This window comes from Gopherus flavomarginatus, chromosome 2 (genome assembly GCF_025201925.1).
Source record: "Gopherus flavomarginatus isolate rGopFla2 chromosome 2, rGopFla2.mat.asm, whole genome shotgun sequence".
Lineage (NCBI taxonomy): Eukaryota > Metazoa > Chordata > Testudines > Testudinidae > Gopherus > Gopherus flavomarginatus.
In genome coordinates this window covers 70682378-70812833 of record NC_066618.1, presented here as the reverse complement: position 1 = coordinate 70812833, position 130456 = coordinate 70682378, and the positions used below count along the sequence as shown (strand labels likewise).

The window sequence follows — 130456 nt, the reverse complement described above, 5'->3', positions numbered from 1 at the left end:
ACATCTTGATCGGAGCTCAATCACAGTCAATGGCGCACAGGACCAGATATCAGATGTTGAATCTCCTCCCGGTTCAGCTTCATCATGAGTGCAAAGAAAAGTTCTCTGGTTCCATCCTGTAATTTATTTTCTTTCTCCAGAACTGTAGGAACCATACCATAGTCCTGTGTCTACAACTGCTAGGATTCCTGGTGTCATGCACTGGAATCATTCATGAGCATAATCACACATCAGAAGTCTTCAAGGCTTCACACCAAAGGTGTGGGACCACTCCCCAGAACACATGAAAGATCAAGTACGCGTTCCAACACAGATGTTCAACTCTTTACAATGGCAGTCAGCCTACGACAATGTCACAAAGACATATCCATCTGCTGTCAAGATTCTATATTCGTTTCTCACAAAGAACATCAGCCTGGAGGGCTGCACAGAACCAAACAGCCCAGGGCCTCAGGAACAAGGAAGAAAGCGTTCACAGCATAAACCTCCCAGAGCTGAGAGAGTTCAAAGTAGGCCTGCAAAGATTCCAGCCCACCTTAAGGGGGAACCACATGCTGGTTCAAGCAGACAAGATGACTGCAGTCACATTTACAGAGACAAGGGGTACAAGAAGTCCCACATCACACGCAGAAACAATGGCAATAATGAGGTGGGCAGAACAGTTCCTCTTTTCCCCACTGAGCAATCCATATTATAGCAGAACTGAATCAAAAGCAGACTGACTCAGCAGAGACAGGGTCTGCAACTCCAAGTGGTGCCTGAAGGAGGAAGATTTCAAGCTCATTGTTCAGACATTCAGTCTCCCTTCAACCGATCTAACTGGGAATCATCTGAACACTAAAAAGCCAAAATACTTCACCAGGGCAGCTGTCAAGGTTCTTTCCCCACTCTGAACTTTAGGGTACAGATGTGGGGACCTGCATGGACACTTCTAAGCTGAATTACTAGCTTAGATCTGGTATCACTGCCACCATCCAGAATTTTCAGTGTCTGGATCACTCCCTTTCCCCCTAAATCCTTCCCCTCCCTGGGTAGCCTTGAGAGACTCCTTCACCAATTCCCTAGTGAGTCCAGATCCAATCCCTTGGATCTTAAAACAAGGAGAAATTAACCATCTCCCCTCCTTTCTCCCACCAACTCCTGGTGGATCCAGATCCAACCCCCTTGGATCTAAAACCAAGAAAAAAATCAATCAGGTATTAAGAAAAAGGCTTTTAATTAAAGAAAAGAAAGGTAAAAGAAAACCCTCTGGGAGAGATTAGCATACCAGCTACTCTCACAAACAACAGATTCAAAACACAGAGGATGTTCCCCTAGGCACAAATTTAGTTACACAAAAAAAATACCCAAATACCCAATTCGATTCTACCTCTAATTGCATAAGACAGGTTACAAAGAAATAAACATAAACCTACTTATTCCTTTCTAAAACTTACTACTCTGATAAGAGGCTAGTTCCTTGATCTTTTTCACTCCGGCTGAAACTGAAACTCTCAAAGGAAAAACTTCCCTTTCTTTTGAAACATCTTGTTCCCTCATTGGTTCCTCTGGTCAGGTGTTAGCTAGGCTAGGTGAACTTTTTAACCCTTTACAGGTAAAAGAGGCATTAACCCTTAACCATCTGTTTATCACAGCAGCAGACTCCAGCTGCATGGTGACAGATGCCATATTGCACAGTTGGCTGCTGTCATAAACAGATAGCTAAGGGTTAATGTCTCTTTCACCTGGAAAGGAGTAACCTGAAACACCTGACCAGAGGACCAATCAGGAAAAAAGACATTTTCAAATCTGGGTGGAGGGAAGTTTTGGGTGTGAGTTCTTTGTCTTGTCTGGTGTCTGTCCTTCTCGGCTAAGGGAAGGGTTCTTCTGTCTCCTGCTTTCTAATCTTCTGTTTCCAAGTTGTGAGTACAAAGATCATAAAACAATAGGGGTTATTGTTTTTTTCTTTTGTATTCACATGTGTGTAGTTGCTGGAGTGTTTTGAATTGTGTTCTTTTGAATAAGGCTGTTTATTCATATTTCTTTTAAGCAATTGACCCTGTATTTGTCACCTTAATACAGAGAGACCATTTTTATGTATTTTTCTTTCTTTTTACATAAAGCTTTCTTTTTAAGACCTGTTGGAGTTTCTTCTTTAGTGGGGAACTCCAGGGAATTGAGTCTGTAGCTCACCAGGGAATTGGTGGGAGGAAGAAGTCAGGGGGAAATCTGTGTGTGTTAGATTTACTAGCCTGACTTTGCATACCCTCTGGGTGAGGGAGGAAGAGGAGAGATTAGCTCTCTCTCTGTACTTGTGTTTCCAGGACTGGAAACAGGGAGGGTGGAGTCCCTCTGTTTAGATTCACAGAGCTTGCTTCTGTGTATCTCTCCAGGAACCCAGGGAGGGAACACCTGGAAGGGAGAAGGGGGGGGAAATGGTTTATTCCCCTTTGTTGTAAGACTCAAGGAATTTGGGTCTTTGGGGTCCCTGGGGAAGGTTGTTGGGGGGACCAGAGTGCCCCAAAACACTCTAATTTTTTGGGTGGTGGCAGCTTTACCAGGTCCAAGCTGGTAACTAAGCTTGGAGGTTTTCATGCTAACACCCATATTTTGGACGCTAAGGTCCAAATCTGGGAAAATGTTATGACATGGTGGCAGCGTTTGTGGGAAAGATAGAATCCAGAAGCTAGTAGGAATATTATATTTTTCTTTTTCTCTGCTAGGGCTTTTAGGCAGAGAGAAACAGTTTGGTTTTAAAAGGAACCAGAGAGAATTTTTTTTTCTCTGCTCTCTCTTGCAGTTTCTGGCTTGCATATTAAGCAAGGAACCATTAAGGAACTATTACGGGTCTTTTGTCACACAATAGCACTCCCATTAGGAGTCAAATACCAGCACAATACACATGCAAATAAAGTGGTTTTTCTGGTTTACTTTACATTTAAAAAATTAGCTAGAGGAAGAAAAGGAAAAAGGCACTGTTGCTAGGCAGACCCCAGGAGGCAACAGAGAAGCTGCAGTTCAGACAACAAACACCAGAGGGCGCCTCAGCACAAGAAAGCAGAAAACATGAGTTCCAAGGAAAGCCTAAGGCAGGAGAGAGCACGGCAACAAGCCATAGACAAAGAAAATGAACATAAGAGACGGATAGAACTAATTAATGCAGAACTAGCCAAGGAAGAGGCAGCCCACAAAAGAAAACAAGAAGAAGAGGAGGCAGCCCACAGAAGACAGATAGAACTCCAGAGGGAAGCCCACCGACAGGCCCTGGAATTAGAAAAGGCTAAGCAACAAGCTCCAGCCAATCCTAACAACCCTTCACCAATTATGGTTCCACATCCCAAGAAATTTCCCACCTACAAAGCAGGTGATGACACTGAGGCCTTCTTGGAAAATTTTGAAAGAGCCTGTCTTGGGTACAGCATCCCTGAAGACCAGTACATGGCAGAATTGAGGCCACAGCTCAGTGGACCTTTAGCAGAGGTGGCAGCTGAAATGCCTAAGGAGCAAATGAACGACTATAAACTTTTTCAAACCAAGGCCAGATACAGAATGAGGATAACCCCGGATCATGCCCGTCGGTGTTTCAGAACCCAAAAGTGGAAACCAGATGTGTCATTTCCCAAACACGCCTACTACGTTGGGAAAAATTATGAGGCCTGGATATCAGGAAACAATGTTAAATCCATAGATGAACTGCACCTCCTCATACAAATGGAGCAGTTCTTGGATGGTGTTCCTGAGGACATAACACGGTACATACAAGATGGAAAACCCAAAAATCTCACCGAGGCGGGGGAGATTGGAGCCAGATGGATAGAAGTGGCAGAAAGCAAGAAAGCTACTGACAAGGGGAACGAATACCCCAGGGGGCACACCGACAATAAACCCTACAACCGAGGACAGCCAAAGACCCCACATACAACCCAAGTAAAGTCACAGACGCCCTATTCTTCCACCTCACCAGTCTCCAGTAACTCACCTCGACCCCGTGACCAGTCAGATGGAAGATGCTTTAAGTGTAATGAACTGGGACATATAAAGGCCAACTGCCCAAAGACCCTCAACCGAGTGCAGTTCATTACACCACCATCACACAAAAGATCCCCAGGCCCAGATGCCTCTCAAATACCCTCGGAGCGAAGGGAAAATTTGGGAGTGGGCGGAAAGAAGGTTACTGCGTGGAGAGACACGGGGGCACAAGTGTCAGCTATCCACCAATCCTTCGTCGACCCCAAATTCATCAACCCAAAGGCCCAAAGTGACAATTTACCCCTTCATGTCACAAGCTGTAGACTTGCCTACAGCTGAACTGCCTGTCCAGTACAAAGGCTGGTCAGGAATGTGGACTTTTGCAGTCTATGACAATTATTCCATCCTCATGCTACTGGGGGAAGACTTGGCCAACCAGGTGAAGCGGGCCAAGAGAGTGGGAATGGTTACACGTAGCCAAACCAGGCAAGCTTCCAGACCCATTCCTGTTCCTGAGCCGTCCACAGGTGCCCCGTCTGTGTTACCAGAGACCCAGACAGAGGTAGTGGACCCGGATTCCATGCCAACCACTGAAACAGCCAAAGCACCTCCATTCCCAGGCTCGGAACTGGAACTAGCAACCAGCACCACCAATTGCAACCACATCTTCAAACTCAATGCCAGAGGGCGCCAGCGAGGCAGAACTGGCAGAAGCAACAGACAGCCATACCCAAAAGGCTCAGCCAGAGCCTGAAATTCCCTCAGGTGCACCAGCGGAGAGCGGTTCACCAGCAACAGAAACAACCCCATCACCTACATCGCTTCCAGAGGGACCAAGCCCAAGTCCACAGTCTGAGGAAGAACTGGTGACCCCAGCCTCAAGGGAACAGTTCCAGACTGAGCAGGAAGCAGATGACAGCCTGCAGAAAGCTTGGGCGGCGGCACGGAGCACCCCACCGCCTCTCAGCTCTTCTAATCGATACCGGTTTGTTATAGACCAAGGACTTTTATACAAGGAGATTCTTTATGGTGGACACCGGGAAGAATGGCAGCCACAAAAACAGTTGGTGGTTCCAACTAAGTACTGGGGGAAGCTCTTAAGCTTAGTCCATGATCATCCCAGTGGCCATGCTGGGGTGAACAGAACCAAGGACCGGTTGGGGAAGACCTTCCACTGGGAGGGGATGGGCAAGGACGTTGCCAAGTATGTCCGGTCTTGTGAGGTATGCCAAAGAGTGGGAAAACCCCAAGACCAGGTCAAGGCCCCTCTCCAACCACTCCTCATAATTGAGGTCCCATTTCAGCGAGTAGCTGTGGGTATTCTGGGTCCTTTCCCAAAAAAGATGCCCAGAGGAAAGCAGTACGTACTGACTTTCGTGGACTTTGCTACCCGATGGCCGGAAGCAGCAGCTCTAGGCAACACCAGCGCTAACATGGTGTGCCTGGCCCTAACAGACATTTTTGCCAGGGTAGGTTGGCCCTCTGACATCCTTACAGATTCAGGATCTAATTTCCTGGCAGGGACCATGAAAAAACTGTGGGAAACTCATGGGGTGAACCACTTGGTTGCCACCCCGTACCACCATCAAACCAATGGCCTGGTGGAAAGGTTTAATGGAACTTTGGGGGCCATGATACGTAAATTTGTCAACGAACACTCCAATAATTGGGACCTAGTATTGCAGCAGTTGCTGTTTGCCTACAGGGCTGTACCACGTCCCAGTTTAGGATTTTCACCGTTTGAACTTGTGTATGGTCACGAGGTTAAGGGGCCATTACAGTTGGTGAAGCAGCAATGGGAGGGGTTTACACCTTCTCCAGGAACTAACATTCTGGACTTTGTAAGCAACCTACAAAACACCCTCCGACACTCTTTAGCCCTTGCTAAAGAGAATCTTAAGGATGCTCAGGAAGAGCAAAAGGCCTGGTATGACAAACATACCAGAGAACGTTCCTTCAAGGTAGGAGACCAGGTTATGGTCTTGAAGGCACAACAGGCCTATAAGATGGAAGCATCATGGGAAGGGCCATTCACAGTCCAAGAGCACCTGGGAACTGTGAACTACCTCATAGCATTTCCCAGTTCTTCACTAAAGCCCAGAGTGTACCATGTTAATTCTCTCAAGCCTTTCTATTCCAGAGACTTACAGGTTTGTCAGTTTACAGTCCAGGGAGATGATGCTGAGTGGCCTGACGGTGTCTACTATGAAGGAAAAAAAGACGGTGGCGTGGAAGAGGTGAACCTCTCAACCACCCTGGAACGTCTGCAGCGGCGACAAATCAAGGAGCTGTGCACTAGCTTCGCCCCATTGTTCTCAGCCACCCCAGGACGGACTGAATGGGCATACCACTCCATTGACACAGGTAATGCTCACCCCGTTAGAACCCCACCCTACCGGGTGTCTCCTCATGCCCAAGCTGCTATAGAACGGGAGATCCAGAACATGCTACAGATGGGTATAATCCGCTCATCTACCAGTGCATGGGCATCTCCAGTGGTTCTGGTACCTAAACCAGATGGGGAAATATGCTTTTGCGTGGACTACCGTAAGCTAAATGTGGTAACTCATCCAGACAACTATCCTATGCCACGCACCGATGAGCTATTGGAGAAGTTGGGACGTGCCCAGTTCATCTCTACAATAGACTTAACCAAGGGGTACTGGCAAGTACCGCTAGATGAACCTGCCAAGGAAAGGTCAGCATTTGTCACCCATGCGGGGGTGTATGATTTTAATGTCCTTCCTTTCGGGCTGCGAAATGCACCCGCCACCTTCCAGAGGCTGGTAGATGGTCTACTAGCAGGACTGGGAGAATATGCAGTTGCCTACCTCGATGATGTGGCCATTTTTTCAGACTCCTGGCCCGAACACCTACTACACCTGGAAAAGGTCTTTGAGCGCATCAGGCAGGCCGGACTTACTGTTAAGGCCAAAAAGTGTCAAATAAGCCAAAACAGAGTGACTTACCTGGGGCACCAGGTGGGTCGAGGAACCATAAACCCCCTACAGGCCAAGGTGGATGCTATCCAAAAGTGGCCTATCCCAAGGTCAAAGAAACAGGTCCAATCCTTCTTAGGCTTGGCCAGGTACTACAGGCGATTTGTACCACACTACAGCCAAATCGCTGCCCTACTGACCGACCTGACCAAAAAGACCCAGCCAAATGCAGTTAACTGGACTGATAAGTGTCAAAAGGCCTTTACCCAACTTAAGGCGACACTCATGTCTGACCCTGTGCTCAGGGCCCCGGACTTTGACAAGCCATTCCTAGTAACCACGAATGCATCTGAGCGTGGTATAGGAGCAGTTCCCATGCAGGAAGCAACGGATCGCAACTTCCATCCTGTCGTGTTTCTCAGCAAGAAACTGTCTGAGAGGGAAAGTCACTGGTCAGTCAGTGAAAAGGAATGCTATGCCATTGTGTACGCCCTGGAAAAGCTACACCCATATGTTTGGGGATGGCGGTTCCAGCTACAAACTGACCATGCTGCGCTAAAGTGGCTTCATACTGCCAAGGGGAACAAGAAGAAACTTCTTCGTTGGAGTTTAGCTCTCCAAGATTTTGATTTTGAAATTCAGCACATCTCAGGAGCTTCTAACAAAGTAGCTGATGCTCTCTCCTGTGAGAGTTTCCCACAATCCAGTAGTTAAAAAGTGTTCTTAAAATGTAAAAGTCTGTTAGTTATCTACTTAGTGGTATATGTAAAGGTGCATGTGTTGTATTAATCTGTTTATTTTAAAGTTCTAGGACGAAATCGCCGCCAGTGAGCTTCCCCACTGTCTGCAATTTGGGGGGCGTGTCATAAACAGATAGCTAAGGGTTAATGTCTCTTTCACCTGGAAAGGAGTAACCTGAAACACCTGACCAGAGGACCAATCAGGAAACAAGACTTTTTCAAATCTGGGTGGAGGGAAGTTTTGGGTGTGAGTTCTTTGTCTTGTCTGGTGTCTGTCCCTCTCGGCTATGGGAAGGGTTTTTCTGTCTCCTGCTTTCTAATCTTCTGTTTCCAAGTTGTGAGTACAAAGATCATAAAACAATAGGGGTTATTGTTTTTTTCTTTTGTATTCACATGTGTGTAGTTGCTGGAGTGTTTTGAATTGTGTTCTTTTGAATAAGGCTGTTTATTCATATTTCTTTTAAGCAATTGACCCTGTATTTGTCATCTTAATACAGAGAGACCATTTTTATGTATTTTTCTTTCTTTTTACATAAAGCTTTCTTTTTAAGACCTGTTGGAGTTTCTTCTTTAGTGGGGAACTCCAGGGAATTGAGTCTGTAGCTCACCAGGGAATTGGTGGGAGGAAGAAGTCAGGGGGAAATCTGTGTGTGTTAGATTTACTAGCCTGACTTTGCATACCCTCTGGGTGAGGGAGGAAGAGGAGAGATTAGCTCTCTCTCTGTACTTGTGTTTCCAGGACTGGAAACAGGGAGGGTGGAGTCCCTCTGTTTAGATTCACAGAGCTTGCTTCTGTGTATCTCTCCAGGAACCCAGGGAGGGAACACCTGGAAGGGAGAAGGGGGGGGAAATGGTTTATTCCCCTTTGTTGTAAGACTCAAGGAATTTGGGTCTTTGGGGTCCCTGGGGAAGGTTGTTGGGGGGACCAGAGTGCCCCAAAACACTCTAATTTTTTGGGTGGTGGCAGCTTTACCAGGTCCAAGCTGGTAACTAAGCTTGGAGGTTTTCATGCTAACAGCCATATTTTGGACGCTAAGGTCCAAATCTGGGAAAATGTTATGACAGCTGCAGAGCCTACTTTACAAGTTTCCACCCTTTCCCGTACTGAGGAAGGTGGTTGAGAAAACAAAATGAGGATGAGCGATAGTGATACTGACCACTCCCCATGGTCGAGGAGACTGGCTCTCAGAATGGATAGAGCTGATATTGGAGCCCCACTGGAAACAGGACATCCTCTCTCAAGGTCCTTTTCATCTGGACCCAAAGCAGCCTCAGTTAAGCCTGAATATTGAGAGGCAACCACTAGTGACTAGAAGGTCTTAGTCTGTCCTTCACAGTCATTAAGATATTGCTTTTTTCTACGAGAATATAGACACTAAAAGTGTATTCCTCTGTCTGGTCCAGATTCAACAACTGGTGCCAAGAGCACAGTGCAAATCCCAGAAATGTGTTATTTTAACCATTCTGGGTTTTCTCCAAGAAGGCTTAGACAAATGCCATCAGCCCAGTACCATTATTTGTCAGGTGTCTGTTAGTAGTGTGCAAGTACAGGATCCTCTGTCTTGCTGGCAATCCACATCTAGCCAGATTTCTTCAAGCAGTCCAACGCTAGATCATCAATCAGATCACTCTTCCCAAAATGAGACCTTCCACTAGTTTTAAAGGTTCTGAGAAGTCATCTCTTGGAGCCTCTGACTTCAGTGTTGGCCTATTTATCCATTAAGATTTGTTTCTTCATAGCTGTCATGTCCGCCAAGCAAGTGGCAGCCTTATCTAGACAGTAACCTTACTGCGTGATCCATGAGGACAAGGTGGTGCTCAGGACACCAGAATCCTTTCTTCCTAAAACATATACGTCCTTCATTCTATCCAAAACCATAACATCCACTTGAAAAGGAGTGGCATATCTTAGAGGTCAGAAGAGTGTTGAAACTCTCTCTCAGGTGTACAGAATCCACAAGATCAGGCTCCCTGGTTGTATCCTTTCACCTGAAATGCCAGGGAATCAGAACTTCCAAGTTCTCTGTTGCTAGGTGGACTATCTATTGTGAAAGCCTACAGATCATTAGAGGCTCCTGTCCCAGAAGGGATCAATCAAGGCATGCTCCAAGACATTCTGAGCAACCTCATAGTTGGAACAAGCGTGTCACCATTGGAAATTTGCAAAGTGGCCACTTGGTCTACAGCTAAAACCTTCTTTAAGCACAAGATTGATCTTCTGTCTTCAGCAGAGGACCTGCAGGAAGGTGCTGCAGTTGCTGGTCCAGAGATAAGCGAGCTCACAAAAAAAGCAGAGTGTTTCTTTTCTGACAAGCTTTTGCTTCATAACCCTCCCTACATCTGTTCAGTCACTTGTACCAGATACCCAGAATTGGGGGAGATGCTGGACTGCAGCATGGAAAATTTCTTTTCTGCTAGCAGTCTCTCCCACAATTCTATCCTCCTTGGATGGCTCACAAGTCAGGTATTAAGTGGAGTAGTTATCATGTGACTGTCTTCCTTGGTATAATGTATATAGTCATTTTGTTATCTCTGGAATATTTGCTAAGGATGTTATGCAAATTTTGCAGCTTGGTAATAACTCATGTGGCTAAAAGCAGGAGTGGGGGTGGGAGGGGTGACCAGACCATGCCATGCCAAAACACTGATTTGTCTCTGTGAGCTGCAGAGAGAGGAAAGCAACTCAGATGTCCAGAATTGAGAGAGATGCTGCTAGCAAAGAAGAAATTATGTATAAGTTTTCCATTCCTGGTAGGAGCAGGTAGGATTCACTGCAGACAAGAGTCTGAACTTGGCCCTACTCTTTGCTCTGTTGCATCACTTTCAAAATTACCCAGATGATTGGTTAGGCTAGTCCTGAAAGGCATCTGCTTGCTCACTGGCTAATCTACTAAATTAAGTGCAATGTAGATGTTTGGGTTTGGGTTGGAGCCCAAGTTCTGGGACCCAGCCTGAATGTCTACACCACCATTAAACATGCCCTTAGCCTGAGCTCCATGAGTCTGAGTCAGCTGGCACAGGCCAGCTGTGGGTTTTTAATGGCAGTATAGGCATAAACTAAAGGGCTGACAGAGCTACAACTTATGCACAGTGGCAGACAAAATGTCACATAGGGGCAAGGCTAATTAGTTCCAACTCTCAACAGTGTGATCGTTTTGCTTTCACACTCTTTTGGAAGTTATGCCTGTGTTTATCCATAATCTGCAGCTTGCACAGAGCACAGCAGAAGGATTTACCTACCACCATCTGCTGCTTCAGGTGGTGTCCAAGTGGAAGAGAATTAAAATCCAAAAACTAGGTGCTCTAGTATCTAGACAAGGGATTTAACTGGACACACATCAAAAGCCAGGAGCTAATGAAGACAGCAAATGGCTCTTGCGAGGGCAAAAAATATCATGAACCACACAAGAGCAGATATCCAAGTAAAAATAATATAGACTGTCAACTTTACTAAACAGCTAAAGCCAATAAAGATTTATTCAAACCATTACAGGCACTTGTAGCATGAATGTTTCAGCTTGAATAGTGCATATACTGTATTTGCAGACTTATTGGAATTTTCATCACTCTTCATGAAGAAGGGCCCAACTCTGCAGATTTTACACTTCAAATGAATTCATTGGCCTGCAGTGTTAACTTTAGAGCAGCTACCCACAGTGCAACTTGGTAGATAAATGAATTGCATAGCTGGGCCTTGTAAATCTCTGTTCAATACAAGAAAATATAAACCGCTTCAGTGTGGTTTTTTTAAATGTGAGAACTAATCAAATATTGACTTCAAAGCAGTCATCTATTGAAATAAGAGACCAAAATAATTAGGTTTTCTATAATGTGTGTGTGTGTGTGTCTATATATATATATATATATATATATATATATATATATAATTTAAAACTATTCTGTACCAGTACAATATATTAATTTTACAAATGTAAAATTTATCAGCTGTTAAAGCATTTGCAAACCCACACATCCTACTGTAGCTTTATTGCACAATATCTATGAAAATATTAATTTTTAAATTAGAAAACAAATGCTTTCAATATAGAAGAGACAATCTGATTTAAAGACAGTAAGAAAATCTACTCAGAAAATAAAACTTTCACAGGATACCAAGCTCAACCAGGTGCATCTGTAGGCCCAGTTTACAATATAGTTTATAGTCAGTACTGGATGCTTTAATACAATTCTAGTATTGTACCTTTATTGTTACAAATCTAAATGTAATTCAGACTGGTTTCAGATATTAAGCATTGAGGCAATTCTAATGTTAACATTTTGAATACCTTTAGTACCACAATAGCTACTTCCAACTAATTTCTGGCATCTACTTGTTGAATAGAATTGTGATTTAACACTGCACAGGTATTTTGCAAGAATATGTTTCGTCACAACTCAGTTATTTTCAACCTGATAACTACTGCACTTTACCATGTAATATCTGTACATATAAAAACACCAAGTTAAAGTTGAGGCTTCACAAAACCAGTTTATAAATTTAAATTATAAAATTAATGTCAAGTGACAATCTCTTTTTTGGCCTGTATTAATCTCTCTCTCTCTATTAGAAAGGTAAGAGTACCTCTTATATGTAGTGTAAGCAGTAATACACAGAAGTACTTGATTTGATACCTAATGATGTATTAACATGAGTTGTGTAACTTTTTAAAATATACTCCTGGGTCTAAATATTCTAAATATCATAATTAATAAAATGTTTATAGTAGAACTTGGTAGAAAATCCAGTTTACCTCATAGGCAAATACATAAACTAGAGGCTGTGATATGGTAACATTTTTGTATGTACTTAAGGAACAGTCTTCATGATCTGTGTCCAGAACTCTACAGAAGTATCAATTAAATGACCAGGAAATGGAATGGTTCACTGAAGTACATCAAAAACATCCGTACTAAAGTAGGTAACTATAGGATATGCCTACCACAATTTTTGAGTTATTTGGGGAACTTATGTCCTGCATAAGCAAAGTCAATATGATTTTTTTTAAATAGTGGTTATGAAATCACAAGTTATTTGCAGGTAGATATTTATCAAAAACAAAATCCATAGAAAAGTTTGCATCTATATAGGATTTTTTCCTAAAGATTCAAAGCACTTCCTTTCCAGAATAAGTTGCTTTTCTCTCATAGTGTCTCAACTAGCTGACTGTTTCTTTTAAAAAATAATATATATATATATATGTATAAAGGACTCTACAATGAAACGTAGAGACAAAACATATTTCAGTGCCTCTTAAATTGTAATTTTCCCTTAATGTTTTGTTTTTACTGGAAAAAAAATAAAACTTCTTCAAATATATACTGCATTAGATAAACTAAAACATTCATTGTATGGGAATTTCTGATTCCAAATCCCCAAACGTGCAAATTCCCATATGAAAGTTTTGGAGATATCCAATAAAAAGCCTATTCTTGACCATACTGCAAATATGTATGCAAAAGAAGTTTTAAAGTAATGTTAAATACATTATAAAGCTTCATTTTAATAAAATAAACATTTTCTGTAACTTCAGTATAATACATGTTTGCAAAACTGAAAGGGTTTTTAAAAGTGCTAGTTAAAATACACATAGTTTTTTTTGAACATACATGTATTAAGTCCCAAATCTACATGAAGGTGAATAGCATACTGTGCCTATAAGTTAGGCATACTGATTCGTTGAAAGAAACAACTGTCACTTGTCAATTAATCCAGCTTCTTTAATTTTTGTGTAGAAGAATTTCTCCAATATATTGGCACATTTGTAGTATTCACTCTCAGGGGGGTTGTACTCTCTGCAATTTGTAAAGACCCGCTGCAAGTCTGCCATGAACAATTTCTTAGACACGTAGTACCTATTCTTGAGTCGTTCACTCATGGTTTTCAGATCTGTACAGGAAAAAAAAGATTAGCAATCTGATTCCTATAATAGTAAAGGCACAGAGTGCTTCGGATACACAATCTTTGCCATCAACTCATTTTTTTAAATGGAAAATTACTAATTCTTAATTACTTTTATTCCTTTAGGGCCTGATCCTGCTCTCACTGAAGTCAATAGCAAAACTGAACAGTAGTGCAGGATCAAGCCCTATGTCACATAAGCATCTTTGACGCTAACAATGAATGCAATTCTGCAGCACCTACAATGTCTCAATTTAAAGGTTAAGGCATACTTGCTGTTCTCCTGATACTCGTTTGTCTCTGTAAGGCTCTGATCCTATAAGGCGTTGAGTCTCCTCAACCTCAGAAGTTGAGCTCACCACCTTGAAGGATGAGGCCCTAGGTTATGTAAATAAAAAGTTCAAACTGTCATGTAATTTCTAGCTATCTGCATTAACAAAAACAGCATCAGGTTAATCAACATATGCCATTAAGTTTGAATACAGCAAAGAATGCACATCTCTCTATTACACATGGTAAGTAAAAGTGCATGAAAGTAATATACTATGCACACAGTAAATCACTAACACTATTTTATATTTTAATTAAGAGGAAAACCAAGTAAAATATACAGGGTTTTTATGAAACAAGATTTCTGTTTTTCAGCAATCTAAGCAAGTGTATTTTACTGTCTACTGTTCAGCAGCTTTGAAACAAAGTGACGAAAGTCCTCCACTATTTTTGCTCACAAAACACATCAATGAACTCAACACACATCCAGACCTTACAATCCATAGTTCTACACCAGGTCTTGTTAAAACCTTGTTTCTATTTTGGAGGTGCTAGTATTGGATACAGGAGCGGCTCTAGACATTTCGCCGCCCCAAGCACGGCAGCATGCCGCGGGGGGCGCTCTGCCAGTCGCCGGTCCCGTGCCTTGGGTGGACCTCCCGCAGGCGTGCCTGCGGAGAGTCCGCTGGTCCCGCGCCTTGGGTGGAGCCGCCGGACCAGCAGACCCTCCGCAGGCATGCCTGCGGGAGGTCCACCGGAGCCGCCTGCCGCCCTCCCAGCGACCGGCAGAGCGCCCCTTGCGGCATGCCGCCCCAAGCACGCACTTGGCGTGCTGGGGCCTGGAGCCACCCCTGACTGGATATAAAAATTCTGAGGTAGTGACATGGTTTCTGTGTGCACTGGCATAACCAGATAGCCAGAATGCTTTTCCAGTTCAAGCTATATCATAACAGTGCTGGAGCCCAGGCTCTAGAAACTTGAAAGAAAAAAAATATTTTAATAAAATATCTAATCAGTGCACCAGAAAAATCTTACTCATTGCCAAGGACAACACATAATCCACTGCTCGCAGTGGAGATGCTGGCACATTCACTGTAAAGCCATGAGATCCCTAAAGAAGAATCCACAGCTCCAAAAATGACATTCGTGATTCCGTTACAGTGGAGTGATAGTATCTTTATTTCTGCAGAGTCTGATTCTATGAGCTTTTTTCACCCATCCTTCTGCCATTGATCTGCAAAAAAGGTGACTCCCCAAACAAGAGACAAGCCCTACATAAATTACGACTAACATGAAATTCTTCAGAAAAGAAGAACAGGTATGCTGAGTACCCACAAATAGCTGCATAATTCTGCCATTTGCTAGTCTTGTTGCACCGCATTCTACAAAAGAAACAGCTAACAGACACTCATGCTTCCACTTATGAATAGCAATGAGGCAAAACGCTCAGTAACAGCTACTATAAAGGCAAAGGCTTATCCACTTCCTGTCATTTTGTACCTCCAACAACCTGGAACACTCTGCATTTATCTAGCACCTAACTGTGGGCTTTCTGTCCTCTGTTCATTTTGGGGGCCAATTCTTGAGATCCCGACTCAGTTCTCAAACAGGCAAGCTCCTATTGACTTTAGCAGGATGTAAATCAACCATACAGGTAAGTAAACTATTTGTCTCTCTGACAGTAATCCAGCAACATTTTCATCTCCATTTTTACCATTGTTTTCTTCATTAAATGAGTAAATCTGGTCAAAAATCATTAATTAATGAACATCTTCCATATATTAAAAATAGGTAAAGTCATTAAAACTCTGGTTCTTTATCTGAGTATACAGTCAACATTTTCATCCCAATTCCTCAGAGGGTTTTTTCCTCCCAATTAGGTATAACAGCATTTGTACAGTCTGCATGTAACAAACACAAAGCAACCACTGAGCTATTTCGTATCTCTCTTTCTGGAGCAATCCACAAAGAACTAAAGCACATATCGGTTTAGGGAGAAATTTCAAAATGTTGCTAAACTTGATTTGTAAACTCCTTGTTCTGTATGTTTTATTTAGTTGAATATAATGACATATCCACGGAAATAAAACATACAAATCAAGGAGGAGAGAGAGAGAGAGGAATAAAAATTCCTGACACAGACTTCCTGGCTGCAAAAGAATCTCTGCTGAATCTCTATTTTAATTTCTACAAAATGCATTATTAAATCAAAGGCACAAACATGTATTTAGATTGTAGAAAAAATTAATGCAGACACGTGTGAACAATACACCCACACACACCCCTACACAAATTAGGTGTACCTTTCAAATTTCTGTCAAATTGCTATTTTGCCACTGTTCTGCCTATGTCAAAACAGAGCTGCATAGCATTTTAAAGTTCCAGCTAGATCCCCAAAGGCCCTTAAATCTAGTTTGTGAAGGAAGACCATGAATGTTATTGGCAGTGGGGAAAATACCAGTAGGATGATGTCAGACGTCAGCTTTCTACTACTGGAAAGAAACTCACATAAGGAAAAACCACTTTCTTAGTGGCAAATGTAGCGTAAGAAAAAAAAGAAAAACAGCCACTAGAATGTGTAAGTCATTCATTCCAGAAGCCAAAGCCACTGTCAAAAGTAATAAAACATTTTATGCAAGTCGATTCTACCAGTGACCCCAAATTTCCAAGCAGATGCTGTGCACAATAAGTAGGAATGTGCAAAAATGTAACACAAAAGTATGCCATTATGTTCGTTATACCAAACTGAGGACATTTCAGCATGTAAATGGGTAAGTGAGGGTGGGAAGGGAACTGAAGCATGAAAGCAACGTGTTACCACCACAGGAGTTTGGATCAGTGTTAGGGCTCTTTTCTGGGCCTTGAATGAGGTACATGTCTTTGGAGAAATGAAGGGAACACCATGTTTCTTACATGGAATATTGGCAGCACTGAACCTTGAGTTCACAAAAACTAGGAATCGTGTAGTATACGCCAGCTGCATACAAGTCAAGCCCTTCCCACCCTGGAGACTCAGACCTTGTCAGACAAAAGTTGAACTGATTTATCAGTAAATGTGTTTAGAAACTGATTTAGTTAGATTAATGTAATCCCCTTCTGAGGGCACTCTTAAATCAGATTAAGAGTACCCTCTATCGATTTAGCTAAAGTTGATTGCTTTGCTGACATTAGCTTAGGTATGTCTACACTTAAACCATTACAGAAGAACAGCTGCAGCAGTGCTGTGTAGCCACTCACATCAGCAAACAGTGTGGTTCTCCTGTCACTGTTGTTAATCCACCTTCCCGAGAGGTGGCAGCTGGGTGAACGAAAGAATACTTCAGTTGACCTAGCGCTGTCTACACTGAGAGTTAGGTTGGCTTAACTACATTGCTCAGGGGTGTGTATTTTTCACACCCGAGTGACGTAGTTAGGTCGACTTAACTTTTTTGTGTGGACCTGGCCTAAGACTACATATGACACTCTTAAGCCAATTTAAGAGGATCTAACACACGGCCTTGCACTGACGTAGCTAAATCTGTCTAAACTGATTTAGTTGAATCAGTGCAACCTGTGTGTGCAGGCCCGGCCATAGCACTGTGAAATGTAGGCCTCAAGCTAATTTTATGCTCAGCTCACATGGGGATGATTTGTACCTTTAGGATTCAGACTGATCTGGGGAAAAACATAAATGGTATTAATTCTACAAAGGATGCATATAGAAAAAGATTAACAGGTTGTACTCGTTTAACCATAACGTTCTTGTCTTATGGAATCAAACAGCATAATCTAGCTCCAACAGTTGTGTAGATTCTTCCCATTCATCTGACAGGGAAATTATCATCAAAGCCTAGCTATGGCCAGGAAAACTACAGGTGTCTTCCATTTAATCATGCACCCTGGACTAGGACAGGTGAACAGGAAAAAAAAAAATCACATGAACTAAGGCGGCACCATTTAGACATGATAAAGTTTAGAAAAATAAGTAGCTGCAAAAGCACTCGGAATATCAGTGGAAACCAGATAAATCTGGGCTAGTTAGCTATCTTTGGGACTACTTTCAGAGAAAATCTGCCTTTGGATGTAGTCAGAAAACCTATGGCAATACACCCATAAAATGTGTTGCAATTTAGGCTGCACAGAAACTTTTTAAAGATAAAACATTATTATGGGTGTTTTATGTTTGATAACGTAAGGATGGAGAAATCTGGCAAAACACATTCATCCCACACAAGAAAAACACAAAGCTGAGGGCTGTTTATCTTTTATCATTGTTGATATGTTCGATCACATGATTTATTTTTTAAGTGTCAGTATATTGGCAGTCAGAAGAGGACACTACAATGTGCAGGCTCACAAATCAAAAACTCTGAGCTTTCGGTTGTTTGGTGCTGGATGATCTAGTTGAGAAGATAAACTTATCTTCACCTTAAAATGAAGGCTGACAGAGATTGTTTGTTTATTTTAGCCACAGCATCGAACATTTTAAAAAAATGAAGGATAATATTTATATTTTGGGCTTGCCAATCCAGGCAGTAAGTATTCTTTATAATCATAAAACTGTTCTGAGTAAATGGTAGCCTAAACTCTGTGCACAAAGCAGGTTCTTAATATTCAGCCATATGGCAATATGGCATTCATTTTCTTCACTGGTAGAGAAGAGAAAATGAAATACCTTTGCTTTAAGAGGGTACTGGAAGGTGATTATTATTTTATTCAAACACATATACTTCCTATATGGCAAGGATTAGTTCCATACAATAATCATTAAGGCAGATTGGTAGGTATGCTCCTAGTAACTAATCAAGGACTCCACAGAAAAGCTAGGTATTGCCATCTCTACTCTTTAGAATGACCACACCACACCTTAAGCATGTGGTGGCAGGGGCATTGTTTGGCTTTCTGGGGGAAAGCACTATACCTTTTTAAGAGCAGAGGCATGGTCGCTGCTGCAGATTCAGAGCAGGTTAGCCCGGGCACGTTGACTCATCCCCCGCAGGTGACCAGAAGAGGGGGAGTACATAGATGCAAGCCAAGCAGGAAAAGATCTCTTTTATCTGGACCAGGCAGAGCAGCACCCACCCTCCCAGCCATAAAAGTGGTGAAATATCAAGTTTGGTTAGGATCTATTGTGGACGGGGTGGGGAGGGCTGGGAAAGAATTCTTCCCTCACCTCCAGATTGGCCAAGACAGAGTGGTGAGGGGGTTCACTTTCCTCACAGCACATTTTTTGGGGGAGGGGAGGCTTAGCTGAAGTGAGCATAGAACAGGAGTTAGGCTGTGATGTTGCAACTCATTCTGTAAACCTGGAGCGAATGTCCAGGGCCATACTCTGCAGGGAGGGAATCCAGTGATCAGATCTATGGTTTGCTAAAGGATTTGAAGGAGGTGTTTGTTAAAGGAGTGGAAATGGGGGTGGAGCAGAAGGGAAGGAGCCTATGATTGGCATGGCAGGGAGCCAACATCCCCACCCCTTATAGCCCACTTTAACCCTCATTCGAGGTGGGAGGATGGTAAGGACCGAGCAGTCAGTTGGCTGGGGACCAGGATGAAAGGTAGGGGGTCTGACGGAAGCCCTCCCCCCCAGCCTATGTAGATATTGAAATGGTCATAAAGTTACCTGCACTGTACACTTTTATCTGCTGGGTGCTACTAGCCACTTAATAATAAAGTTGCAGCCTAAATTAAACCACATCCAGTGTTTCCTGTCCTTTCAGTGTAGCTGAACAGAGGGCTGATTAGAGGGCTGATTCACAGAGATACCAACAGTGGTCTCAATGAAGTTGTGTTCTGTTCTCCGATCACAAGAGAAAATGCCATGACTGGAAGCAGTAAGAGGGAGGAATGATTTGTAAGGCAATGAATGCAGGGTTTGATTCAGTTTTAGTTCTGTGGTGCCACAAAGCAAATAAGCATTTGTTTAGAACAGGATGGAATCACTATGATTTACAGCATAGCAGCCAAAGGCAGAGTAAAAATTCAATTTTTTTCTCATTAACACTTGTGTTGCAATAGAAGCATGAACGATAGCTGGGCCACAACAAATGCACACACTGATTTTCAAGATCTCAAAATAAAAATGTTGTAAGACTGGTTATGATAATTAGCACGTGTGCTGAGCTTAAACTGAAACAAGCACTTGATTTAAATTACAAGTTAAATGAGTGAGGAGGAGGGGCAGACAGGAGGGCAGGACATAGTTGGGGCCAGGTCAAGAGACCATCACTGTTGCCCTTCCTGCTGACCAGAGAGTGCGGGGGGGGGATGGAGGGAGGAGAGGGATATTTATACTCAGCCAGTCGCAGAGAAACCCTCTTTTATGGTGTGTTGGGTTTTTTTGCCTTCCTCACAGCAGGTCTGGGACCCAGCAGGTCTGGGACAAAGGGGGTAGGTTATAATGTTGCAACCTGGTACATAAAACTTGCAGCAGTTGTCCAGTGCAGGTAATCAGTATGGAAGGGACACAGTTACTGGATAAAATGGACTAGAAAAGGGTTTGAAGGAAAGCATCCCTTAAGGGAGCTGAGGAAGGGGGTCTGAGGCTCCTTTGTCTTGACCTCCCTTCTCTCATAACTCCCTTTCACCTCAGGTGAGGGGAGTGTGGAGAGGTCCCGGCAGCATGATGCCTGGGACCAGACTGGGTATTATGTGGAAGCGACTAAGGAAAGAATGAGTGCACTGTACAATTTACTGCCGGGTACTCCCAAATATTTCAAAGTTTTGGCCTAATGGAACCACACCCATTGCCTCCTGTCTTTCTTCCAGCACAGCCAGACAAAAGGACCTAGCCTTCTGAGTCACTTAGGTGAGTCTGGAAATTTTGTCTCAGGGTTTTTTAACAAGTTAGATAGAAATATACAACAAAATATGCAGTGGCAAATTACCCTTCATGTGAGATCATATCTTCACAAGTTTCTTAACCTATACAGTCAGCTAAAAGGTGCTGGGATAGACCCAGTTAAGAGGTTGCTGGGATCCTCTCAGGTACTGTAATATTTTGTGTTTTCTTACAGGAGTACATAATATAGATGCTTCACTGAGGTTACAAGCTATTCATACAATTCAACTGCTAGCAATATATTTTTGCCACTGCTGAGTTGCAAGCTATCACACTGCAAGCTATACATTAGAAAATGTTTGTAACAATAAATCTTGATGATTATACTTGTCTCACGTGTCTCCAGCTAGAGAGATCTTTAAGTTTATACTTTAAAAATGTTAATGGCATTACCCATGGGAAACCTTATAACTTCATAATATCCAGGAGCTTCTGTTCTCTTCACAGGTTCCATGAAGGGCCAAGCGCTTTGATGGCTCTTTGGTAAAGAAAAAAGTAAGGTATCTAATATGGAAACTCCATATTGGAAATCATTTCAAAATCTTTAAAGTAGGTAAACTAAAACTAATACCCACCTTCACCTGCTGCAGGATGGTTTTTAATGTGCTGTAAAGCTGATCTGGATCTTTGGGTTCTTTACTTGAAAGAAAATATTAACAAAGAAGATAAGCTTTATCTCTTATGTTCATTTTCTACAATGCTACACCTTACATATTTACACAAATTTAAAACATTTTATCATTAATGGAAAAATAAGACCCAAGAGCTATTCTACAGCAGATTCCTTATCTCAGTTCTGTGATAGATGGAAAGAAATATTTCGAAGTTACTCAATTTACAGACGTTTGTTCTCAAAGGATTCCCTTTGTCCAAGCAGTACTTACCCTCTCTCTTTTCCACTTGGTTTCCAGCCTGTCTCTCCTGCACACCAACAAAAATAAACATTATATAAGAACTTCTTCAGGTTGAAAGTTAATATGAATCTAAAAAGTTAATAAAATTATAGTACTCCCTCAATAAAAAGCTTTCTAAAGACTAATCCTAATAAAACTACAACACTCTAGCTCCCACCCCATCTAATTTCCTACATACCACACTCGAGTATACTGCAACATTCTCTACAAGGAATGCACTGCCTTTTAAAAATTCTTTACCATCTTTTATCATTACATCTAGCCTCTTCGATGTAAAGAAAATAGATATAAAAATGATTCAACACAATAATTTCCTATGGACATAAAATATATTACACAGACAACTGAAAAAATAATTGGTTGTAGCTTTGTTGTGCCCTGATTCAAATCAGTATCTATTTAACACAGAACTGTACTACAGTCTAGGATTGTAGACGTAAGATGGACTCAGAGGGAAAATGCCATCTGCACTGTGAAGCAAAACAAAGGAGGCAGAATTAAATAAATGTATGTAGAGAAGCACTACACTAGAATACCTTAGGGAAGTCTCTAAGCCAGAAGTGAATAATGGTACTAGAAACAGATCCAGCCTGTTTTATATCAGATTAACAAACCTAGATAATTGAATCCTATTAAAAAGACAATACTTGGCAAATTCAAATTTCTCTAATCTTGGGCCTTGGCTGTTTTGATGCAGCTCTGCATTAATAAAGGGAGGTTGGTACATACTAATTCCAGGAATGCTTTCTATAGGAATCTGTCGTACTCCATCTTTGAAGCAGGAAAGGCCAGGATAGACTTTTCGAATCTGCGCTTGTTTCCTTTCGATCAGCTTTTTAATGATCTGTAATAATATTGCAGAGAAGGCGGGGGAGACAGTTTTAGTTTTGAAAGTCAAGGAAAGTAGTTGACTGGTTCAAAGGCAAAGTGGCAGGACATTAAAGAAAACTGTGGCATTGAGAAACATAACAGGATCCTGATCTCACAGAGTCCCACTGAAATCAGTGAGCATTTTGAGTGAATAAAGAACGCAGGATTGAACCCATCAACAAATGTTTTACTAAATAAGAATATTATTTATACTCCAGATTTTAGAAAAACCTGTTCCATTTCAAAATCTCAAACTGTGGAACGTTAATATTAATGAGAGCTGCTATTTTATTCATGTTTCCCCCTCCCCCTCAAGGAAGTCCAGATTGATTATATAGATTGAGATACAAATTCACTTCAAAATCTGAATGCATAAAAAGTCAGGTAACTGCCCCAATCGGAAGATAAATTCTATTCTATTCTATTTTTTTCCCTTTGGTTACCTCAGTTCTAAGTAATGTGGTTTTCTGCTCTTGATGTACATTAAAATGCTTAGCTACACTTTCTCTCTCAAACATGTCATTGTCAAGATGACTGCTTCCTGTTTAATTGTTCTTTTATACATTTAGGACACTTAATATTGGTTATTTACTTATCTTTTTAACTAGTTGGAAATCACAATATCTTTTGCATTACAATAGTTTTCCTTTAATAATGGGGTGAGAGAATTTTCTTCAAAAACAAAACAACCAGCACCACCCTCCCTTCCCCTGGGATTTCTGACACACCTGATAAAATGGCAAAGAACTACAGTACGGGCTACACCAGAGGCTTAGACCACCAGCATGTTGCAAAAGCCAAGTTAAGAAGGAAGTGGTGATATTCTCACACTCCACCCACAATCCCAGAATTACTGGATGTTACAGAAGAAATGAATGATGGAATAGTTAATGTTGACATTTAAGTCATGTTAATTAGACTTTAAAGACAACAAGTCATCAAAGTGATTTGGGATTTTTCATATCTCCCAGAACTATTGTTTTTCATTTATTTACAGACTACACCAGACAGCAGTGTGTTGGTTCACATTCAGAACCTTCTTCTTTGCAGCCACAGGAGTACAATCCAATTCTTTAAATGGAAGCTTAAATTCTGTACAAGCTGATAGAACTAGAAAAATCTGGATATGAAGCATTTCAAACTAAGACACTTCAACTTCCTTTGAAACACTTTAAACAAAGGTGAGTAGCAAAAAACACACAAAACAACTAAGCAATCAGACCTGGGGTAAAATTTTCAAAAGAACTTAAATGATGCAAGTGTCTAAGTCACCTTTGAAAATAAGCTTAAGGGTGATTAACGGCTTGTCTACACACAAAAGTTGTATGCTTTAACAATACTGATATAGATAAAGTAGTACAACTCCTGTAGTATGGCTACAATTATACCAGTATGAAGGTGCTTATAGCGGAATAGTTTATTCCCATGTAGGAAGGGGATTAAGCTATTCTGGCATAAGGCATCTTTATACCATTGTAACTGCACCCACACCAGAGATGTTCAAGCATAACTACTCTGGGAGGGGAAAGATCACACCTCTATCAGAAATCAGTACAAAATCTGTGTGCAGATCAGGTCACTTTTGAAAATGGTATTTAGGAGCTTTTGAAAATTTTATCCTTGGGCTCAATTTTCTGTGGGCAGAAAAAAAAGCATATAGCCTACAGACACTTAAATTGAGAAGAAATCAGAAATTTCATCCGGCTGCCTGATTAGCTCAAAAATGTGTTTTGCAAGATACAGCATATATGTCAAATTCAAGCTGCCCTGAGATTCTGAAAGTTAGCTACTGCGCAGAAGAACTTTTTGCTCAGAAGGGCAAAACATGAGAGAAATCTAAACAGATACAGGTTGTTCAATGTCACGAAATATACTACCACAATCAGAAGGGATGACTATAGTTATTCACATTATCTTTCCTTATACTTGAATACACACATAAAGGAAGAAACAACGGTAAGGAAAAAACTATGATGTTTTCATGATTTAGATCTTAAATTTCCATTCATTTTGATCTATTATAGATATATTACAAGCTTTAGTACTTGAAGAATCCCCAAATTAGCTATTAAGTACACATGCAACTTTAGTCAATTTTAGGTTCTCAGACATCTTTTAGAAACCAATGTGCTCAGAAAGACTGAATTTTTACAAAAAGTTGTTTTACTTGGCATCAACTGTAGAAAGTAAAAGGAGTGAGACAGAATGTGTGTGAGATTTAACACACACAGGCATCAAGAGAGATTTTTTAAAAATTAGGGCCAGAATCAGTTGTTTTGACTCTCTGTTCTCTAAGAACAGACTGCATCTTCCATTCCGCTTTTAAAATAAATTCTGCCTTTGAGGTAATGCAATTAATAGCAACTGGAACTTGGAAGGCTAATATGGGAAACAGCTTCTGTCAAACAGAGCAGGCTGTTGTTCAGTCAGGATGTTCTCCTGTTAAAAGGAAATGGCTACTTGACACAAAGGTTATTTTACAAAATAAAACTGAAATCACAAGATCTGACTCCATCACAGGAGGATCCAGTAGTCTTGTGCTTTTTAAATAAACATATTTGTGAACATTTCTGTTTCATTGGCTACCCAGCTGGACCACATTTCAGAAAAACATTTAAGCAAGTGCTTAACTGTCACTTTAATGCTAAAATGTTTTGCTGGACCAGGATCTTTGTGTGAAAAAATTGTGAACTAGTTAAAGGATATAAGTAAGAACTTTCCACTTAAAGTTACCATTAATGAATGCTGCAATAATGATGATGTAAAACACTTGAAAAATAATTAAAGCAACCTTACAACATTTCACACACCTGCTCATCCAGAATGAGTAATTTCATTTTGTGACATCAGTAATATATCAATAATTTTTTCAATGTTAACTGTAAGAAAGGAGAATTTATGCCTGAGAGATGGTAAATTTATGATAATTTTAAGGCCAGAATAAATATAGGTTTTAATTAATTTAAAAAATGGTTTGTGTGATATTTTGAATACCAGATATGGGCATGAAAGGGGAGAGATGTCTGAGTGCTGACTAAAGTGTTCTAGAAATATTTATATAAGCCATTTTAAATGTGTAGGGTTTTTTAAAATAATGTTTAACATTAAAGTATCAGAGGAGTAGCCATGTTAGTCGGGATGCATGCATGCATCCGACCAAGTGGGTATTGACCCACGAAAGCTCATGCTCCAATACGTCTGTTAGTTAATATTTGCTGCTGTTAATATTAAACAATATCTTATTCCATTATTTACCTCTTTTTGTTTTTTAATGATGACAGAAAATTCAGTATAGGGAATCCTTGGATTTAATTCACATCCCATTAGAGTGGCTCCTTCATAATCCTTGATATAGCCAACATATTTTGCTTTTGGTACTTTAATATCTTTGGAGAAACCCTAAGAAATGATAAACTCAAATTGGTACAATGCAATTTTCTTTTTACATTCACATTACTTGAAAAACCAATTATGAATTACAATCAGATTCATTATACTGTCGAAAATATAAAGAAAGACCTACAGACCATGGACCTAGTTAGAAGATAAGTAGCTTTATACACAAGTAGTTAGTTACTCACGTGCAGGATCATGGCCCATATCAGGAGTAGAAACTAAACTCCAAAATGTAACCAGTTATGTTGTGGGGGAGACAGGGAGACACAGTTTTTTATTCAAAGTAAGATGTTTATAGATGAGTATGAAGGCAACTTTCAGCTCTATTTCAGCATTACATTAAAGGGTCTCAATCCTGCAGTCACTAGTCAGGCAAGGCTTCTGCTGAAGTCAATGAAAGTTTTCCCTAAGTAAGGCTGCTGCATTGTGCCCCCAAAGAACAAAAACTAATCAGCTAACCCCTTCCCCTCCCTTAAAAATCAAGTGCAAAAAGATAAAAAACAAAATATAAAACCAAAGAATGTTCCAGAGATTACAGCATACAGATATCATAAAATCTGCATGTACTGAGGACAGAACACCCCACCACACCCACACATACTATAGGTGGGCAACCCCCACAATTCTCAGATGAAACAACGAGGGGGAAGTTTTCCTCCCCTTTGGCCACTTCCTTATGGATTTTCTTAGACTAGCAGAATCTGACTTATTTTGTTTTTGTTTAAATTTGCCAATATAGGGCCCCAATTCCGCATTTGAATCTGTTATCACAGATCCCCACACTCACATGGATTCACACTGAAGTTAACAGAACTGTGTATGGGTCCATGGTAGCAAATCCAAAACAGGACTGGTGCTTCAGTGCTGAACTAACTTCTTATTTAGTATCTATTTTAAAGAAGGATCAAAGTAAAATTAAAACACAAAGTCACCATACACTAGACTAAAATTTTCTGCTGGCATAACTCACTGATTTCAGTATGCTTTGTGAGCACAAAAGAGATACAAGGTAAGGCGCTAAATCTATTTCTGTTCAATGTGGTAAGAATACTGTATTCCCATACACATCTGTCCTACCTCAAACTCCTTCTAAAAATAGTGGTTTATCAAGAGCATGGAACTGGTAACAGCTTTTTAACGTACAATTAGGAAATCAGAAAGTCTGAATTTATCTTAAAAAAAAGTCACAGCTGAACTTGTTTAACACTTAATTGAGAGTATTATGTAATCTGCAAATATATTCAAATTTTTCCTTCAAAATACACTGTTCTATAAGGATAGTACCTTAACTATGGCTAACACAGAACATATTTTGTACATTAAAATAAAAAGATACTACACATTTTACACAGCTGCTAATACATTTTACTTAGGCCATACCTATACTAGCACTTATGTTGGCAAAATGTCTGTTACTCAGGGGACGCAAAAAAACCACTCTAGAGTACCACAAGTTTTGCCAGCATAAGTGCTTGTGTGCACAGGGTTATGCTGGCAGGAGAAGCTCTCCCACCAGCACAGCTGCCACCACTTGTTGAGCTGGTTTTATGATGTCAATGGGAGAGCTCTCTGCCATCAGCATAACGCAGCTACCCAAATCCTCTTACAGCTGTGCTGCTGTAAGCTTGTAACTGTAGACACGGCTGTAGTGTTTCTACATTTCACTGGCTGAAGATTTTTCTTGGGCTGACTTACTTGTTTCTTGAAGTAGCCAATTGCATATTCGTCTGCATACGTGAGGAAGTTGAGAATGTTATGTTTGATGTGATACTCTTTCAGATGATTCATTAGGTGAGTTCCATAACCCTATGTGGAAATAGTTAAGGAAATTCATCTCATGAGGAAAACCTTTTTCGTGTCACATGTACTAGAAGCTATGGAGGGAGGGCTGTTCTTTGAAGGAAGTATTTCTCCAGAGCTGTACTCAAGGTTCGTAATTTAGAGAGGATTAGCAAAGACTGAACTATTTAAAATACTTGGAAAGTCACATATGGGACCCAATGGAGGACACAGAATAGCTTCTAGTTATTGATTCACTTTTGATCTAAAAGAAACAACCTCAGCTCTCTTGGGGAGTAGAGTGTTGATCTAGAGGTAATTTTTTCAGGTAGTTGTAATTCAAGGTGAATATATCTATATATATTGTATTTAAGTTAAATATCAAGTATACAGAGTAACAACCTTGGAGACTAACAAAGCTAAAGGTGTTCGGATGCTTCAATGATGTATTTGAGAAACAGATTCTTCCTTAAGACTTACTTTGGTCATGTCACTTACAAAACACTTTGTAATGGCTAGGCAGTTGATGTACTAAGAATACTGTTTATTACGGTAATCATGATTGTTTCATTGTTACCTTGTCCTCCTACCCCTCTGCTTGTTCGTTTTACTCACCTGTTGTTTTTTATCACATGCTAAGATTGTAGGCTCTTTAGGGCAGGTGCCATCTTTTTATTATATGTGCAAAGCACCTGGCCCAGAGGAGGCCTGATCTCTGATTGGGGTCTCTAGGAACTACCACAATATAAATTAATAATTAATGAATAAAGATGTCCCCTGACTCCAAATAAAACAATTCCCAGTCTCATTCAGAAATAGAAGAGAATTATGCAATAATGTAGCTAAAAGTGAATAATCCTACAGAAAATAAATATGCTTATTTACATTTCCAAAATGTCCTATTATTTTTCTCTTGTGATGAAAAGGAACTGATACACACTAAACCCACTAATGAGACAGAGTATTTTATGGTAACTTCACACAATGTAACTGAATTAATCATTCCTGCTTATGCTGCAATTATTGAGGCAATGGATTAAAAAAATGGAGTCTCAAAATATGTCTGGGAAACATATCTGGGGTCTCGTTATTTCATTGGAAGACTGGGAGACTTCTTATGCTTTGACACAAGATAGAGCAATATATTACAAAATGGAAAGTACAACATTACTTATGATTCACTATCTTTAATAGCCTCTGGAATATGGCAACAAAATTATATCATGAATAAATAAATACTGGAAATTGAATACAGAATACTTAATAATGACACATGCTTGAAAAGCCTGTCACTGTGGAGTATAATACCTGTGCATCAACTTATTCTCAGTGGCTACCTTCTAAAAATTTGGGGCCCTTTTACAGACTTCACATTTAAAATTACAACCCCAGATTATGTCCAAAATTGCATATTTCTGAAATTTAAGTAAGCTACTAAGATACTTGTTTCACCCTTCCAAGAATACACAAGGTATCAAATACATGATTTGACAACTGACGGACTGTTGAGGGGTCCCAAAAGTTCTTTAGAATTCTCCGATGTGCTCACTATAAAGGGATTTTCAGTGTTCAAATTCTAAATTCACAAGGGTTTAATTTAAACAGGAGAAACCATGATAAAAATGTAATGAAAAATCATTGTTACCTAAAAACTAGAGATGTAAGTGCTAGTCAAGCTTATTTCTCTGTAGCAGAGCAATCCAAACAGTAAGTTAGAGACTATGGGTATGTCTACACTGAAATTAGACACCCACAGCTGGCCCATGCCAGCTGACTCCAGATTGCAAGGCTCAGGCTAAGAGGTTGTTAAACCACAGTGCAGACATTCAGACTCTGTCTGCAGCCCAAGCTCTGGGACCCTCTCACCTTGCTGATTCCTAGAGCCCAGTCTGAACCCTGAGCCCGAACATCTACACCACAATTAAACAGCCCCTTCACCCAAGCCAAGTAGCATGGGCCAGCCATGGATTTTTAAATGCGGTGTAGACATACACTATGACATTTTCAGTGCCCATGATTCTCTGGTCACAAGTTTAGTGACCCACTGCAAGAGTTCTAAATTATTTTGTCTGACAGCCAACCCAAAGTCACATCTGAGGCTTTAAGGAATTTTTTTAAAGTAATTCCGATAATGATGGTGGCAATTACATATACCTGGGACATTTTGTCCTAGAGATGATTTTTAATTTAGCTATCTTATTTTATATACATTTATTTCTTCCTTTATTCAAATTTTATTCATTCTCACAAAAACTTCTGCAGCTGAATATTGATACAGAGAAATTAAGACATGCAAACTACAATACACATTTTGTACATAGATGTCACATGCTACTTCAAAACCGTTTCAACTTTCAAAAGCTAAATTAAAAAAAAAAATGTCCTCCATTTTACTTAGTCCAGCTATCTGACAGTTCATAAAGATAGCCTCTTCCTGCTGAAAAGCACTTCCTAAGATCCATTTGTAAACATTTTCTGAGTGAGCTGCTGGCAGTGGCCACCTTCCACCGAAAGGAACATGGGAAGCCCAGTTTTCAGATGTAGTTATCTCAAATGTATATGTATGTTAACAGGCAGACAGGAGCGTAAAATTGATAATTGTGCACCAAAGTGCTCATGCATGTATTGTTTAAGCAGCTACTTTTGACAGTTGGCCTTTGTTAGTTTTATTTGGTTGGTTGTTTTTTGAAAGGATACCCCAGCAGAACTGTTACACAAAGTGTGTCAGCACAACTTTGTACTAAAACAGCAAAAGCCATTACACAATGAACACACATTTTTCTAATTATTTAGTCTTAGAAATATACATCTAGACTGTTATATTTTATTGTTAATATCTGCAGAAATGCTGGATGAATGCCCTTGTGCAGACCGCCAGCTAAGAGAGTGAGTGAATCCCTCTCTCTAAATCTGGAGTTTAGTGAATCCAAGACTGAGGGAAGATACTTAGGGCTGTAAAAGCATTCAGCTCCCACTCTGCTATTCCTCCACCCTGGCTCTTTGTTTCCAAGAGCCTGAGGTAGCCCATTACTTCTGCCAACTCTGTGATGTGAACTCCAAATTAGTTTCAGTCTCATCTATAACCACAGTTGACTGAATATACAGCTACAGAGCTATCTAAAGGCAAGAGGTTGAAATCAAACAGCCATAATTTTGATTCACCTGAAATCCTCTGTTAAAAGGAAATCTGGTCCTGTACTTTTACATTCTTCATTCTTTAAGCAGAGAGGTTCATTCTTCAGGCATTTTAGGTCAATATAACTTCGGCGCTTGGGGGCATCAAAAATCACTCCTGAGCTCCACAGCTGTGTTGACCTAAGCCCTGGTACAGACATAGCTAGGTCGATAGAAGAATGCTTCAATCAATCTAGCTACTGTCGTTTGGGGAGGTGGAGTTTCTATGGCAATGGAAACTCCCCTTCTGTCGCACTAGGAAGCATCTACACTATGGGTGCCACAGCAGCACAGTTACAGCATCCTGGCTGTGCCTCTATAATGCCCATAGTGTAGACATGGCCTAACATTTAAATACCCTTCAAGAACACACTAGTAGAGTTATATAGCCAGATGCAAGAATATGCCCGCTTTTAAAAATTGTATTGTTAATTGAAGTGATTTAAGGCTGTGGTCCATAGCATTACTGCCTCACAAGCAGAATGCCCATTTTCATTCAACTACAAATGTTAAAATAAGCTGATATAAGGCCAGTCAGTGAAGACTGCAGAGTAAAGAGCCCAATAACGGGAGCCAACAGATTAGTGTGTTGATGGAAGATGTTTTTAACTATTCTGAAGGGGGTGGCCCTCAGATATATAACATTTTTAGGCAGTTGAATTGCTTTGTGTGTTAAATATATCGCCAAGTATTCCTGAACAGGAAAGGGAAGTGAGAAGGTGGTGATTATGACTATGATCCATTAGTGAGTTCTGGCCCCGCAGAACTCAAATAGACAATCAACTGTACAATAAATTCACTTCTAACATTCTCTTTACCTTGACTTGTTCATTAGAAGTCACAGCACAGAAAACAATCTCCGTAAATCCTTGAGATGGGAACATCCGGAAACAGATACCACCAATCACACGACCATCTTTTATTAACGCAAGGGTCTTGTGTTTTCTGAATGCATAAAATAATCACAGCCTCAGTTCATGGGCACAGCACAGATGCCATCTTTCCCTCAGAAATTTATTCTTTGCTTTCCAAAAGCAATTATAAATGTCTTCGTTAAACCAATTGCTTGTATCTATAGAACAGTTGCTGATTTAACTGATATCATGTTCTGCATCTACTGTAAAAAGTCTCAAAGAGTTTTCTTGCCTTTGTCACTATAAGTTATACAGTTATGTTGCATTTCTTATCATGACTTTACCCTGGCTAAATAAGAGAGACTGAATGTCCTGAAGCTCTGTTAGCCTTTACTACCAGATGCCTGATTCCCTGTGTGCATTCTACACAGCTTAAGTGATCAACTTCCAGCATAGGTCATCAGGCAGTCAATTATTATAGGTATTTCTAAGCACCTATTCTCAAAAGCATGCAAAAACCAGAAGAAATATCCATTTCAGCAGCACTTACACCATGTGCTAGCAGTTAAAAGGACAAGACTGCCATCAGTAAACCCTTCTTAGCTGTTTATGGCAAGGTTCACGAATTTTACTGCAAGGTCTGGGAAAATTTGCACTGCATCCATTCCCTGCACTAGCCAATAACCAGTGCTATCAATCTTTAACTTCTATGACAGCAAAAATAAAGGTTATTTCCAGATTTCTCACAGCTTCTGATGATATCTATAGTCAGTAAATTTGGAAAGTAGCAACTGATATATTTGCCAGGCTCAATCTCTGTTTGAAATAATAAAGCAAGCATAGAACAGACATGCCTTCTGTCCCTTTTGTCCTGTAAATTGATCCTTTCCTGTCTATCTACCGCATATTACAGACTCTCATACATCAGAAAGAAGATACTAACGGATCAAAGACCAGGCGTGTAATGTACTCCTTTGGCATTCTGGGTAGCTGATGGGAAAACACATTCTGTAAGCCAACTAGCCACATCATAATCTTTTTGTTTGGCTTCTGGTTCAGGGAATTTCCAACTACATGAAATTCAATCACTCCCCGGCGCTCCTCTAGTCTTGCTGCTTCATCCCGGGCTGAATGTGCTGACAGAAAGTTAGTCTGTGTCATGCAAGAGGGGAACAAAAATACATTTGAGAGAGTCTAAGGAGATATTGTCTTAATTTCACATCTATCAACAGGACAATCATGAAATGTTCTAAGTCTCCCATTCATCCTTTTACAAACAGAGCTGCCTCTGTGTATTAAATAAAAAGTGACTCTGCCAAAGAAGCCTGACAGAGTTTTGATTTTATTACTTTCCATGATTACACAACTATCTTAAGAATTTGAAAACATTTCATTTCCTTCTAATTTTGCTTCTAAAATCTGGCACTTTTGTGTCTATATCTGAATAGAGTGGAAATTAATACAGCCAATTTGTTTAGCAACTTCTACTTGTATAACACCTTACCATGCCAAAATGTTTTTGCTTTTACATTGACATCTACTGTGGAAGTCTGAAAATAGTATCTGTTAATTGCTACTCTAGCAATACTGGAAAAAAATGCTTTTTGTGGGTCCCATTAAAATTGTGGCTATATTTTGCATTTAAATTTTTAGCTTTCTCATGGTGAATTAAATGAACAGGTAATGAAAGTTCACCACAGTTACTCATAGTAATCAAGCCTGAGGTACTCCCAACACCTATCCTTTAGACTGTGATAAAAAGAAAAGAAAAAAAGGTTAAAGATAGGTGTTGGGTACTAAAATATTTCTAATGCTGTCTGGAAAAAGCCACATACTTGTTTGCATAGTCAGTTGGAACAAACACACTACAGAAACAGAATTGGCACCAATTATAATGGTGCCCACAGTAACTTTTATTTTGCACTCAACCAGACTTCCATGCACTATTTGCTTTCCAGAGCAAAGTATAGCTGCTGAGCATCCAGTCACTGCCAGGCCCTGCATCCTGATTGTCCCAACATTCACAATGAACGTACCCATCAATCAGATTACAAAATTTGGGTAAGAACCTTGTAAAAGCTCCAAATCTTCTGCAGCCTCTGGCTGAAACTTGGCCAATATGAAAGACTGGCAAAACATAATCAGGAGGAGAGTGAAGAGAAGGAAGAGCTGGCAATGCAAACCAAAAATGTGTGCAATGTTGTGGTGTGTATGCTAATGTAGAAAATGGGTAGAATGCAATTCAGTCTCCTGTGTCCCCCCTCAGTTAAGGAAAAAGCTATAGGAGAAAAAGCAAAGAAGTTGTTTCATTTTTAAGCCTCAGCATATCTACATATTCACTAAAGAAAAATCGGCCCTGCTGTGATTGGCAGAAGTTTCAAATCTGAATATAATATTCTGCTACAAGATTTGTACCAATTTCACCCATGTCTTAAAGTAACAAGAGAAAATATGAAACATCTGCAATTAACAACAAAGTATTATAGAACTGCCCTGTAGTAAAGTACCTTGTAAAACAAGCTGTGAGCAATCTGAGTAGCTGAAACATTTCTTTGCTACCACTGGTATCAAAATGTCTTTGTAAGTGGTACATATTATATAACAGAAGATTTTTTTGACTATTTATTGTTCTGTCAAACAATGCCTTTCATTTGAGAAACAGATCAAATATTTTCCTTCATTTTAAGTAAAGAGAAACAAGGGATGATAATTATAATGGATCCTTAAATTCTAGTAGTTTATATTATCCTATTTGCGTTGTAATGGTTACAAAAGTGAACCATCAATATTGCCAGGTCTACATTTCTCACCTCTGGCCCCAGCATCGCAGCTGGATCGGTAATTGTTGACATCACTTCATTGATCAATTCAATAGGAATATCTCCTACAACTCTGGGCCTTTTTGAATCTTCCTGAGAATAAGGTTCAGTGTTCTTTCTCTTCTCTCCTACACAGTCAAATCAGAACAAAAAGAAAGGATAATTTAAAGGCCAAACAGGTTGCCACAGACACAGAACATATTCCATTTATAAGACAAAGGCAGCAAGAAATTAGCCTAGTGAACGCTGCAGTGGATTAGAGCAAGCACAAGTCAGCAGTTAATCACTTTCCTAATGTAATTGATTTCTGTAAATGAACTAGGATTTGAGGTGTTTTTTCAGCAATGCCAAAAGTGAATTTTACAATTCACAGTACTGACATGTGATCAATCTTTATGTTAATAAGTCCATACTAGGCATGAATCCATTACTCAGAGCCCTAGCAAATCACTACAAGTCTTGCTAAGAAACCACACTATATGCGTAAGTTGTAAATGAGCTACCACTGAACTAATGCAGGCAGCTCATGTTCCCAAGATTTAAAAAATTAAAAAAAAAAAAAAAAAAGACAAAGTTGGTTAGGGGGGTACCTGAGAAAAGAAACATTTATTTATTAAAAGCTGAAAAGTTTAGGATGAAAGAAAGTTCTATAAATGCAGAAAAATTATCAACAGAGATAGCACAGCAATGTACTGCCAAGGTGCAATTCAGAGTTTGAATCTCAGACTCTATTCCTTGTTCAGTATGGACAGGGCACACTACAGGTACCACTACCCTGGTGCTCGCTCCTGGCTCTGCTGCTGGCAGCCAGGGGGCAGGGCAGGGCAGGGCAGGCTCTTGGACAGCCAGCCAGCACCCCGGCACCCACACCACAGAGAGCCAGGAGCCTGAGCGGGCTGGGCAGCTTCCACCACAGGCTCCTGGCAGGATTTAGCGTCCAATCCACTAGCTCCTCGAAGGAGCCGACGGTTTTCAAACTGGGCATCCCACCCAGTTTGAAAACCTGTGTGTTAAATGGATGGCAGAAATCGGGGGGAGTGTGCACATGACCCCATATGCTCCCTTGCGCATCATCGCTAGGGGCCGCAAAAATGCTTGCTCACCCCAGGTGCTAAAATACCTACTTATGGCTCTGAGTAATACTCACTTCAGGATGCCACTTTTACAAATAAAAGCACACAGCACTGAAAACAATTCTCTCTCCGCAAACCTGTCCCATAATGATTACACCTCTTCCCACTGCTATTTAACATGTAATTATGGTATGAGGAGTGACTAAAAATGGCACCTTCTCTAACTCAACCTAGCTACTCACTGCATTGCTTTACCGACCAAAACAAATTTTCACTTTAGTCTGCACTAGAGACAATATAGCTATTTAAGACAGAGCTGGATTCTTTTCTCACTCATGCACCATCCACAAATCTGGCAGCTAAATTCCAGCTGAATAATCTATTACTTGTGTAACAGACAGGAAGAAAAGAGCTTAGCTTTCAGGTCCCATGCTGCATTTACAAGGCTGGCATTTAAAAAATAAACATATTTTGATTTGCAGTATTAACTGCTTAAATATGAAAGTCCTTGAGAGAATACCCCAACCATATGAGTTTAATAATTGCTTGTTTGCCTTTATCTGCACTTTAATCTTCTCCTATCGTTGTTGGCAGCATGTTGTGTGTCTGAGTACTATGGGACTAGGTTATGAATCACCAACTTAGACCATGTTCTTGCTTTAGTTGGTCTGCATTCTAACATTAGTCCTAGATTTTGGTGCTTATATATAATTTCATTTTTTTTAAACCTAGAAATAGAAAAAAATGTCACTGGTATGTTTGTTTATATCAAATTATCAGACGTAAACATCAGCAGTGCAACATTGCCTTTATGCTGGAATGTCAGCACTGACTTGAGGACATACATACATTTGCTTGCACTACTTTATCTCCATAAATTCACATTAAAACCATTTTGCCTCTCATCATCACAATATCCTCTTCAGAGATTTGTATTGCCATCATCTTGAAATCACATCAACCTCACAGACTTGCACTAATACTGTTATATGCATTTGGGGATGAAAAGAAACCCCAATAAAGTGAATGGTGAATTAGCACACTCACAGAAAAGTTCTGAAAAGCTGCTCATGCTCAGGAGCCAATAGTTAGGGCCCTACCAAATTCATGGCCATGAAAAACGTGTCACGGACCGTGAAATCTGATCTCTCCCCATGAAATCTGGTGTTTTGTGTGCTTTTATCCTATACTCAGGGCCGGCTTTAGGCCGATTAGCCCGATTCCCTGGAATCGGGCCCCGCACTGAAGAGGGTCTGGCGCCTAAGAGGGCCTCCCACCAGGACCTTTTTAATTTTTACTCATCCGGCGGCGCTCCGGGTCTTTGGTGGCATTTCGGCGGCGGGTCCTTGAATACCGCCGAAGACCCAGAGCGAGTGAAGGACCCACTGCTGAAGGGCCGTTGAAGACCCGGAGCGGCGCCGGGTGAGTACAAATTGGGCCCTGCACTTGCTAAAGCCGGCCCTGCCTACACTGTACAGATTTCATAGGGGAGACGAGCATTTCTCATATTGGGGGTCCTGACCAGAAGGGAGTTGCATACGGTCAGAAGATTATTTTAGGGGGGTAATAGTATTGCCACTCTCACTTCTGCGCTGCCTTCAGAGCTGGGCGGCCAGATAGCAATGGCTGTTGGATGGGTGCCCAGCTCTGAAGGCAGCGCCACACCCAGCAGCACAGAAGTAAGGGTGGCAATACTATACCATGTCATCCTTACTTCTGCACTGCTGCCTGCAAAGCTGGGTAGCCAGAGAGTGGCAGATGCTGACTGAGGGCCCAGCTCTGCACACAGCAGTGCAGTAAGGGTGGCAATACCATACCGTGCCATCCTTAATTCTGCTCTGCTGCTGGCAGCAGCTCTACCTTCAGAGCTGGGCTCCTGGCCAAGAGCCATCGCTCTCCAGCTGCCCCGCTCTGAAGGCTGCACCACCACAGTGCAGATGTAAGGGTAGCAGTAACACAATCATCCCTACAATAACCTTGTGACACACACACACCCCCAACTCCTTTTTGGGTCAGTTCCCCTACAATTACAACACCATGACATTTCAAATTTAAATAGCTGAAATCATGACATTTATGATTTTTAAAATCCTATGACCAAGAAATTGACCAAAACGGACTGTGACTTTGGTAGGGCCCTACCAATACTACATATTTTTGCCATTTTCCTCAAAACATCAAAAGTTCACTAAATCCATTTCCCTTTAAAAAATTAACTCAAGTAATTTTATCCAAAACTTGATATAAAACTGAAGCTAGTTCTGTCTTACATGTTGTGATATCTTAGAACTAAATATCCACTATTGATGTTTTTTAATTTATTGTGGGAACAAAAGTGCAGCTGGTCTGACAGTATATATATCATATTTCAACCATATTTAACTTTAAGAAACCAAGATATTAAAACCCCCAATCAAAATACAATAGAAACAACGCTGGTGTTAATTATAGACTGAGATGTAATGTAGTAAAGGCAGACTGAAGACTGTTTTTAAAAATGAGTTAAATGCTGAATCTACCAAATAGCATGGGGCAGAGATTATCCACTATATGGCTAATTATAAATTTATCTTTTATTTGTGTTTGGAAACCAGAGGACTGTGACCTCTCTGCTATGATGCCCCAATAAGCATCACACTGAGATGTTACAGCATTCAGGTAAACACTCTGAAGCACAGAGACAACATATAAAGGGAAGGGGTCTGGGTTAAGATTTTTTTTATTGCATTGCAAATACTTTTGGTTGTTGTTTTTTTAGTTGTCTCATTTTGTAACCCAAATAGCTTACGCTGATACATGCTGGAGAACAGCAGTAGAGTGGAAGCCAGTAACATTACTTCAAAGGACTTTAAACTACAAGAAAAAAGCAAGTTCATAAACAGTTATGTGCTGTTATCTCTCTGCTTCCTACTACTTGGAATATTACGCATGTGACCCTAAAACTGCCTCATTTTTCAAAAAAGATTTTGGGGTCACTTTTGATTTTTTTCTTCTGAATTAACATGGGAGTTTTAAATCATATCTGTAAACAAAACAATGGTCTAGTAAGTAACTGAGAGCTTGAACTAAATTGGGAATCATTTTGCTTTCCATTAGAGTAGATATATGCCCCAGAGTTCAACATGTGGTGAATGCTATGCTATAATTTGTCTGCATTAGAAAGGACACTGATTCTTTAAAGGTGACTTGTTTTCTCCCATCCCCCAAGGAACAAGATCTAGAGATTTCAGCTATGCCACAGCTATTAAAAACAAAGAAAACTATAGGTTTGACACAACATAAAACCATGTTGTGATAATTAGGCTGAACAGAAGACAAGATCAACTTCCTTTCAAGTTACCTAGAGCTGGATCATGGCAAGAAGAAACTTTGCAAGCAGGACTCATACTTCCGCTGTTGGGTTGTTCTAGAGATGAAGGACTTGCACTATACGAAACAGACCTTGCCACAGGGGGAGGACTGATAACTGCAACAATATAAAAGAGAAAGAATGTTCAAGACGTTAGAATTTACCAAAACGCTGACTGGAAGACCAAACAAACAACTTCAAAGAGTTACATTGGTAGCGAGTATCCAATGGGTTTTCAACATTACTCCATGTTAGGTAGTGCAATCAAAAACCAGGGTAAAGAATGCTATTTGTATATATTTTTAGAAAGGGGGTTTTATTCTGATTTCTTTTATTGTATTTTAAAATTTGATACTGCACAGCAAGCCACATCCCGTGGTGAGCAGATGGGGATTTATGAACTATATTTTCTAAAAGCTTCCAGGTAACAAATATAGCTCTAATACCTTTCCATTGTATTACAGAGCTAATTTTACTCCACTGCCAATGTCAGGCTTTATTCATCTGCAGTGTTACGCAAATGCTAGTAAAAACGGGCTTCCTCAACATACCTACCTAGCTAGCTGGCATTCTGCCACGTAAGAAACGATTAGCAGCTAGTTCTCAAGGGTCTTCCAGGAAAAGATGTACGATTTCACTAAAGTGTACTCCACTTATACTACTTGGTCTTGCCTCAGCGCATGGGGCTGGACTTGATGACTTGTTGACATCCCTTCCAGCCCTACATTGCTATGATTCTATGAACATGCTACCCAAACCAAATCCAATGAAAATGACTCTTGTGGCACCACTTAAAGCTATACAATTATTTTTCAAAATAAAACCCCCACACTTCTACACTCCTTCTAAAATATATTTAATGCCACATGCTCAGATTTGTTTAGTGCCACTAATCATTTTCTGACAAGGAGGTTCCTTGGAAACCGGGCACACGCAGTCTCTCTCTTTGTAAACCCTTACTGTTATTTCCTCAAAAGCAACAGGCCCCCTTTTAATTGTTTTCTGAAGCATTCACATGGGAAGAACCTGGCTACTTTGACACCTGAGGAGTATAGGTCAAAATTTGAAGTTTACTGAAGATTAGCTGATGAAATGGCCTCTAAAACCAAGATACATTTAGTGCTCTCTTACACTGTTCATAAACAGGATGGATTAGGTGGGTATGGGGAACAGCTTAGCCTAATTTTACTTGGCACTTTAACAGTTTGCCTATTTTTAGATATATTTTTCAACATGTGTCTTCCACCCCAACCTCGCAATGCCCATATATGATTGAGTAATTCCTAGTTTCTAACTAGTATCCGAAGTTACATGCCTGTCCCAATAGAAGGGTCTCTAATCTGTAGTAAGAGCCCCATTATCAGATACGCACAATGCTCCCCCAGTTAATGGTCAGGAAAATCTACATCAGATGCTTCAATATTCCCAACTCTAACTTCGGTAGTCTAGTAGATAGACTACTGAGCAGTATAAATGGATTTTAAATATTCTACAAACAGATACATCTTTTCCAGATTCCCCTGGAAATTTGTAAGTGATGCTTCTTTGATATAGCCATGAGTAGACTTCTGGGGAGCCGTGACTAGGAGAAAGCATTCCTTTGAACTGAGCTGATGAACAGCTGGTATAGGGCAGGATGTATCAATGGACACCAGGCAATGCTTGAGGGAGCTCTAAAAAAACAAGACAGCTAAAGTACATATTGCAGCAACAAGATATAAAATGTTCTGAGGTAAGACACCAGTCGTATGCCTTTGCATAGGAGAGTATTTCATCATTCCATGAGGAACCAGAGAGACTGCTTCCTGTGTACATCTGGACATGGACTGATTTTCAGGCAACCAGTTTCGGCAGAAGCTGCCATATAAATCTGCATTTCCAGTACTGCCTGCTTACAGTAACACCATTTTCTCTCATTGGAAGATTTTGCAGCTGTATTGTATTCTTTATACAGTCTCTCCCCGACCCTGTCCTAAATTCAGATTACCTGTTTGGATTCCTAGCTGGCCAGTTCGAGAAGAGGAAACCATGAAATCCTGATCCCAAATAGGAGAATTCTGACTATATACCTCTTCCTCTAGCATGGATAGAAACCTAGATGTAGAAATATAGAGGCAGTATTAAACACCAAAGAATTACTACTACTCAAAGGAAGATAGGCCTTCCTTCAGAATAATCATTTAAAACTCGCATTAAAATCTTTTGAATACAGAATGAAGAAACTCGAGAAGCTGGTGATTCTACAACTGAACATTGATGGATGGTTTTTTAAATTTTTTTTAATAAAATACCCATGATGAACATGTAAAACGTGAGGTTATATACCTTAACTAGATGCTAATGTTTCCTCTATTAAAACTTTTTTCGATTCCATAGCTAGCACAAGTGAAGGCATTAATAGGACAGCTGTGTGTTGACAAGCAAGAGTGTGTTGGTCTTATGCAGCTGCAAGAAATTTATTTCCTATTAATTCTGAAAAATCTAGTATTTAGCACAAGTTTGCATTCTTACTTTCATGTTCCTGCACAAAAATCACAATAGCACTAGCCACTTACATTGGTCTTATGAAAACACTTCCATGTAACTGTAATCGCACCTAGTGCTTATATGACATTTTAAAAATTAGTCTGTATGTTTAGAAAAAATGAATTTACTTTATACTCTTTTATTAAATGTCTCACAAGCATAACACTCCGTGTTACACATCAGAACATTCAGCATGTCTTCATAGGACCACTACATCAATTCTCTTTCATAGCTCAGACAGCTACACATCCTCTAGATAGGTCTACATTGAAGCTGTGCCGTGTAATTCCTAGCTCTTTTACACATACGTGCAGAAGTTTTGACTGAACTAGCATGCTAAAGATGGCAGTGAGATGACAATAGCACAGGCTAGACACCAGATTATGTAGCAAGGGTCTCAGACAGCACTGTACTCAGGTAGCTGGCTTGAGCTGCTACCCATGCCTCCATGGCCACATTGTGACTTTTAGAGAGAGAGAGAGAGAGAGAGAGAGTGTGCATATGTGTGTGTGTGCGCACGTGCGCACCCCCGTCCTAGGAACAACAATGCCCCCTGCAGTGCAGTCATATCCTGTGGAACACGGAAGGGTTTTTAGAGGCCAGAAGCTTGACCCCACACCATATTACTCTCTAGACAAATCATTATTTATGTGAATTGTTCAACTGAAATCATATGTGATCATTTGAGTGAGAAATCAGTTAAACTGACTCAGGATCCAGGGGTGAATTTCCCTGAGGCTTTAAAGGTCAAACCAGTAACCTAGGCAGTTTCAAAAGAGGATTTAAAGGAGTTGCAGGTACTGTCCCCAAGGTCCCTCTGCCATATTTTGTGATTTTACCACCTCATTTTTTGTTTGTAAATGTTTTTCTCTGCCATATCCCGGTGTGAGAGACCTCACAAAACAACAGGGAAACTGACTTTGCAGGAGATTCAGTGATACTGACTATGTAAAGTGCTGCCAAGGGCACTAAGAAAAAAGGCTGAAGATGTGATTGTTAGTCCATGTCTTTCCTTCTTCAACCTCAACTACTCTCATCTCCCCATAACCCCCTATAACCACAGCAAGTACAAGATTTCAGAAGGACTTTGGAGATAAATGCAGCTAGACTGTTAATAGGTTTTAATGCTGGAAGACCATCTGATTGTATTAGTTTAAAACCCAAACCACCTTCCCCATCCCCCCCACACACACATGTAGATATACCTATGTACACAGTCCCAAACACTAGGCAGTGGACACAGACACACACATACAGACACCACTCAGTTCCCAAGTGATATCTCACTAAAATAAGAACCTAGATCTTCATGGCCAATTCAGTTCCCAGCTCTGCTTTCCCACCTCCTTTCCCATATCTGTGGCTCAGTTTCTCCACTTGAAAATAGGCAGATAATGAGACTACTTACCTTTGCACAGTGCTTTGCAAGTTTCAGATCAATAGCTGCTATCGAAGCACTCAGTATTAAAGGCTACTCATCCCTCCTGAAACCTTAGTCCAGTTTTAACTCTTATTATGGTCCTTCCTTTTTTCAGTAATAATAACAAACATTAATAATAATTCTAATGTATAACTATTATTTGTATTACATTAGCATCTGGAGGCCCCAAGTGATATCAGGATCCACTGTGCTAGGTGCTGCACATACACATAATAAGAAACAGTCCCTGCTCCCAAGAGTTTATAAGCTAAATAGACAAGAGAGATAAAGTGGGGGGGGGGAGACACAGAGGCCCAGAGAGGGAAAGTGACTGGCCCAAGATCACACAGCAAGTCAGGAGCAGAGCCAGAAACAGAACCCAGGACTTCTGGGAAGAAGATTGAGAAGTGACTTGATTGTGGGGTTTTAATGCCTGGATTGGGTTTAAATAGCAGGTGTATAAGGATCTTTAGTACAATAAGAACCAATGGCTGGACGCTGAAGCCAGATAAATTCCCATTAGAAATAAGGCCCACATTTTTAACAACGTGGGTGAATAACCATTGGAACCAAGCCCCAAGAGCTGTGATGGATTCACCATCTCTTGATGTCTTCAGATCCAGACTGGATGCCTTTCCGGACAATGTGCTTTGGTCAAACACGAATTATGGGGTTCAATCTAAGGATGACTGGGAGAAATTTAATGGCCTGTGCTATACAGGAGGGCAGGGTAGATAGTCTAATAAGCGCTTCTGGCTTTAAAAAAACAAAACACAAAAAAAGTGATGAATCTATGAGTAAGGACTGCTCAAAAAGGATTTGCAGGACTGAATTTTATACATAGTACATTTACACACATATATGCCACATGGAGAGTCAACTGATATCCACTATAATTGAAAATGGCCATATAACGTTTTAAGCGGTTGAGACACCCCTCTCCCCCTAACCATTTTCAGTCACACTGACAGTGAGCACAGCAACAAGTTAAAGTCTAGTCCAGGCTGTTTATAGATGTCAGAAATATTGTATGTACATGCCCAGTACACAATGGTCCTTGTACTCCCCTCACTTCCTAGACACCCACAGATATCACATGAGTATACTTACATTGTGTCATTGCATCAAAAGGACTTTAAACTTGTACCACAGAAAATACTTCTGAATTAATCCTCCTAATATTTTTTTTTAAATATTACAATTTTATCTTGGTTAAGAAAACAATAACCTCTGGGTACATCTACACTGCAATAAGAAACCCATGGCACTGAGTCTCAGAGCCTGAGTCAGCAGACTCTTGCTCGTGGGGCTCAGGCTGCAGAACTAAAAATAGCAGTGTAGACATTTGGGCTGGGGCCCAAGGCTCTGAGACCCACCCCCTCACAGGGTCTCAGAGCCTGGACTTCAGTCCAAGTTTGAATGTCTACACTGCCATTTTATAGCCCCACAGCGCAAGCCCTGCAAGCCTGCGTCAGCTGACCTGGGCCAGCAGCAGCTGTGCTACAGGTCTTTTATTGCAGTGTAAATGTACCCAGGGATTCTCACAAGAAATGTTTTGGTGGCCTCAGAGTGCAGCTGGTGGCCGCTCTGACAATTTTTTCCTAAAATACTTAATTAAGTTTAGGGAAAACAAAGAAATTTGCACAGATACATGACCAAATCATTGTAATTTATTTATGTAGGGGTTTTTTTGCAGACAATAATAAAAATAATGTACAGTTTTCTCTGTTCTTTACTGGACCTAACCAGAATAGAAACAAATAATGTGTTTTGCGTGTTCTTGTCCCTTTTTGTTATTGTTTCTTTTGCATTTTTTGGTTGCTTATTTTTTTAAGACTTGCTAGCTAGTAAGTCTGTTTGTGTGAAAGTGATATTTGTATTTTGTTAATATCACTTTTCACAGCAGCAGACTTGCTAGCTAGCAGGGAGGCAGTGAAAAGTGATATTAACAAACAAACATACAAATATCATTTTTCACAACAGACTTACTCAGCCCTGGCAAGCTGGGGCAAATTAAGACCTGGATGGAGAGAAGGGTAGGAAGGCAGCTTGGGGCCAGGAATGATGTGGGCTGAGTCCAGGGACCAGAGCCCTGCAGCTGCACAGCCCAAAGAGTCCAGGGCCAGAGGATGCAGTGGGGGCCAGGAGCAATGTGGGGGGTGGGGTCGTGAGCTTGGGGCCGGCAGTCACTGCCACATGGCTGGGAGCTGGGGCTGGATTGTGTGGCACTATGGGTGGAGTCCAAAACCCTGTGGCTGGGGGTCAGAGCACATGACCAGAGCCGGGACCAGAGGAGGCAGCAGGTTGGAGTGGGGGGTTGAGCACGGGGCCAGGGTCAGGGCTCAAAGTCCGTGGCCAGGGGATGGAGCCTGCTGCCACACGGCTGGAGCCTGCTGCCCGCCATGCCAGATCTGAAGCCCAAGCCCCATCGCCTGCCTGTTCCTCCAGTATTTGTGGCTCCAGAGGGGGACAGGACCCAACCCCTACTGGCAGCCCTCCCCTTCCCCGTCATCACCACCCAGGAGGCTGTGTTCACACGAAAACCCCCCTGGTGGCCACATATGGCCACAGTGGCTACATTTGAGAAATGTTGCCCTTGAACACTTATGTTATAATTATAACTAAATCACATTACAAATCCCTCAAAGATCGCTTTTAAGGCACACGTGCTTACCCACCACATGTGGAGACACTGTTGAACAAAGGACAAGTGACCATACAAGGTTTGACTGCTGAGAACTTTGCTTTGAAAATAAGAATTAGCTCAGTATTCTAAACTGTAGATGCAGAAGGAACTAAGTTTAGGTAGCAGAGGGAGATAGAGTAGAAAAATAATTCAGAGCAGGAGTACAGTGTATAAAAGGTTTACTATTCCATTCATTCTTCTCACATATCTTTTGCATATGCTTTTCTTAGAAAAATCAAGAAGTTGCAGGGATAAAAGTGCTTTTCAAATTAAATTTCCACCAAGCCTAATACAGTTTGGGTTAGAACCATAACTATGTAAACATGGCACCTTTCTGATCCAGAGATCTACACCCTATTTAGTATAATACCATCTTACTTTATGGGCCAGATTGTGATCCCCTTTCCCTTCCTGAGAAATACCCAACTCCACAAGCAGTTCCACTGACTTCAATGTAATATTCAATATGAGTAAGGGGGATCACAATCTGGCCCTTACTAACCTAGGAGGGTTTATATTGCTCTTTACTCCTGTTAGCGTTAATCCATTTTAGCACTTGACAGCTCTTGGTGAGAGAGACAAGGTAGATGAGCCAGTATCTTTTATTTGACCAATTTCTGTCAGAGAGCATAGAAAGATGCAGAGCTAAACAAACTAATAGAGAACAAATCTATTGTACTACTTAGGGCTGGTCTACACTACCGCTTAAGTCAATGTAACTTACATCTCTCAGGGTTATGAAAACGACACCCTCCTTGAGCAACGCAAGTTACATCGACTTGAAGTGCTGTCAACACCATGCTATGTCAGTGGGAGATGCTCTCCCGCCAACATAGCTTCCAGTTCACACGGAGATGGGATAATTATGCCAACAGGGGAGCACTCTCCCGTCGCCATAGCACATCTTCACCAGACATGATGCAGCTGCACCAATGTAGCGCAGTAGTATAAACTTGCCCTTAGATACTTATGTGGTCTAAAGAAAAAGGAAAAAATCATAAATTCCACTATAAAGTGAGAGCAACCCCTCTGGCAACAAAAACAGCCCCACGTATAAAACAAAACTCCATCTCAAAGAGATACAGCAACTGTATTAAATATAACTGGAAGGTATGAATGTACTAAATGACTACATGTAGTGCAAGTGACAGCAGAGGGCTGGTGTAACATCTGTGTCTCATTGAACATTGGAGTAAATAGTCTTTCTGTTGCAGATGTAACCAGTTAGTTGTTCTAACACGCATTTTTACATCTCAAGACAAAATTCCATATGGGTAGTTAACAATCTCAAAGGAAGATGAGCAGTTACTCCTTACTTTGGAAAGTGTGTGAGGATTAGTGTTCGTTTCTCTTGAGGAAGCTTGTCTTTTTCCTGTCTAGCCTGCTCCAGGAGTTGCCGTCTCATAACAGTAAAGACAGAGCGTAACAGAGTTCTCCCAAAAACCTGTGTGGTTTCATATCGAGGTAGACTGTCACAGAACTGGGGAACATTGCAGTAACACAGCCACCTGCAGCAAAAAAGCCAGATAATTACCTCCACCTGGGAATCACTAGCAACAAAAGATTAAATGACTCTACAGATCCAGGTTAGGTCCCCTGCACATATAGCAAAGTAGCACTTGCATGGTCTGCCATTTCTCTGAAAATTGGGTAATTCCTTTCATGATCTTCCCAAATTCTCTCTAACCTTCAGACCCTGTAAAACACTCTTGCTGCTGAATGAGGGAGCATATCAGACATACCCTATCACAGCATATGTGCAGGAGGGATGTCATTTTTGTATTAGGACTGACCAAATCTATCTAAACTTTCCATCCCTCCCTTTCTCCAAGTCACTTTCTCTCACTAAATCTCATCCTAATATTCTCCTTTTTTCCATTAACTTACAAGAGAGTCATTCCATAAAGGGTTTTGTTATACCCTATTAGCAGACCAATATAAAAATACAGCATTTTGTGTTACATCTCTTCAGGGGATGGATTGTGGCACTGAAGGGGTTAAGCAGCAGTAAAGCTGACTATGTAGAGCAGTGTAACAGTTAACTTTATAATCAAGATTTAAATTTGATGTCCCCTCATTTACACACACTAATGTGTGCCATCACAGATGGGGGAATAAGGACTACCAATATGGTGGTCTATTATGGTATCAATGATTCTTATTTACTTAGGAGTATTAATATTTTATCTGAACACTTTTTGCCTTTCCTCTTCAATACAGCTGATGGAATTGAAGATTTGTAAAAGTGAGAAAATTAAGATGATCTGTGTAAGGATGGAGAGCTCTGTTGATCTTGAACTGCAGTCCTTTCTAGCCCCCTCCTTGGAGCATTTGTTATTATAGAAAACTAAGTAGCACCTCTGCTGTTAATCCAAAAAGCAACTATACTACTTTTTAAGAAAAATAAGTTTACTGAAATTTAAATATAATTAGTTTTTTCCAATAAGCCATTCTTTAGAAGTCTGATGGAAGTAGTGAAAATATACACATGAATTTTCATATTAAGGAATCTAATAATACCAGGTAACCACAGTTGGCTCTCAAATCTTTAAAGATGGTATTACTTTTCATATTTCTCATACTTCATTTTGAAATGGAGGCTTTGAGATTTCTAAATTTTTAAAAAAGGTTTTTAAACAACAAGCTTCATGAACTGACAGTGCATGAAATGAAGCCTGACATTCCACTAAGCATCCAATCAGATTAAGAGTAATTATTAAATACAGCCCCAGTTCTGTAAATATAAGTGACAGCATGGGCCTCTTATGATAGCATTGAAGTCAGTAGGTCTACAAGTGAAGACAATGGTTGTAAGAAATCTCTGTTGGTGCATCTAGCTACAGAACCAGGGCCTATATTCTGAAAGGGGAAACTGAAGTGAAGCATAGTTACCTTGTATAGTTCACTTTATAGCCAGCAATGTCTTCATTAGGAGATCTCAATCTTCGCTGCAAAGGTGTCTCCAGATGCCAGTAATTGATGCGGTTTAGAAACATTTTAGCCAGTTCAACTATCGTTTGCCTTTCCTTTGATGGTAGGTGGCTAAATTTGTACTGTACAAAATTATTCACTCCCTTAAACAGAGGGTAAAAGTCATGATTATTTAACAATTTAGGCATAAACTTTTTTCCTGTGAGCACTACTAGCTTTTATATATATAACAGAACTTGTATTACAACACAGAGAAAATACACATTGGGTCATTTGAAATATTTGCTCCTGCCAGAGGTGTAACTGAAGTATTGGTTCTGCTAAATGGAAAGTCATGCCTACTCAAGTGTGTTTGATTCTATTTCCCTCCAGCGACTAGCCTATAATAAGGGGTATAAACCGCTACATAAATCTCTTACTTCACATGATATAGAAATTTTATCGGGGAAAAGGTCATGAGCTTTTTCGTGGGGATGCCCCACATGTGCAGTTTTGTTGATGACCATGCTGTACTCTTTGTAAATTGACATTCACTTGTTAGAAATTAACTGCTCTGAGATTTAGGCCTGGGAATGAGAAAAGCATGTAACATACTAGCTAGGATGTTGCCATCTGAGAAGGAGTAGGCAGATGACCAACTGTGATTACTGTTACTGACTGGCCAGAACTGCATGCAAACTTAGCAGAACGCTTTGGCACAATCTGTCTGCCACTGAGTTGTCCACTCTCAGCCCACTTACTGTTTGCTTCAACGACCTGTTATGTCTTGTCCTTTAGATTTTATATTCTTTGCGGCAAGGGCTGTTATTAACTGTATGTTTGTACTGCACCTAGCACAATAGAGCCTTGCCCTGGCTCAGGCCTCTAGGTGTTATCACAATACAAATGTCAAATAATAGTAGTATGTATGTGTAACACTGTTTTCTGCTGGAAGGAATTCAGATCTGATTAAATATTTGTGGTTGTGTCACTATCTTGTGGCATTAGCCTGCAAAGAGTATATACATCAACGTGTTAGCTGATGTGGTGGAAGTCTGCATTTCAGAAACAAAGTCTCTGGGTTGTATCCTCCAATTCTGTATGTGTGCCATGTAGTCGTGGATTCATTAAACTCACAGGGTCAGATCAACCCAATCATTGGTGAGTCATACCAACACTTTCCTGTTTCTGCAAAATTTAAGTTTTCACTTAAGAAGAAAAGTTTCTATTCCTTATGATTGAAAAGACACCCTTTTACAGCAATCCATTTCAGTTCTGCGTTCTGGTGTCAGCAGACAGACTAAAGCAATAGCTCTAGGAGAGATGTAAGCTTCCTGCAATCATCCCCATGAAAATGGTTTCAGAGATCAGCAGAGGGTAGAAACAACCCTTCCTTCCTCCTCCCCATCTCTGCAGGAGGGAGCCAAACAAGGGGTCTGCCCTTATCCCAGTCTTCCAATGGTAGCAAGGGAGGGTGAGACAGGCTCAGAATTCACACTCTGTTAGAGTCAAGCCACTCCCCTTGCCCCCAAGAGGGAAGAGAGGCACCAGTGGGAGCCTAAGTTCCTCCCTTCCCCTCCTCCTCACCCACATGGATGGGAAAAGGGTGGCATGCATGTCCCCATCACTTCCAGACCCACCAATGACACACTTCACTCGCAGTGCCAATGAGCAATAGTGCTGAAGACTACAGATGAAGATTTAAAGAGAAATATCGTTAACAATATTTAATTCCTGATCATGTAAACAAAAACTTCCAGCTACTTTTGAATTGTGGGTGGAGCTTGGAGTACTTCTATCTTACTCCTGTTTATACAGTGTGTTATTTCTTCTTGAATTGCCCATACTGTGTATGCATATCACTTCACTGCACTCTTTATATTACCCCTTTAATAAACACTCAATTAAAGATAATTAAATGTGTCATTAAAATAAACTGCCACAATTTTACTCTTACAAACAAAAAATAGCACTGCTTCCTTAGCAAATTTAATGTGTGACTTAGATTGTTTTATTTTATAGCAATCCAGAATTTACTAGAAAATATTGTTCATTTGACATGAAATGCTTTCCGAATAAACTGTAAAGAGAATTACTCCCTCATATCAATCTGTTGAGATTTCTTAACCCAATCATCCAAAAGGAAAACTTAAAATGCTTTACTACCAGAAAAAGAAGCTCTGTACAAAATGTGCATTTTAGGGATTAGGAGTATATAACATTATGTACACTAATTATTTTTTGAAACAAGAAATTTAGTACATAACATTATGTATACTCTAATTATTCCTAAAAACAAGGAATGCTGCTGTGAAGAGTGTTCTTTTACTGAGTTATGATAAGCTAAACTCAAAGAAACATTCACACAGTATGCCAGTTTAAAATAGGCTATTTAATAAAAGAGTATACTTCCCATTAAGCTACAGATTGCTTGAAAGATATTCAGGCCCTGATTCAGCACAATATTCAAGCAGTCTCACTGAAGTTAACAGAACTGCTCCTGTGTTTGCGGATAAGCACATGCTTATGCATCTTGCTGAATCAAAATCTCAGTTTCTGTGTATGTTATCTATCTACATATGTATTCAAAAAGCCATCAACTACTGTTGGTTTTCTTTCAGTTGTTTCTGCTTTGTAATGCTGGGGTGAAATCTTGGCTCCACTGAAGTCAGTGGCAAAACTCCCATTGATTTCAGTAGTGCCAGGATTTCACCCCAGTGCTATATTCCTCAACTTCAATTGAGGCTTTGCCAAGTGTACCAAAATAAACAAAGATTAGACTTGACATACATGAAAAAGGTACTTTAAGGCCACATCTACACTACCCGCCAGACTGGCAGACAGTAATCAATCTATCGGGGACCGATTTATCACATCCTGTCTAGACGCGATAAATCGATCCCTGAATTGACGCCCCTACTCCACCTTGGCAGGAGGAGTAAGCCGAGTTGACGGGGGTGCTGTGGCAGTCAACTTGCCACCTTGAGGATGGCCAGGTAAGTCGAACTAAGATAGCTGACGCATAAGATAGCATAGCTGAAGTTGCGTATCTAGATCGATCCTCCCCCCTCCAGTGTAGACCAGCCCTAAGAAAGTCTACTATTTAAACCACAGCTGCTGACTTTAATTTTTTTTGGTGGATGCTCCACCACCGCTTCACCCTGAAGCCCTGCCACTACTCTGCCCCTTCCCCCAAGGCCTCAGCCTCACTCCACCTCTTGCCATCCCTTCTCCACCCCTTCCCTGAACCATGTCCTCATTCTGCCTCACCTAAACCATCCACTCCCAGTCTTTATTCAGGCCTAATTTGATGGTATCTAGTTTGCAAATTCATAAAGACTGGGAGTGGATGCGTCACTACAAAAAGTAATTTTCCCTCTGCTGATACTCACACCTTCTTGTCAACTGTTGGAAATGGCCAACATCCACCTTGATTGCATTGGCCTCATTAGAGCCACAGAAGTAATTTTCCCTCTTTTGATATTCATCCCTTCTTGTCAACTGTTGAGAATAGGCCACTTCCACTTTAACTGAATTGGCCTCATTAGCAATGACCCCCGCTTGGTAAGGCAACCCCCATCTTTTCATGTGCTGTATATATATACACTGCTTATTGTATTTTTCACTCCATGCTTCTGACGAAGTGGGTTTTGGCCCACGAAAACTTATATTCAAATAAATGTGTTAGTCTTTAAGGTGCCACAAGAGAGGCCTCGCTGTTTTTGCTGATGTAGACTAACACAGCTACCACTCTGGAAAATAATTCAATAATTGAATCACAGTGCCCTTCCCAGGGGCTGAACAGGAAATCATCTTCATGCAAACCTCAGATTCACCTTTGTTCAAAATGATACAGGGAACTAATATTCACACATTGCCCAAATCCACTCATGTGGACTGCGGCAGGGTCCTTGTTCACAGAAATTATCATGTTCTGTTTTACCTGTTCAATACTGGGCTTCTCGAAGGGGGGGCTTTCCAAAGACCCTTCTACCACAGGTTTTCCCATCTGTAAGATGCATTTCCGCAAAAGCTATCAAAAAACAAACAATTTTATTTTTAAATGGTTAACATCTTTATATAAACATTTGACAGTCAGTGAAATTTGTACTGGTACAACATATTAATTATTATTATTATTGAAATATTTGCTAGTACATGTAATAAATTACATTTACAGCTAAATTAACTTCAGAGTTAATTGCTTCACCCTCTGAAATGCACCAAGAAAGGCTGTTCTGACCATGTGTATACAGCTAAAGTAGCTTCATTGTCAACTGGCTCTTCTTCTGACTTGTAATTAAGGAAGATGCTGTTGATGGCTGGAAAGAAAATACATACCAAATGGGTGCTGACTTGGGACCAGACTCTGAAATCACTGGGAAGACTTCAGAAGTTAGATACTGTGCAACATAAGGGTAGCAGAATCTAGTCCAAAATTAAAAATCTTATTACTATCTTGGAAAAAGGAGAGCTTAACCTACAAATTGTCTAGGTCAATACAAATATAATGGTCCATTAGGACAATAAAATTAATGTAAGTACAAAAGAATGAAAGAATGACAAGATGCTATGTGTGTATCTAAAGTTGCAGAAATACAATTGCATGATGTTGCATTTTGAGAAACATCTTCATCTTACCTTGAACAGGTAGAAGTAAACTTGTTTTGTATCTGCATCTTCTTCTTTGTGGACACAGGTGAAGAGATATTCCACATCCAACACTATCCCCAACAGCCTATTCATTTCTTCTTCAGACACGTTCTCCAAGTGAGAAACATGAGCAGCTAAACAAAATAAAAATCCAAAAATTGTGGAAAAAAGCTAGCTGGTAGGATGGCATTCTATGGTCAATAAGACATAATTTCAAAGACAACACAAAGGACGAACCTTGCAACCACGACCACCATTACCACTTAAACATCACCTTTCATCAGAAGAACCTCAAGGCACAGGCTCCATATGGACAATTTTTATAACAGTTTACAGATGATACACTACGGCACAGAGATAAGTGACTTGTACAAACTCACACAATGCTGTGGCCATGCTGAGAACAGAACCCACAAATCCTGTCTGCTACTGACTTACTCTACCAGCAGATTGTGCTTCCACTATTTATGTCACCCACACTAACACAGCTTAGTGCTCTTTCTCTCTTTAGTGTCTAGGTTATGTAAAGAGATTATGAGTATGCTACTGCCTCCAACTTAACGGATCTGGTCCTAGAGCCAAGCAGTAGTGGCTCATTATTTTTAACTCAGAGATCCCAGGTTCAATCCCCACAGTGGCAATTTAACCAGCAATGAGAGAAAAATTCCTGCTCACAAATGAAAATTTCTTGCTTAAACTAGGCACTTAAACTAGGTATGTTTCATGACTACTTATACAGTATCAAGTTCCAATGATTCACAGTGTGGGTCACATTTACAATGCTCCTCCTGCTGCATGTTCTACATGCCCTTCCAAGCAGAAGCTTTAGGGAAGTGTTTTTCAAATACAGGGCCAGATTTACAAAAGCCAGCCTTTCCTTTTAGCACCTGTAAAATGCAAGCATAATTTTGCACTTGCGGGTTTTTGGGTTTTTTTTGAGGCTGCAGTTTTGTAGGTGCAAAGAGGGAAATCCACTGAAAGGTGGTCTCAAAACTTGGCCTCAAAAGCACCTCCAGGAAGACAGAGAAGTTAAACCTGAAGAAAAGAAAAAAATTTAGTTCACAAAAAACAGTAAAAACAGCAAAGAATCCTGTGGCACCTTATAGACTAACAGACGTTTTGGAGCATGAGCTTCCGTGGGTGAATACCCACTTCGTCAGATGCATACCTCTGACAAGCATCTGATAAAGAGGGTATTCACCCACGAAAGCTCATGCTCCAAAACATCTGTTAGTCTATAAGGTGCCACAAGACTCTTTGCTGCTTTTACAGATCCAGACTAACACGGCTACACCTCTGATACTTGAAAAAATGGTAAGTGGTCTTAACTGGCTCTAAGCCAAGATCTCTCCCCATCCCTCCCCACAACTAGCGCAATGTCTTCTACAGGTCTCTCCTAGCCTAGAAACTAGCTAGAGTCTTCAGGGTTATATCCATGATAAAGACCTGAAAGATGCATTTTCAGTTAACAAAAGACAAAACAATGATAAGCATGATAAAAGCCAGTAACTTCCATTCCATTAGATTAGTAAAATTAATCAGAAAGACTGAAGAGATTTAAATTACTGAAGTTTCAAGTGGCCTATCCCTCAAATCTTCTCACTTATTTCTAGACACATGATGAAAGAAAGCTCAAAAACAGTCCAGTGACTTCTGGACTGGACTGGTTCCCCAGTGTTTAATGATTTCCCCTTCCCTTTTATCAAAAATGATCTTTTGACAAAACATGAAGGGAACAGACTTCTGAAACATGCCAAACTGTCTGCACAACTACAACTGCCTTTGTAGTCATCTCCTCAAAGGAGACTGTTCACATATTATATCATTCTAAATATTCAGTCTGCCCTTCACCAGTAATGTTAATTCTGGACTTTTATTTTTGTGAAAAAAGGAAATTTACTATTTGTTAAGGCATGCCAATGTGACTGGCATTGTACTAGTCAAAGGAAATTGCAGTCCCTGCTCTGAGAAGCTTAAAACTTGAGAGCCCAATACTGCAAAAACTTAAGCACTTCAGTAATTCTACTCACTGAAGTAGTCCCACTGAACTCCATGGCATAACCCACATGCATAAGCACTTGCAGGATTGGGACCATTTGCACCTCTTCCCATGCAATTCTTTAACATAGTATTCTTTAGAAGTGGAAAAAAACAGATTTAAAAGTTTTAACAAAATAAACGTTAAACCTCTTAATATGCAGAAATTTGCTGTAAAATTATTTATCTTATCCTACGAGTGAAATATGGTTAGGACTGAGAAGGTATTTCCATCATACACTCCTGTTCTCAAGCACTTATGATTTCAAAGGAGGAAATGCCCTTTGGATTGAAATTCCTTATTTTTTGTCAGCTCAGAGGTGATGTTTTGTTTTGGAAAGTTTAATCAGTTCTTTGCAAATCCATTGACTTCAGTGGATTTGTATAGATGCAACTGAAAGCAGACTCTGGTGCAAAATATTTAAGAGCACATCCATTCCTTTCTCCTTAAAGGAGTGTCTGCAATATGATCTCTTATGTCCCTAACATTCTCCAGCTGATAGTGAGATAATCATCATAAGCTATCTTCTTTAATTTAAAATATTTTGAGTTCCAGGCAGAGTAAAATGATTCCAATTTTGTCCTCCAACAAGATATGAAAGATTAATACTTCCAGCTGTCAGTTCTGATTTTGCTAAAGTAATGAATTTTCACTTCTAGATCAGCAGCACATTAAAAATTGATGGCATTGTAAAAAACACATACACACACACGCGTACCTTGGAATCAACCAACAACTGGAGTGTATCAGCATTACAAGCCAGCTACATCCATTTCCTGTACAACTGCTATCACCATCGTATATATTATCTTGACTTGTGTGTGGTCATATGTCAGCACAGAGTCGAACTAACCGCCATGTGGTGAACCCAATAGCAAATTGCTTCAAACGTATGAACAGTTTGTGTTTACCACAGATTGTCATTTCTGCATTATTGGTGTGAATACGTTTCTAAATCATTATATGAGCCTAGTGGACTGTTTAAAATTATGTTTTGATCGCCCACCTCTAAAGGGCAAATACAAAAGCCCATCTATACAGAAATGCTTCCTTCCCTTCACTAGTACCAAATATGGAGTAACTCTGGGTATGTCTACACTACAGGATTATTCTGATTTTAAATAAACCGTTTTTTTAAAACAGATCATATAAAGTTGAGTGCACGCGGCCACACTAAGCACATTATTTCGGCGGTGTGCGTCCATGTACCAAAGCTAGCGTCAATTTCCGGAGCGTTGCACTGTGGGTAGCTATCCCATAGCTATCCCATAGTTCCCGCAGTCTCCCCAGCCCATTGGAATTCTGGGTTGAGATCCCAGTGCAAAAACAGTGTTGCGGGTGATTCTGGGTAAATGTCATCAATCAATCCTTCCTCCATGATAGCAACAGCAGACAATCATTTGCGCCCTTTTGCCCTGGATTGCCCTGGCAGACGCCATAGCATGGCAACCATGTAGCCCGTTTAGCCTTTTGTCACTGTCACCGTATGTGTACTGGATGCTGCTGACACACACGGTACTGCAGTGCTACACAGCAGCATTCATTTGCCTTTGCAAGGTAGCAGAGACGGTTACCAGCTATAACACCATCTGCAACTGGAAACTGGTGATGACGTTTATCAGTCATTTTGCACCATTTGCAATTGGAAATTGGCAATGACGGTTATCAGTCCTTTTGTACCATCTGCTGCTGTCATGGATGCTCCTGGCTGGCCTCGCTGAGGTCAGCTGGGGGCACATGGACAAAAATGGGAATGACTCCCCAGGTCATTCCCTTCTTTATGCTTTGTCTAAAAATAGAGTCAGTCCTGCCTAGAATATGGGGCAAGTGTACTAGAGAACCAGAGAGCACAGCCACTCCGGGTCAGAGCCCCAGAGATCCCACAGAAATGATAATGCCATTCTAGGAGGTGCCCATGCAACAACCCCACCCGTTGCTTCCCTCCTTCCCCAACCCTCCTGGGCTACCGTGGCAATGCCCCCTCCCATTTGTGTGATGAAGTAATAAAGAATGCAGGAATAAGAAACACTGACTTTTTAGTGAGATAAAATGAGGGGGAGGCAGCCTCCCGCTGCTATGATAGTCCAGGCACTACAGATTCTTTATTAGACATGAAAGGGGGGGGGGCTGATGGAGCACAGCCCCCCAGTTGCTATGATGAGGACGTCTTTCAATCCTTTTGCACCGTCTGCCGGGAATGACCAGGAGTCATTCCCATTGTTGCCCAGGCGCCCCCGGCCGACCTCACCGAGGCCAGCCAGGAGCACTCACGGGATTATGAGGACGGTTTCCCACCATTTTGTACCATCTGCCATCAAGAAAGGAAGGGAAGGGGATGCTGCTGTTCGGTGCTGCAGCACCGCGTCTACCAGCAGCATGCAGTAGACATACAGTGACATTGAAAAAAGGTGAGAAACGATTTTTTTCCCCTTTTCTTTCACGGGCGAGGGGGGAAGGGCAGTAAATTGACAAGATATACCCTGAACCACCCAGGACAATGTTTTTGATCCTTCAGGCACTGGAAACTCAGCCAAGAATGCAAATGCTTTTCGGAGACTCCGGGGACTGTGGGACAGCTGGAGTCCTCAGTCCCCCCTCCCTCCCTCCATGAGCGTCCATTCGATTCTTTGGCTTTCCATTACGCTTGTCACGCAGCACTGTGTTGAGTCCCTGCTGTGACCTCTGTCTGGAGATTTTTTTCAAATGCTTTGGCATTTCATCTTCTGGAACGGAGCTCTGATAGAACAGATTTGTCTCCCCATAAAGCGATCAGATCCAGTATCTCCTGTACAGTCCGTGCTGATCAGCACTTCACGCTAGGCAAACAGGAAATGAAATTCAAAAGTTCGCGGGGCTTTTCCTGTCTGCCTGGCCAGTGCATCCGAGTTCAGATGGCTTTTCAGAGCGGTCACAATGGTGCACTGTGGGATACCACCCGGAGGCCAATACTGTTGAATTGCGGCCACGCTAACCCTAATCCGACATGGCAATACCGATTTCAGCGCTACTCCCCTCGTCGGGGAGGAATACAGAAATCAGTTTTAAGAGCCCTTTAAATTGATATAAGGGGCTTCGTTGTGTGGACAGGTGCAGCATTAAATCGGTTTAATGCTACTAAATTCGGTATTAACACGTAGTGTAGACCAGGCCTCTGACCCAGAGCAGTGTAATCCTCATCAGTTGCACTATCCAATCAGTACCAGCAAGAAGGCAATTCTCCACAGGAGCGTCACTGCTTACATCCTTCTGCAGCAGCCAGTGCTGACTAACCACAAACATCAGTTGCCATAAAGGAGCAGCCAAGCAAGATGCATCAGGGAACTGTGACTATCCCTACATAGTAAAAAGATAACACTCATGCATAATACAGTAATTTGGTTCACAAGTGGCTAGATCAAAAGATTGAGTTGAGGACCCCAATGGAGAAAACCAAATTATTCCAGATTCAGTGTGTTCTTAATTAAAAACAACTGCAGCTGTTCTGATGCTGCAGAGAGTCTGTTTTGTAAGGAATATACCACAGTAGCATTTAGAAGAAGTGCCTAGCATAACATAAGCACTTTTTATCTACAGCCTCAGAGAAGTTCTAAATGTTGTATTTAATAGAGGGTTCAGTATTATTAATTGTTATTATTACTGAGAAAACAGAACAAATGAATTGTCTAACTAGGATCCCAATTTGTTACTCTCTAGCCTTTTAATATAACCAAGAATAAATCACAGGCACTCACACGCAATAAAATATACAAAGCAGGGCTTCAGACATTACAGATTCTTCCAATAAATTTCCCACTTTAACCCTATGTGTACTTGACAAATTAAAATCTAAGAATCTGATTCTCCTCTCACTTACAATTGGTTTCACACCAGTGTGACTCACTTGATTTCAGTGGAATTACATCTGATTTACACTGGTGTACGTGAGAAGGGTCTTTTAAATGAAGAAAGCTTTAGCAATCATTTCTGTCTCTATCACCCTAAAAAGAGCAATACACTCAAGCTCCTAGGCATGAATACAAACACAATGCCTATAGCAACTTGACAGAAACTGGAAATGCTTTCTTCAGCAATCTAACAGAAAAGAAATATGCATCAATATCGTAAGAATGCCTAGTAGCAAAACCAGAGGTGGTGATGAAAGCTACTCTGACTTTCCTGTGGTAGACGAGCAGAACTGTTATTTGTTTCAGAATGTCCACACAGGCGTTTGCACCAATTTAACTAAATCAGTTTAAAGTCAAGCCTTGTTATTTCAGTGTAAATCAGTATGTGGATTGTTGTATTAATTTATATGGAATAAATGGGCTAAAGGTGTTAACACAACCCACTCACTGTCCAACATTAAACAGCACTAAACGGGGTTCAGAATTTGGTATATAGAGAGCTCTGCCTTCTTAGTACCATGACAAACACATCGTTAAGGATTATTTTAACCTTTTATTACAGATAAAGAAAGAAGAAAAACAGTTAAAGCATTTAAAATGTGCAGTATTAAATATGGCTTTAATTTTAACAACATATCTTGTTGCCTTTCCCTTTAGCTGGAGAGAATCTTAAAAAGAAAAAAAAAAAACCTATTTGGCAGTCTCTGTTAGATGATATTAAAGATGGTGGTAACTGTCTTTTGGGGGAAAAGTAGTAGTTAATTCAGATGAGTTGGAGCCATTGCTGCTGTCGTTAAAGTCCAATCCCGTTTCATCTCAGGTGGCATTTTGGGATTCAGCTGGAGCTGACAGGGGTAATTAGGTCATCTGACTCCCTCTCTCCGGCCTGATCCGGTCAAGTCATTGCTTAGGATTAGGACAAAGAAGGTCCAGGAGATGGCGGGGCACAGCAGACCTGATAGTGAAGCTCACTCCAATAGCCATTGTCTGTTTTTCTCATTCCCCTCACCCCCAGCCTCTTTCTTTAAGGGTCTACAAAGAGAGGGATGGGTGAAATAGCCCATCTCCTCTTTATTTTATCCACCTATTAGGTCTAATATCCGGCACATTAATCTTCTCTGGTTCTACATCTTCTGTTTTTAGCAAGCATGATTTTAATACAATTCTTGAACCATATCATTAGGCCTTTTTGTTTAGACTAATTTAGTCTGTTTGGTTCTACTGCACCTGTTTATAATATGCACTATCATAGGCACCAACTTCCACTCCACCCAGTGGGTGCTCAACCTCTCCCCCGACCCCTGGCCTCGCTGCTGGCCTGCCTCTTCCAGCCCCTGCACTGCCCTAGCCCCACCCCTATTCACCCCTTCCCAAAAATCCCTGCCCCACTCTGCCTTTTTCCACCCCATTCCACTCTCTTCCTGCCCTCATTCCACCCCCTTCCCCAAGTCCCCGCCCCTGCTCTGACTCTTCTCCGCCTCCTCCCCTGAGCACGCCGCATCCCCGTTCCTCCCCCACCCTCCTGGAAAGTCCTAAGCACTGCCAAACAACTGTTAGGCAGTGGGGGCGTGGGAAGCGCTGGGAGATGCGAGAACGCGGTACGCTGGGCGCAGGGACAGAAGGAGGTGAGAAGGGGGGAGCTTGGCTGCCCATGGGAGAGAAGCACCCACTAATTTTTCCCTATGGGTGCTTCAGCCCCGGAGCACCCACGGAGTTGGTGCCTATGTTCACTATTGAAAGTGACTTCACCTACTTTCCATCAACAGTTGTTATTATAGGTTATCGTAACATCTTAAGAACTTTCATATACTTTTTACAATTGAGTGTTTAATTAGGGTAAATTTGTAGGCCCAATTATCACAACACGACACTCTTAGTTCAGATTATGCTAAATCCATTTAAGTAACAATCTAAAATAAGAAGATCAACACATGGACTTTCACCAAAATAACAAAAAGTGTGAATTTATGTCACTGTAGTTATTTCTGTGAAAGTGCATGTAGACAAACCTATAAAATAAACAGAAATAAGCCTAATTTAAGCTGATATAAGCATCCACAGTCTTTTCCATCTGATTAACCAAACCTTTAATTAAGCCAGTGAAACTGAATATAGACAAGTCCTGAGTGGGGAAGAGCCTACAGTGCATTGATGCATGGGCAACATTGCTGAAAAAAAATAAGCACAAAAAGCCAACACTACATTTCCTATAATGGTAGAGAAATTTCTGCATACAGAAGCTCCCTAACTTACGCAAGCGTTCTGTTCCGGAGCGCCTTGCGTAAGTCGAATTTTGCGTAAGTCAGGAACGTATCTCCGACAATTACGTCAAAAAAAACCCCACACCTTATGGAACTTACAGAACTTTTTCCATACGTCCGGATTTCTGTAAATCGGGTTTGCGTAACCCGGAAAGCATCTGTGGTTATTTTTCAGAACTCATTTAGAAAGAGAGTATATAGAGCTGGGGAAGCAGGGAAGCAGCTGAAATAGGGATCCCTCATGACCTTTCAGGTTTTAAAAGAATTCAAGAGGGAAACATGCTGATCAGGGTGAGAATAATAGGAAAAATATCTTGAGAAATATTTCTGAACAATATTCACTTTTCCACATTAGGTACAACTGAATGGTAGGTGGCACTCGTTATTCCGAACAAAGCATCATCCTTGTTAGTTGAAGCTGGGAAGATGACATGGCTTCATCTTCCTTCACTGTGGCAGTAATGAAATAGAAACACTGCACCAGATTTGGTCCGTAACGTTTATTCAAAATAACAATGTACTGCTATTCCTGAAGTTAATGAGTGACCGAAGATTTTCACCAAGAGTCAGATCCTCAGAAGCACTGAGCTCTTCTGAAAGGAGATGAGCACCTTCATATTCTACCGAAGATGCAGCATTAAGGGCTCAGCACCTACCAGGATTTGGCAGCAGTGAAGAAATGCCTTCAGTATCCAAGGACACAGTGTGAAAGGGTTTCATAACATAGATTAATCTAACGGCATATCCCAGAGGCAGCAAAAGTATGCTACGCATTGAGAAGTTAAATGAACTGCCTCGCCAAACATACTGAACTCATGCTGCTATACATTTGTTACTCCTCTGTTGCATGAAAGAAGAGATTTTGAACATAAATGATAACAATGAATAAAGAAATGCCCAGAAATAGGTTAAACAACAACAGAACACACACAAAACGAGAGCAGAGAAACAAATAAATCCTCTACAGCAACACTGTAGTGAACAATCCCTCAAAAGGAACACTCTTTACTTTTTTTAAAATAACCTATTGTGATGATTTTACATAATTTAACAAAATTGCTGATTTTACCGATTTGTAATTTCAGGCCATAGTAGACAACCAAAACAAGTTTCATTTTAAACAGTTCTGAAATTTGTTGTGGCCCAACTGTTATTAGCACAGTTTCTTCTTGACTTTATGGTCAGAAAAACTAGGCTATAACCATGTTAAGTAATCATGCTTTAGCTTAGGTTGCCACAAAGTTTAAAACTGTCCCTGACACATGGTGGGTTTTTTCTGACCACACTGGTAAAGAATCATTATGTTGTAACCTGGCTGGGATACAACCATGTTTCACAATAGACTTAAACTGTCCTTTCTGTAGCGCAGAGGTTGTTTATATAATAACTTTACCCATACAGGAAGACTGGTTCCAGCACAGTTTTGCACAACATGGTACAAGCATTGTTCCATTTTGTAGTGTACATGGACTCTTACCTTTAGCACTGTCCAGAGATAGTCACAGTCTTATCTATACTACTAAAATAACCATGTTGTGAGACAGTCATGCTGTAACTAGGTCACTTGACAGAGGTGAAACTGTAGCATAGACAGACCCCAAATGAGGCTGTAGTTTCAGAAGAACCACAACACAGCCACAATATTGACAATGGAGGATGGAGTTGGCAGGGTCTAAATCTGTCTTTAAAAATCTAATCTAGGATTACAAACACTAAAATGCCTTAATCTTAGTCATATGATCATTGCATAGTCTCACTATAGGTCATCAGTGAAGGTAGGTTACCGAAGATATGGCATACCACAAAAGTTATTTGGCCTCCTAAAGCCCGGAAAGGACTCAAGTCAAGCATCAAGCTATGGTCCCATATCATTATTGTTGGTGTACTTCAAACTCTGGAGTGCTTGGTCCTACAGCGCATATTACCCGACGTGGAGAGAATTTTGAGCCCTTACCAAGCTGGCTTTTGCCAAGGCCGTAGCACATGCAACCAAGTACTCGCACTGACCACATTTGTTGAAAATGGGTTTGAGAGAAACTTGAAAACAGCCACTGTTTTCATCACTCTAACAATGGCGTACGATACAGTATGGTCCTGCTCCTTTGGGTCACAGGCATCGTTGAACTGTTCCTCCATGATAGGCAGTTCAGAGTCCTTATGGGGGAGGAGACGAGTGCTTGGAGATGACAGAGCAATGGGTTATCCCAGGGCTCTGTGCTTTCACCAACCCTGTTCAACCTTTACATCAATGATCTGCCAACAATGGAGTCACAAAAGTTCATTTACGCAGATGACATATGTTGCGGTACCCAGGCCCGAATGTTTCACAAGTTTGATGCCACCTTAAACCAGGACATGATAAAGTTAGCTGACTACTGTAAAACTTGGCACCTCCAGCCAAGGATCATAAAAACAGTTTCCAGTTTGTTCAATCTTCATCACGCCAGCACAACCCGAGAATTGAATGTTTATTTGAATGGTAAGAAGGTGAAGCATGAAGTAGAACCAGTCTATCTAGGTGTGACCTTAGACCGCACATTGAGTTACCATGTTCATCTGAAGAAGACAGCAGTTAAAGTTAAGATGCACAACAATCTTCTTAGCAAACTGGCAGATTCGTCGTGGGGTGCTCATGCTCCAATTTTGTGGACATCAGCTCTTGCCACCTCATAGTTGGTGACGGAGTTCTGCACACCAGTTTGGAGTCTATCGTCACACACCAAACTGGTGGATATGCGGTTACATGCCGCCATGTGTATCATCTCCGGCATCCTGGGTCCGACTCCACTCCCTGGCTTCCAGTTCTAAGCAATATTGCTCCTCCTCCTATCAGGCAAAAGGTTGCCACTGGCAAGTTACTGGAGAAAGTATGCGCTAACTCAAGCCTGCCGCTGCACAATAACCTTTTTAAACCACCAGCTGTACGTTTACGGTCACATCACCCATTATGGACTTATCTGCCATGCCAGGATGTTAGGGTGGAAACACTCTGGCAAGAGGAATGGAATCTGTTATAATCCCCAATGAGTCCCTCGTCGCCAACCCCACAATCTGCGTGCCTCGTTTTGCCCTGCTCCATCACCAATGGTCCCTATTGAACAGGTTTCGGACCGGGAAAGGTCTCTGTGCAGCCAACAAGTATTGCTGGGGCCTTTGTGACAACCCTTTGTGCAGCTGCGGTACAACACAGATAATGAGGCACACTGTCGAATGCCTGCTGACTAGGTTCAGTGGTGGCCTACAAGAACTGCATCTCGCCACTGAAGATGCCATTGCTTGGCTAGACAACTATGCACAGGCTAAATAACTAACTATTGGGCAAAGTTAAAGTTGTTTGGTGAACTAATTGTACATTTCCATACCTTAAAATATCTGGATTTCTTTATAGTTTCACCTTTATTCTGGATTTCCTGGTTTGTAGCACTTGTTTTTAAGACTACTTCAACATCTCTGCCGTATTTTACTCTAAATTCCTGATGCGTACATAACCATAACTCCATAACCCAACTATAACTCCATCTTAACATAGTTTTTGTCTGGGAATAACAGAACATGTCATATTATGACCTAGGGTCTAAGAACATGGATTGCAAATCCAGGAGAAGCTAAATACTTACCTAGTGCATGACTACAGCTGCGACATGGTTCAGTAAGACTGACAATTGTCTGCTGCAAATCTGCCCTGGGAGGAGTAGGAGGTGGGTTAGGGTTTTTCCAGCCATTACATTTGCAAGATTCCTCAGCCTGAAATAAAAATAGACAGTTAATATATCTACCACACAACTAATGTATTTCATATTTTCTAGAAATGCACAAAAATAAAGTAGCACTTATTACTTAAAAGCAGAGAATTCACAATGATCTGTGGCAGCCCATAACTGCTACCAGCTGGTCAGAAGATACCAGCTGAGAAAACAGACAAGCACTTCAAACCACAGGCTAACTTCTCTACAGCAGGTCCTCACTCCAACTTTTGTGCAAAAGCAGCATTCATCTATTTGATGTGCTGGCTCCTATTGCTATATCATCTAGACACTTTTACAATTAAAACAATAAAATAAATAGGTCACCCATCTGGTAGCATCCACATCACTGCCCAGTCTTCTATACTGCTGACCAGGAACCATACAACAGACATGTGAAGCAAAACCAAATAAACAATACATCATGCAATAGAGGCGTCAAAACCAAAGGTCTGAGCAAACCACCAAAACGAGGGAATTCCAGAGGCACTGGCCTTTACTAAGGAAATGCTGCTGCTTATCTTGGAAGGTTTAGATCCAAATATTGATGGCAAAAGATGCCCTGTAAATCTTAACTAACAGGACTGGTAACATAATAAGGTAGGCAGTGGGGCCTCCGGTAACCAGATTCCAGACATTCAGGGGCTGAAGTAGCAAAGTTCCACTGGAATGCTGGCACTTCAGAAGCAAAGTACTTGGTACAAGAGTAGCACTGAAGGTATTTTTTTCTTCTGAGTACAAGCATCAAAGCAATTAAAGAACTTCTGGATTTTCTTAACTGAAGTCATATTCAAATCTGAAGACCTACCTACCAGAAAAGCATCTCCTATCTGCTCTACATTTAGAAACATTTGTGTACTTCACTGTAACAAGATAAACAATAATTTGCTATTCTAGGTTCTTAGTAATGAAATTACTGCAAAAATGCAGCTTAATACTTGACAGTAACTTAAAAATAAGTGTAGTATCTCAGTTTGTGGTGTTCATGTCTATCTTGCGTGTGTCATTATACTCAGAAAAGGTATGAAAAATAAATATTTAATGTAGCTTATTCCACAAAATCTTCATTGTCTTTTGTTTTGAATTGCCTTATACCTAAGGTACCAGTGCCTAACAGAGGCAATAGAGGCTGCGGCTTTTCAGGTACCCTAACTGAAAATATTAGTCAACTGTGTTGAAGCAGTTCTTCAGCTCCATCATTTCAAATCATGCAACCTGTGCACTAAGCATTGCAATACCAGATGCTGCCTCTTTGCTGGACAACACACAACATGTTTACTTTCCATAACATTTGAGCAATTTCCATTCACTGGATATATTTGGAAGGGCTCATGGCACCACCAGTCTTATCCCTGTGATACTATATGCATGCTATAGTTTGCACCCGATGTAGGCAAGCACATTAGAAGGGATGCAAAAGGTCCATGCAGCAGCTGACGTCAACTGGCTGACATAGAACTGACCCTAGAGATTACCAGGAAGCACATACCAACACACCACCCTTGGAAAGAGGAAGTGTGCTTCTCCCTCCCCTTCCACACACACATGCTACTGTCTGGGCATGAAATGGTTGGCAGAAACATGAGCGGCTATCTGCAGCTGAGAGGTGTATGCAGGTAGGGAGGGAGCTCCCAGGTAGGGTTGCCAGGAGCCCAGTCAAAAAGGGGACCTGGCAGGGGTGCAAGAACAGGGGGCCAAGGGGTCATGAACCCATCACTTAAAAGCATAGCTCTCCCACTTTTTACCAGTCATAAGGGCGAGCGACAGTGGGGAAGGGGTGGAGAGGAGTGAGCGGGGAGTGTAGCCTTGGAGGAAAGGGTGGCACGGGGGTGCGGCCTCACGGGAAGGGGCAGTACGGGGGCCAGGCCACAGTTCGGGCGCCAGTGGCCCCTCCAATTTCAGGGAACTTCGGTCACTCCTGGACCTGGCAGTGTCCAGTCAGTACTGCTGACCAGACATTAAAAGTCCAGTTATTGGAGGAATAGCAAATCAGTCTCCCTGCTGAGAGGGCGGGAAGAGCAGCAACTGCTGCCTGGAGGAGCTTCCCAGCTGCTGATGGAGAGAACTGGCTCTCGGACCTGCAGCTCAAGCCTTCGGTGGAGCAGCAGATTCCGGCACCGCTGCCCAGGGGGGATCCTATTCACCCCACCAGCCTGTGCCCTCATTGCCCCTGCCTCACTCCTTGCTCTGGGGACCAACCCCCCTTTCTTCCCCACCATGCCCCTATTGCCCCTACCCCAGCCCCTCGCTCCTTTTCTGAGCTAAAACCTGACTGCCGTGTCCCGATTGGGTAAGCTACGCATCAGCTCCTCCCAGACTGGCTCTGTAAGTGGCAGAGGAGGAGGAGGAAGTGAGCAACAGAGGGAGAGAAGTGAGCAGGAGCGGGGTCTCAGAGGAAAGAGGAGGGGCTGGGGCAGGGCCTTAGGAGAGGAGGCAGGGCAGGGGATAGGGTAGGGGTCTCCGGTTGGCAACCTTGCTCCCAGGAGAGGAGTCTGTATGTGGCAAAAAGGAGGGTCAATTTTGGAGTTGGGGATCTATGGGAGGGGCTTATAAGAACAATTTTTTCCAAGATTTTTTTTTTTCAAATAAGCAGAGGTCTGGAGGGATTTATATTAATTCTAGTGAATTTTAGGCTATACTTCTGTGCTGTTTTCTCTAGCATTCTAAGGTCGGGTCTACACTGGGGGGCGATCGATTTAAGTTACACAACTTCAGCTACACAAATAACACAGCTGAAGTCGACATACTTAGATTTACCCACCGCGGGGTCCACACTACACAATGTTGACTGGAGACGTTCTCCGGTCAAATCCCCTTGCACTTCTCGTTCAGGTGGAGTACAAGAGTCGACGGGAGCAGGGCTGGTGCAAGGAAGTTTCGCGCCCCAGGCGAAACTTCCACCTTGCGCCCCCGCCCCAGCCCTGCAGCAGCTCCCCGCCCTGAAGTGTGCCGCCTGTCCCCGTGGCAGCTCCCCACCCCCTGGCCTGAGGAGCCCTGCGGTACCTCCCCACCCCAGCTCACCTCTGCTCCGTGTCCTCTCCAAGCAGGACTGCGCAGTGGAACCCCTGGGCTGGCGGCTGCCGGCAGCGGCGTGCTGACCCAGGGGACCTCCCTGGGTTGCCAACAGGATGCCAGGGCAGCCCAGAGGATTCCGGGAGCCTGGGGTCTTCGGCAGCAGGGGGCCCCCGCTTTGGTGGTAATTCGGTGGCGGGGGGCTCCAGGACCCGCCGCCGAAGTGCCTCGGAGACCCGCCACGGGGCCCCCCCACCGCCAAATTGCCGCCGAAGCGGGACCAGCTGCCGAAGTGCAGCCGGGTCTTCAGCAGTAATTCTGTGGTGGAGGGCCCCTGCCGCGGGTCTCCGGAGCACTTCGGCAACTGGTCCCAGAGCGGAAGGGCCCCCTGCCGCCGAATTACTGCCGAAGACCGGGCTGCATGTCGGCAGCGGGTCCCGCTTTGGCGGTAATTCACCGGCGGGGGATCCTTCCGCCCCCGAGCGGAAGGACCCCCCGCCAGCGAGGACTGGGAGCAGAAGAAGCTCCAGGGGCCCGGGCCCCATGAGTGTTTTCCGGGGCTCCCGGAGCGAGTGAAGAACCCCACTCCAGGGGCCTCAAAAAACTCTCGTGGGGGCCCCTGTGGGGTCTGGGGCAAATTGCCCCTCTTGTCCCCCTTTCTGGGCGGCCCTGCTGGCACGCTGACCCAGAGGAAGCCCTGGGCTGCTGGCTGCCGCGGCGGCACCCTGATCCGGGGGACCCCCTGGACTGTGGGCTGCCGCAGCGGCGCCCTGACCCAGGGGACCCCCTGGGCTGCCGGCAACAGCGTGCTGACCCGGGGGACCCCCTGGGCTGCGGGCTGCCATGGCGGCACACTGACCCACGGGACCCCCTGGGTTGCCAGCTGCCGCGGCGGTGCACTGACCCAGGGGACACCCTGGACTGCGGGCTGCCGCGGCAGCGCCCTGACCCGGGGAACCCCCGGCTGCTGGGTGCCGCAGCAGCGCGCTGACCCAGGGGACACCATGGGCTGCTGGCTGCCACGGCGGCGCACTGACCCAGAGGAAGCCCTCGGCTGCCGGCAACGGCGTGCTGACCAGGAGGACCCCCTGGGCTGCCGGCTGCCGCGGCGGCACCCTGACCCGGGGGACCCCCTGGGCTGCCGGCAACGGCGCGCTGACCCGGGGGACCCCCTGGGCTGCGGGCTGCCGTGGCGGCGCCCTGACCTGGGGGACCCCCTGGGCTGCGGGCTGCCGCGGCGGCGCCCTGACCCGGGGGACCCCCTGGGCTGCGGGCTGCCGCGGGCAGCTCAGACTCCCTCTTTGTCCCAGCAGCAGCGGCTGCACAACCATTTAAAAAAAAATTGGGGGCGCTTTTTGGCGCCCCCAAATCTCAGCGCCCTAGGCAACCGCCTAGTTCGCCTAAATGGTTGCACCGGCCCTGGACGGGAGAGCAATCTGCGGTCGATTTAGCGGGGTTTTCACTAGACCCACTAAATCAACCACCAATGCATCGATCGCCACACATCGAACCCACAGTAAGTGTAGACAAGGCCTAAGAAAAATACCCGAATATACACCAGTGTCTAGAAGACCACAGATATCCAGCTTATCTGGAGACGCACTCATATTTTTCACATACTGACAAGCACAGGTCCTATTTTTGTTTTAGTCACTCAATGGCTGTAGAATCTGTTTATGTTTAGTTACTAGGTAGAAAAGGCAGAGGTTTGAGTGATGCCTGTGAACCAAGTATAGTCTCTGTTATAAATCCTGGAAAGGTTTACAACAAAGAGTATCTTTTTGAGTATGTCTACACTACAACACCAAGTCTCAGAGCCCGGATCAGGTGACTCAGGCTCTCTGGGCTTAGGCTATAAAACTGCAGTATAGACAATGGGCTCGAGCTGGGGCTTGGGCTCCGAGATCCTCTCCCCTTGTGGAGTCTCTGAGGCTGGGCCACAGCCTGAGCCCAAACACCTAGGATATGGCTACACTTGAAATTTTGAAGTGCTGCTGCGGCAGTGCTTTGCAGTATGAGTGTGGTCGGAGCGCCAGTGCTGGGAGAGAGCTCTCCCAGCGCTGCATGTAAACCACATCCTCTACAGGTGTAGCTTGCAGCGCTAGGAGCTGTGCTCCCAGCACTGCGGCACTGATTACACTGAGGCGTTACAGCGCTGTATCTTGCAGCGCTCGGGGGGGTGTTTTTTCATACCCCTGAGCGCGAAAGTTGCAGCACTGTAAAGTGCCAGTGTAGCCAAGGCCCTAGACTGCAATTGTACAGTCCTGTAGTCCAACTCAGCTGACTTGAGCCAGCCACGGCTGGGCCGCGAGTCTTTAATTGCAGTGTAGACATACCCTTTGAGATTGTTTGATACCATATTTTTTCTTAGGGTGCAGAGAAAGACAAAACTTGATGCCACTCAGATTGCCCATACATGCTTTGTGGAACAGTCAGCATTGCTATGAAACTGCTAATTTTCGCAATTCCTAATTTATAACTGTAAATGTGGAATCTTAGCATTGTACTAATGCAAGTTATTTGTGAAAGAAAGAACGAACGAATGAACGAACAGCCTGGACTATAACAAAGCATCATTAAGGAAAATTCAAAAGGAAAAGGTAATATAGAACTTCTGAAAAACAGAAACCAGAATATTTTTTTAAAAGGGACTTGGATTTGATCCAACCATTTTATCACTCTGTGTCTGTCAGAACTGTTTTTTTTCCACACTCAGACCCAAGCATGTCTCTAACAAAAGGCAATGTTTAAAGCTATAAAAAAACCACTCAAATATTACGCTTATAGTTGTGTCAATCATATCTAATAAAAATAGTAAGAAAAGCTGGGCTAAAGAATTCTAAGACAATTTCTTATGAGCATCAGTGAACATTTCACATAAGCACACCACACGTTTACTCCAAATCCTTAAATCCACAAACAGCGAGTAACTACACAAACTTTAGCATCACACAATAATTAACACCAAAGATGCAAACAAACAGATGTATGAATAGTGATAACAGCTCAGTTAAACTGCTAGATTTAAATATCAACCCTCCCACAGAACATAAAATGTGTTCAGTGGCAGATTTTTTTCTGCCCTCACTTGTACTTCCTAACCTAGCCAGAGCTTTTGAAACAGATGTTCAATTCTTTTGTTCCAATATTCCAGAGATCTTTCCCTCAAACAAACATTAACATTTAAAAACTCAGCATAAAGCACCAGATACAGCATAAAAGCTCGGTCACAACACAGCAGCACAAATTGAACAAGGTCCTCTTGATAACTAAGCCTTCATTACGGACCCTGACAGTGCAAATATTTTACATTGAATACTCAGTGTGCATTCCTTAGTGGCTTAAATTACATCCCGTTGAGTTGTTTTGAGTCTTCCACAGTGTTTTGTTCACTCATTTCTTTCTCTGACTCTCTCATGACAGTTTTTCTTTTCACATGTCACTCATCTGCTTTTTGTTAGAAAGAAAAGTATGAAATTATCTCCTCCAAAACTTAATTTAGCTTCAAAAGCAGTCTTGGGGGAAGGTGTCTGGGGAGAGCATCTGACCTAGTACAACCAGTTCTTGTATTGATTTTTCTAGGCCATCTACAAGGCTTTAATAAAGGACAGTTAAGATACTTCCATTTTCCCCTGCCTTACCACAGCCTTCAAGAACTTTGGTGTTGAGCCTGATCCTTCCAACCCAGGGGAGATTAACACTATTCCTTAAATGGCCACAATAGATGATTGTGTATGTTATCTTAGAAGCATCCACAACCCATGTCGGAAAGATCTGGATTACAGGGCTGCCCGGGAGGGAGCCGGGGGGGACAAGTGGGGCAATTTGAACCAGGCCCTGGGCCCCGCAGAGGCCCCGCAAGCCCTGGTCTGGCGGCAGTCCGGGTCTTCGGCAGCATTTCAGCAGCGGGGGGCCTTTCAGTGCTGTCAAAGACGCAGAGCGACTGAAGGGCCCCCCACCGCCGAAATGCCGCCAAAGACCTGGACTGCCGCCGGGTGAGTACAAGCGCCGCAGTTCCCCCGCTTTGCCCCAGGCCCCCTAATCCTCTGGGTGGCCCTGCTGGATTAGTACAAAACTTAGCAATGAATATGCGCTTTACTTGCTAAAAGCAATATAAAAAAATATGAACATTTGAATCCTCATGATACCTCTACATTATGTGTAATTAAAGTATTAAGACTAGGAAAGTATGTTGTCTAGGAACCAAGAATAACCAAAAACAACTTTAGACATTTAATATTATTTGCTGTCCAACAGACAAACGGCTGATCTGGACTTTAGAACCTTGTACACTGACACTATGTCCAAAATGAGTCTGAAAATACTATGCTTCAGGTACTCTATTAATAGCTCCATGGTTGTTTGTTTTAACTGTGAAATTACAACGTTAAGATTACAAAATGAAGCATTCAAAAGTCAGGAAATGACAAACTTAAGGTTGCACATGCAACCTCTCATCTAAGGTTCTAAAAATGCTTAAAGAAGATTAATAAGTGATGTTTCACAATACCTCACTTGCTAAGAAATGGTATCCCCATTTTAAAGATGGTGAAATGAGCACAGATAGGTACAAATTCTGAGCTAGATTAGCTGTAAATTAAAAGACCCTAGGACTCTTAGAATTAGCTCTTTGAGCTAAGCATTGTACCTGGCTCTTTGAAGAGAACTGGCCTATTTAGTAATTATAAAGGGGGAGCAGGATGTAATAGGTTTATTGCTAAATTCCAGGAGGTGGAACAAAAACCTTACACAACATTATCCAACATTGTACAAGTCTGTTTAGGGTGTCTAAATTTAGCTGTCAGCTCTCTCCAGCAAACTCAAATCCATGATAAACTCTTACATAAGAAGCTTCATGTGGATGAAAACAAAAATTCGATAACTTTGCAAAAGTTATTCCTAATTGTTCCTACTCAAATTTAGAGTATCCTCCATGAAAATATATCACATTGAGAAGAATCACACAGATATTAAGAGGGGAACAGATCCATTTGACTAAAGAGTTCTGTAGAGCTTAGATTTCCGAAGACAAATTTCAGAATCTGATTTATTCCTATTTTGCTGTGACTTTTATAGTAGTTGTAGGCTAATATGGACCTGTTTCCCCCCCTCCCTCAATGCACATTTAAGTCAGTGGCTGATTTTTTTTATTTACTTTATTGGAAGTTGGGTTGGGCTCAAGAAGCCTTGTTAGATGGGTTTGCACCAGCTTTTAAACTGATATTGAGAAAGCATTAAACATCTGAGCCTATGGAATTATACATAGTCCAGAGAACAACTCGAACCCTTTTTCACTCACTAATTTATCACTCAGACAAGCTTTCAAAAGTCACACTTCCAGAGCACAAAGCTAAGCAAAAGGTAGGCCAGTCAAGGGTCATCTCAGTCAGTCCTAAAAAGCAGGTAACATTAACCAGGACAGAAATATTACACTAAATAGATATGTCATCAGCTCCTATTTTCACATGAAATGGGACTCCACCTGAGCCCAGTGGTCCACCCTCACTGGGCTCACCGCAGGATCTGAAGTAGTGCACAACTAGAACCTGATCAGAAGCAATGTGGTCCAGTGGCTAGAGCACTGAGCCGGGGCTCAGGGGAGCTGGATTCTACTCTGGCTCTTATTTTCTTGTGACACACTTCACCTCTTCATTCCACCTCCCACTTTTTGTCTGTCACATTTATTTAGACTTAGCTCTTCAGGGCAGGGACTGTTTCCTACTATGGCCTGGTCTGCACTTAAAATTTAGGGTGACATATCTACGACACTCAGGGATGTGAAAAATCACACACCTGAGCCTCACAGCTAAGCTAATCCAATCCCCAGTGTAGACACCGCTAGGAAAAATCTTTTTGTCAACCTAGCTTCTGTCACTTTAGAAGGTGGTGTTCTTACAGCAATGGAAAAACCCTTTCTGTTTCTACAAGCTGCATTTACACTAACGTGCTGCTTTAATACCCACAGTACATACATGGTCAAGTGGTAGTACAGGCCAAACTCCATTGGGGTTCCAGTCACAGTTGTGACCTCTAGGCATTACTGTACTATATATAAATAAGAATAAAAAATAATCCTGTTTTAATATATACAATATGTAAGAGTACAAAAATATTACATACTTAGAGACATTGACAGAGCTCCCAATGAGACTTGGTTTACATCACATGAAGCAACATGTATAAAAAGCCAAAGATTTTTCCTCCTACAATCTTCACTAAATGCATTTGAGTGTAAGTCATGTAGTGCTATTTTCATACCAACGATTGCCAAGCTTGCATTCAGATGATCAAATTGCATGCTGGGCAAAATAAATATTTATGAATTAATTCATATTTATAATAGTGTTCATTTCAGTGCACTACAAAGCATATCAATGTAAAGGGGGGGTTGAATTCATTTTAATTATATACCATTTTGCCTTCCTAAAGTAAATTGTGTACTTTAACTTGAGATTTTAGAGCACAGGTGGGCAAACTATGGCCCATGGGCCACATATGGCTCACAGGACCCTCCTGCCCGGCTCCTGAGCTCCTGGCCCGGGAGGCTAGCCCCCTCCCTCGCAGCCTCAGCTCAGTGCGCTGCCGGCACAATGCTCTCGGCGGCAGGGCTGCGAGCTCTTGTCGGGCAGTGCAGCTGCAGAGCTGCAGCCTGACCCAGTGCTTTGTGATGCGCGGTGGCATGGCTGGCTCCAGCTGGGCAGCGCAGCTGCCTGCCCTGGTGCTCTGGGCAGCATGGCTGTAGCGCTGCCAGCCACCAGTGCTCCAGACAGCATGGTAAGGGGGCAGGGAATAGGGGGTGGAGGTGGATAGAGGGCAGGGGAGTTCGCGGTGGTGGTCAGGGGGCGAGGGTGTGGACAGCGGTTGGGGCGGTCAGAGGGCAGAGAACAGGAGGGTTGAATGGGAACAGGGGTTCCGGGAGGGGCAATCAGGAAGAAGGGGGGTTGGCTGGGGTGGCAGGAGGCAGTCAGGGGCAGGGGTTCGGGGACGCAATCAGGGAGAAGGGGTGGTTGGATGGGGGCAGGGGTCCCGGGGGGCAGTCAGGAATGAGAGGAGGGGTTGGATGGGGCGGTGGGGGGCAGTCAGGGGCACGAGTTCCAGGGACAGTCAGGGGATAGGGAGGGGTGGATGGGGCAGAGGTCCCAGGGGGGCTGTCACGGAACAGGGTGGGGTTGGATGGGGCAGGAGTCCCAGGGGGTACATCGGAGGCGAGGGTGTGGATAGGGATTGGGGCGGTCAGAGGGCAGGGAACAGGGGGGTTGAATGGGAGCAGGGGTCCCAGGAGGGGCAGTAAGGAGAAGGGGAGGTTGGATGGGGAGGCACGGAGCAGTCAGGGACAGGGGTTCAGGGGTGCAATCAGGGAGAAGGGGTGGCTGGACGGGGCAAGGGTTCCGGGGAGAAGTCAGGAATGAGAGGAGGGGTTGGATGGGGCGGTGGGGGGCAGTCAGGGGCAGGAGGTCCAGGGGCGGTCAGGGGACAGGGAGGGGTGGATGGGGCAGGAGTCCCGGGGGGGACATCAGGCAGTGAGAAGCGGGGTGGGGCAAGTAAGGGGTGGGGGGCGGGCTATGTCATGCCTGGCTGTTTGGGGAGATATAGCCTTCCCTAACCGGCCCTCCATACAATTTCAGAAACTCAATGTGGACCTCAGGCCAAAAAGTTTGCCTGCTTTTTAAAAAAGTACGTCACATAGAAAAGTGTATTAAAATTAATAAAGACTGTTTTTGTAGAAAACATTTGTAGTGCTGAGTATATGGTTATTTTCATCATCCTGTTTTCTAGTAAAAGTGCTTTGTCTTTCCCATGTCCTGCCTCTCCTTTGTATCCTCCTTAAGGGATAGTCCTATCTTTCCTTTTTTCTCTCCACCAAAGGCCCTGCACACTGCATCACAGACACTCTCCCTGCAGTTTGCCAGTGCCTCTCACAAACGAGCCAGAGGGCATCATTAGACAGCAATAGCAGTAAGGTATGAACAGCCTACTTCCAGAGAAGCATTGTGGAAGTCTTATCTCTAGCAAAGCATCATTTGCTACCAGATAGGCCCATGCTCTAGTCTTCCTCCATTCAATGTTCTCACTTTCTCAGATCCTTCCTGTGTTGTCATGTCTCTTCAGACCTAATCAATGTTCTCTCTTCCTTTGCTACTTACAGCACCTCAAAGGTTAAGATTCTAATAAATTCCATCTTGCTGACTGCTGTGATGCAGGCTGGAGTGGGAGAAGAGAAAAATACAAGGACTAGAGAGTGCCAAACATGCTGAGTGACAGGCACATTCCCTGCGTTCTCTAAGGTGAACAACTATACATAGATTTACTCTTTTGTTACAGGATCACATATGCGTACTACATGAATGGGAACACTAATTATATACTTCAGTGATTGAGAGCTTGTGAAATCAAACACAAAAATGAATCAAAAGTTGAGACATACAGCACGAAAATTCAAAGTTGACCTCTTCACTGTTGCAACCTCCTGCAAATACTATTTCTTTTATAGCCCCATCACTGTGGTACCTGAACACCTGCCAAATATTTAGAAATAGCAGTCTCTCCCTTTCTTCCTTCCTTCCCAGCCTACCAGAGAAAAAGCTTAATTTGTTCATAGGAAACGTATTATTTGTTTGCCTGCTTATGTTTGTAGGTAGGAGTGTTATGTCAACAAATTGTTCAGGGAGAGCTAAATCAAAGCAATTAATTTCACATTTAATTCTGACAGTGGTCATTCTGTGTTCATTCTTATGCGAGTGAGTTCCATCATCAATTTCGGCCCCCACAAAGGTTCCATCTCCTGCATTCCACTTCCTGCTCCTACTACCAGTCAATACTTTAACTGGGCTGGTGAAATGCAGATGTTATGAACAGCCGTGGCTACAGAAGAAGCAATCTCTCAGGTAACTAGAGCCAATCTCACTGAGGCTTTGACTAGACATGCTGCTCTTTTAAATTCTACTTGACCCTTGCAATAAGGCCATCTGCTTTATAACTGCTCTAAGTGTTCTCAGTTTTCTTTTTCATGTTCACCTCAATACTTCTAATAATGCTTTTCAGTACTGAAAATAATTTACAAGAGCTAAGTGCTCATCAGAGGTGCTGGATTAATGACCCCAGAGACTAATGTAGCCTATTTCCCCATAAAAGCGAAGGGAATGGCACCGTCAGCTTCCCCAATATGCCTAAATCACGATCAGTAGGGCTAAGCTTGTGGGAGTTAAGAGGCTGCATTCACTCATTTACTTCTCTCCCAATACTGCAGAGGAGAGTGCCAATTCTAGCAGAAGCAGCAAAGAATCCTGTGGCACCTTATAGACTAACAGACGTTCTGGAGCATGAGCTTTCGTGGGTGAATACCCACTTCTTCAGATGCACCTAAGCTCATGCTCCAAAATGTCTGTTAGTCTATAAGGTGCTACAGGGTTCTTTGCTGCTTTTACAGATCCAGACTAACACGGCTATCCCTCTGATACTTGAATTCTAGCAAAGGCTTTTGTGATGCCAACAGCTCCCCACTGGGAACCAAGCTAAAACCATCAAACAGCCATCACTGCTCCCTGGGTAACAAGTGTTTTGAAAAGATGAATAAAATCAAGAGCTTCAAGACCCAGTCTCTAACAGTGTTTAAATGAATGTGCATAGCTTGGCCTCTTTTCTCTAGAACAGGAGAGGAGAGGAACTTTAGGACGAGCCCTGGGAAAACTACTCCACCACCGCTGCTGGGCTCTGACCTCCTCACATTACCGATAATCCAGTAATACAATGTTTTTGTCAGCTAGAGGCGCAGAAGCAACAAGGCAAGTCCCCGCCTCCTTCAGCTGTCATCCTGTCAAAACAAAGGCGCTGCTGCCAAGCTCAGGGCCCCGGCGGCCAGGAGTCCAGCTGCAGATCCCAACACCCACCCTGGCCCTGCACCCGTCTCCCCTGGGCAGCACGTCTTCCAAACATAGGGGGAGAACAAGGAGGGGGGCCTAAAATAACAACGCAACAGCGTTCAAAGCTGGGGCTTGTCCCACTGCCAAATCCGGTGTTTACAAGGCAAGCAGCTGCAGCAACATTTCACCAAACAAATAATACAGTAATGACAGAGGATGGTGTGTGCTGCTGGCCTAAATCGCCTTCCCGTTAGACACGTGCACCGTCTTCCGCACACATACCTTTAGACACCCCCACCCCATCAAACTCTAATTCTTCAGAAACGGGCAATATTCTCCGATGTCCCGCCCCCACTCTCCTACGGCCAAGTTCCCTCTTCCTGCTGTTCAGGAGAAAGGGAGGGGCTCTCCTCTCGGTCTGATCCTCCATGCAAATGTCACAACAACAACCCACAAAGTGCAAGGGGCAGGGGAGGGTGGTCTGCAAAGAGGGGGGTCGCATGGGGGCTCTTCCAGGGGCTGAAGGTGGCAAAGAGGGGGGTGCACGGGATTGCTGCAGGGGGTGAAGGTGGCCAAGAGGTGGAGAGGGGTGTAGTGGCAGAGATTGCACAGAGGCAAAGGGGGCTCGTTGCAGGGGGTGCAGTGGCTGGGAGGGAGTTGCACAAGTGGGCGGGTGGGGGTTGCTGCAGGGGGGTGTCTGTGCCCGGGGGGTGAGGGTGGCGGGGAAGTGGTCGCACAGGGGAGAAGTGGGCAGGACGGAGAAGGCAGGCGGGGGGTTCCGAGGTTGATGCCGGGGGTGAAGGTGCCTGGGGGGGGTTGTTGCGGGGGATGCACGCGGGAGAAGGCAGCTGGCCGGCGGGTGTTGGGGGGGGGGTGGCAGGCTGGGACAGGGGGGCCCAGGCACTGCAGGAGTGGGGGCAGGTTGCTCCCACATACACCATTCCCCGGCTCCATTTTAGGGGCCTCCCCGTTTGCGCCTGGTTTCAAACCGAAGCCAAACAACCAGGACGCAGCCGCTTCCGCGCTCCCCAGGCGGCAGGGGCCGGAGCCGCCCGCTCCCCGCGGCCCGGCTCGGTACCTTGCAGGCGGAGTAGACGCCCAGTTTCTCCAGCTTCTTGGCCCGGGGAGCGGAGCGGAGCTGCGCCTTCCTCCCCGCGCCGCGGGCCGAGCCGGGCTCCCCGCCGCCCCCGGGGCTCTCGGCGGCGGCAGCGCGGGCCGGTCCGCAGGCAGCCAGCCCCCCCGCGGCCGGGGAGCCCTGCTGCAGCCCCCCCGCCCCGCCGCCTCCTGCCCCGGCCCCGGCCCCGCCAGCCTCGGCCATGCCGCCGCCGCCGCCGCCGGCCCGGAACCCGGCAGGAGCCGCCCGTCCGGCAGCTCCCTCAGTGCCCGGCTCGGTGCGCCGAGCGCTAGACCCTCCCCTTCCCCGCTCCGCCGCCGGCTGCTCCCCCGGGGGGAGGGACTGGCCGCGCCGAGCCGAGCCGAGCCGAGCCGAGCCGCGGGCGGCCCCTGTGGAGCCGGGAGGCGGGGAGCAGCGGCAGCCCGGTATCGCCCCTTGTGCTCCCGGCCCCGCACCTCCCCGCCCACGGGGCGCCCCCAGCTCAAGGGGGGAGGCACCGACCTGCTAGCGGGGGGGGGGCGGGGGGCACTTGCCCTGCCCGCCGGGAGCATCGCCAGCCGCTCAGTCCAGCTATGTGCGGCAGCCCAGCCCCCGGCCTTCGGGCAGAAGCAGGGTGCGTGCAATATCGGCTTTGTTGTGTTCCCCTCCGCCCCCGACAAAACCAATACAGCCCCAACCCGGACGGAGCGGAGACGTAGGATTGCTGCTGCAGTGTTTTTCGTGCATCGCAAAAAGTATAAAGGAAGGGAAGCAATTCCCCCCACACGCAAGAACTACTGCCAGCAGCCACACGGCTGCTCTCAAGCGCTCCCTTCCAATTCACCAACACCCTACCCGCACGGGACAGTCCGCAGCCTCAAACTCCACTCTCAGCCCAACTCCTAAAGCGACAGGTAACAATTCATGCCCTCCAGACAAAGGAGGCAATATTTATTAGTCAGCCTTTCTTACCCTTCCAGTGGTTTTCAACCTGGGGTCTGCAGACTATGTCTAAGATTTCCAAAGGGTTTTGCACCTCCATCTGAAATGTTTTAGGTGGGCTGCAAAAGCAAAATGGTTGAAAACCACTGCTCTACCAAAAAGACTAAGTTCTACTCTATGGCCACGTCCAGACTAGGCATTAAAATCGATTTTAGATACGCAACTTCAGCTACGTGAATAACGTAGCTGAAGTCGAATTTCTAAAATCGAGGTACTCACCAGTCTGGACGGCGCTGCATCGATGTCCGCGGCTCTCCGTGTCGATTCCGGAACTCCGTTCGGATTGATGGAGTTCCGGAATCGATGTAAGCGCGCTCGGGGATCGATACACCGCGTCCAGACTAGACGCGATATATCGATCCCCGAGCAATCGATTTTAACCCGCCGATGCCGCGGGTTAGTCTGGACGAGGGCTATGTCTACTTTATGGCTTTCCGACAGTAGTCAATACATACTACTAAACCTCCCACACAAATAGACTTAATCGATACATATATGCAGGGCCAGCTCCAGCTTTTTCGCCATCCCAAGCCGCGAAGTGGGGAAAAAAAAAAGGTAAAGCTGATCAGCAGCACTTTGGCGGCAGCGCAATTTCGCTGCTTCAGCCTTCGGCAGCAGTTTGGCAGTGAGTCCTTTGTTCCCTGAAGGATCTGCCTCTGAATTGCCCCTGAAGACCTGGACATGCCGCCCCTTTCCATTGGCCGCCCCACCTGCTTCCTTCGCTGGTGCCTGGAGCAGGCTCTGTATATATGCTATTCCAAAACCAGACAAAACCTATATTAAAATAAAGTTAAGATTGACTGCATATCTGTAAAATAACAGTAAACAACATCAGAGCATAATATTGTGATTATCCCAAAACAAGCATCACAATCCCAGGAAATGGAGGGTTAAGTTTAAATTTAAAAGAAATGCAAATATTTTAAGGGGTGGAACTACCTAAGCACCCCGACCTTAATTCTATTAGCTTAACTCTAGCTAATGACACCAGGCAATAGCCACATAATTGTGACTGGCACATAAGTGGTTGTACTCCTAAGCTAAATTAAAGTAATATTTAGCCAGGCTTGCAAGGCCTTGCGCTCAGCTCGGTAGCATTTCTGTCTGTAACATGATACCTTTTGAACACCACATCGGATCGATTCCAAAATTTCAGGGAATGTTCTAGGCATCAGTAGGTACAACCTTACTGATTTGGGGGAAAACAAGGGGAACATGGAGGACACATGGAGATTCTGTCATCTGCGTAGCAGAGTCACAGCCTCAGGCACCTCTGTGAGTGTCTGTAGATCAAAGAGCTGGTTAACAATAGTCATTAATACCTTCCACCATAACCGTACCCCTAACTCATCCCTGCCCGTCCTCTCAATAGGGTCTAATGTTATGAGTAAGGCTAGGAGTATGTCACAGAGGTTGCGGGAATCTTGGAACCCCTGACTTTCAGAGACCTCCCTGACATAGGGGCCACGCAGCAGCCCAGCCATCACTGGCAGTGGGGGACCCTCTGGCAGCAGCCCAGTGGCTCGCCCTAGCCTTCTGCCAGCAGCAGGAGAATCCCTTGGAGCTCTCCAGGCCCCGCTGGAGGTAAGGGAATTCCCTGGAGTGCCCCAGCCACCAGCAGGGTATCCCCTGAACTCCACAGCCTGCATGGGTGGTGAGGGATGCCCTGGAGCGCCCCAGCTCCTGCCGGCAGACCCCACAGCTCCCAGCCCACCGGTCAAGGGTCCCTCCAAGCTCCTAGCCACTAGGCAGGGGCAGGGGCCGCAGCTTCCTGCAGCTGCATGTAGTGGTGCAGGGTTCTGGACCCTTCTCCCTCCCCATTTTGTCAAGGATATTATTAGTAAAAGTCAGGGACAGATCACGGCTTCTGTGAATTTTTATTCATTGCTCGTGACCTGTCCATGACTTTTACAAAAAATATCCATGACAAAATCACAGCCTTATTTATAAGCTAAGGTTAAATCGTATGTGTTGAGTTAGGGGGTTGAAACTGATGTGTAAATGCAGAGGCAGTGCTAGCCCATATCCCCCCACCCCCCCACCCCCGTCATAAACAGAGTGTTAAGGGTTAATGTCTCTTATACCTGTAAAGGGTTACAAGCAGGAAACTGGACACCTGACCAGAAGACCAATCGGAAGACAAGATACTTTTAAATTTGGGTGGAGGGAAGTTTGGGTGTGAGTTCTTTGTTCTTCTCTGGGAGGGTCTGAGAGAGACCAGACATTACTACAGGCTCTCTAAGTCTCTTTTCAAGTAGCGAGTAAAAAACAGGCGGTTTAGGGTTTTTTTTAATTGTTTTACTCTATTTGCAATTGTGGATCTGGCTGGTTAACTTTTATATGTGTAGTTGCTGGGAATACTTTGATTTGTATTGGTACTGGGGGGAAAGTCTCTTTCTGGTATCTGTAAGCTATAGGACCCTGTATATTGACATTTTGAAGTTACAGAGATAATTCTTTACTTTTTCCTTTCTTTTATTAAAATATTTCTTTTTAGAGAACCTGATTGATTGTTTTTTCTCTGTTTCCCTTGTTTTATCCCAGGGGATTGGGATAACTCACCAGGACGGATGGGGAGACGGGAGGGGGAGAGAGAAAATCTCTCTCTGTTTTCCTTGAATCTGTTTGCCTCTTTGTGGAAGGGAAGGGAGATGCTTCTCTGTATGGTGATTTAAGAGGTTAGATCAGTATCTCAGGATAGCCCAGGGAGGGAAGTTCTGAGAGGGGGAAGGTGGGGGAATGGTTTATTTCTCCTTGTTTTAAGAACCCAAGGGGTCTGGGTTCTTGGGGTCCCCAGGGAAGGTTGGGGAGGTCAGAGTGCCCCAAAACACTATATTTTTGGGTGGTGGCAGCCTATCAGATCTAAGCTGGTAATTAAGCTTAGGGAAATTCATGCTAGTATCTAATTTTCTGAACTCTAAGGTTCAGATCTGAGAAAGAATGCTATGACATGGTGTGCAGTGTGTGTGGGAAAGATAAGAATCCAAAAGCCAGTAAGATTATTAATTTGCTTCTCTGCTAGCTGGTTATAAGCAGAGGGAAAGGGTTTTTTGTTTCTTTTTAAACTGCAGCTAGAGAATTTTTTTTTCTTGCTCCGTCTAGCTGTGCATAGGGAGGGCTATTAAGGTTTAATGACGGTCGTTTGTTAAACAAAGCAACCTTAAGTGGTCAGCAACGCACTCCAGCCAGAACACATTTGTAAATGAAAGACAGTTTCTTTTGCTTTTTAACTCTTTCGGGAGAGGCTAGGAAGTTAAAAGGACTCTGTTGCTAAGCAACCCCAGGAAGCCAACAGAGAACCTGCATTTCAGGCAGTAAACACCAGAGGGCGCCTCAGCACAAGAAAACAGGAACCATGACTACCAAGGACCTGAAACGAACTGGCAAGACGGGAGGCAGTGGAACAAATCAGAAACGAAGACCACAAGTGAGACATGGAAAAGAAACTACAAGAACTAGAAATAAAACAAAAAGAGATGGAGCTGAGAGAAAGAGAAGAAAAAATCAAAGAGGAAACCTACAAAAGAGAGCAAGCAGCCAAAGAGGAAACCTACAAAAGAGAGCAAGCAGCCAAAGATGCATCCCACCAACAAGAGAGGGAGAAACACCAACAAGAAATGGGAAAACAACAAAAACAGAGTGAAGAGAGGGAAAAAGAGAGAAAGCATGAAATGGACTTGGCAAGAGCCAGGCAGGATGCTCCCGCCAGTCCTAACAACCTTGCCCCAATGATTGTTCCACATCACAAGAAATTTCCCACCTACAAGGCAGGTGATGACACTGAGGCCTTCTTAGAAAATTTTGAAAGGGCCTGCCTTCGGTACAGCATCTCGGAAGACCAGTACATGGTAGAACTGAGGCCACAGCTCAGTGGACCCTTAGCAGAGGTGGCAGCTGAAATGCCTAAGGAGAACATGAGTGATTATAAACTTTTTCAAACCAAGGCCAGATACAGAATGAGGATAACACCTGAACATGCCCGTCGGCGGTTCAGAAACCAAAAATGGAAACGAGATGTGTCATTCCCCCGACACGCCTACCACATTGCAAAGAATTATGAAGCCTGGATATCAGGAACAAAGGTTAACAATCTGGACAAGCTGCACCTCCTGATACAAATGGAGCAGTTCTTAGATGGTATTCCTGAGGAAATAGAGAGGTACATCCTAGATGGGAAACCCAAAACGGTAATCGAGGCGGGGGAGATTGGAGCCAAATGGATGGAAGTAGCAGAAAAGAAAAAAGCTACCGTCAAGGGGAACGAATACCCCAGAGGGCACACCGACAATAAACCCTACAACCGAGGGCAGCCAAAGACCCCACCTACAACCCAAGGAAAGCCACAGATGCCCTATTCTTCCACCTCACCAGTCTCCAGTAACCCACCTCGACCCAGTGACCAGTCAGCTGGAAGATGCTTTAAGTGTAATGAACTGGGACATATAAAGGCCAACTGCCCAAAGAACCCCAACCGAGTGCAGTTCATTACACCACCATCACACCAAAGATCCCCAGGCCCAGATGCCTCTCAAATACCCTTGGAGTGAAGGGAAATTTTGAGAGTGGGCGGAAAGAAGGTTACCGTGTGGAGAGACACGGGGGCACAAGTGTCAGCTATCCACCAATCCTTTGTCGACCCCAAATTCATCAACCCAAAGGCCAAAGTTACAATTTACCCCTTCATGTCACAAGCTGTAGACTTGCCTACAGCTGAACTGCCTGTCCATTACAAAGGCTGGTCAGGAATATGGACTTTTGCAGTCTATGACAATTATTCCATCCCCATGCTACTGGAGGAAGATTTGGCCAACCAGGTGAAGCGGGCCAAGAGAGTGGGAATGATTACACGTAGCCAAACCAGGCAAGCTTCCAGACCCATTCCTGTTCCTGAGCCATCCACTGAGGCCCCGTCTGTGTTACAAGAGACCCAGACAGAGGTAGTGGACCCGGATCCAATGCCAACAACGGAAACAGCCACAGTGCTTCCAGTCCCAGACCAGGAACTGGAAAAGCAGCCAGCACCAGAACCGTTGCCAGCACTGATGACAGTGCTTGCAAATCCATCTTCAACCCCAACGCCAGAGGGTGCCAGCGAGCCCGAACTGGCAGAAGCAGCAGACAACCACACCCAAGAGGCTCAGCCAGAGCCTGAAATAACCCCTGGTGCACCAGCGGAAAGCGGCTCACCAGCAACGGAAACAACCCATCACCTACATCGCTTCCAGAGGGACCAAGCCCAAGTCCCCAGTCTAAGGAAGAACTGGTGTCTCCAGCTTCAAGGGAACAGTTCCAGACTGAGCAGGAAGCAGATGACAGCCTTCAAAAAGCTTGGGCGGCGGCACGGAGCACCCCACCGCCTCTCAGCTCTTCTAATCGATCCCAGTTTGTTGTAGAACAAGGACTTTTATACAAGGAGACTCTTTCTGGTGGACACCAGGAAGACTGGCATCCACAAAAACAGTTGGTGGTTCCAACTAAGTACCGGGGGAAGCTCTTAAGTGGCCAGTGGCCATGCTGGGGTGAACAGAACCAAGGACCGGCTGGGGAAGTCTTTCCACTGGGAGGGGATGGGCAAGGACGTTGCCAAGTATGTCCGGTCTTGTGAGGTATGCCAAAGGGTGGGAAAGCCCCAAGACCAGGTCAAGGCCCCTCTCCAGCCACTCCCCATAATTGAGGTCCCATTTCAGCGAGTAGCTGTGGATATTCTGGGTCCTTTCCCAAAAAAGACACCCAGAGGAAAGCAGTACATACTGACTTTCGTGGACTTTGCTACCTGATGGCCGGAAGCAGTAGCTCTAGGCAACACCAGCGCTAACACTGTGTGCCAGGCCCTAACAGACATTTTTGCCAGGGTAGGTTGGCCCTCCGACATCCTTACAGATTCAGGATCTAATTTCCTGGCAGGGACCATGAAAGAACTGTGGAAAACTCATGGGGTGAACCACTTGGTTGCCACCCCGTACCACCATCAAACCAATGGCCTGGTGAAAAGGTTTAATGGAACTTTGGGGGCCATGATACGTAAATTCGTCAATGAACACTCCAATAACCGGGACCTAGTGTTGCAACAGTTGCTTTTTGCCTACAGGGCTGTACCACATCCCAGTTTAGAGTTTTCACCGTTTGAACTTGTGTATGGTCACGAGGTTAAGGGGCCATTACAGTTGGTGAAGCAGCAATGGGAGGGGTTTACACCCTCTCCAGGAACTAACATTCTGGACTTTGCAAGCAACCTACAAAACACCCTCCGACATTCTTTAGCCCTTGCTAAAGAAAACCTAAAGCATGCTCAAAAAGAGCAAAAGGCCTGGTATGATAAACATACCAGAGAACGTTCCTTCAAGGTAGGAGACCAGGTTATGGTCTTGAAGGCGCAACAGGCCCATAAAATGGAAACATCATGGGAAGGGCCATTCACGGTCCAAGAGCGCCTGGGAACTGTTAACTACCTCATAGGATTTCCCAATTCCTCCCTAAAGCCCAGAGTTTACCATGTTAATTCTCTCAAGCCCTTTTATTCCAGAGACTTACAGGTTTGTCAGTTTACAGTCCAGGGTTGAGTTAGGGGGTTGAAACTGATGTGTAAATGCAGAGGCAGTGCTAGCCCATATCCCCCGCCCCACACACACACACACTACATACAGTAGAACCTCAGAGATACGGACACCTGGGGAATGGAGGTTGTCTGTGTAAGCAGAGTCAGGGTGAGCTCTACCCTGACATCTGGTGGAAAGAATTTCAGAGAGTGTATTTGCCTAGGCACACCTACCCCATCCCAGGCTGCCGAGCTGTGGGACTGCTTTGTGACAGAAATGACTCAACCTCAGTTGGGTGATACTTGCTAGACAAGGGACATGGGTTCCAAAACACAGTGAATTGAGAGAGACTGGGGACAGGTATCTGTGCCTGGTGGTGCAGTCTCCTTGTGGAGCCAGAAGCATCAGTTCCACCCCCTCCTCTCTCCACTGTGGAATGTCAGAGTTGATTTTTTATTCCCTTAAGAATCTAGATACAGGTGACTGAGCTGAAATCACTTTGGGCTAATGATGCACTAGCACTGGGGCTCCCCTACTATGAGCTGAGATCACTAAGAGTTGAAATCACTAAAGAGCTGAAATTACTGAGCTGAGAGCACTGAGTACTATGCTAACTAGTGGGGGAGCCTGAAGCTATACTGTGGAACAGAGCATCTGGCGGAGTGGAGCAGTTTGTGGGGATGGCTGGAGCAGATCACTGGACAGCTGGTGGAGTGGAGCAACTGGCAGAGTGGAGTAGCTGTGGGATGGGTGGAGTGGCCCACAGAGCGAGCGGAGCCGAGCAGTTTGCAGGGAGAACTGGAGCAGCTCATGGAGCAGAGCAGCTGGTGGAGCGGAGCAGTTTGTGAGGATGGCTGGAGGAGCAGAGTGGAGCGGCTGGTAAAGCAGAGCAGTTCATGGAGAAGGCGGAAGCAGAACCCACGGAGAGGCAGGGCAGTTGGCCCCGGACCACGTAAGGTGCCCCTTTCTACCCAGGCTGGGGGAGGGACCTCTACAGATAAACTCTCGAACTCTGAGGTGGCATTGACCAGAGACTTTTGGGTTGTTGGACTTTGGGGTGATTGGACTTAAAACCCTAAGGGGAAAAAGGACATTGCCAAACATACTTGGAGGTGGGTTTTTGTTTATGGTTTGTGTTATAACCCTGTTTATGGTGTTTCTCCAATGGGATGCCGCATTGATTCCTTCCTTTATTAAAAAGATTTTGCTACACTCAGACTCCGTGCTTGCGAGAGGGGAAGTATTGCCTCCTAGAGGCGCCCAAGGGGGTGTGGTATGTGAGTGTCCCAGGTCACTGGGTGGGGGCTCGAGCCGGTTATGCATTGTGTTACTGAAACGGAACCCCTCGATACTGAACCCGGCCCTTGTTGCTGCCAACTCAGAGGGGCAGAAGGGTTACATCTGTAACTCTGAAATGCTGGTAACTCTACACAAAGCACAGTTCCGGCTCCAACTCCAGCAGCTGATACTCCAGGCCAGGTTTCAGCAGCAGCTGAGCTCCGTCCTCAGCACTGGCAGCTTCCGTGTAGGCAGCTTGTTTCCCTGGATTGGATTGAGTTTGCAAACTTGTCCCCCTCCCTGCAGGGTGTGTGTGTATGAAAACAGCATGTCCCCCTTCGAGATGGAGGCAGAGGGGAACAGCGCGTCCCCCTCATGGTGGGGAGGTGGGCAAGGTGAAAAGGAAGCAGACCCCAGCTGCCTTGGGCTGGCAGCCCCAGCAGCTTCACCACCTAGCTGTAAGTGGCTGCCCTGCACGTGGGGGTGGGAGTGAGGTGGGGACAGATATGCCTACCTTTAAAATGCAGTACAGTACAGTATTTGCTGCTTTTTGGTGATGGTGCGGGGTGTCTCCGTTGCTGCCTGATTGATTACTTCCGGTTTCATATGGTGTCCGGTTAACCAGTCAATCCGTAACTCTGGTGTTTGTATCTTTGAGGTTCTGCTGTAATAAAAAAGCTAATAGGGGGCCTCCTTGAGCTGCTCTGGGCACTAAGCAATTGCTTAGTCTGATTATGCCTAGTGCTGGCTCCCTGTGAATGTGCTCTTCTCTTAAAATAGATAGTGTTATGGGACCACACCTAAAGCAAGGCCTACTAGAGTTAGTTTGTCCAGAAACTAGCACCAGAGGCGTGGAAGGGTCCACTGGATATTGTTCTGAGCAGGTGAGTGTGTGTAAAAACACAATCTGGGGTACAAACGAGAAACAGGGAGAGACTGAAGCAGAACAAGCCAAGCAGGATCCTGTAAACAGGGTGTGACACTGGCAGAAGCCAAGAGCAGAGAGCTTTTGGGTCTGGTTCAGTCTGGAGTGTCTTGTTGCTGTAATCAAAGAACCTGTCTCCTGTTTTTGATTCCTTCTACATTCAGAGAAGCAGGATTTTGTACATGCCTTGTAAAGAAACAAGCCTGCATCAAAGAAAATACCAGACTCCATCCTTGATTTCTACTCCCAACTAGAACCTCTGCAGAGCCTCAAACTTTGACTAGGTGCTTATGTAAAAAAGAGGTATCACTAACATGTTGGGCTCATGAATGACTCATCTTTCAGACACGAAGAAGACACATAACAATGGGATGGGGAGGATGGGGGCATGCACAAAGCTCCAGGCATGGGGATAAATGGGGGTCCTGGTATGGGGGATGGACAAATGGAGGGCAGAGAGACACTGGCATGGGGAAGCGGGCCACACAGAGTCCCGGCATGGCGGCAAGAATAGATGACCCTGGTACAGGAGGAGGGGGAATGTGGGTACACAAAATCCCTAGCAGAGGGAGATTGGGGAACTCTGGTATATGGGAGAAGGGGGAAAGGGGAATATGGAGAGAAGGGAGAATGGGGGTGAGCCCCAGGGGTTGGGAAAGAGAATCTGGGACCCTGGTATGAGGGAAGCAGCAGGGACACAAAGCTGAGGGGATGGGGAGGGTTGCAAGGAGTCCCTACAATAGAGTGGGATGAAAGGGTGATACACAGGGAGCTTGTAGCAGGAACAGAGGGATGAAGTGTGTAATGAAGTCAGCCTACACAATCTACTAAGGTTATGTCTACACTGCGAACCTTACAGAGGCACTGCTGTACCGCCGCAGCTGCACTGCTGTAAGGTCTCCCTATAGCTGCTCTATGGTGGTGGGAGAGAGGTCTCCTGCTGGCATAATTAAACTACCCCACAACAAGCGGCAGTAGCTATATTAGCGGGAGAGCATCTCCCCCAGACATAGCACTGTCCACGCCAGCTCTTTTGTCCATGAAACTTATGTCGGTCAGGGGTGTGCTTTTTCCCTACAACAGTGCTAATGTAGACAAAGCCTAAGCGTGCAATTCCAAAAAACAACTTCTAGGGGACTTCTAGTTAAAGGTATATTAGGTTGGTTTTTCCCCTCCCTCATGGTGTCACTACAGGGCAGAGTTAATATCAATCAGCTTTAACTATATGGGAAGTTTGAAGAGTCTGTTTATTAAGATCATTCCAGATCCCAAACAAACAAACAAAAAAGCAAACACAAAAACAACAACAAAAACAAGCGGCTTGACACTAGTTGCTAAATTTCTTAATGGACCTATTTTTATTAAATTTAACCTAATTACATGATTTACTTGTGAATTCTCAGAATATTCATTCTGTGCCCAAATAGTGATTTGGGGCAGGATATGCTGTACTTTTCATAGAAAGCAAAGTGCTTGAAACCCAGCTTGAATTGCAAAACTCAGACACAGCTATGAGGAACCACGAACGACAGTTGCATAATAACAAAATTGCAATTTAAAAGATTGGAGTTAAGGTTGTGCGCATTTAAGTGTGATTTTTAATTCCTTGATGTGTGCACTGAAGGCAATAGTTGTTGGTTCAGGGCCGAACAGATTATTACACAGGGTAAAGTAAAATTGACTATGCACAAAATGTACAAAATAAACAAAGGGGAAAAATTCCAACTTCTTTCAATTCTTGTAATTATAAGTGATACTTGTAACTATAAGCAATACAACATTTTCTGACAAATATGTGATGTTCAAGTTAACGGTGTCCTATTAAGATGGCAGGTGACAGCCTTCTTTTCTTTTTTTTTTTTTAAGACAGACCGCCCTGGTGGCCTAGTCATTCAGTACTACATAACACAGAATACCAATAGATAAAGTGGACATCAGTTGAAGTTGTTTGTGAAAATTGAACGTCATATTAGCTTACAAATTTAGTCCTTTTAAAAATTCGGTTGTTATAATTTTAGTGTTTTATTTCTTTAATGGATTAAACATAATAATAATTCTTATCTACTGTATGTTATAAACACCATGTTAGATCATTAAAAGGTCATTTTTAAGCACATTTACTTTTGCCTTTTTTTGTTTTCCTCTCAACTACATTAGTCAATTTCACTTTAAGGTTCTCTACTGCACGGTGTAGGTTGCAAACACTATAGTGAAATGTTTATTTATTTTTAAATAATATTTTCCATTGGACTCTTAACATTCCTGAGCACATTTCTCTTGGACTTAGGCTTTGTTGAAGTGCCTTTTTTCCCCCTCAAATACGAGCTTCTCTTCAAGATCAGTCATCTTTAGTTTACACTCAGTCTGCAAATCGAGGTTGAAAAGTGCATTGTCTGGCCTCATCCTGCAAACATATATACACTTAATTTTACACACGTGAGTAGTCTCACTGACTTCAACGGGACTACTCGTGCATAAAGTTAAGCCCACGTTCAAGCACTTGCAGGATCACAGCCTATGTGAATAACTGCTTCACTCTATCCTCCAAGGTCCTAAAAAGCCTTAAGTGATTTTATTTCAATTTAAAATAAAAGCAAAGATGAAAAATGTTATGAGACACTGCTTTTTATGAAGTGATTGTTATTTTGTCTAGCATGGTTTATATTCTGTATATGACATTATTCATGTAAGTTTTGTGAAAGGAAAATTTGTTATGTTTCAATGTCATAAGTAAATAAAATATGATAGGATATTGGGTATTATGGTTTGAAAGAACACTTTTATTGTTCTTCCATCTTCTATCCCCAAGAGTGTGGTTATCTTGCAGCACCCATATCTTTTTACTTTATTGCTTAATACACAACGCAAACAATAAATGTAGCAGCCTGTGGTTAGGGAGACAGTTACTATAGTAACAGTTGCAAACACCAGTGTCACTACAAATGCAGAAGTACTACTTAGTGTTACAGAGAGGAATGGCTGCAAAAGAAAACACTTTTTAGAGGTAATAGGTAAGCTTTATAATTTTTCATTCAATAACAAAAACAGGAAATGTGGTATTACATTCCTTATCCTCATTCAAATCCTCTGCTAAAATATTCAGTAAATAAATCAGCCTGACACAAATTGGTATTAAACTGCATTGGTGACAGCCAAAATATGCCCACCTGTCTCCCTCCCCTACACTAGCATCTGTAAAATATAAGGGGCTTCACTTCTTGGAAACACTGGGCTAGATCGTCAGTTGGTGTTACTTGTCATAGCTCTGATGAAGTCAGTATTCCTATGATATTATGAAGTTCCCTGTTTAGTGTGTCTCACTCATACTCTGGTATCAAGTGTGCTTCATTTATAAGTATAAAAATCACTTTTCTAACTGAAGTCCATAAACTCAATTTGGGGACTGTAAGTCACACTAGTTAATTTTTGAGTCATATTTTCCAAGCCTAAATCATAGAAATGTAGGACCGGAAGAGACCTCAATATGTCACCTAGTCCAGTCCCCTGCATTGAGACAAGACTAAGAAGGGACCATTGTGATAATCTGACCTCTTGTGTAACACAGGCCATAGAACTTCCCCAAAATAATTCATGGAGCAGATCTTTTAGAGACACATCCAATCATGATTTTAAAATGGTCAAGTGATGGAGAATGTGCCAGGACCCTTGGTAAATTGTTCCAATGGTTAATTACTATCACCATTAACATTTTGTGCCTTATTTCCAGTCTGAATTTGTCTAGCTTCAACTTCCAGCCATTGGATCATGTTACACCTTTCTCTGCTAGAGTGAAGAGCACATTATTAAATATTTGTTTCCTATGTAGGTATTTATTGACTGTAATCAAGTCACCTCTAAATAGATTGAGCTCCTGGGTCTATCACTATAAGGCATGTTTTCTAATCCTGTAATCATTCTTGTGGCTCTTTTCTCTTTTCCAACATCCTTCTTGAACTGTGGACAGCAGAGCTGGACACACTATTCCAGCAGCGATTGCACCAGTGCCAAATACAGATGCAAAACAATATCTCTATCTCTACTTGAGATTCCCCTGGTCATGCATCCGAGGATTGCAATAGACCTTTTTGGTCACAATGTCACCCTGGGAGCTCATGTTCAGCTGATTATCCACTACAGCACCCAAATCTTTTTCAGAATCACCATTTCCTAGGATAGAGTCCCCCATCGTATAAATATGGCCTACGTTCTTTTTTCCGAGATGTATACATTTACAATTAGCCCTTTTAAAATGCACATTGTTTGCTTGTGCCTAGCTTACCAAAAGATCTGGATCCCTCTGTAGCAGTGACCTGTCCTTATTATATGCCACTCTCCCAAATTGCGTGTCATTTGCAAACCTTATCAGTGATGATTGTATGTTTTCTTCCAGGCTATTAATCAAAAACAATAGCATTGGGCCAAGAACCAATCCCTGCAAAACCCCACAGGGGCTTCTTTTCTTCTTATTCATCATCAAAAATAAAGATGCTGCAAGATAAATTATACCACAAGTAACATCTGTGAAACCCCACTGTCTTCAAATTCTGCCCTCAGTGACACTTCACTTGGTTTACATAGGTGTGACTAATTGGCACTAACCAGAAATTAGTGAACAATTCTATTGATGAAATGCAGAAAGGAGTAGAATCCAGCACATTCGCTTCTAGCTATAATTCTTATCCTACAAACACAAGCATATGTGTAACTTTACTCATGTGGCTAGCCCCCTTGACCCTCGTGAGGCCACGTATATGCGTTAAGTTAAGCACGTGTGTAAGCACTTGACGTACCAGGGCTTATGTTAGTCCCGCAGAGCTAGCAGAAGTAAAAAGCAATGTAAACTTATTTTTGTCACTCATGTAAGAAGATAAAACTCTGAATAGACTCAGGGATCAGATCTGAAGAACGGGAATGTTATGTTACATAGTCACTTGTCAGAAGAGAACCCCATTTTTTAACTGCTTGCCCTGCCTAGGAGCCCAAGTTGATAATAAGAGCTGGAGATATTTTTATTTACTGACCTTCCTGCTACATTTGCCTTTTCCCAAATATACTAAATTTTTGAAGTAAAAACTGATAAATGGAAGAGCGAGAGAAAGGATCATTACAATATTCCTGGGCAATTTTAGTAACACAAACTACTGGGAAATTATGTAGTTTGTATTCAGTGCTTACAAAGAACACCGTCTTACTGACTTCAGTAAGAGTTTTGACTTATCAAAAACTAAGTGCTTTAGCAGTTGGCCCTAGAAGCACAGGATATTATGCTAATCTCACCTACAAACTGCTGAGTGCCTTATAAAATCAGCGACGGTGTACAGGTATTAAGTTCAGACACTCATTTTAGGAGCTATTTAGCTACACACAATGAGAATTTAAGGACCTGGTCAATGTCTTACTATGTATTGTATAGGCCTATATTGTATTATTTTACAGGATTCAAAGATGTAGGCGGCCACATGCATTGTTTTGCCCTTCCCCTTTCTCCCCTACTACCCCTCTCATTGTATCCTGCCCACTCTACTGCCCTTTCCAACACCCTTGTGTCTCCTATTCCTGCCACTATTGTTCTATGAAAAGCCCATTATTAGGTTGTAGCATTGTCATAGCTCCCATCTTCTTCACCTGCTGCCGTTCTGAACAGCTCATGGTTGGCTATCTCTTAAGTGTCCTGCATCATGCAGGACATCCCACTTCTCAGCACTTTTCCTGGCCCCATCTCAACAGGCTACTTGTTGGCACTGATGTTTTTCTTTCTTAATATCACCCAGCATATACTACCACAAGGGCAGGTCCGTGGGTGCTAGTGATGGTGGGAGAGTTAGTATAGTAGGAGAGCTAGTGATGGTGGGAGTGTTAGCATTTTACCAGGGTCGGATAACAGGGAGTTAAAAATGCAGTAGCTAGACTATTCTGGTGCTGCTTCTGTTGTTGCCAGCACTGGAACTGCACTGTTGGTATTACAGTGCTGTGAGAGAAAGCAAAATGCTAAGGTAGACACCGCCGCTTACGTCCATCAGGTGCATGCAGCTACATTAGGAAAACTTGTATGCCTTTTTCTGCAACTGTCCAGGAAAAGGATTAAAGGTTTTCCTGTTGTGGTCACCTCATACCAGTGGTGCAGAAGCCCTTCTGATTTGCTTCAATAGCTATAGATCAAATTAACACCATTGCAACCTGCACTGGTGCAAACAAACCAGTGCAAGCTGCAACCGTTCAGTGCATACTTACGAAGCATTCTGAGTGCACCATGTCCATGGCATAGCTGTTACTGGAAGGATTACAGGTTTGTAGGTCGTTGCATCTAACCTACAATGGCTAGCACAGCTCCCGGAATCAGGTGCATAATATCTATAATACATAAGTGTATATTTGCAGCGGTTTTGGTTGGTTCCATTGCCCACTTTGAATAGTTCTGCTCTTCACAAAGAACTGCATGTCCATCCTAAGGGATTGAGATGACACCCTTTTACACCCTCACGCTTGCAAATGTGATGATGGAAACTTAGTAGCAACCCACTGAATTTGCTGCCATAAAGACAGTGGCATGAAGTCTCAGGCAATATTATGCTGAGCACCATCAGCACTGAGTGTCTATACTCAAGGAGGGAAGTAAGGAGCTTAATTATGTTCATTCATTTATTCTATAATTATTCTAATTATGTTTTAATTTTCTTCTTTTGCTTTGTAGCTAGACTAACAGCTTCTGTCTCTTGTGTTTTTTTCAAGTTCTTCTGGGCCCTCCCAGTCTATGTGGCCACCAAAATTCCCCTCACTCCCTTCCCATATGTCCTGCAGTGGGAGCCCAGTGAGGCTGTATCATTGCTCTGGGATATATCATGGGTGGGTGCTGACCAGAGGGTGCTAGAGCATTATGGTGAGATATGTTGATTCACTTGGGGAAGACACAGTGGAGTGTTCCTGTCCAGCCCCTAACTAATGTCCCTTTTGCTATGGTCCCTTTTTTAGATGCTTTGAGGTTGTGCATAGCCTCTGAGTCCGCCTCCCAATGACGTAAGTGCCCTGGTAGAAGGTTTATGATGTGGTTGCTATGCTGACTAACAGGGGAGTTTTGTCTTTCAGGTAGAGTTTTTATAGAGATTTTAGAAGTATTCAGTACAGCTTATATATGTTTTATTTTACGGTAAACTTGTGGGTCTTCAATGCTGCTTTTGGAGTTGGGGTTTTGGGGTAAGGGGCTGGGTAGCACCGAGACCAGATAAATATTGCCTTGAGTGCTCTTGGGCCTGCATACAGCTGATAAGGGGATATCTTGACAGAGCCATGCTCTGGGCAGTCAGAGCTGTCACTGAGGGGTAGGGCCAGAGCATTGTGGAATTGCACTAAGGGACCAATTGTACCACTGCAGCCACTATGCCAGCCCTCGTGGTCTACACTGGCACTAGGGTGGAGCTGGGAAACACAGAGCTTATCAGTGCTCAGAGGAAGAGCTGTACTTCAGATGCTGCGAATACTAGTTCCCATTGGAAGCATTTGTGTGGCTGCCAGGTGTGTGAAATGCCTGCTAGAAGGTTGTAATGGTAGTGGGAACATCAACATTCTCTAGTGCAAGCAATTCCCTTTTGAACCACCTCCAACCTGTCCATGTATTACATGCCGAGAAAACAGAGCACAAGTCAGAAGAACAGGAGAAGACCTGATAGCATGAGCAGCATTTCCACACCATTGGCAAGGAGGGACAGATAGGGACGAGCAAGCTTGGGGAAGAAATGGCGGACAGAGAAGGAAGGGATGATTGAGAAAGAAGGAAGGAGAGAGGGAGACAGGAGGGAAGGGAAGGAGATGAAAAACAATGGGGGGTATGGATGATCCTTGTTCAGGGAGAATTTCCCACACTGGGGCCTTGGGAGGATGAAAAATGTGTTGTTGGCTGATATTGTGATGACTTTTTCAGGGAGACTATGACCTCAGGGACACATCATCTTTTCCTTCTCCTCCTCCTCCTATATGTGCTAGACTGCAAAGGTAAGTCAGCCAACCACCTTTCCTGCATCCATCTTATTAATATTTGTAGTAGTGATTACCTTGTAGTGTCCACACTACAGAAGAGGTTTCAGAGAAAGCTCAAGGAAGAAGGTCCTGTGCCCCCAAAGAGTTTACAGTTGAGGTGATGGCCATGATAGGTAAATGAGGAAGGAGCACATCCTGGAGAAGGGAGAGGAATGATGTGGGTAAGGAAAGATGTCTTTCATTTGGCTACTGCATTCTTAATGGTTACACAATGGTAACATTTTTACATTTTACTTTTCATTACACATCAGATTTTTGATACTCAGGTTAATTAGTGGCAGATACACAGATTAAAAACCATGCGATTCAAATGTCACCTCACTAGACTGCATTATAGCCAAACTGTAGCAGTAGCAGATACAGACTAACTATATGCTTTACCCATATTGACCAGCTCAGAGTGCAATAGCAGTAAACCAATGCCCAAAACTAAAATATTTACTGGGACTGTGGTGCATTGTGCAATATTAGCCTGTGGCCCACAATCCTTTGGCCTGATAGCCTGCAACACTTACATGTGTAAGTAGCTTTGCTCATATGAGTAGTCCGACAGAAGCCAAGTAGCCTACATTTTATAGTAATAACATTTTAACCAAGATTTAATGCATGAGCTCTCAGATGCAAACTGCTTAGCAAATATTATATTTTTGGTGCCCTTTTACTGCTCTTCAATAAGATGACCTGATATTTTTTTCTTACCATTTTAAGGTGTGATTTTTCTCAGCTTTATTTTTATGTTTAAACACATCAGCAGTACCAAGTCTTGGCTTCTCTTTTCTTACTGGAGTTGCACAATGATATCGCAATAGGCTGGAACCTTAAGTCTTCTCATTCCTTTCCCACTCAATTTAGGGCTCAGAAAGCAGTGACTCAGTTTCAGTATATTGTGATGTCACTATATCCCTGCAGTTCTCCTGTCCTCTAGCAGAAATAGGGAAGTCAAGACCTTATATCTCTGATGTGGAAAAAACAAGCAGGGGAAAAAATGAGTCAATCTTCATACATCATAAAGACATTATAACACCTACCAGTGCCATGCGGACACTTATTCTGGTATAAGAGTGTCCACACAAGGATTTATACCAGTGTAACTATCCTCGTGTAATGAGTACAATTTTCCTGTGTAGACAAACCCTAAGAGTGTCCACCAGTGGGAAAGCACTGATTTAAGTAAATTAATTTAAAAATTGATTTTAGTTAAACCAGACAACTTTTGTGCAGAACCAAGACTGTAAAAACTCTACCCCCTCTTTAGTCTGGAGATGCCCCGACTTACATCAGGCCTTTTTGATGCCACCACTTTTTTGATCCTTCAGTTCAAAATTTAAAATATGCAGAATGCAACAAAACCGTGCAGAGAGCACCATAATCACAGAATCTGCAACCTTTTTTCATGTGTGTGTAATGCTGAGCCTCACATGGGTGTCGACAGCAGGGATCAAACCTTGGAATTCTGGAGCTAAATGCATGAGCTGCTTGTGCATGCGCTAAAAGACACTTCTCTATTAGCTGAGGCCAGTGATTCTCAGTCAATTAACCATTGTGAGCCACATATGCTGCTATGTGCACCGCATCCACGCAATATATATACTATCTGTATGGCTCTGAGGATGTCACATGGACCGAACTGTGTGCTGATTGCGTCGTGGGTGGAGAACCACCAGCCAAGGCTGTAGCAAGCTTATAAATCTCTAAGGGGCCTAGCCACCACCAGAGGGGGACAGAGTACCACTTCCAGCAAACAGGGGTTACATGTGCAATTATTTTGCATTGTTAAGGCAGTACAGCATTTTAAGAGAGTCTTGCTATACGTATTTCAGCAAGACCCCACCTCCCTCATACAAATAGCCCCTGCAGCCTGAGAGCAATAGCTACCTGTCTGGGCAGGGAAAATACACAGTATGGTGTTACAATGGTTTTAATAAGGGTTTGCTAGTATTGCAGCAGATGCTACTGACCACAGAATGGAGGAGTCCATGTATAACTTTTTAAATGATTTTTCCTGGCATCTTAAACATATCACAGGCTTTTTACAAGAGCAAAAATATTTTTTTAACTCTCCTTTCGACTAAAAAAAAAAACAATGGAAGGAATTTTGTTTGACCACCCACGGCCATCAGAAAATATCCCTGTCTTTCAGAAACCAAGTAGGATAATTACCAGCTCCGCAACTGGGAACTACGGGCAGCAGTGCTGATCGCCAAGCAGACACCTTAGGCCTGCAGCTGCTTGGCTCTACCACATTTAAAGGGCCAGCCCCAAGAAAGGCACTTTGGAGAAGAATTCCTACAGCTGGGCAGACCTGCATTAGGGAGTAAGAAATTGTTGACAAAGACATTGCCTTGCTGGTGGGTCTCTCCCCACTGTATTGCAAGAATATATTGAGAAATTTTGTCTGTGACTAGAAGTTATAGTGAAAACTGTTTTGCAGTCTTACCTATAACAAACACTAATTTCTCTCTCATATTTATACATATGTACTCATACATACAAACACAGTGTGTATGTGTATTTGCTAGATAGAATGCTGTATACTGTAGTTAGCTGTGCCACACACAACACTTCTAGGTTCTTATACTATACCTATCATTGTCGTATCTGAGGGCCTATGTACACACACTAGTTTCTCTAGATAAATAGATTGAGGCAATGCTGTACAAGGAGTTGTGATTTTTATACATATCATATCACATTACAGTAATATAAGCACAGGAGAGAGTTTAAGTGCTTCAGAATACCATCTGCATGATTTCTTAGCCACTACATATTATAAGCAGAGCTGGTAGTGCCACCTATCGATAAGGTTGTCTGCCACTTCCCATTATAAAACCTTCTTTTCATTTACAGCTTTAACTGTTTGAGTGGATTTTTTCCATGCTTCAGACTGATTTAATTTTATTTTAATTTATTTATTTTTAATTTTTGTTTGTTTCCAAGAATAAGACTAGGCAAACCACATTGTTTTGCCCATGTTAAACAAATTCTTATAACTGAGATGCTCCTGTGCCCCATGCTCTAAAGCAGGGATTAGGAATTTGGCGGAGGGTTTCATCTTGGTGTCAATTGTATGCCTTATGCCATCCCTAGGCAAATCCTCCCAAATATGTCAAGTTATAAGGACCTGGAAAAATCTCAGTTCACACATGCTCCATAGAGACTTTGTTAGTGGTTGATAGCTAAATACCCTGACAATTCCATCTGCACTGAGCATGCTACATGCTGGAGCTGCAGTGGTTGAACAAGACTTTGTCTGCACTTGCTGCTCCAGGAGTGTCAGGCTTAATGGCTGAGAACAGGGAAACTCTCTCTCCTGTGATTTCAGCGTTTCTCCTGCTGATTCACAGGCAGCGTGGAGGAGTAGGATTGAAATGAAAAGAGGACAAGAGCTGGACCTGGGGCTGAGATGGGATGGAAAGAGTAGACTAAAATAAGGAATTGGTGGCAGAGGCAGGAGGGAGTGGGAGGGATGATACTGGGACTGGCTGGGCAAGGACATTGACTGGGAGCTAGGAATGGGAGTAGACTGAGATCACATGAGGAGCCAGGGCTTTGGGGAAATTGGGACTGGCTGGGCAAGGAGACATGGAGCCAGTGTGGGGGAAGACTGGGATTGGACAAACAGCCAGGTGGGGATTAGAACAAGTTGCTTAAATGGGAAACTGGGAGACAAGGTTGGGGAAAGATTGGGACTTGGATGGGGAATCTGGGGGATTGGAGAGTGGGACAAGGAGCATGGGGAGTAGAGACTTGGACAAGGAATTTAGAGACAGGGAGAGAAAGGACCAGCAAAAGGGGTTAGGTTTGGGAGGCACAGAAGGGCAGAAGGGTCTATGCCTACTAGAGAATACTGCCCTGCAGAAACTGAAATGGAACCCAAGATCTCAGAGTCCCACCATTCCTCTGTTGTCAGCAAATATCTGTGAAATCCACTGGAAAAGCATGCATCTCATCCCCTTCTAGTGCTGCTTCACACAGAGGGTGACAACCTCCTATTAGTATCAGTTGTTCCCTTAGCTCAAGTGACAGAGGTCTGTGCTGTGGATGTAAAGGTTGCAACCCTGCTTTTGAGCCATGAAGGGGTCAATATGAAGCCACAGCATGGCAGTGTTGTTTTTTCAGTTTGCTTTTTTTAAAAGCTAGGAAATTACACACAAAAAAACTATATTAAAGAACATAAGGTTGCAAAGTCAAACACTCAAAAGTTAGGAAAAGGCCAGAATTAAGGTCGCCTATGCAATGTTAATTCAGTCCCTTTGTGCATATGTGTTATGGTAGTCTTAATTACACAAACACATACTATTTTTCTACTTGAGACCTTAGGGCTGAGTTTTTACAGCTAAAATTATTGTCAATGGGAGATGCATTTTGAATATATAAAAGACAGTTACCTTTTCCATAACCAGTGTTCTTCGAGATGTGTTGCTCATGTCTATTCCACAATAGGTGTGCATGCTCGCCACGTGCACCGGTGTCCAAAGTTTTTCCCCTAGCAGTACCCGTAGGGGAGCGCCCCTAGCGACCCTTGGAGTGGCGCCTCTATGGCACGGTATAAGGGGTGCTGCGCGCTCCCCCTCCCCCCCCGCATCCTCAGTTCCTTCTTGCCAGACAACTCCGACAGAGGGGAAGGAGGGCAGGATGTGGAATAGACATGAGCAACACATCTTGAAGAACACCAGTTATGGAAAGGTAACTATCTTTTCTTCTTTGAGTGATTGCTCATGTGTATTCCACAATAGGTGATTCCAAGCGATATCTGTTGGAGGTGGGTAGGAGCTCACAAATTCTTGGGACAGAGCACAGCCCTGCAGAACCTGGTGTCGTCCCTGGTCTGGGAGACGATTGCATAGTGCGAGGTGAAAGTATGAACTGAAGACCACATGGCAGCCCTGCAAGTGTCCTGGATGGGAACATGGGCCAAAAAGGTAGCTGACGAGGCCTGCACTCGAGTTGAGTGTGCCCTCACAATTGACAGTGGAGGGATTCCCACCGGGTCATAACAGGTATGGATGCACGAGGTGATCCAGTTGGAGAGCCACTGAGTGGAGATTGACCAACCCCTCATGCATTCGGCCAAGGCGATGAACAGCTGCGAAGACTTCCTGAATGGCTTAGTCTGGTCCAGGTAAAAAGCCAGAGCCTGTCTCACATCCAGCGTGTGGAGGCGGCACTCCTCACTGGATGCATGGGACTTGGGGCAGAGGACCAGATGAAAAATGTCCTGACCCATGTGATAGGTGGAGACCACCTTCAGGAGGAATGAAGGATGTGGGCGGAGCTGGACCTTATCCTTATGGAACACTGTGTATGGGGGCTCAGAGGTCAGGGCCCTGAGTTCTGAGACCTACCTAGCTGACATGAGCGCTACCAGGAAGGCTACCTTCCATGAGAGATATGACCCGGAGCACATAGCTAGCGGCTCAAACGATACCCGTCAGCTGGCCCAGCACCAAGTTCAGGTCTCACTGTGGGACCAGCGGCCTAATGTATGGGAAGAGATGATCCAATCCCTTAAGGAACCAGCCAGTCATGGCATGGGAGAATACCATGTGCCCCTGCACCAGCGGGTGGAAGGCCGATATGGCCACAAAGTGTACCTTGACAGATGAGGGCACCAAGCCCTGGGCTCTAAGGTGAAGGAGGTAGCCCAAAATGAGCTGGATTGGTGCTGCCACAGGGGAGATGCCCCGCTCAACTGCCCATCGGGAAAACCGAGACCACTTTGCCAAGTAGACTCAGTGTGTGGAGGGTCACCTGCTTTCCAAGAGGACAGAGTGAACCCCTTCCAAGTAGGTCCTTTCCTCCCAGCCTAACTATTGAGCAGCCACGCCGTGGGAGGAGTGCTGCTAAGCTGGGGTGGAGGAGGCAGCCCTGGTCCTGAGAGATCAGGTCCAAGCGAGATGGTAACGGCCATGGTGGGGCAACCACCAGGCTCGTGAGGGTCTCATATCAATACTGCGTGGGCCATGCCGGGGCAATCAGGAAGACCCAGGCCCTGTCCGTCTTTATCTTTTCCAGGACCTTGCCGATCAGCAGGAATGGGGGGAAGGCACAGAGCAACTAGCCTGACCAGGATAGGAGGAAGGCATCAGAGATAGTGCCCCATCCCATCCCAGCTCACCTGGATCAGAACTGGGGACAGCGACGGTTTTGTTGAGTCACAAACAGGTCCACCTGGGGAGTTCCCCACTGTTGGAGAAGTGTGTGCACCACCTATGGGTGAAGAGACCACTCGTGCTGAGAGGAGAAGTCCCTGCTCAAGTGATGCACCCAGGAATTCTGGGCACCCAGTAGGTAGTAGGCCTGAAGGAAAACGTCATGAGCTATACAGAAGTCTCACAGCTTGAGGGCTTCCAGGCAGAGGGAAGAGGATAGGGCCCCACATTGCCTGTTCATGTAAAACATTGAGATTGTGTTTTCCATGAAAACCCTGACCACATGGCCCTCCAGGTATGAACAGAAGGCCGCACACACACCAGCCAGACCATCCTGAGCTCCTTGATGTTTATGTGGAGGGCCAGGTCCTGTGCCGACCACAGCCCTTGGGTCTGAACGTCTCCCACATAGGCTCCCCACCCCAGGTCTGATGCGTCGGACACCAGTTCCATCAACAGTGGCCTGCCTCTGAACGGGACCCTGCAGAGCATGTTCCCTGGGGAAGACCACCATCGAAGGGAGGTGATCACCAGTTTGGGCACAGTGAGGACCTTGTCCATCCTGTCTCTGGCCTGGGAGAACACGAGGCCAACCAGAGCTGGGGGGGGCCTCATTCTGAGTCTGGCATGACAAACCACAAAAGTGCACACCGATATGTGACCCAAGAGCTGGAGACACACTCTGGCTGTTGTCACTGGAAACCTCATGACTGTGTCGATGAGCCCTTTTAGGGTCTCAAACCCATCCCGTGGGAGGGAGGCTCTGGCCGACATGGCATCCAGGACTGCCCCAATAAACTCTGTGCATTGAACTGGGACTAATATGGACTTGGTGTTGTTTACCAACAGGCCCAGAGTGGTGCACGTGGACAGAAGGAGCGCTCCGTGATCCTGTACCTGTGACCGGGAGCTGCCCTTGACCAGTCAGTTGTCCAGATAGGGGAAAATCTGGACCCCACAGTGCCTGAAGTAGGCCACCACATACATACACTTTACAAATACCCCGGGTGCAGTGGAGGCAGACCAAATGGGAGGACTGTAAATTGGTAGTGAAACGGAGGAAGTGCCTGTGCCCCTCAAATATATGGATGTGGAAGTACACGTCCTGCAGATCGAGGGCGGTGTAGCAGTCCCTGGGCTCCAGGCAGGGAATGATGGAGACTAGGGAGACCATGCAGAACTTCACCATGTACTGGTTCAGGCCTTGCAGGTCCAGAATAGGCTGAGCCCCCTACTTTGGCCTTCAGGATAAGGAAATAGCAGTAGTAGTACCCCTTGCGTTTGAACTCTACTGGCACCACTTCCGCCGCTTCTAAGCCCAGGAGCTGCCTCACCTCCTGCTTGAGCAGAGCCTCGTGAGAGGTGTCCCCCAGAAAGGACAGGGACGGAGGGTGATTGGGTGGGGTAGAGGTAAACTGGAGGGTGTAGCCCCAGGAGATGATGCTGAGGACCCATCAGTCTGAGGTCAGCCATGACCACTCCGGGAGGAAAGCACACAACTGGTTGGAGAAGGGAAGCTTTATTGAGGGTGGATCCCTGATGTGAACTGATAGGTCGCCCCAGGGCATACAGTCAAAACTACTGTTTCCCTGCCTGTTTGTCCTTGGAGGACCCAGGCTGGGGGGCAGACCAACACTGCCTCTGTAGGCATTTCTTATAGTCCCACGACTTTTTATAAGGGGGCTCATATTTAGAGTGGGTGGCCTGGGCAGGAGCCTGCTGCAGCTTAAAAACTTAAGTCTAGCCAGAGCTGGAATATAGAGGCCAAGAGCCATAAGTATAGTATGGGAGTCTTTCAGGCCATGCAGTTTTACGTCCGTCTGTTCCACAAACAGATCTTTGCTATCAAACGGGAGGTCCTGAAAGGAGGTCTGCGCCTCATTGGACAGCCCGGACAGTAGGAGCCATGACACCCTTCTCATGGACACCGTGGAGGCCATGGACTGTGCAGCCATGTCCGCCGCATCCGATGCTGCCTGCAGGGTTTCCCTGGCAGCCACTGTCCCCTATTCCACTAACGCTTCAAACTCCTTCCTATCACGCTCCTGAAGGGAGTCCTCAAACTTGGGCAGAGAGTCCCACAGACTGAACTCATACTGGCCCAGGAGAGAGCCTGATTGTTCGCCACCCATAACTGGAAGCTTGAGGAGGAATACATTTTTCTGCCAAATGAATTCAGCTTCCTTGAATCTTTATTTTTCGGCGTAGGGGCTGGTTGGCCCTGCCGCTCCCTGTGGTTGACCGACTCGACCACTAGGGAGTTAGGAGCAGGGTGGGTGTAAAAATATTCATGCCCCTTGGCTCAAAATACTTGCATTCCACTTCTGAAAGGTTGCCGACCCCTGGTCTAGACCCAAAGCCTTTCACAGACAGGATCCCTTCATTCTGACTTCAGCACAGATAAATTGAAGGCCACTGATGTAGGGTACCTTAATGACAAAAATCCCCAACCTCAATCCAATCCTAATTAGTATAAATCCACACAAAACTGAATTAGAGTGAATAAATGAAGACTTGGCACACCACTTCTGAAAGGTTGTCGACCCCATGTCTATCTTCTCCCTTGATCTTGCTGTGGTGCCACGGCGGAGGAGGCCTCTTCTTACCCTTCTTAGCATGCCTCGTGGACAGGGAGTGGTGCCGACTGGTAAATGGTGACAGGGGGTCACTGCACACTGACACCGCAGTACCCGGTGCCGACTCGGAGCAGTGCACTGAAGTCAGGGTCAACGCTGACTCCATCAGGATGGCCTGGAGCCTAATGTCTCTCTCTCTCTCGGTCCGAGGCTTGAACAACTTGCAAATCTTGCAGCTATCGCTGAGATGGGTTTCACCCAAACAACATAAACAGCCTGTGTGCAGATCACTCACTGGCATCCATCACCTACAAGTGTTGCACAACTTAAACCTGGGGCAAGGGGCATGCCCTGGCATGGGGGCACTAACTAAACCAGGGGTAAGCAACCGATGGCACGCATGTCGAAGGTTGCACGTGAGCTGATTTTCAATGGCACTCACACTGCCCAGGTCCTGGCCACCGGTCCAGGGAGCTCTGCATTTTAATTTTAAATGAAGCTTCTTAAACATTTTAAAAACCTAATTTACTTTACATACAACAATAGTTTAGTTATATATTATAGATTTATAGAAAGACACCTTCTAAAAACATTAAAATGTATTATGGCATGCGAAAGCTTAAGTTAGAGTGAATAAATGAAGACTCAGCACAGCACTTCTGAAAGGTTGCTGATGCCTGAACTAAACTAAAACTACTAACTACAGGTCACATACACTGAACGAACAAGAGCTCTGGGGACAAGCTACAGCAAAGCTGGAGCAAAGCAGCTCCGAAGCACCCTCACTGGCAGCAAGAAGGAACTGAGGGTGGGGGGAGTGCGCAGCTCCCCTTATACCGCGCCATGGAGGTGCCATTCCAGGGCTCAATAGGGGTGCTCCCCTACGGGTACTGCTAGGGGAAAAACTTCCGACACCAGTGCATGTGGCGAGCACATACATCTATTGTGGAATACACATAAGCAATCACTCAAAGAAAGTGCTATTTACATATATTTCTTTGATGTGAGAAATCTCAAATTAGGCATCCAAAATTACTTCAATATCTCTGTGCTTCTCTTCCACATCTGTAAAATGGAGATAGTGCCCTATTACCAGGGTGTTGTGAAAATAAAGTTTGTGAAGCATTCAGCTACAAAAGTGATGAGACCCATACAAAAGCCCATGAAGAAATTAATAATTCTGTATTCAGAGAAGTGTTTTAATAGTGTGCTGTAAATAAGGAGTGGGACCTTATACACTGGACAAAGATAAAACAAAACACTGAATAAGCTGCTTATGCAGTTTGAGTGCTGTTCAGCCTGTGCCCTGAATTCTGGCATTTCCTAACTTGAGTGCTTGGCTTTGTAATCTTAGGTAGTAATTTTATATACCACGTGCATTCAGCTTAAATCTTCCAGCTTCTTGGACATATACATGAATATAAAATAATGCTAATAATTTTGAGATTAAAAGAGATCATGCATGAAGGCTAGATTATTGTAGTTGTATTGGATATTAAAAGTGGATTTTAATAACATTCAACTCCTTTTGCAGAATGACATGGGAACCAAATTTACAAAGTACCTCAAAAACAGCTGACTTTGAACTCTACAGACATAAGGAAGATCAGGCTGAGGACAACAGTAGGTTCTGGAAAGTAGGTTCTGGGGATATTCCAGTTCTTTGTTCAATATGTCAACAAACAATATACCCACATCAACTTTTTTATCATAAAAAAGAGCACAAAGCCCTAGCTCTGCTGGGTTATCATCGTCCATGGATTGAAACGGACACCAACAAACTTTTACTTCAGCGACAGAAAGTAATTTCAAAACTGATCAAGCTTTCTAAATACACTGAAAGAGACAAACAGAAAATTGATTGTTCATTAGAGCTATTTAAGAATAAGTCAAAGGACACCTCATATTTTAATGTTGATAATATTGCTGACAGTTCTGGATACCTCAAGAGAGTAAGCAACTCTCTAATAAAAGCATTAGCAGTTTGCCAAGACAAAAATTCAACATGGCGAGCAGATATGGAAGATATATTCATTGTGCTAGATAATTTTGGAAATAGGTCAGATACGTGTTTTTTGGGCTTATTCGATGGCTATCATGGTGTGTTTGCTGCTGAGACAGTTTCAGCAGAGCTCCCACTTTTATTTCTTGACCAACTGTCTCACACTGATTCCTCTTACAAAGTGAGTAGAAATGAGGAACAGATCCTAGATTCTTTTGTCACAGTAATCAAGGGAAATTACAGGGATCAGGAAAAGGTTTTCTCTGGTAAAACAGACAGTGATAAGACAACCAAGCCCAACACTTATGAATGGATTCACAAAGCATATGCAAAGTCTTTTTGGAGAATGGACAGACTTTTACAACTTGGAAGGAATGAGGTTTCCAAAGTTCGCTGGAGTAGCTGTACAGCTGTTACCTGTTTAGTGGAAAGGATCAGTAATGAAAAGAGCATCAAGGAACAAGAGCCGACAATGCTGCTTGAAACCAACACTAATAATTCAGCAAATCCATCCGAAAGCAGTACTGGGATACTGCATATTGCTAATATTGGTATGTAAATTATTGACATATGGAATGGTTGTTTTTTGGGGCTGGGAGTGTTGGGTGTTTTTTTGGTGCACTCTCCTCTCTCCCAATTACAGTGGGGGAAAAAAAATCTAAGGCAAGTTTAAGTGGTAAGAGGTTTTTTTTGACATTCTGGAGAGTACAAGATGAAACCCTGTGCAATGGATATTAATGTCAGACAATAAGTATCAAACTTATTCTATAAGACAGTTCATCCATATATCTGATAGTATGTTTGATTTATGGCTGTAAATTAAGCAAACATTTAGGATCACTGGTATAATTACAAGACTTTGAGGGATGCAGGAAAAGTGACCAGCATAGAAAGGTGGAAGAAACAGTTAAGGAAGGAAAACTGAAGGTTTAGTGTGGAACATGGCACAAAAATCAGAAGTCTTCCCTTTCTCCAAGTCTCATTCATTTTAACCTTGGTGAAAACTTAAGCCAAACATGGGTCAAACTTAAGTAGAGACACATATGCAAATGTCTACACTAGGGAATTTTACCCCCTGCACATCCCAAAACACTGGCATTAGTAGCAGCTCAGGTGCATGGGTGTAGACAAGGATGAGACTGCTTCTGCTGTTTATAGTACTGTGTCAAAGCCTACTGAAAGTAATCTCCTCCTCTTTTATTCTGTTGTTACAGGGGGAGGACAGCTAGTGCTACTCTTGAAATGTAATGTTCAAGGGTAATTTATGCAGATTCTTTTCCCCTTTGGGAGTATTTTAGGTGGAAGCTCTGCTCAGATCTGATTCTGTTTTCAGCAGAATCCTGTTTTTGCCTGGCTATAGCTGCAATAGCCACAATTAAGTCAATTGACAATTACAATAGGGAATATTACCAATAAATTCTCACTACTGCTATCCACAGTTCAGATGCACAGTGGTAGTCCTATTCTAAACAAGGCGCTGTTAGCTTTCACTAATTATCTCTGTTCATTAAATCTCCCTGGGGAATTTTTTGGGGGTAAATTCACTAGTGTACACAAGGTCCTTGTGGGATCTGAAGCAAAGTATTCAACTGCTTTGCAGATGTGTCACAGGTCTCAAAACAGAACAAAAAGTAGGATCATTCCCAGACTAAATCAAATTCTACAGCTGAGTAGAAAGACCCAGGATAAATAGAAACAAAAAAAAGTGTATTTTGGCATGGAATAATCTCTGATCATTACACTGAGACTTTGTAGCACTAGTGCCTTCTGATTAAGAACATCTAAAGACATCACTCTCCACTGCCCCAAACAAGTATCTGACAATGGCTGGTTAGATCAGCATGTACAATTATTATGAGCATTTTAAGTGCTCCTATCCCACTGGTACTTGGAAACCAGCTGTGACTATGAATTTCACTTAATCTGAGAGAAATGGGAACTCCATTCAGACCTATTTGTTTGGGTCATTGGTTACTGTTAGCCTGGAAAATGTTGGAACCCATCTGTCACATCATGTAGTAAGGGAAAGCCTGTATAGTTCAAAGGGATAGTAACATGATCCAAATTCAGCAAGTTTGGGATGATTCCTCAGCCCCCTCATATCTAAAATACTCTGCCCTATGCCCCACTCCCAACCCAAGCTTCACCTTAGGCTCTATTAACCACATGGTCCAGGTCAAACATAGGTAATGAAATGGGGCTTGGAGTCATTTTGAGGTACTTGGGCCAATCGTTTCAAAAGGATTTAAAAATAAACCCACAATCCATCATTTGATATTTTATTCAACTACATTGAATAAAAATGAAGTCTAACTACCCAATGAACCATTTGTTTTAAATGCATTAGATTCATACACTGTTAAGATGAAGCTTGATTCCCCCTGACTTTCCTCTCCCCCATGCCAAGGGAGAGCTGGTGCATCATCTTACAAGTGTTGAGTGCTAGGTTCAATTTTACAGTAACAGACAAGAAAATGTGGTAGTCCCTTAAGGCTAAACTGAAAACAAGACAGTTGGGTCATAAAACCACCATGTAATAATTCTCAGAAGCAACCCTTTTCTGCAATAAAGAGAGATTGTCGGTCTGGACTGTGAGGTTAGCAAAAATCATGCTAGAACTCATTCAGTCTCACTAAATTTTAATATAATGTAGCATCTCTGCATTATATAATGATCTGCCACCAGAAGCTTCTCATACTCGTGTCCCCATAAGTATGGTACAGTCTAATACAATCACTAAGAACTCTGCTGGCTACAGGAAAGGTTCCTTTAGCATAAAACCCATCCATGCAAACCACTGGGGTAGAGGAGGAAGTATCCAACTAAGGGAACCTCATTTAACATATCACACCTAGAAATCATAATTAACAAAATCATGCTAATAGTCTGACTCCAAATCACATGCTTTTAGTGTGCACGTGCAAAAACACCATGCTCATACTTTCACTGTTTACATATATTTGGGCCATGCATACATTTGCAGTCACCCAGTAATTGCTGAGGTCAGCACACAAAGGCTTTATAGGAGTGTTTTAGGAATTGTGTATGCAGTGTGTTTCTTGATACATGAAAGGGGAACTGGAGTTTCTGGAGCATATGGTGAGCAACCAAAATGGGATGCCTGCAGATTTGTGGAGTAGAGAAAGATAATATTGTAGTTGTCAGGGGACCATCTAAACTGTTTTCATTTCCCTCATATTAATCAGCCACCCACCTCTTGGGGACATCTGTAGACTCCATGCCCCAATTCCTGGTTTGGTAAACTTCCTTTGGTTCATCAGAGTGGGACTCTCACCTGCCTTCATGGACTTGCATAGGTGTAACTGATTTCAATTTAGCAAACAATTTTGTTGACACAAAGAATAGAATCCGGCTCACTACTGGCTCTGCAATGCTAACAAGAAAAAAAAAAGTAAAAGTAAAAAAAAGTTAGGTCGCTTAAGCAAGAACCTATGTCTCCAAATCCACAAAGGGATCACTGTTGTATAAGAGGATGCCTTTTTTACACTTTTCAGAGTAGAATTGTCTCAGATACTGCCAGAGGACACAGGACATCTGGGAAAGAGCTACTCAAAAACTTTCAACCTGATCCTAAGCACGGTTGCTGGAACCTTTCCCTCCCTTTATAAGTAGGTTGAGGATGACATTAGGAGCTCCAGACAATTTATCTATTTCCTTCTTTAGGGGATGCGCTTCCCTAATACTGCTTCCATTCTGGTGTATAATTGGAAGCAGGACCAAATACCTGCACTAGACACCCAACAAGCTATAACTAGATAAACATCTCCCAGCCTCACCTATCCTAACTTCTGAGTCTTCCTAGGCTGCAGCAGGAAAGGTGAAAAAACTCAACCTGCCAGGGCTAATCTAGCAGCAAAGGAAAAATTCCTTCCAAGGTCCAGAAACCTGATCCTACTCTATCTCAAAACAAGAGGGAAGGAACCATTGCTGCCATATGCAGTATGCCATTCCAGGCAGTGGAAGGAACTGAAGACCCACCACCCTCTGGCTGTGCCACAGTCAGTGGTCTTCCACGGCATTCTTCAATTCAGGAAATCCACTATGGAGTCCCTCTTCCCTAAACCCACTAAAAGGTGAAATGCCATTCTTAGAAGGACCCAAGCATTTTCTTTCCCCTGCTGGCTCAGACAAAGGTTCTCCACCTCAGGCTGCAGAGGGGCATTGTACTTTTAATCCTCAGAATAGATTAATGCTATTGTCAAATTAGTTGATATACCTGGAATTAGTCAATTTCATGGCCTTTCATATGAGGTTACAACAGCTCATCATGCAACTTCAGAAAAAAAAATAAGATGACCTTATTCCAGAGAACAACCAGTTATAGCTGGCATGTCCTAATTTGCGCTTTACCACCATGTGTACCTTGTATTGAGACTTAAGCATTTTCCATTTCAGAGATCATACTCACATAAATCTTTTGGATCTTGCAAAAGCATGTACTTTTTAAATAAGCAATTCACTGTAATTGAGGAGCTACTCTTTGTCTACAGCATGGTGACAGGAAAACTAAGCAGAATATTTTAATGTAAATGGCAATACATACTATGCATAATCAGTTACAGCTATCCCATTGCTTAGATTACAACCACCACGGCAGTATATGATCATGGCATAAATTACAAATGAAAACCAAGTCGCAAAAAAATAACGTATGTTTCTCTTCTTTACAAAAGACATAGGTACTAAATATTTAGACCCTATGTTAGTGAAAGACTAACTAATAAGCACATTCTGACTGGAACCAGAAGAAATGCTAAACTGTTTATTTTCTTTCCGGAACTATACAAGATTTAAAAAATGTATGCATTTTAAATAGCTACTTAAGAAAGGTGTTTAAGCCTTTAGGCCAACACTGTCTGCAAGCACTGAACTATGTTTGAAATTCATTACCAACTGCTGGAATTTACACAAGATTACATTCTTAGCCCGATATTTTGAATTTCAATTACAACCCATCAAAAGTTTTGAAAACGAATGCTACAGTGACATTTTAGAAAGTACAGATACTCCTTCAAATCAGCAAAGATTTGTGAGACCAGTGACCAGCAGAACAGCATAAGGGTGGATGTCAGCATGCAAATGTGTCAAAAACTAAGTGAAAGGGATAATAGAATTCACCTGTCAAAATGGCTCATTATTGTGAATCATCTAATAGTGTTTAGTAAAAAAAAAAAAAAAAAAAAAAAAAAAAAAAAATAGTCGCACTATGAAATGCAAAATGTTCTTATTTTATTGTAGGTAATATACATGCAGTCTTATGCAAAAATGGAAAAAGCTACTGCCTTACCAAAGAACACAGCACTTCTAATTCCAAGGAAAGAGACCGTATACTTCAGAATGGTGGAAACATCAGCACAAATGAACCAAAAGGACTAGTTGAAGGGCTCATCAGAGCTACTCGTGGCCTTGGACATCACGGAGATCCAAAGCTGAAAAAATCTGTTATTCCTGTACCACATACCATATCTGTCCCTACAGATGATTCATGTCAATTCCTTATTTTAGCTTCTAATGGGCTTTGGGAAGTTCTGGATAAAAATGAAGTGGTTATATTAACTCTAAGAATGTTCACCTCTTATTTGGAAATGTATGTCCAGCAAGAAGATATTTCTATGCACAGATATCAGTATTCAGTAGTTCCCTATAAAGACTATTTATGTAGTTCAATGGATATTAATGACCTAGAAGACAGAATCCAATTATGGTATTTTAATAAAGAAGCTTTCCTCCAGAATCAACATGAAGGCACTCTGAAACAATATAATAAAAAATCATGCTCATGTAACAGAAGAGATTCGCAAAATGAAAACAGGATGCAGCCAGGCTCTAACAAAGAGAGTTCTGAAGAAGTGCAGCAGTTAGAGGATCACGTAAAACAAGCTGATACCAAAGCTTGTCTGTCTAATAATCATGGAACATGTTCACAACACACAGAGATAATCCAGTCAGCCTCTGGCAGTCAAGAAGGTTTTGAAGAATTGAAACAGTTTGACGATGATACAAAAACATATCTGTCTAATAATCGTGGATCACATTCACAAATTGCCAGCAAAGGAGAAATAAACTCGGCAACATTCTATGACAGTGCAGCAAATTACATTAGTAAACAACTGGTAAAAACTGCATTAGCAGCAGGTTCTCGAGATAATATTACTATTTTGGTTGCACTTCTAAATGGATGTGATAAGATACCTAATTATATTCAAAATGTGTAATGTGCTTACCGGACAGAGTACCAGAGTGTGTAAAATATACCCTAGATTTAGGCAAGTCAAGTTACATGAGTCTTAAAGTGTCATCCTCACCTGGTCAACCCATTTTGGGGCAAAAGTCATTTTCTGTAATTATGTGAAAGCACTAACTGCTAAAATTCAATAAAGATTTCTTGTTGAATTCATGGTAAGAACAGACACTAATCACAATGCTTTCCTGTTTTATAACCACTTTATTCAAACCTGAGCACCTCAATATAAAACTAAACACCGGTGAACTGTCATTTTCCTTGCTACGCCCAAATCACTGCAAATTTATAATCTGCACAAGTTTCTGCTAGCAGTTCAACATTTAAATAGATTAAATCGTCTTCTGACACACTTGGTAAATTTCATATAATGAAAATAACAAAGAATTAGTGCAATAGACTGGACAGATCAAAATAAAATGGACTTTGGAAAACAAGGTTGCAGAGTTCATTACTGACAGACAGCAGTACTTATGTTACAGATACAGGAGCATCATTTATTACTGTTCTAGCCATAAAGGAAGAACTCAGAACCCCTTTAGATTAGGGGAAGAGAAAAGTTAGCTTTAAGTAACTGTACATTTTGTATATCTTTAAGCAACTCTTAAATATTACAGAAAGTATTAAACAAATGTAGACTACAATGCAGTACCCTATTTACAGTACATTAATATCCAAATTTAAAATCAAGTTGAATGTACATAATTATTAGTGCACTATTTTTTTCCTTTGGGGGAAAAACAAACTGTGTAATGGCCAGCAATGATCAAAAACAACCAAAAAAAAAAAATCACAGACACCTAGTTTGTCTTTGTTTTACTTGGAGAGCTCTTATGGTTTGTGAAGAAAAATCCTGTAAAGTTGAATTCATTGGTTTGTGCCTTTATAAACAGATAAATATGGAGTTAAACTTGATTTTTAATCACTATTTTCTTTAAACCACTGGGCTGACTATAATTTACATACAGTGTAACAACTAAAATCCATTTTTCTGCAAGCATAGAATTATTAAAACGCTGCAAGTATTGTTTGCAGTTAAATTATGAAAATGTGGAATGCATATTTAAATGGTAGATACTTGCAGAAACAACTGGTTGCATGAATACTGCAAATAAGCTTAAAGTATCGGTAGACCCTGTTTCTAGAAAGATTTTTTTTTTTAAAAAGCACAACAGAAACGTTTGAAGAGTCCCAATTCTATCAATTACAACAGTAACCAATACCTGGATATAGAGGACTAGCTGGTTAGATCAATAAATGTAATTCATCCATATCCCTAATGGCAAGTGATTTTTAAAACCTTTCAACTGAAGCAAGTTTATTCAGTTTCCACTTCCCCTCTATTGCTGAAATATGACAGCCAGTGATACATGCATGTTAAAAATTAAGATAAAACAAAATAATTCTGTATTAGAAACTTGACTATGTCATTAGTCTCTTCTGTTTTGGAAGCTGCATTGGACCAGATTAAACACTCCAATTCCATTGTTATTAACAGTTAGGAAGCAGAAGAATATTCAAGACAGTTTAAAGCAACTGAAGGTTTAGTTACTACAACATTGAGCCTTGGGTGGTTGTGTGGGTTCAGTAAGGTCTACGCCTCTTCCTCTGGCAGAGTTGGCTCCTGCAGTCTGCGGTTCACTCTTTGGCAACTTTTTAGCTACAAGATTAACAAGAAACATGAGCAAAAATTAGTGCCAAGATTGTACTAAGTTTTAAATACCTATTGAGTCCAAGAAAGCTATTTGAATATTTCGTTTTAAGATATGTAGCAACAAAATAGTAACGCCACAATCTGTCTGCTTTAGGCTTTCAGAATATGTCATTCAGAAAATGCACGATTAAGACAGTGGTTCTCAAACTTTTGTACTGGTGACCCCTTTCACATAGCAAGCCTCTGGGTACTACAGTTGGTTAGCAGAAAATCAAGAAACTGAATTTCTCCTAAAGGATTCAAACGGGCAGTATGAATGGGAAATATAAAATAAAAAAAAACACCTTATCTGTGACCACACAGAACCAGCTCCTTCCACAATGTCTTAATTTGTGATTGTATGGTCCCTATGAAACTTTCTACGTTGCCCTTTTAGAGAACTTTTTCTCCAGCATTTCTGGAAATGTCCATTTAAATTTAGCAGAGTCAATTAGCAACAGGTCTAAAAAGGCCATTTTGCAAATGCCTGCTACATGCCATATCTCCCTCTTTTCTGTCAGGCAAGTATTTTAACTCCTGTTATTTTGTTCTTCCATTTTCTCATTCTTGTGAAGGTGGCTCCGAAATATAGTTCTCATGTGGGATTAAATGCATCCCTGCATAGGGAGACATCATGAGTCTCATGCATCACTAAGTCTTAATTGCATAGGCCTTGTTCTAGCACTGTGCACAGGGTGAATTTCATGACTGAATGTGTGCACATGAGAGAGAAAGTATATAAATTAAGCTGACAAAGACACTACAGTGGCAGGTACTATGGAAAACTGTACATAAATTGGGTTAAATAAAGTTTATGTACTTCACTAAAATACTCAGGGGGTACAATAAAGATTGAAGTACTATTTAAGTCAGGGGTTCACAAACTGAGGGGGTCAAGAGGTTATTACATGGGTGGTCGTGAGCTATCACCTTCCGCTCCAAACCCTGCTTTGTCTCCAGCATTTATAATGGTGTTAAATATATTAAAAAGTGTTTTTAATTTATAAAGGGGAGGGGTCCACCAGTACAAAAGTTTGAGAATCACTGATTTTAATATTAAACCAAAAAAAAAAATAAATTACATTTCTAGGCCTAGTTAAAAGGAACAGCAGAAAGTCAGTGTATGAGGATTCAAGAGTGCTCCATTAAAAGTTAATTTGGTTTTAAATTTAAATAAGGACATAGAGATACAGGTTGGCATTTTTTTTAACATCAAAATCCAGGACTCCCGCAAATATTTATCATAAAGATACTGACTTTTTCCTCCCCCTACATATTTGTTAGACCTTTAAACATTCTGAACTGATGCATATTAAGCGATCTTTTAATATCACCACAGCATATTTACTAAATTTTCCTTATTTTTATACCTGGATAACGTATGTATTAGATCACAAGTGTACTCTTGTTTAATACGAACAAAGAAGGGAGCACAATATGAAACATTTGGTTTTAAGAAATTACAATGCTTCCATTTATTTTACATGATGAAGTGTAATACCGCTTAGCCAAATAGATTATATGGACCTATCATGGTGAAAATGCAACACTTACGATCTGTGTGGCCATTTGACACTTCTTGTTCAAGTTTTACACCTATTCCTGTGATTATCTCTAGATTGCTGAGTGGGACATTTTGCACATATTGAAGACATGCTTGCTTTGCTTCCTGCTTCAATAGTTCTCATGAGTAGTAATAGTTTTATTTCCATGGATGAAACTTAAAACACTATTTTCATTTTAAAGTTTTCAGCAGTTTGAAAGTTTCATAAAACAAATATGGTAAGTCCGCTTATCTCTTGGGGATTTTTCCTCCCCCCCCACAAATGAAACTTAAGCATGATCACAGGATGTGGGATCTGTATACTTTTGGGCTAAACAACTATCGGCAGACCTTTAGTAAATTTGTATTCTGTTTATAATCTGTACTTATTTCATTTTAAAGAGACCATAAGATCAAAGTACACTTACAGTCAAAATTATACTTAAGGGATAAAAAAATTATAAATAAGGCCCTACTTCATTTGTGATATTGTGAAAATTGCACATCCCGCAATATTAGGCCTCCACTGCAATTCTGATTTTAATGAGCTTACTTTGCAGTGTCCATAATTTTACATACATTTTGAGTATGCAACTAGTACTGCACTAACATTTAATGCCTGTAAAATGTAAAAGGCTAACGTGACTGGGGCTCACCGGCAATTTAAAGGGCCTGGGGCTCCCTGCAGTGGCTGGAGCCCAGAGCTCCTTAAATCACCACCTGAGCCCTGCCGTCCCTACCCCGATATAATGGGGTTTCAGCTATAACACGGTAGGGATTTTTGGCTACCCACTACCGTGTTATAGTGGGATAGAGGTGTATTTGAGTGTTTGTTAATATCACTTCTCACAGCACACTTAGTAGCTAGCAAAAAAAAAAAAAAAAAAAAAAAAAAAAGCAAAAGGAACAATAAGAAAAAAACAAGACATTCAAAACACCTTATTTGTGTTTTTATTCTGTTTAAGTCCAATAAAGGAGAGACAACTGCACACTATTTTTATTACTGAGTCTGCAAAGCAAAAAAACCCTACATAAATAAAAACAAATTGTAATCTGTTTTTCCTAAAGTTAAAATATTTCTATTTATTTGTTTTTCCTAAAGTTAATGAAGTATTTTAGCAAAAATTGTCAGAGCAGCCACCTGCAAGAGCTGGTGGCTGCACTTTGAGGCCACCAAAAATTTTGTTGTAAGAACCTGATTTAGAGTCTCCATGAAAAGTGTTCACAAAATTGAAGCGTTCTACACATTTCAGCTCAGTATTTATAAAAACATTGCTCCCCATGCTCCTTTAAAAAAAATCATTTTTCAACATCAATTATAATCATATTTATCTCTGGTAAAGCCTACAAGAAGTTCTAGACCCTACATGAACATGGCACAACTCCGGCCTCAAAGAGTGTAGAATCGTATAGAGCAGTTTTCAAAGCCCGTCTGCCACTTGTTCAGAGAAAGCCCCTGGCAGGCTGGGCTGGTTTGTTTACCTGCTGCATCCGCAGATTGGCCTGGAGCGGCGAACCACGGCCAATGGGGGCTGCGGGAGCGGCGGTCAGCATATCCCTTTGCCCATGCCACTTCCCGCAGCCCACACTGGCCTGGAACGGCGAATCGTGGCCAGTGGGAGCTGCAATCGGCCGAACCTGCAGACACGGCAGGTAAACAAACCGGCCCGGCCCACCAGGGCCAGTCCCTGAACAAGCAGCGGACCGACTTTGAGAACCACTGGTATAGAGTATCAATATCTTTTTCACTTGCACACCTTTAGATTGTTTTAAAAGAAGAATTCCAAGCCTTTTCCTAAAAGCAAAATTTTTGCAAGTCAAACATTTCCTACTTACCTGCATCACAAGATAAATATATTTTGATATATAGTGAAGTGTGTCTCTTTGCTCATTCTGTTAGAAGCTCAGACAAAATGGACCATTGACCCTAAACAACTACAATGTGATAGCAAGTAGAACTTGCTAAACAGAAGTTTTGGGTTCAGAAGTGATGCAAGGATTCTTGTTCTCGGATGGTATGAGGGGATATGCTTGGTGCATGCGATGAGGCCGGAGCCAGACTGTTCTTAAGTGATTGATGTTTAGAACCTTAATAAGGACTCCTTCTCTAGCATCTTTTCTGAAGACTGCCACAGAGAGGGAAATCCAATTAAGAAGGAGAGAAAAGTTGGGTAATATTCCACTCAGAGGCTAGGATAGAACGAACTTCAGAAAAGGACTACATACAAACCAGTTGCCTGAAAACATAGCTTCTATTTAAAAATACTTACCAATTGCCATGAATATTTCATTTACATTCATTGATGTTTTAGCCGATGTCTCCATAAACAATAAACTGTTGTCATCTGCATAAGACTGCGCTTCCTATAAGTTACATATAATAAGAATTTTAGTTTTTAATTATGCAACTTAGTACTTAAGTCCATTGGTTAGTAGTGGTAAAATACATATCATGTAATCTGTATGAAAGAATGCTCACTGAAACTTCATAAGCCTGATGATCTAGGTGTTATACAGCATCTGTAATAAACGTCTACATAGGTCTCCGACAGTAATTAAAAACCGTACAGAAATCAAATCTTAGGAAATTCCTACACTTTTTGGTTGGCCTAAAATATCCATAAACAAAAGCCTAAACAAATTTAAAAAATTAAAATAAATTCCTTGATCTGAAACTCTGGTCTAATAGTAAGGGAGAACAAGTTCCAAAAGGTGGGGCCTGCAACTAATATTGACCTCTGAAAACTAAGTTCTAAGCTGACAGCTGAGTTTTCCTAGCAGCCCACGTGTGGTTCAATAGCACACAGCAAAAGAGGCAATTTTTGGAGCTCCTCTGAAGCTATCTGCCTTTGAAGACAAATTATCGAAACAAATTTGTCACTCAAAGCGTTCACTGTTACAAAAAACATGACAGGACAATAACATTCAATACCACCTTTTAATTTTTTTGTTAACCTGAATTTATTCTAAAAGTCTCTCCTTTAGTGCCACCACCTACCGGCCAGTAGCCATTGTCACTCATGGGGGCTGAAGTAGTTAAGCCGATGGTTTAGCCCAGTGGTTCTCAAACTTTTGTACTAGTGACCCCCTGTCACATAGCAAGCCTCTGAGTGTGATGCCCCTTATACATTAAAAACACTTCTTATATATTTAACACCATTTTAAATGCTGGAGGCAAAGCAGGGTCTGGGGTGGGGGCTGACAGCTCTTGACACCCACCACCATGTAATAACCTTGCGACCCCCTGAGGGGTCCTGATCCCCAGTTTGAGAACTCCTGGTTTAGCCCATTGACTTAGAGTGGCTACATTAGAGAGCTTGCAGTCATGCCCTCACTTTCATTACTAAGCAGCACCATTTACTAATCATATGCTATGCTACGCTACATTAGTTATTACAGAGATAGTGAAATTTGCAATGATATATCTATACAAGTTATCATTCCAAATATAGTTACACCATGTACACAGACCCCTAAGGTATGCTGCAAAGATAGAAACTGAAAGTCAAGCCCCCGAGGAACGTATGTATCCATTTTAGCCATATTTTTTTGAAGTGCTATTGATTGTTAAAAAGTTATTTATATTTGGTCCAAAAACCTGGCAATTAAATTCTGTCCTATGCAATTCTAGGGACAACGAATTCCAAGTATACATGTAACAATCACCATTCTCCATACTATCTTTTGTACAAAAAGTATTTCTAAACACTTTACAAAGTTAACACAATTAAACAGTTAATAATTGGAAATGTCAAGAAATAGAGTGAGAAATCAGGAAAGGTAAAAATGCATGCAGAAACTTTAAAAGCCACTGAGAAAGGAATCAAAAGGAGTCAATATATGGAGATTAAGACATGGGAAAGGAACTCAGATGGAACTAAGGTACTGGCATACACAGCAATAATCTAGATAAGTCAAAACACATTTGCAGGCAAAGTTGATGTTAGAGAAAAAGGAAAGTTCATGACCAAAGATGATCCTAAGATTACAGAATATGAAAACAAATATAGAAGCCTGAGTTCTACTGAGTCATAAGCAAGCCTACAATCACAGTTTGCCACTGATTGGCTTTGGGGCTTTTTCTGTACTTTGATTTGATTTTATTAAGATATTTTTTATTAAGTGAGCCACCAAAAGCCTCTGGGCACAGGTAAATCAGTTTAAAAAAAAAAAAAACAAAAAAAACCAAAAAAACACAGCAAGAACACAGTCAAAAAGTCAGCTAAAACTTAACTCACTCAACTTACATTGCTCAGACCAGGCCATAAAGTAGCCAGATCAGTGCATCATATCCTGAATGTCAACAAGTGAATTCCAAACCTCTCACTGAGAATGGTCTGTGTTCAGAACCACACCTACCCCTAAGATCGATTAACTATTGTTAGTGAAGTCATCCCTAATAACTGTTAGGGAGGCATACAGGAAAAAGCAGTTTCTCAGAATACAAATTCAATTTACTGATAGACCTGACATATCTGGGAAAAAAAAAAACAAACTGTTGAGCTGTACCTCAAAGTAAACTTTAATTAGAAAAAGCTCTCTTTTTGGACAGCTGTCACTTCGTATCACATTTATACTCTTCCCCCAAAAAAAATTCTCACTAGAATATCATATTTTCAGATATACTATAAATTTATGTTTGCAACTATCAACAGAATTCTATTACATGTGCAATCCTACAATGAAGGATTAATTATCAGAAAATAGTATGATCCCTTCTGAGAAGGCTATTTATGTTACAGACTAGCATTCCAACAAAAACACACTATTTCTTGTGAATAAAAAAATACGTATGACTTACCTGGAAATCCACAGCTCTTTTATTAGCTAGATCAGCTTTATTTCCTGCTAAAGCTATTACAATATTAGGACTTGCTTGCCGCTGAAGTTCTTTGACCCAATTTTTTGCTCTTGCAAAGGACTCCTGTTAATGATTGAAAAATAAAGAAACTCAGTTCTATTGTCCTTTTATCCCTATTACCCAAATTTATCTTATCTGTCCTGTGAGCAAGAAACCTATCAGCGTATTCATTCTCCAAAGCTACATTCCAACTGGCTGACTAGGCCTTTTTAATGAACCCTCCCTTCTTTAATTCCCAAAAGCGCATAGCTGGGACCACATTACTGAAAAATTAAGATCCCCTTTGTCAATTATGTTAAATGGATAAAAAAGTGACAAAAATGACTCTCTTGGATTGACTGAAAATAAGGCAAGCACTGGAAGAGAAAGAGTGACAATTTTAAACTATTCTCTTCCCTAAAAGTGCTGAAAAGGTCTCAAGCCACTCAACTACAGTGGGCCAAGTCCTGAAGTCCTTACCCATTTTCTCCCAGTTGTCATCAAGAAAAATCCCACTGATGATAATGGGTAGTTTGCCTAAGGACTGGATAAAAACTGAGTGAGGACCTCAGGATTAGATCTTAAATTTCTTTTTGCAATTTTTTCAGGTATTTTCTTATTTATAGCTACAAGCAACATCTGAGTCATTACATTTACATTTTCCAATGTGCTCTCTCTGTTGGAAAGTAAGCCAAGGCCATTAGGCCAAAAGCTTCTGAATAAATGGAATCAGAGGCCCCTGGAAATGGAAAGGAGAAAAACTCAAATGATTATCTTTAATTTTTTTTTATAAGTTAATTAAAAAAATAAATCAAAAATCTACAAAAGAGTACTCTTCTACATTAATTTCTTCTATCCTCTTAGTAGCTATTAATTTTCACAGTGAAATGATATATTGCTTAAAAATTTGAAAACCTCTTTTAAAGAATTCTTAAGCTAATGAAATGTAAAAATTAGGAGCCATACTCAAACAGTAAAGCCAAATCAAAGTGAAATGTGTTGTCTACTGCTTCATTTCTTGGGTGATGTGAAGTACTTTGCCTCTGACCGCACACTGCAGAAACAGGCACCAAAAGTCTACTAATGTATTTTGGAATTTTGTTATATTAATACATACGATATAGTCCAACCTATTGTGATGGGGTACACTTCCATACTTAGAAAGAAGAGTAATTTTTGCTGTAATAGCATTCTGAATTATTTTTATTTAAACATTCAGTGGAAGGGAAAATATTCTCCTTTAATTCCTCCATTTGTGATTGGTCTAGCTCCTGGGTGGCCACAACACACTTTGTGCATCCTATAACTGCTGCAGTATAACCATGCCAAAGAGATTATGATATAAGCTCATTGTATAGCTAAAGAGGGTGTCTGGAGAGTATTATAAAGCCTCACTTTTCTTCAGTAAAAGATAAAAGCAGTTTTAAGTGCTAAACCTGCCAAGTCCTCTTGTCAATTTGTGGTTAAAAAAATTTAAAAAAAAAAAAAATCACGTTTTCCTATTGGTATGAAAGTGACAAACAGGAGTAACCTACTCACCATTTACAGACCAGTGAAAATGATATAGTGTTGTCAAATGTACAACAGAAAAACAAGTGTGTTTTTTGCTAACTTTTCTGTTAGAAGTTTTCAGTTACTTGTAATAATAGTAAATAAAACATTAAATTACCTTCTCAAATTCACATCAATTAATGGAAGAATGAGGAAAAGGAATCAGGTCTCAACTCCCATGCTCAATCCATTAGCCCACAGATTCCCCCCTTCTGTATATATTGTACTTACCTCATTTGTAATGTCATATACAACTATAGCTGCTTGTGCTCCTCTGTAGTACATTGGTGCTAAACTGTGGTATCGTTCTTGACCAGCTGTATCCCAAATTTCAAATTTTACTGTTGTGTCTTCAAGACACACAGTCTGGGTTAGAAAAGCAGCTACAAAAAGATAAAAAAGCTGAAATCAAAGGTCTAGAGTTATGTTTTTACACATTCATATACGTACACACAGCTATATCACAACTGAGTTTCCTTAGCAGAATGCATCATCAGTTGGTAAAATACAATAGGTTGAAAGAGGATATTAGGAGCAGTCTTATACTGCTTCAACAGCACAAAATGAAATTACTTAAGACAACCTGCGTCCCCTTGTAGTAATTAAGACATGAAAGGACAATTGGTATAGGAAGAAAATCCAATAAGTTAACTTCAGTTTTATAATACTGAAATGGAGTTGTCACCAAACCATCAGAACTCAGTCTTCCAAAAGTGTTTCACTCTGATGCATTAATGATATATTCTGTCACACTATACATCATTAGTTCACTCCTATATACAGTTTTATACTATTCTCTACATTCCAGCAAACAGCTGTAGCTCTGATTCTGAAACCAGTGTATGATACAACGTGGTTCAGTCTTAGGCACCTGGGAACCAGAAACAAACAGAACAGTTCATAAATAAATAGCCCCTTGTAAGAAGTGCATTAGACAAATTTTTCACTTTGTAAATGACTGAACACCTCTGAACCGCCATAGCATCACTTTTCATCATTTCCACTCTCAGGAGGAGCTACATCAATTTCAATTGCGACTGAAGACACTGGTATGCCAAAAAGCAGGTTTGTCACCATCATGAAAGGCTGTAAAGCTGAAGTCAACTGACTGAGCAGTCTTGTTGCTGGGGTCAGAATGGATGCAGAGCCTGCTGAGGGTTTGTCCACAATATGATAAAAAACTCTCAGCAGCTACTCTGGCTCGTGGAGCTGTAAGACTGCAGCATAGACATTTGGAGTCAGGCTAGAGCCCGGGCTCTAAGACCCACCCCCTTGCAGCATCTCAGAGCTCAGGCTCTAGCCAGAGCCCACACTGCAATTTTACAGCCCTGCAGCCCAAGCTCCACCAGCCCAAGTCAGCTGATCCAGGCCAGTAGTGGCCATGCTGCACATCTTTTATTGTGGCGTTGATGTACCCAAAGCCATTATGAAAATGCAAGCTTCTTGCATCTTCTGTAGCCAGGTGAATGAAATGTGCTGCCTCATAAGTCCAATGTTTATACAACTATGTTAATTATCTAAATATTATCATCATTCTTAGAAGTCATACTTCCTCCTAACTCACAGTAGACTGTGGAGAGAAAGCTCTAAGGTTATTTTCGAACGTAGGTCTTTCACACAACAGCACTACACTGTCAATGTGCCTACTCCATCTAACTGCATTTTCTTTTATGAGTGCCATTATTCAGCTTCATAGAGCACATAAGCTCCCCTTTGTTTAAAGGCCTTTCCGTACACAAACAACAACAAAACTATAATTTAAACATACAAAGACTACACAGTAACAAGCTATTTTTCCCAAAGAAAAATGTGATTTTGAATCCTGTAACTTGCATCCAGTGACATTTCCAGCTGGGCTATGTAAAGGATATATTTTTCTTCCTCTACTTAATACAGTAAAGAGGCATATGTTAATATCCACTATTTAGTATAGTTTATGTCTCAATTCGCACTTGTGGCTTCTTGTTCCTAATTTCAATGCTGTTTTCAAGTATTCTTTCATTCTTGTTCGGTGAGTAAAACCAAAACCAACCTGGGTAAATGTAAAAGTGCAACTATAAGATTCAAAGACCACTGAACTCTTCATGTGTAACAGGGTGGGGGTGGAGGGGTGTGTGTGTCTGTGTACATGAACTAGGAATTTGATTCTGTAGAACTGTCCTCGGGACCTTTGTTAAACAATTATCTTAGCTGTTTGCTTTTGATAGTGTAATATACAACGTTTAATATACATCTTTCACATCAGCAATTCCAGATGCCATACATCAATAAAAAAACATACCAGACTTCTGGAACAGAAAACAGACACCCACTTATGTTGGACTCTTAAAGAGATCAGAAGAAGTAGTCTCAGACCCACAGAACCTACAATAACTAAATACAGAGCAATAAACTGATGTAGTAAGATTTAATTGGGAATTTTCTTACTTTTGTCAGCTCTGTCAGTCTTTAATGTGTGTGTGAAACCCAACTCATCTATAGAAGCATCAAAATGTAGATTAGATTCACACAGTGGAGCAGCAGGGGCAGGGTGTACTACAGAGATGTTATGGATCTGAGGGCACAGCTTACATCAGTCTATGTGCAAATAAGTGATTGTGGAGAATCACTTCAGTCTTGAAAGAAGTTGTTCAGATTTAGCCAAAGGAGGAGTACAGTTCAGAGAGCATAAGCAGCTGCTTCATTGTAGGTGGTGCAGAAAAAACTGTTTCATGGGGAAAAGTAAAATCCACTCAGACTATTATAAAATCCTGGTTTTCCCACATAGTACCCAAGAGTCAGCTTTGATTGAAGTCAGGTGGGGATGGAGAAGAAAGCACATACAATCCTAAAGAAAAGTGAAAAATACAAATACAGCAAGTGTCCTCCTTTACAATCAAAGCCAGGCTGTTTGAGTGGTGAGAAGTTTGCAAAAAGTTGTATGTTTTGCTGTTCAGCAACCAAGGTTGTTTTTGCTAAGCAGCTTAACTGTATGCATTAAATATGTGAATTGTTAGAATAGCTATATATTGCCTTAACAACTTACCAGACACCAACTCCAGTTTTAAAAACTGACTACCCAAACTTACATTGTGCCACTCTATCCCCATCAAGCAGCACATGTAGGTTTACAAGTCTGCAACAGCCTTGAAGTAACAGCACTAATCTTTTAGCTCAGGCAGTAGAGGATCGTGGTTTAAGATACAGAGGTCCAGGACTTGATCACTACTGCAGATGGCTTATCATAGGGTATCACATTACATTTATGAAGACAGTCATTGGCAAAGAGGGTGTATACTTAATACAAAGCAAGAGAAAATGTAACACTCTTTCTCACCTCCAATGGTGCTCTCTTGAAACTCATGAAACTGGCCTTTTACAAAACGAAGCACCAAACTTGATTTGCCAACTGCAGACTCTCCCAGAAGTACTAGTTTGAACTGGCATATTTTATTCCCAGCATTTGGCCCATTGGGTCTTGTTGCTCCTCGATTAGCCATGTCCAATTTAGAAAGAAGTCTTTTGTTTCAAATTCTTGAGAGGAAAGAATTCAGGATGTGAACCGAGATGTTCTTACTGCTTGTAGCAACCTGTTTATCAAAAAGGTATATGCTATTAGAGTCGCAACTGTACCATAATTATATGAAACTAGTTCTAGTAATCATCCAATTAAAGGCTCAGAGCTTTCTGAGAACACAGTTATTTTCATTGTTTTAGGTGAAATAAGCCAGTGAATTCTACCAGCACATCTCTAAGACACTGTTATTATATACTATTGTGAAAGTCTTTGCCATTGATATTAAAAAGTACTAGAGATTTTGGATGTACACCTGAGTAACCTTAAAATGCCAATTTTCAGCAAAGCGGTACGGTACTCAGAGTTTTCTGAAATCAGGCCCCTTTCCCTGTAAAGTCTCAAACTGGATACCAAAAATGCTAATCACTTGACCTATTATCCTGCATTTTCTGTGTTCCCTATGAGACTTCAGTTCACAATGTGTATCTCAGGCTAATATTTAAGAATGCAACAGATCCAGATCTGCATATTTCCATTTCATTTCCTGTCATGTTAAGAACACCTTAATAATCAAAAGTTCCTCTCATGATTTTGCTGATGCCAAGCAACTCTTGACTACTCAAGTCAGAATTAGTAAAAACAAATGGAAGGGCTTAATTAGGATGAAGAATTACTGGAAAACTCAATTACACCAGCATTTCAAATTTAATCAATTTACAGTAGTTTTCTACAGTTTATCTCTATAATGCATATTAACTGCAATTTCTTCAAACAGAAAAAGCATACATTCAAAAGTGAATGTGACCTGATTTGAACAGCTTCTCTGATTTAACATACATGTTTGGAGGAGCTAAGGGACTGCTAATCTGACATGGTGGAGCCTTTGACTTTTAAGTCAATAGGAACCCCAAATCATCACCATTTGATGAATGTCTGATGTCTTATGTAAAATGAATTGTTAGTCTCAATCCAGGATGTAGCATACAGGTGTTCACATAACACAAACCACAACTGGAACCCTTTGGTATTAGTATCTACAGATAGGTCAAAGATCAGAGACTAGACTAGCCGCAATCAATTTGGAAGCTGTGTTTTCAGACAGAAATTAAAACACACTGGTTCAGCAGTGAGGCAGCTTGCACAGCCTCTGCCCATGCTTCATTTGATCTCCTGATAGAGCACTTTAGTCTCCAGAGACTTTTTAATAACTAGTTTCACTTTCAAAGTTTTATTAACAAACAAACATAGGGAAGTTTGAGAACAGAAATCTGTTTTTCTTAACTACTTTAATAGTTTAGATTAAGCAGCGTTTTTCCAGGAAAACAGTGCTCGCAGGAAGAGTGGTGCAACACTTAAGTCTAGCCCAGGAGTCTCAAACACAAATGACCATGAGGGCCACATGAGGACTAGTGTATTGAACCAAGGGCCGCATCACAGACATCCACCTTGCTGCCTCTGGCCCTGCCCCCACTCCACCCCTTCCATTAGGCCCCACCCCTTCCCCGCCACGATCCAACCCCGTCCTGGAAGTCTCCACCCCAATGCTGCCCCCAGGGGGTGCAGGTGGTGTGCAGAGTGTGGCAGGGGGTTCAGGGCAGAGCGTTGGTGGGTCGGGTGCAAGAGGGTATGGGGTGCAGCAGGTGGCTCAGGGCAGGGAGTTGGGGTGCAGGAGGAGTGTGGGATGTGGCAGGGAGCTCAGGGCAGGGGGTTGGGGACGGGATGTGGCAGAGGCTCAGGGCAGGGGGTTGGGGTGCAGGACAGGTGCGGGATGCAGCAGGAGCCTCAGGGCAGGGAGTTGGCGTGCAGGAGGGGTTCAGGGTGTGAGCTCCAGCCCGGTGCCGCTTACCTAGAGCGGCTCCAGGGTGGCAGCGGCGTGCACCGGGCCAGGGCAGGCTCCCAGCCTGACTGCCCTGGCCCCCGGCCACGCGCTGCTCTGTTCCAGGAAGCAGCTGGAACCATGTCCCTGCAGCCCCAGGGGGAGGGGCTCAGGGTTCTGTGCGTGCGCTGCTCTTGCCGCTCCTCTAGATACCTCCCATGAAGCTCCAATTGGCCGCAGTTCCCTGTTCCCAGCCAATGGGAGCTGTGGGGGGTGGTGCCTGGAAGGAGGCAATGCAGGAGCCCTCTGCCTCCTCCTCCTCCTCCTCCCCCCCCCCAGCCCAAAAGGACATGCTGCCAGCTGCTTCAGACAGTGACACGGGGCTCGCAAAGCCACAGGGGGCAATCCCACGGGTAGGCAGAGGGGTGGGGGTGGCACGGGGAGCTTGGCGGGCCACACGCAAGAGCCTCGCCGGTTGCGTGCGACCCGCAGGCCGCGTGTTTCAGACCCCTGGTCTAGCCCTTCCCAATTACATTCTAAAAATGAATGTCAGAAGACCACATGGGAGAGAGATGTCTATACTGGCCACTCCATTCTCTTATCAGGTAAAGGACAGTACTCCTGTGTTTATTGTCAATTCCTAAAATTACAGCTTGCCATATCTACCTAGGTTCTTTTCCTCCTGAGTTGTTTGTGAGTAATAAGTCTATATAGCCTGCCAGAGTGAGCATCCCAGCCCGAATCAACAGACTCAGGCTTGTGGGGCATGTTAGTTAACCTGTTAAAAATGCATTTATTTTTTAGTGTAGATATAACTTTAGTGTATGCACGGGAAACATAATAAGAAACAGCACTGAACTGTCTGACAATAAGACTGTATTTGTCTAAAGAAGTGGTTCTCAAACTGTGGGTAAGGACCCCAAAGTGGGTTGCAACCCTGTTTTAATGGTGTCACCAAGGCTGGCGTTAAACTTGCTGGGCTCAGGGTTGAGGCCAATGCCCTACCCCCACCGCCGAAGCCTGAGGGTTTCAGGCCGGGGTGGTGGGCCTCAGGCTTTGGCCTCCTTGCCCAGAGTCGTGTAGGAATTTTTGCTGTCAAAAGGGGGTCACGATGCAATGAAGTTTGAGAATCCCTAGTCTAAAGTAAAGCAAGTACATTTGAATCCAGCAACATTTTCAGTCATTACCAACCTGGTCCAGATTCAAACCAATGGACAAGTTCTACATTCATTACCATTTCTGAGCTGTCCAGTTCACTACCAATCCATGGCATGGCTAACACATGTTTAGCCTTCACCTAACTCTATAACTTCTGTTTCGTGAATTTAAATTCACACTGCAGCTAAAAGCACCTAAAACACAATCTCCCTTCCCCAGTCTATTGGCAGATGCCTTCTGAATCCACCACTAGTTTCACCCTCCCACCTATCTTATATCCATGAAACCACACAAGACTCCATAACAATGTACCTTGACCAACACAGCAATTGATGAACATTAGCATCCCTTCCCCAGTGATTCCAGACCAGGGAGTGAGACTGTAAGCAGAATGTGAAATCAGGTCCTTTATATAGTAGTACAGATCAATATCTGAATCCTTTTATAATGAAGTTGTCACTTCCCATAATGTTGCCCCCCTCCAAGAGGGCTGCACCTACCTAACATAGCACACCAAAGATCCTGCCGCCAGAACATCCCAATTCTTCATACACAGGCCTGCACGGTAGTATGCTGTCAATTCTCATAGTTAAGGATACGTTTTAGTCACAGGTATTTTTAGTAAAAGTCATGGACAGGTCACAGGCAGTAAACAAAAATTCACGACC

The 130456-nt window shown here is 42.8% G+C and overlaps 3 protein-coding genes and 1 long non-coding RNA gene across 13 annotated transcripts; 2 read left to right on the top strand and 2 right to left on the bottom strand.

Moving 5' to 3' along the window:
- Positions 1 to 12180: 12180 nt before the first annotated feature.
- Positions 12181 to 79152, bottom strand: KAT2B (lysine acetyltransferase 2B). Of its 5 annotated transcripts, none has more exons than XM_050938374.1 (18): positions 78913 to 79152; positions 64837 to 64963; positions 53025 to 53170; positions 52327 to 52416; positions 48366 to 48547; positions 46790 to 46981; positions 40829 to 40935; positions 38833 to 38958; positions 34411 to 34547; positions 32544 to 32752; positions 31565 to 31691; positions 27489 to 27599; positions 25653 to 25796; positions 22257 to 22371; positions 21498 to 21534; positions 21189 to 21252; positions 21007 to 21091; positions 12181 to 13514 (listed from the first exon to the last, which is right to left on the bottom strand). In XM_050938374.1, exons 1-18 carry the CDS (start codon positions 79150 to 79152, stop codon positions 13321 to 13323), a joined length of 2433 nt encoding a protein of 810 aa, XP_050794331.1. In that variant the 3' UTR covers positions 12181 to 13320. The 5 variants fall into 5 exon arrangements, with proteins under 5 accessions (XP_050794331.1, XP_050794332.1, XP_050794334.1 ...); XM_050938375.1 differs by lacking the exon at positions 78913 to 79152 and adding an exon at positions 78117 to 78182; XM_050938378.1 differs by lacking the exon at positions 78913 to 79152 and adding an exon at positions 78117 to 78179 and having other exon boundaries at positions 13416 to 13514; positions 21189 to 21247.
- Positions 79153 to 87880: 8728 nt separating this feature from the next.
- LOC127044107 (uncharacterized) lies at positions 87881 to 90784 on the top strand. The gene is made up of 2 exons (XR_007772410.1): positions 87881 to 88201; positions 90535 to 90784. It is a non-coding gene; the product is annotated as an uncharacterized LOC127044107 (long non-coding RNA).
- An 823-nt stretch (positions 90785 to 91607) lies between these two features.
- Positions 91608 to 113843, top strand: PP2D1 (protein phosphatase 2C like domain containing 1). 6 transcript variants are annotated; one of them, XM_050938395.1, is made up of 4 exons: positions 91618 to 91672; positions 96584 to 96654; positions 106962 to 107980; positions 112689 to 113843. In XM_050938395.1, the coding sequence occupies exons 3-4, from the start codon at positions 106963 to 106965 to the stop codon at positions 113663 to 113665; spliced, it is 1995 nt and encodes a 664-aa protein (XP_050794352.1). In that variant the 5' UTR covers positions 91618 to 91672; positions 96584 to 96654; position 106962; the 3' UTR covers positions 113666 to 113843. The 6 variants fall into 6 exon arrangements, with proteins under 6 accessions (XP_050794353.1, XP_050794355.1, XP_050794352.1 ...); XM_050938394.1 differs by having other exon boundaries at positions 91625 to 91679; XM_050938397.1 differs by lacking the exons at positions 91618 to 91672; positions 96584 to 96654 and adding exons at positions 92456 to 92490; positions 98840 to 99013.
- Positions 113844 to 113875: 32 nt separating this feature from the next.
- RAB5A (RAB5A, member RAS oncogene family) lies at positions 113876 to 126798 on the bottom strand. The gene is made up of 5 exons (XM_050938540.1): positions 126635 to 126798; positions 123550 to 123701; positions 121729 to 121851; positions 119198 to 119291; positions 113876 to 115351 (listed from the first exon to the last, which is right to left on the bottom strand). Exons 1-5 carry the CDS (start codon positions 126795 to 126797, stop codon positions 115236 to 115238), a joined length of 648 nt encoding a protein of 215 aa, XP_050794497.1. The 5' UTR covers position 126798; the 3' UTR covers positions 113876 to 115235.
- Between the last annotated feature and the right edge of the window lie 3658 nt (positions 126799 to 130456).

Excerpts from the sequence above, each read along its gene's own strand:
- KAT2B (XM_050938374.1), bottom strand. The coding sequence starts at position 79,152 with ATGGCCGAGGCTGGCGGGGCCGGGGCCGGGGCAGGAGGCGGCGGGGCG. Across the intron at positions 32,753-34,410 it reads CTGCGATGCTGGGGCCAGAG|ACTAACTTTCTGTCAGCACA; the intron begins GTGAGAAATGTA and ends TGCATGACACAG. Across the intron at positions 22,372-25,652 it reads TCATTAAAAAACAAAAAGAG|ATCATTAAAAAGCTGATCGA; the intron begins GTAAATAATGGA and ends ATATTATTACAG.
- PP2D1 (XM_050938396.1), top strand. The coding sequence starts at position 106,963 with ATGACATGGGAACCAAATTTACAAAGTACCTCAAAAACAGCTGACTTT. Across the intron at positions 107,981-112,688 it reads ACTGCATATTGCTAATATTG|GTAATATACATGCAGTCTTA; the intron begins GTATGTAAATTA and ends ATTTTATTGTAG.
- RAB5A (XM_050938540.1), bottom strand. The coding sequence starts at position 126,797 with ATGGCTAATCGAGGAGCAACAAGACCCAATGGGCCAAATGCTGGGAAT. Across the intron at positions 123,702-126,634 it reads TCAAGAGAGCACCATTGGAG|CTGCTTTTCTAACCCAGACT; the intron begins GTGAGAAAGAGT and ends ATCTTTTTGTAG. Across the intron at positions 115,352-119,197 it reads TGAAATATTCATGGCAATTG|CTAAAAAGTTGCCAAAGAGT; the intron begins GTAAGTATTTTT and ends TTAATCTTGTAG.